The 144,179-nt window shown below is 39.2% G+C and overlaps 2 pseudogenes; both read right to left on the reverse strand.

Annotated features, from left to right (window-relative positions):
• Positions 1 to 15,984: 15,984 nt before the first annotated feature.
• Positions 15,985 to 26,121, reverse strand: LOC149233654 (protein DETOXIFICATION 16 pseudogene; annotated as a pseudogene).
• Positions 26,122 to 27,744: 1,623 nt separating this feature from the next.
• Positions 27,745 to 103,465, reverse strand: LOC149233655 (protein DETOXIFICATION 16 pseudogene; annotated as a pseudogene).
• Positions 103,466 to 144,179: the final 40,714 nt, after the last annotated feature.

Below are 144,179 nucleotides of genomic sequence, written 5' to 3' on the forward strand. Positions count from 1 at the left end.
TTTTTCCCAGCAAGTGGTTTTCGTACAAACGAGCCCGATGCAATAGAACTATGCCACGCGTCCTCTGTACATTTCCAAAACAGCCGTTCTATCGGGACGTAAAGGACAGTCAGGAAAGGGCTTCCGATATTCACCTCAACCGTTCGATTTCTTGAGGGCAGATCAACGATTGACGGACACCTTTTAAAGCCAAATTTGAAACAGTGATGGGCGGGAATGAATAATGTAGTAGCGTTTCACTGTTTTAAAGCCAAACAGTCATGATTGAGCTGTTTTAATGAGTCAGCAGCTGCCATTAATCAAAAGTATGGCCGAGGAGGAAGCAGGACACTGTTTATCAGATCAGTGCATTCAATGGTTATGGCTCCTTTGGTATTTCATGCGACCTGCTCAAAGGAGGAATGCAGAGCAACAGAGGGGTCAAATCCATTTACAACACAGCCAGATTTGTACCAGAGGCCCAATCCTGAATGTAAATGTGGTTGGTGACCATTTATGGGCTCCTCCACGCATAGCTAGCAGGGAGATTGTGTAATGAGACACCATATATACTGAAAAAACTGATGTAGTGGGATTGATGAGTGTTTGATGAATGATAGTTTTGTTGTTGCCTTTAACTTCTGGAGACTGTAAATACTATGAGACCTGCAGCTTCTGGTCTTGATTTTCAACTAATACAAGCTTCTTTTGCTGTCACATGCTCACTTTCGACTTCTCTTTCTTGTTCTAGGCTGTGCCTGTGGCGTTTATTTGATGTGCTGTGAATGTTTAATATTAGAGGGGCTGTCATCCCATCTCTGTATTATAATTTAGTGGTTCATTAAAATTGCTTGCAGATTGCTATTGTTTAACATCAGGGAGCTGTCATCTTGTCTGTGTATTAAACAATAGCTCTACAGATCTTCTAACTGGTTGCAGTTGGCCATCACAGGGTCCTGTGTATCTGCTGGTGTAATTAGTCTTCTCCATCATCACCTTTACCTTAAACTGTGAGTAGTTGGTAGTTGAAAGCCTTGTAGTTTGGGGGTCTTCACCCATGTCTGGGGATAGTAATAGTAGGAGTGGTTATCTGGCTTAAATGTGCAGCATATCTCCATTTATCCATCATCTTATCCAACCATAATTGTTGAATTTGTAATGTTCCTGAGCATCACTGATTTACAACCTAGGTGAGTTTCTTGGGGTGATAACACTCCTCACGATGTAAATTTCTTATAAATTAATAGAACATGTTGATTTACAAAAATAAAAATAAAAAAATGAATATAAATATAAATAATTAACATTATAATATTAGTATTGGTATTTACATCTATACCATTATTATTATATTTATAGTATTGTAACATCTTATTGTTTGTATTCTAATATCACTTGTTAATATTATTTAGAATACATTATTTTATTATTATTAGCATTTATAACAATATTATAATTCTACGGTAATAATATTAATATCTCATATCTATTTTTATAATAATGTCGTGTTGATATCTAAAATATTAATAGTATTCTTATAATAATAGCTTTATGGTATTATTATCATTAGTTATAAAATCAATATGATTACATTATTAGCTTTATATTAATAATATTTATATATATATATACTAAATTATTAATGCTCTAGTATTTGTTAGCCCCCTAATTTGCTCTCTTTTGACCATTTTTCCCTTCCTAAATTATAACCATTTACCGCTGTTTTACCTCTCTTATACACCCTCATCTTGCACTAGTCCAAGAACGATGACATATTTCGCATGAACTTTATATTTCATATTTTTAACTTAACTTAGCATTAATTAATTATTTATTACATGATTTTTTGCTTATAATCACTTTTGTAACTTATTAATATCTCCAATGTTTGTTTGGTAGTCAAGTGCTTACCATGACTGCTGATCCTAGTGCAGGATCGGATCTTGCACCGGTGCCAGCACAGCGAATCTTTGCAGCAGATCCGGACCTCCTTGATCACCGCCTCATTTTGCGCCGCTTCAGCCACGACAACAGGATAGATATGAAGGCAGCCGAGCTCCAGCCACGACAACAAGGCAATCCAAAGGCAGTCAAGAACGAACTTATGAAGAACGAACAACTAGAGATTGGCTACGACTAGTTTTGTTGAACTGCCTAATTTTGAAGGCCAAGAAGCTAAATTATGAGTATCAGTTATGTAATTGGTTAAATGATATTTTTGGCCTGTGGCCAAAGATCCATATAATGAAGAATGTAAATAGGATGAGATAGTTTTTGATAAGAGTTTGTACAGAACAGAGATATAACCAGGGAGGCGGTAACAAGCTTGTATTTTGTTATCACCCAAATCTGGGCTGGACTATGTGTTCACGCATGTATTTGCCTCTATGAATTAATAAGAAGGGAGCTCCGCCTCATGTTTTATAAATCATATTTCTGTGTTTGAAAGGTGATGAATTGATAAAATATTGAGCAGCGTTTCTATTTGAAAGGGAAACGCGCTAGTTGGCTAGGGCCTAGCCAACCCAGCACATATACCCTATTTTCCGTTTCTTGTAATTTATGTTTATACTGTCAAGTGTGATTTAATTTACAGCACATGTATTCCTGTAGAGTGAAAGCGGATCCGCAACATGAAGTAGTTAAAATTCATTTTCCTGCATCTGATTTCGGATTGGTTTTCCTCGCCTAGTCCAAGCAGGAGAAATAAACCTGCACCATTGCAAGTTGGTGTGCTATTCGTTTTCTGCAGTTTTATTTGCTTGGTTTTCCCCGCCTGGTCCAAGCAGGAGAAATGAACCTGCACTAGTGCACGTTGGTGTGATGCAGCAAGCCTTTTTAGTTTACTTCCAACAGTTTTCTTGCTTTCATTAATACTTCATGACATGATAAATTATATGGATTGTTTCTTTATTTTTTCACTCTGTTAAAATCAGAAACATTCATTTTTATGTGTGCAATTGGATTTCACAATATAATAACACTTGTAGTAACTAAGCACTTATTTCAAGAATTAAATGCCAAGTGCAAGAAGCTTTGATCTGGTGCAAGAACTAGTTTCTTGCCACAGGATTTGAGTGCATTGAACCTGAAAAAGTTCAAGCCCTTGCAAGAAGCAAAACACTTTTAGTACAGGTACCATTTATACCCTTTGCATAAAATCTTTGTTCCTGCACTAGTGCAAGCAGACTGCAATAGTGAAGGACAGATTAGTGCAAGAAGGAAATATCTAAATAAGTAGGTTTGAAGGGCCCATCTGTTGAGACTGCTAAAGTGTCTATGCTAAAGAAAACACACACTCAGTAGTTAATCAATAGTTAGCTAGAGTGATTGCCCCTTTATTTCTCAATCTCTTTTGCAAATGCATTTTTCCTTGTTCCAATCTTAGATTATTTTGATGGTTCAAGTTGCCTTTTTCTCTCTTTAGTTTGATTTTGCAATCTTTCCTTTAAAGAAAGTAGGGATTGACATTAGAAATATTCATACCATCTCTAGCATTGCCTGTGCTTTGTCTCTAAGTTTACGAATCCCCCAGGTTGACAATTTAAGTGTTGAGGAGTTTGCTTAAGTGTAATTCCTGCACCCAACATTTTGGCGCCGTTGCCGGGGAGGCGATTTGATTTGGTAAGAATTTTCTGATTATACAATAGAGGTAATTTTTCCTTTATTTTTTCACAGGAAAAACTTCTTTGAAGGAATTTTACTGGTGTTGATTGATTTTTGACAACATTCTTTATTAGAAGTTGTTTGTTATTTTTCTTTCTTTTTTTGAAATGAATGCCTAGAAAAGGTAGGGGTTCAAAGCCCACTAAGGGCCAAAATAATTCTAAAAACAATTCTCATATTGGGTCTCCTTCTGTGAGCAGGAAGCCCAATCCAATTCAAACCCATCACGCAGGAACAGTCCACCTGGATTCTGGTGACAACAACTCAGGTGTGGTTCAGTCTGTTGGGAGCAAAAGGGAAACAATGGCAGACCATGAAGATCATGTGGAAGGGATTGGTGAAAACCAGGTAGGTGGGGAACAATCCACTTTTGTGTTTCCAATTGTGGACCCCGATACTGTGGCACAAATGAAGAATATTCCACCATCAACTCTCCCTCATTTCCATGGTAAAGTTCATGAAGATCCTGACTCTTTTTTATTCGAGTTTGATATTTTGTGTAGAAGTTATGATTATTCAACTGATGCTCAGAAGCTAAGATTATTTCTTGTTACTCTCAAGGACTCAGCTTTACGCTGGTTTATGGGGTTAGGAGGAAACACTATAGCCTCTTGGGATCAGATGAAGAGAGTGTTTTTATCTAAATATCAAGAATATTGCAAAACTCGGGACATGCAGGATGAGATTTTTACAATCATACAGGATGATGATGAAACTCTTGAAGATTACCTAGAAATATTTCTGTATATTTTACAAAGGTCGAAACTTAAGCTTGATTCCAGTACTATTAGAACCTTGTTCTTAAGAGGACTTACTGATAATGCTAGAAATAATTTAAATCTGTTAGGACAAGGTGATATTTCTCAGCAAACTTTCGAACAAATTTGTGAATTATGCAGGAAATTTTCAAGAAATCAGTATAGATCCGGTAGAGGAACTCGAAATAGAAATAGAAAAACCGAATCTACTGATGCTATGATTATTGGACTAGAAAATAAAATGGAAAACATGAAAATTGATATAATGAATACTGTTGCCAAACAGTTGGACTCTTTAAAGTTTCAGCATAAACTCATGAAGGAACAAGAGTCATTAAGTATTTTCTATCCTAAATGTAGAGGCAAGCATCCTCCTAAAGAATGTCCTCTTAATTTGAAAGAAACTAATAAGTGCGCTATTTGTGTAGAAGACCATATCACAAAAAAATGTCCCTCTATACCAGGACTTAAAGCTGTATTTACAGGGGGACAACCTGAAGCTGAATACTTGTATACTCTGGGAGCAAAAAGAAACTGGCCTCAGATAGGTGTAGGTATGGCTCCTGAATTTTTTCCACACTATTTTGGTTATAATTCACATGCATATTCTTATCCTAACACTAATCAACAGTGGCAATATGGAAACCAATATTAGCATGGGAAACCTTCTCAACCATGGCAACAAGGTTGGAGAGGGCCAACTCATTCTCCATATTCCTACTAGCGACCCATGAAGTCATATCCATCTACACATACACCTTATCCAATGCCTCAACCTCCGAGTCAGTCTACTCCACCATTACCTTTACCTCCACCTTTTCGACCTCCTCAGTTGCCTGCTCAACCTATGCCCAATCCTAACAATAATAAAGCAGTACAAATGATCTATGTAATAAACCCACCTTTATGCGAGTACCAGTCTATTCCAGTTGGGGTTCATGATATTCAATTAAGATTAGGAAGGACTGTAACATCAGAAAATCAGAAGCAATCTAGAGTGATTGTTGAAGAGAAAGAAGAAGAGGAAACTCTTAATCATTCTCCGAAAGCTGTCACTAAGCAGCCCTTACCCTCTGAATCCTTGCCATCTTCTTCCAACCAGCTTCCCTTCCTAGAGAGGCTAGTAATGGAAAAAAGTGAGCCTATTTCTGAGACTAGCTTGGCATTGGAGCTTTGGAATCTTTTCATTAAGATACCTCTGCTCCAAGCCATCAAAGAGATCCCTATTTGTACCAAGATAAATAAGGAACTCTATCTAAAGAAACCGGGGAGGAAGAGATTGGAACCCCAAACCATTCAATTTGTTGGTAGGGTAGCAGAGTTGATGACGGGATGTGTGTTTATGGAAAAATATACTGATCCTGGAAACCCTGTTGTCTCAGTTCAGATTGGTAATGTCCTTGTCTCTAATGTTCTTATAGACAAGGGAGCAGCCATTAATCTCATGACTAAGCAAACCATGGATCAACTTCGGTTATCTCATCTTCGCCCTACTCCCACTATGCTTGAATTAGCAGATAGATCTAAAATTAAGCCAGAAGGAGTATTGGGCAATGTGATCATCTCATTAGATTCTTGGGAATATCCTGCTAATTTCATTGTGCTTCAGCTAAAGGACCTAGTAAGAGGACATCCCTTGATCTTGGGTCGACCATGGCTTGCTACAGCCGATGCATATATTGGATGCCGCTCTGATGATATGTATATTTCGCATGGATATTCTAGGAAGAAAGTTACCTTATACCCCCCTGCCAGATCCATTTAGGACCTTCGAGATACTTTATGGTTGGATCAGAGCACTGATGAGGAGAATCGACCCATTTCCTTTATCCATCAGCATAGTGGATCTTCACAAGAAGATGAGATTCAAGATTTCCTGAATAATCTAGACACTATGCCTAATTTTGAGCTATTGAGCCAGATTTTCAGCCTAGATTTTCAAGATAACCATGATTATCATTCTTCTGTACCGCTGCATTTGACCACCCCCTTGAGTACTCCTGAGCCTGATACTACTCTTGTTGAGATTAGTCCCGGTAAATCCTTGTATATTAGTTCAGATTTGGACTCATCTCAGCAAGAGTAGCTTGTGAATTTGTTGCAAAACCATCTTAGTGCCTTTGCATGGGGCTATGAATATATGAAGGGCATTCCCCCTGAAACTTGTACACATCATATCTATATTCAGGAAGGAGCCCGACCTGTCTGACAACCCCAAAGGCGAATGAATCCAGCTCTAAGAGATATTGTGAAGGAAGAAATACAAAAACTCTTGGATGCTGGTTTTATCTATCCTATTTCTGATAGTCAGTGGGTCTCTCCATTAGTGCTAGTACCTAAGAAAGATGGAAGATGGTGTATTTGTATTGATTATCGAGAATTAAACAAAGCCACTCTCAAAGATTAATTCCCTCTCCCTTTCATTGACCAGGTGCTTGATACCCTTGCAGGAAAGAAATATTTTTCCTTTTTGGATGGCTTTAGTGGTTATAACCAAATACAGATTGCACCCGAAGATCAGGATAAAATTACTTTTACATGTCCATGGGGTACATTTGCTTATAGAGTGCTCCCCTTTGGTTTATGTAATGCCCCGACTACCTTTCAAAGGGCAGTCCTGGCCATTTTTGCTGATCTAGAATTTGTAGAAATTTATATGGATGACTTTTCTGTGTTTGGTGATTCTTTTCAGGAAGCTCTCAAAAATCTGGAAAAAGTACTTCTTTGTTGTTAGGAAGCCCATCTCACCTTGAGTGACAAGAAATGTAGATTAATGTGCAAAGCGGGAGTGGTACTTGGCCATTTGATTTCTGGTAAAGGTATCCAGGTTGATCCAACAAAGATCGAAATCATTCTGCATCTTCCTGCACCCAAAACTCAAAGGGAAGTAAGAGGTTTTTTAGGACATGCTGGTTACTATAGGAGATTCATTGAATTTTTTTCTAAGATAGCTGCTCCTCTTTTCCGACTTCTAGCTAAGGATAGTGAATTTTCTTGGACCACAGCTTGCCAACAGTCTTTTGAAACATTGAAGGAAAAGTTAGTACATGCACCAGTTTTAAGAGGTCCTAACTGGTCTCTGCCTTTTCATATTTCCTTTGATGCTTCAGATTTGGCTATTGGCGCAGCTTTAGGACAAGAGGAAAATAAACAATCCTATGCTATTTATTATATTAGTAAGAATTTGTCTTCCGCTGAATTAAATTATATAGTTACAGAGAAAGAGTTTTTAGCTGTAATTTTTGTAATTAATAAGTTCAGGCACTATATTACAGGATATGAAGTATTTGTACATACTGATCATTCCGCGATTAAATATTTGATGAATAAACCATTAACTAGTGGTAGAGTGACTAGGTGGTTACTATTGTTGCAGGAATTTAATATTACTATTGTTGATAGACCAGGAAAATCTAATGTTGTAGCAGATTTTCTTTCTAGATTAGATAATCCTGGTGAAACAACTCCTGTTAATGATGATTTTCCGGATGAACATCTTTTTGCTATGTCAACAGATTCCCCGTGGTTTGCTGACATTGCTAATTACTTGGTTACTGGGAAAACACCACCCCACTTGTTCGCTTGTGAAAAGCGGAGTATTGTTCAGAAAAGTGCTGCATATTCCTGGATTCAAGGAGATCTCTTTTACACTGGTCCAGATCTGATTATCCATAGGTGTGTAAGAGAGGAGGAAGTGTTTGATATATTGAAATCTTCTCATGATGAACCTTGTGGAGGCCACTTCGCTGATAAGCGGACTGCATATAAAGTATTGCGTGCTGGTTACTTTTGGCCTTCCTTATTTAAGGATGTCAAACAGTATGTCAAGCGTTGTGATAGCTGTCAGCGAATGGGCCAGCGTAATCAAACCAATGAAATGCCTTTATGCCCCCAAGTTATGATTGAGCCATTTGAAAAATGGGCTATTGATTTTATAAGGCCAATAAATCCAACATCATTAAGTAAAAAGCATATCTTGGTTTGTACAGATTTTGTTACGAAATGGGTAGAAGCTAAAGATGTTTCTTTTGCTACATAAAAAGTTGTTGTTGATTTTCTTTTTACTGAAATCTTTACTAGATTTGGTGTGTGCCTAGAGAAATTGTTTCTGGCCATGGGTCGCAGTTTATTTGTAATCTGGTACAGGGTGTGATGGAGCAATATAAGATCCGGCACAGGAAATCCACGTTGTATCACCCACAAGCAAATGGCCAGGTGGAATCCACGAACAAAGTGATCGAGTCCATTCTTACAAAGACAATCAATATGCATCGGAAGGACTGGGCTGAATGATTACCAGAGGCTTTGTGGGCATACAAAACCACTTGGAAAAATAGCACGGGACATACACCATATGAGCTGGTATATGGAAAACAGGTTCTGTTACCAATTGAATTCTAGATCAAAACTTTCAGAACTACAGTTCATTTAGGATTAGATCTCTCTGAGGCACAACAACAACGTCTTCTCCAATTAAATGAGTTAGATGAATTTCGTAGGGATTCTGTTTAGCGGAACATACTAATTCAGCAGCAACGTAAAAGGTGGCATGACAAGTCTATTCAGAAAAAGCAATTCCAACCAAGTGATTGGGTGCTCCTTTGTGATTCTAGATTTAAAATCTTTAAAGGGAAATTCCATACATGTTGGATGGGACCTTATGAAGTGATATGAGTATTTGAGAATGGAGCAGTAGAGGTTAAAACTATTGATGGACAAAATTCAGTATTCTTGGTAAATGGACACAGGTTAAAGAAATAATTTTAGCCACCTACCAGGAAAGATTTTACACAACAAGTCCAACAACAATTTGGGACGGTAGTGGTGAATGGTAATACCAACCTTTTGAAAACATGAATTCTCTTTCTTCTTAAAAAAAAAAAAGTAAAGAAAAAATATTTCCCTGTAATTATGAAAATTAGTTCGCTGACATGATTGCAGAAGGATCAACCTGAAAACCAGCTTGCTGGCAGGAAGATAAAAAATTTCTAATAAAAAGAAAATGCTGCTTGATCTTTAGATATGCTAGCGACCACCAAGTAAAAGAAGGTTCAGCAGAACCAACCTTTATATAGTTGGGGATATTTTTATTCTTGTAATGCTTAATTTTCGCTGCAGTTATTTTTTCTTGCACGAGTGCAGGTAGGCCTTCCAGAAATTTTTCTTCCTTTCTTCATATTCCACTTTCATAATATTCCCTCAGTTTTCTTCTTCAATCCCAGAATGATTAACCTTCCCACATTCTTCTAAAATTTACCCTGTCCGCTTCGAAGAAATCCCACTTTACCCTTGAATTTTTTTCCCTATCCCACTTCTGTTTATTCCCTCTTTTGGTACTATTCCTGGAATCCCTGTAACAGAATTCCTTCCCATTCTAAAAATTCCCTTTTCCCACTTTTTTATTCCCTCATGAATTTATTGCAGGATCTCACACACAAAGAGCAAAAGGAGATGCTCTGAAGCATCAAGAAAGGGCGAAGAAAATTTTCAGTATAAGTTGAGGAAGTCATGTGGAAATCCAGCCTATATTATTTAAATTCTCTGTTTTTAGATATTATGCTTGCACTAGTGCAAGCATGTTGTCCTATATGATAAAGCAAGTAGAATGGTACCATCAGAATATCATAATTTAAGTAATGCAAGCAAGCACCCCGTCAGCAACATAGTACAAGTTATTTTTATAGCATACGGCATAGGAAAGTGGTTATCATGAAAATTTATATGAAGTCCTTTCACTTAGATGACAAGTACTTATGCTATCATACTAACTAGGAGAAAACTATTTAAAGTACAAGGTGTTTTTTTAAGTTAGAAATCATGATCTTTTTAATGAATGCTAAGTCCTTTTTTTGAATTATGAAGGAATGCGGAAATGTTTTAACCGTTGCTTGGACATAATTACCCCTCGCCGCCATAATCATAAACGTCCTTCACTCATAATTATTACCTCACCTAGCCGTTAAAATTCCGCCGCAAGTATTAATCCGGCCCGACCTCAAAGATGTCGTGTATCTACGACGAATGAACCGGTGATACAATGGAAAGGATGGTGGACAGTTGGATTGTTATTTATAAGGACTGATTTCCCCGTTATTGCATGTAAAATTTTAGAACTCGATTGTTCATAGCCGTTAAGCAGCGATGCCGCCTGTTCAGAACGAACCCTCATCTCTCAGCAAAATAGAGCAGACTGCCGAGTATCACAATAGTCTTACACTATTGCGAAACTCGGGTTTTCTTCTATTCTTGCATAAGTTTGATGGGCAAGATAAAGAAGTGGCTTTACAGTCTGCAAGGAGTTTTAGAAACCGTTGAGTGAAAATTGGGCCTCTCAAATTTAAAGTTACAGAAGAATTCATAGCAGCAGCAACAGGCTTGGAGAACACTGGTGAACAGTGGTTCAAGAATCAGAAGCTAGAAAGGAAGCGCTGGCAGCGTTTCGTCGTTGATAAGAAGATAGAGGTAGACTGGAAGGTAGGAGTTCCGCACAGTGCCCTGATGGGACAGTGGAAAGACCTCCTTTTCATCTTACAAAAGTTTGTGACTTGCGAGGGAAGATACACTCGCACCTTGGTATACCATTTTATAATGCTGCAACATTTTGAAGCCGGCCGGCATGTCCGGTGGAGGATGAATTTCCCTTATTTTCTGCTTAAGAGCTTGGAGAAAATGGCTAAAAGTGTGCAGGACGGAAGGGCAAACCAGGCCGACACAAGGCTATATCACCACGGCCTGATAAAAATTTTGGTCCTGAAACAGCTAGAAGTGAAAGGTATGACATGGGAGGCGCTGTTAAAACAACTGCACAAAGGGACAACCGCTGGAAAGGAGATAGAGGACCCCACCAGCATAAGCAAGGGCCCGAATAAAAATGAAAGGGGAAGTCCTTCTTGCACCAGTGCAAAAAAGAAACGATCTGAAAAAGCATAAAAGGCCTCAGCTAGCACACCGGTTGAAGAGACCCCTTCTACGCCCGAAAATGACAACCTATCAGTCCTTGCGGACGCAACAAAGTTTACAGAGGTCGAATACGATGCTCTATTGGCTGATTTCATCAAAAAGCCCTGGAAAAGGAATAAAGTCTCTGATGCAGGCAAAGAACCATAGTCCCCACAGGGCGTGGAATCCCCTCCTGCACCAGTACAAGAAGAAGCACAAGTGCGAGAAGAAGAACCCACAGAAAAAGAAGCAGAAAACGAAGAAGCAGAAGAAGAAGAACCTGTAGGTTTTAACCCTGTACAGAAAGTACCTGCATACAAATTCTAAAACATAGAAAATAAACAATGTGCGAGCATAACACATAAAGCACATATACACAAATATTTACCTTTGCATCCCAAAACCGGGACTAGCAGCTTGATTTTTCATTATATTCCTTTCAATGTTACAATACATATTTATACATGCCGAAGCATCCAATACCATGGACCGAAAACCATCGCGTCCAAAAACATGTGTGAAAATCATGCACAAAACAATAGGTGGGTCCGCCCAACCTAACATAGGGTCCAAAACCAAAATTTTCCGGGGCGCTGCCCTAGACCCCATAAAGTGGGGTTATGGGTACCCTCAAGCCCCCTATGACCTACCCCCCTCTAACCCCCGGTTAACTACGTGGGCTAGTCGTGGAAAGAATATAACACAACCCAACATTCTCCCACTTGTTGTTTTCTTTCCACAGGGGGCCACAAGAGAGCTTAGTCATTTATCCAGCCCTGCAACGCCCATTGTTTCTCTACACCAAGAGAACTTCTTAGAGCTCACAAATTTTGTCAATGCATCTGAAGTATTCTTCAAAGTGTCCACCTTTACCAACAATACCTTTTTGTCTTCTATCATATCCCTCACAAAGTGATATTTAACATCAATGTGCATTGTCTTTGAATGATATGTGGGGTTCTTTGCCAAGAAAATTGCACTTTGGCTGTCACAGTCTATCCTTATAGCTTCCTGTACTAACCCCATACTTGAACCCAATCTCTACAACCAAACTGCTTCCTTGCTTGCATGAGTGGCTGCAATGTATTCTGCCTCTGTAGTTGATAGTGCCACTATAGATTGTTTCTTACTCATCCAATTGACTGCACCTCCAAATAGGTTAAACACATACCCACTTGTAGATCTTCTCTGATCTAGATCTCTAGCCCTATCTGCATCAACAAAGCGATGAATATCCAACACTCTGTCCAATCTTGGTCTTCCTTGGTAGCACAAACCATAATCACTAGTGCCACGCAAATACCTAAAAACCCGCTTCACTGCTGTCCAATGCTCCTTTCCTAGTTTTGACATAAACCTGCTCAATACTCCCACTACATGTGCAATGTCTGGTCTAGTACAGACCATTGCATACATCAGGCTACCGACTGCACTTGAATATGGAACATAGGAAATGTCCTCTTCCTCTTCTTGTGTCTTGGGACACTGTTCAGCAGATAACCTCACATCTACATGAATAGGAACCTTCACCGGTTTACTATCCTGCATATTAAACCTCTGCAGTATTGTCTCGACATAATTCCTCTGGTTTAACCAGAGCTTCCTCTTTTCTCGATCTCTTTTAATTTCCATGCCCAAATTATAGTTTGCAGCACCAAGATCTTTCATGTCGAATTTGGAGGACAATTGGGTCTTCAAATCCTAGATAATTTCTTTGTCATTTCCAACCAGCAACATATCATCCACATACAATACCAGATAAATAACACGGTCACCAATTAATTTAAAATACACACAGTGATTTGCTTTGCTTTTGGTGAAGCCAAGTCCCCGTATAAATGTATCAAATTTCTGATACCACATCCTTGGTGACTGTTTTAACCCATACAGAGACTTCTTTAACTTGCATACCAGTTCTTTTTTACCCTTCACTGCAAAGCCTTCAGGTTGCTTCATGTAGATCTCCTCTTCCATACCCCCGTGAAGAAATGTTGTCTTCACATCCATTTGTTCCACCTCAAAATCAAAAGCAGCAGCAACAAATAAAAGTAACCTAATAGAAGTTACCTTGACAATAGGAGAAAAAATATCACCAAAATCAATTCCCGGCACCTGGGAATAACCTTTTGCTACCAACCAAGCTTTGTATTTCTCCACCTTTCCTTCTGCATTTGTCTTCTTCTTGAACACCCATTTGCTGCCAATGGGTTTCCTTCCATCTGGCAACTCCACCAGATCCCAAGCCTCATTTTTTGTGCAAAGATGCCATTTCATCAACCATGGCCTCTTTCCAGAGTTTTCCATCCTATGAATCTACTGCTTCCTTCATAGTTCTGGGATCATCATCAGTAATGGATATAGCAAAATTTGAACAGAAAGTAGATGGACTATACCTTTATGGCTGCCTTCTTTCTCGAACTGATCTTCTCACACCGGAATTTGTGGCTCTTCATCTTCTAATTCCTCCTCTGCTATAGAGTCTGATTCTTCCTCCTTTAGCTCATACTCTATCTTCTCAGGTTCCTTTGATTGGACTTCATGTTTAATAACATCTTTCACCTCTCTAAACACCACATCTCAGTTGCATACAACCTTCCTTGTTATTGGGTTCCAAAGCTTATAACCCTTTAAACCATCCTTATACCCAATAAAGATGCACTTTTCAGATTTACTATCCAACTTGGTTCGTTTCTCCTTTGGAACATGTACATATGCATCACATCCAAATACCCTTAGATGTGAAAGAGAGGGTTTCTTACCAGTCCATACCTCTTGTGGAGTCTTATCCTCCAACGCTGATGAAGGTGACTCGTTGACCAGGTAACATGCAGTATCCACTGCCTCTGCCCAGAATTCCTGTCCTAACCTGACACCATTGAGCATGCTTCTTGCCTTTTCCATCAACGTCTTGTTCATTCTTTCTACAACTCCATTTTGCTGAGGTGTATATGGAGTAGTCTTCTGTCGTGATATACCACACTTCTTACAAAATTCTTCAAATTCCTTACTTCAAAACTCTTCGCCATTATCTGTCCTCATCACCTTTATCTTCTTCTCTGTTTGGTTTTCCCCTAGAGCCTTAAATTCTTTAAACCTGTCAAAGACTTTAGATTTCTTCTTAAGGAAATATATCCATGTATTCCTTGGTAAGTCATCTATAAATGATACATAGTACACAGACTTACCCAGTGATGGAACCTTCACAGGTCCAAACACATCACTGTGCACAAGCTCTAATATCTGTTTCGCCCTCTTACCACCAGAGGGGAAAGTCACCCGATTCAGCTTCCCATATACACAATTTTCACAGAAATCAAAATCCAGAGAGCTATTAATCATACCTTATACCATACCTTTACCATGAAGTATTCGAAGGTCCTTCTCTCCAATATGTCCAAGCCTTTGATGCCACAACATGATCTTCTCTACAAAGACCACTAGATTTTCTACTCCACTTTCAGGAACCACAGAACTGTTGCACCCATCAACAACAGTGCTATCTTGCAGCTTGTACAGAGTTCCAATCTGAACTCCCCGCATCAATACCAATGCTCCCCGAACCATTTTGCAGGTATCCTTCTCGAACATTGTTTTTACACCTGCATCATCTAGGTTGCTTACAGAAATCATATTTCTGGCCAAAGCAGGAATATGCAGAACACCCGGAAGTGTTCTAACCCTTCCACCTTGCAACTTCAACTTTGCTTTTCCGCGACCAATGATTCTAGCCTTCCTATCATCCCCTAAGAAGACATCACCACCATCGTATTTCTCATACTCGCAAAACCACTCTCTATGGGGAGTGAAGTGAAACGATGCACCTGAGTCAATCAACCATGCCTCATGATCTACATGTGTACTTGAAGAAGCCAAGTACACATCCCCACCTTCATCTGAGGTGGTTTTTGCCTCTGCAAAAGGAGCACCATCAGATCCATTTCCTTTATCAGGAGCTTTAGATTTACAGTCCCTTTTGTAGTGCCCTTCCTTTCCGCATTTCCAGCACACCACCTTTACAGGTTTTCCTGGAGATTTAGATCTCCCACTCGATGACTTATTTTTGTTTCTGTTCTGGGACCGTCCTCGTACAAACAAGGCATCACCATTGTAGCTCTCCATATTTTTTCGTCTCATCTCCTCTGTGAGCAAGGCTGAGACTATTTCATCAAACTGTAAGGCAATTGCATTGCTACCTATTACAATAACCAGACTATCCCACGAATCTGGTAGAGAACACAACAAACTAATGCACTTATCTTCATCTGAAATTTTAATATCAATAGATGATAACTGACTTACCACAGTATTAAATGCGTTCAGATGTTCTGTCACCGAGTCTCCATCTTTCATCCTCAGGTTATACAACTTTTTCCGGAGGAATAGTTTATTCACCAGAGACTTAGATTGGTACAAAGTCCCTAACTTATCCCACAAAGCCTTCGCCGTAGATTCCCCTGATACATTCAGCAATATTGAATCTAAGACACACAATTGTATTGTGCTCTTTGCCTTCTGATCCAACTTCTTCCATTCTTCATCGGATACTCCCGTTGGTTTAGTACCCGGATCTACAGTGATCCACTGATCTTTATCCACCAACGGATCCTCCATCTTGAGTTTCCATAACTCAAAACTTTGACCATTAAATTTCTCGATCTCTATCTTTCCACTGCTCGCCATCTTCTTTCACCAACATAATCGATCTCGCAGATCTCCCACTTAACAGGGTCTACCACAGGCCCGAGCGAAACCCCTCAGCAACAAAGGCATCCCCTTGAAGCCAAAACAACTCTGATACCAAATGTAGGTTTTAGCCCTATACAGAAATTACCTACATATGAATTCTAAAACACAGAAAATAAACAATGCGAGAGCATAACACATAAAACACATACACAGAGATTTTCCCCTGGATCCAAAAACCGGGACTACCAACTTGATTTTTCATTATATTCCTTTCAATGTTACAATACATATTTATACATGCCGAAGCATCCAATACCATGGATCGAAAACCATTGTGTCCAAAACCATGGACTAAAAACCATCGCATCCAAAAAACATGTGCGAAAATCATGCACAAAACCATAGGTGGGTCCGCCCAACCTAACATAGGGTCCAAAACCAAAATTTTCTTGGGCACTGCCCCGGACCCCATAAAGTGGGGTTATGGGTACCACTTAAACCCCCTGTGACCTCCCCCCCCTAACCCCCAGTTAACTACGTGGGCTAGTCGTGGAAAGAATATAACACAACCCAACAGAACCAAAGGAGGAAGAACCGGAAGAAGAAGAACCAGAGGAGGAAGAACCAGAAGAAGAGGGACCAGAGGGAGAAGAGTTTCCTGATGTAACCATGGTGTATATGGAGGTCCCCGAAGAAGACACATCGCCTGCCAAAATAGAAAAGGAAAAATATATGGTAACTCCTGCTGCTTGGGTAGTTGAGTTAGAGCTCCAAGTGCAGAATTTAGAGCAGCTTGTAGCCAAAGCGCAGGGGGATGAAGAACGGAGCAGAGGAGAATTGACGACAGAGATCTAGAAAAGGAAAACAGAAGTTAAAGTCTGGAAGTACCGAGCTGTGCAACGTTTCAGGCGACTTAAAAAGGTGACAAAGAAATTAAAGACCATCAAAAAGAAGAAGTCTGAAACATTGCAGGCTGATGACAGTATGCTAGAGCAGGATTGAGTTGGAACTCTCAAAGTTTTGAATTTTTTTTGTAGAGGTAAAGAGTTGTGTGAGGACACACAACAATTTAGGTATGGGAGGATGTTAGCCCCCTAATTTGCTCTCTTTTGACCATTTTTCCCTTCCTAAATTATAGCCATGTACCGTTGTTTTACCTCTCTTATACACCCTCATCTTGCACTAGTCCAAGAACGATGACATATTTCGCATGAACTTTATATTTCATATTTTTAACTTAACTTAGCATTAATTAATTATTTATTACATGATTTCTTGCTTATAATCACTTTTGTAACTTATCGATATCTCCAATGTTTGTTTGGTAGTCAAGTGCTTACCGTGATCGCTGATCCTAGTGCAGGATCAGATCTCGCACCAGTGCCAACACAACAAATCTTTGTAGCAGATCCAAACATCCTTGATCACTACCTCGTTTTGCGCCGCTTCAGCCATGACAACAGGATAGATTTGAAGGCAGCTGAGCTCCAGCCATGACAGCAATGCAATCCAAAGGCAGTCAAGATCAAACTTATGAAGAATGAATAGCTGGAGATTGGTTACGACCAGTTTTGTTGAATTGCCTAATTTTGAAGGCCGAGAAGCTAAATTTTGCATATCAGTTATGTAATCAGTTAAATGATCTTTTTGGCCTGCGGCCAAAGATCCATATAATGAAGAATGTAAATAGGACGAGATAGTTTTTATAAGAGTTTGTATAGAACAAAGATATAACTAGGGAGGCGGTAACAGGCTTGTATTTTGCTATCGCCCAAGTCTGGGCTGGACTATGTATTCATGCATGTATTTTCCTCTATGAATTAATAAGAAGGGAACTTCGCCTCATGTTTTATAAATCGTATTTCTGTGTTTGAAAGCTGATGAATTGATAAAATACTGAGTAGCATTTCTATTTGAAAGGGAAACGCGCTGGTTGGCTAGGGCCCAACCAACCCAACACATTTGCCCTATTTTTCGTTTCTTGTAATTTATGTTCATATTGTCAAGTGTGATTTAATTTACAGCACATGTATTCCTGTTGAGTGAAAGCGGATCCGGAGCGTGAAGTAGTTAAAATTCATTTTCCTGCATCTAATTTCGGATTGGTTTTCCCTGCCTGGTCCAAGCAGGAGAAATAAACCTGCACCAGTGCACGTTGGTGTGCTATTCATTTTCTGCAGTTTTGTTTGATTTGGTTTTCCCCGCCTGGTCCAAGCAGGAGAAATAAACCTGCACCAGTGCACGTTGGTGTGCTATTCATTTTCTGTAGTTTTGTTTGCTTAGTTTTCCCCGCTTGGTCCAAGCAGGGGAAATGAACCTGCACCAATGCATGTTGGTGTGATGCAGCAAGCCTTTTTAGTTTACTTCCAACAATTTTCTTGCTTTCATTAATACTTCATGACAGGATAAATTAAATGGGTTGTTTCTTTATTTCTGCACTATGTTAAAATCAGAAACATTCATTTTTATGTGTGCAATTGAATTTCACAGTATAATAACACTTGCAGTAACTAAGCACTTATTTCAAGAATTAAATTCCAAGTGCAAGAAGCTCTAATCTGGTACAAGAACTAGTTTCTTGCCACGGGATCAGAGTGCTCTGAACCTGAAAAAGTTCAAGCCCTTGCAGGAAGCAAAACGCTTTTAGTACATGCACCATTTATACCCTCTGCATAAAATCTCTGTTCCTGCACTAGTGCAAGCAGACTGCAATAGTGCAGAACAGATTAGTGCAAGAAGGAAATCTCTAAATAAGCAAGTTTGAAGGGCCCATCTGTTGAGACTGCTAAAGTGTCTGTTATCACAAAACCAGTACTAGGGACTGCAACCAAGCAAGGTCTCATGTAATTGTTTCAGACCAAACTTTAGATTAGGAATTAGCCTTCCTAATCAGAGAGGGCTCTCTCACAACTCTTAATAAAATCCTTCAAACACTAGATGGCTAACTCTTTATTCACTTATGAAAGCATAACTGGTTGGAAACACATCAAACTAGCTCTCATTGGGCTATGGAGTCTATAATATCAAGTAAACAAGGAAAACACAGTGACCTCATGGAAATCAAGGCTCTTAGCATTACATGTCAAACATATTCCACCAACACATAGCTTGCTGTATACACAGGAAGTCAGAGCATATAATTATGAATTCTGAGTGATTGCATACAACAAAACCATAAAATAACATAAAGTATAACACATCATCACTACATTTGATCATGACAATCCTTCGAGAATCTTGAGAAGAGAATAACTCTGTTTTACTATTACTGTCAAAAAGGTCTTACAATGGCCCAAAACAACACTGTTTTTCTATTAAGTATCCAACCCCTTCTACATCTCACCTTGGCCCATATATAGGCAAGCAAACTAAAACACCTCGAGCTTCCTCCTCCAGCATGAGGGGAGCCTCGAAGGTGGCTATTAATTATTCCTACATGCTACTCACTAATGCATTAATTACAAATATGCTGAACTATAATTACACACTATCCTAATCAAAATAAAATACTAATTTCATTCTCCTCGTATGCTTGATGCTTTCTTGAATGCTTTAACAGCTGTCCTCCTTCAATTAATCTGATATAGCTGAGCTACAGGTGCAATGGATGGTGATTTAGGATGTTTAAGAGCGCTGGTAGCTCATTAAATGACCGGAAGGTGTGCTCCTATTATAATGGTTTCTGTCTCCCAACATTCTCCTAACATATAGCAGTCTGCTCCCAAATCCTTTAATAACGCCAAGTATGGAGTGATGCCAGGTTTCTGATGTGCTGTAGGTGGTCTTTGATAGACATCTGTTCCTTTTCCTCAAACCCCCGCTCACCGTGTCACACTAGCTGCTCTGCGCTTTTAAAATCATCATCTACAGCAGTTTCGTAGCGCGCTACGAAACTGCTGTGTGATTTAAAAACACAGTCCCCCTCACTGGTTTTCTGCTAACACTGTGCTACATTTATTAATGATCTTCCTCATTCCAACAAATGAACAACAATTTGCAAATAATCCTGTTTAGCTGCCAGGCTTCAATGTCAATAGCTTTTGCTAAAAACAAACTCAAACAGCATGCTCGGATTCCTCTGCTTTCTGAAGATACTTTTAGGCCTGCCGAAAGGTTCTTGTAAAACTTATGAAATTCCAAGGTATCACCTCCAGCCTTGCGGACTTCAACCATAAAAAGAGAAGAAGCTACTTCAAATACCTCTGTAGCTACATTCAAATGACCCTTTCTTCCAGTCTTTGAACCTTGCATCTTCATCTTGTAATTTCTCTTTTGCACCAGAAGAAAACCATGAAGGGCATGTAAAATCTGATTTATATATCTTGTTATACAATGTCATAAGGCTTGGATCATCAAAAGGCAAGTAACCTGCTATTAAAACAAATAGGATGACACCACATGACCACAAGTCTGCAGTTGCCCCATCGTATATCTACCCTTTTTCCAGCCACTATAGTGAGCAAATGACTGCATATGGAGGTCATCATTCAGAGTAATAACATCAGCAATTACATGCAGTGTTCAACAGAGATTTAATAATTGTTTTTCACCTCCCAACACTTGGGTATACTCAGGAAATCAACACAAAGGTACTACAGTATTTAATCTAGCAAATTTCAACCCAGAAATGACAAATTCGTGGCACCTTCAGATCTGAGATCAACATGAAAATATCAGTCCCTAAGACAGATTTTTGGCCCACTAGTTGTAGTAAATTCGACCACAAGTTCAGCTCCAAATTTTGAAGATAGACTTGGCACAAATTCTTGAAATGCAAGTAAATCATTTGTCCTCCTCTAGGGTGTAATTAGCTGATCGAAACCTTGCTTTGAAAGGCAGCAATATGGACAAATATTCCAGAACTTGGCTGAGCGAATGATTTCTAGGAAGACCCTACACGGTCTCTCCAAAATTGGCACAACAATTCAACCTCAACTCCCTAAAAATGCACTTCAACTTCAACTACAGGAATATTACTTCATTCTTGGGATCTAAAATAATTAATTAGCTCTGCCTCCTTGAAGCAAACCGTCATCCCTGACTTGTTGAGACAGTGCACTTAGGCCAAAATCTGATACTTTAAGATTTCCATATGTATCCAGAAGCAAATTTTCTGGCTTCAAGTCCCTATGGTAGACACCCCCCCATTCGTTTCACCAGAAACGGATCCAATTCTTATGCTGCTCGATAGCCGAGGGATGAGCATCCATGGAAATATCTTTTCAGTGGCAGGCGCACCTCTGTGTCTTATTTGGAATAACGCCATTATCTAAACCGCGGTGAGCTAAACAAAAAACATCGCTCAGCACATCATCCTTATAAGTAGCATCTGTCGTGATTCTGGTGATTTTGCTAATGCAGGTGGCCATCAGAAGTGCCACATCTCAATCCCGGTGTCAATGGCGATCTTGTGGCAATCAAACCTTTATAAAGACCATTTGACACATGGCATTAATCACTGAATTTCATAAGAGCACTCTCATATCTTTAATATGCGCATTAATGCTGAACCAACATGCTTTATAATATTTATGACACTTGCATTTATATCGGTCATCTTAAAACCCATGTGCCTTGAAGAAACGGCTACAACGCATTTCGCATAAGCCAGGTAATTACGATAGCTCCAAAACATTTTTGTTTCAGAGAGTAATATCAAGAAGGAGGCGCTGTGTGTCCCAGTCTAAAAAAATGTGATCCCCTGCAGTAATAAACACAACGCTACCTCTCTGTAACACTTGGAGTATGAATGCGAAATTTTTTGAAGGCGCTCACATTTAACCAAAACCTGATCAACTTCTTTTGGGTGCTCCCATATATCCTTTTCTGTGCAGCAGTGATAAATTTTTGATAAGATTTTCCTTTGTTAGCGCAATGTTCTTAGCAACAGAACAGGTGCTCAAATGCCGAAGGTCCCCTGCCGCCAGCATGCAGTGCAAAGGCTAAAATGACAGCTATAGGAATGCCAACCACATAGTATGCCCCAAGATTTGCATAGGCACCCAACGTTTGCCATCCACATCCTCTAGCAATACCTGATAGAACACCTTGGATGGCATCCATAAATGTTGAGGGTACAAGCAGTGGCATCATGGTTGAAATGCATTCAACTACCTCTACTTCATTGCTATAAGCATAGCCCCATACATCTCTGATAGAGAATAAAATATATCCTATCATAAGAGCCTCATTGACTGCCATACAAACCCCGACACACACTGATAACTGTGCAGTGCGTGAGCGTCCAGCTCCTAGTTCATTGGAAACTCGTGTACTTACAGCAGCACCCACGCCAAAGGGGATCATATATGCAACTGCATCAGTGCTAAGACAGATGGAGAGAACTGATATCTCAAGTTCAGGCTTAGGTAACAAACCGGAGAATAGAACAAGCATTTCAAAAGACCAGTATTCCAAGCAACGCATTACTGCAGATAGAATAGTAAGCTTAAGAAAATTTGTAATGTCATATAAAGCTTCCCTTGAGAAAGATGTCCATGTCTTCTTGCATGCAGGGGAAGATTTAACATAAATTGATAGAAGTGCCACATTTAGCCAATTGGAAATGCTATTTGCAAGCGCAGCCCCTTTATTACCTAATCCAACTTTGAACACCAATACCCAACAAACGGGAACATGAACTTTATCATAAATATTTTTCAAATCTTTCAATCCATTGTGGCGCCCTGCTTTGTGAAAGAAGTTACAGATTGTGAAAAGACAATCCCAAATATCAAACACTCTATGACTTATAAAATTTAATAGATTCTTTGTCTAGAGGATTCAACACAAAATCTCCTGCAAGTCTCCCACATTAGTATGTACATCTTTCACAATCACCCATGAGCCAGAATTCAGAGATAACTCCCTTAATGTATTTGATGGCAATCCTACAATAGCTGCATCATCATAAGGTGTCTCCTTGAACATACTGCCACTGCTCTCATCAACATTCCTGGAAGAAGAACTCTGTACAATAAGCATGCTAGGATTTGGACCTTCACTGAAAACTCAAACAAATCCCCAGTTTCGTAGCACGCTACGAAACCACTCAAACAGGTAGCGCTGCGAAACTGCTAAAAAGAATTCTGGCGCTGCGAAACTGCTAAAAAGAATTCTGGCGCTGCGAAAACACCCACTCTTTAAGCCAGGCTAAAAAATTTTAACTACAGCATTTTCAGTGATAACAGTGGCTCCACTAGGGATAGTGTGCCCTTGTGGTGCGCTAAGAACATGCAGCTCCAGTGCCTTATCCATTCGTGACAAACAAAAATTTGCTTGACAAGCATGACTGTAGGAGAAAGAAACTACTGCTACTGAAAAATAAATGCTCAGCCAACTTTGAGCTTATTTTGCATTTACCTCTACCTACCTACCCTATCAGCTGCAAACTCCACTTGTAGCTCAAGCAACATGATATTTCCAATGTAGCCAATCATTCATCTTATCTGACATTTGAGTCCTTTGGCTGTGCTTGAAACAAAAATAAATCAGATACTGAAGTAACTGAGGCGGCATGAGGTGTAACTGTTCTTCAACATGAAAATATAACTGGAAGCCGCCTGAACAGTAAATCTTATCCATGTATTCAACTATAGGGTCAAAAAACACATGGTTAGTTTGCTGATTCTCAAAACTTTCTGTATCTTTAGACAACTTATCTTCAGCCACACCAAATTTATTTGATATACTATCCAACTGCCTATCTGAATGATGCTCACAAACAATGTAATTTTCCTCACTACTATGATCATTATTTGAAGTAAGCTGCTGTAAGGAATTACAAAATTGAGCAAGCTTTTCCTCTGCCTGAGGGTCATAGAAAATTTCCTCCAATATCTCTTCTTGCTGGGTGCAATCAATTTCACCTTCATCATGATCTGAAGCCAGACCAATCTGCTGCATCTCTACATCAATATCAAAGGATGAAACATGGGTTTCACAACTAAACCCCTGCTGCTCCTCATGCTGTGCTTCATGGAGTATTATACCTTCTCCTTGATGCTGAAAAACATTGCTATGAAGAGCCTCTAAAATTTCTTCATCTGTAAATTCATCATCATCATAACAATCCTCCAAGTACTGAATAAGATTCAAAGAATGCCTACAGCAATCTTTGAGCAGCAACAAAGAAGGATAACATTCTTTATACATTTCACAGAACGCATCATGGAAATCAGCAAGAGACGATAATGAATCATTTTCCAAACTTTTATACCAAGACCATGCTTCTTCTTCTAAAGTAGCCATAAACATCCTCATGAGACAATCTTCAGGGAAATGAACCTTAAGACTGCGTACATGTATGTGAAACTTAACCAAATGGAGAGCAGCATCATCCTTCTTTTCATCTTTGAATATTGGAAGATCATCCAACCAATCAACCTTTGGCATAGGATTTGGAAAACCAGGGATATGAGACCGATTCATAGGAGCATACCTGGCATTCTTTCTTGCAGTGGAATCCATCTTGAAACTTCATCAAGCTACTGATCTTCTAGCAGTGGAGTCACCTTCTAATTTGTTCTTTGATGTGTGGAGTCGCCAAGGTAGTTCTGCAGCCTTGAAAATCATTTGAACTCCTGCTACCTTCAGAAATCCAATCTTAAGCTCCCGGCAGACGCACCAAAATGTTATCACAAAACCAGTACTAGGGACTGCAACCAAGCAAGGTCTCATGTAACTGTTTCAGACCAAACTTTAGATTAGGAATTAGCCTTCCTAATCAGAGAGGGCTCTCTTACAACTCTTAATAAAATCCTTCAAACACTAGATGGCTAACTCTTTATTCACTTATGAAAGCATAACTGGTTGGAAACACATCAAACTAGCTCTCATTGGGCTATGGAGTCTATAATATCAAGTAAACAAGGAAAACACAGTGACCTCATGGAAATCAAGGCTCTTAGCATTACATGTCAAACATATTCCACCAACACATAGCTTGCTGTATACACAGGAAGTCAGAGCATATAATTATGAATTCTGAGTGATTGCATACAACAAAACCATAAAATAACATAAAGTATAACACATCATCACTACATTTGATCATGACAATCCTTCGAGAATCTTGAGAAGAGAATAACTCTGTTTTACTATTACTGTAAAAAAGGTCTTACAATGGCCCAAAACAACACTGTTTTTCTATTAAGTATCCAACCCCTTCTACATCTCCCCTTGGCCCATATATAGGCAAGCAAACTAAAACACCTCGAGCTTCCTCCTCCAGCATGAGGGGAGCCTCGAAGGTGGCTATTAATTATTCCTACATGCTACTCACTAATGCATTAATTACAAATATGCTGAACTATAATTACACACTATCCTAATCAAAATAAAATACTAATTTCATTCTCCTCGTATGCTTGATGCTTTCTTGAATGCTTTAACAGCTGTCCTCCTTCAATTAATCTGATATAGCTGAGCTACAGGTGCAATGGATGGTGATTTAGGATGTTTAAGAGCGCTGGTAGCTCATTAAATGACCGGAAGGTGTGCTCCTATTATAATGGTTTCTGTCTCCCAACATTCTCCTAACATATAGCAGTCTGCTCCCAAATCCTTTAATAACGCCAAGTATGGAGTGATGCCAGGTTTCTGATGTGCTGTAGGTGGTCTTTGATAGACATCTGTTCCTTTTCCTCAAACCCCCGCTCACCGTGTCACACTAGCTGCTCTGCGCTTTTAAAATCATCATCTACAGCAGTTTCGTAGCGCGCTACGAAACTGCTGTGTGATTTAAAAACACAGTCCCCCTCACTGGTTTTCTGCTAACACTGTGCTACATTTATTAATGATCTTCCTCATTCCAACAAATGAACAACAATTTGCAAATAATCCTGTTTAGCTTCCAGGCTTCAATGTCAATAGCTTTTGCTAAAAACAAACTCAAACAGCATGCTCGGATTCCTCTGCTTTCTGAAGATACTTTTAGGCCTGCCGAAAGGTTCTTGTAAAACTTATGAAATTCCAAGGTATCACCTCCAGCCTTGCAGACTTCAACCATAAAAAGAGAAGAAGCTACTTCAAATACCTCTGTAGCTACATTCAAATGACCCTTTCTTCCAGTCTTTGAACCTTGCATCTTCATCTTGTAATTTCTCTTTTGCACCAGAAGAAAACCATGAAGGGCATGTAAAATCTGATTTATATATCTTGTTCTACAATGTCATAAGGCTTGGATCATCAAAAGGCAAGTAACCTGCTATTAAAACAAATAGGATGACACCACATGACCACAAGTCTGCAGTTGCCCCATCGTATATCTACCCTTTTTCCAGCCACTATAGTGAGCAAATGACTGCATATGGAGGTCATCATTCAGAGTAATAACATCAGCAATTACATGCAGTGTTCAACAGAGATTTAATAATTGTTTTTCACCTCCCAACACTTGGGTATACTCAGGAAATCAACACAAAGGTACTACAGTATTTAATCTAGCAAATTTCAACCCAGAAATGACAAATTCGTGGCACCTTCAGATCTGAGATCAACATGAAAATATCAGTCCCTAAGACAGATTTTTGGCCCACTAGTTGTAGTAAATTCGACCACAAGTTCAGCTCCAAATTTTGAAGATAGACTTGGCACAAATTCTTGAAATGCAAGTAAATCATTTGTCCTCCTCTAGGGTGTAATTAGCTGATCGAAACCTTGCTTTGAAAGGCAGCAATATGGACAAATATTCCAGAACTTGGCTGAGCGAATGATTTCTAGGAAGACCCTACACGGTCTCTCCAAAATTGGCACAACAATTCAACCTCAACTCCCTAAAAATGCACTTCAACTTCAACTACAGGAATATTGCTTCATTCTTGGGATCTAAAATAATTAATTAGCTCTGCCTCCTTGAAGCAAACCATCATCCCTGACTTGTTGAGACAGTGCACTTAGGCCAAAATCTGATACTTTAAGATTTCCATATGTATCCAGAAACAAATTTTCTGGCTTCAAGTCCCTATGGTAGACACCCCCCCATTCGTTTCACCAGAAACGGATCCAATTCTTATGCTGCTCGATAGCCGAGGGATGAGCATCCATGGAAATATCTTTTCAGTGGCAGGCGCACCTCTGTGTCTTATTTGGAATAACGCCATTATCTAAACCGCGGTGAGCTAAACAAAAAACATCGCTCAACACATCATCCTTATAAGTAGCATCTGTCGTGATTCTGGTGATTTTGCTAATGCAGGTGGCCATCAGAAGTGCCACATCTCAATCCCGGTGTCAATGGCGATCTTGTGGCAATCAAACCTTTATAAAGACCATTTGACACATGGCATTAATCACTGAATTTCATAAGAGCACTCTCATATCTTTAATATGCGCATTAATGCTGAACCAACATGCTTTATAATATTTATGACACTTGCATTTATATCGGTCATCTTAAAACCCATGTGCCTTGAAGAAACGGCTACAACGCATTTCGCATAAGCCAGGTAATTACGATAGCTCCAAAACATTTTTGTTTCAGAGAGTAATATCAAGAAGGAGGCACTGTGTGTCCCAGTCTAAAAAAATGTGATCCCCTGCAGTAATAAACACAACGCTGCCTCTCTGTAACACTTGGAGTATGAATGCGAAATTTTTTGAAGGCGCTCACATTTAACCAAAACCTGATCAACTTCTTTTGGGTGCTCCCATATATCCTTTTCTGTGCAGCAGTGATAAATTTTTGATAAGATTTTCCTTTGTTAGTGCAATGTTCTTAGCAACAGAACAGGTGCTCAAATGCCGAAGGTCCCCTGCCGCCAGCATGCAGTGCAAAGGCTAAAATGACAGCTATAGGCATGCCAACCACATAGTATGCCCCAAGATTTGCATAGGCACCCAACGTTTGCCATCCACATCCTCTAGCAATACCTGATAGAACACCTTGGATGGCATCCATAAATGTTGAGGGTACAAGCAGTGGCATCATGGTTGAAATGCATTCAACTACCTCTACTTCATTGCTATAAGCATAGCCCCATACATCTCTGATAGAGAATAAAATATATCCTATCATAAGAGCCTCATTGACTGCCATACAAACCCCGACACACACTGATAACTGTGCAGTGCGTGAGCGTCCAGCTCCTAGTTCATTGGAAACTCGTGTACTTACAGCAGCACCCACGCCAAAGGGGATCATATATGCAACTGCATCAGTGCTAAGACAGATGGAGAGAACTGATATCTCAAGTTCAGGCTTAGGTAACAAACCGGAGAATAGAACAAGCATTTCAAAAGACCAGTATTCCAAGCAACGCATTACTGCAGATAGAATAGTAAGCTTAAGAAAATTTGTAATGTCATATAAAGCTTCCCTTGAGAAAGATGTCCATGTCTTCTTGCATGCAGGGGAAGATTTAACATAAATTGATAGAAGTGCCACATTTAGCCAATTGGAAATGCTATTTGCAAGCGCAGCCCCTTTATTACCTAATCCAACTTTGAACACCAATACCCAACAAACGGGAACATGAACTTTATCATAAATATTTTTCAAATCTTTCAATCCATTGTGGCGCCCTGCTTTGTGAAAGAAGTTACAGATTGTGAAAAGACAATCCCAAATATCAAACACTCTATGACTTATAAAATTTAATAGATTCTTTGTCTAGAGGATTCAACACAAAATCTCCTGCAAGTCTCCCACATTAGTATGTACATCTTTCACAATCACCCATGAGCCAAAATTCAGAGATAACTCCCTTAATGTATTTGATGGCAATCCTACAATAGCTGCATCATCATAAGGTGTCTCCTTGAACATACTGCCACTGCTCTCATCAACATTCCTGGAAGAAGAACTCTGTACAATAAGCATGCTAGGATTTGGACCTTCACTGAAAACTCAAACAAATCCCCAGTTTCGTAGCACGCTACGAAACCACTCAAACAGGTAGCGCTGCGAAACTGCTAAAAAGAATTCTGGCGCTGCGAAACTGCTAAAAAGAATTCTGGCGCTGCGAAAACACCCACTCTTTAAGCCAGGCTAAAAAATTTTAACTACAGCATTTTCAGTGATAACAGTGTCTCTGCTAAAGAAAACACACACTCAGTAGTTAATCAATAGTTAACTAGAGTGATTGCCCCTTTATTTCTCAATCTCTTTTGCAAATGCATTTTTCCTTGTTCCAGTCTTAGATTATTTTGATGGTTCAAGTTGCCTTTTTCTCTCTTTAGTTTGATTCTGCAACCTTTCCTTTAAAGAAAGTAGGGATTGACATTAGAAATATTCATACCATCTCTGGCATTGCCTGTGCGTTGTCTCTAAGTTTACGAATCCCCGGGGTTGACAGTTTAAGTGTTGAGGAGTTTGCTTAAGTGTAATTCCTGCACCCAATAGTATTAATATTAATATTTTCAATAGTTTTATATTATAATATTGTTATTATTAATAATTATAATTATTATTTTATTGGGAACCTTTCTTCTTTTTGAATTTTTAGGTTTTAGTATAGTTGATCTCTCAGTCTCTTTCTCTCTATCCTTCCCCACCTGGTGCCCCTCATCTATTAGTAATGAATCTTTTCAATTGTTTACTTAGCACTTGGTCTTGAAGATGAATCCACTTGAGGATTCAAAATGTTGAGCATTCTAAAAGATGAACACTCTAGTAGATACTTCTGAAAAATTACGATCAATGTCCTATAATCTTTGTAAAAAGGAAAATTAAATTTGTTATCCCCCAAAGCTTTGTAGTTGCAATAATTCCATGTGTTCAAGAGGGTTTATGTAATTTAGTGTTTGCTAATTGCAAGTTGTTGATGAAAACCATAATACCCATGTTCTCATCAGTTGCATAATCCTGTGGGTGGTGTGTTGGGTCCCTATAATACTAGTGATTACCCCATTACTATTGTAGTTATACCCCTTATTTATATTGTTGTGCCCCTATTACCCACATATTGTTATTTCTGTGCCCCATAGAATCCCTCTATTATTATTTTTGTGGCTTTATATTATTATTGTTAGGTCGGCTGGATTATATTGTGACTCCTTAGACTCCTATATATAGAAAGGAGGTTTTGTCATTTGTATCATCCAAGAATTGTTCATTTATGTAATGTAAAGGAGGTTGCCCCCTCGAAGAGGCTGAATTCTAAGGCGTTGATCTTTCTTTTCTATCTTTTCTTGAGCTGGTTTCATAACATTTGGTATCAGAGCTTTGGATTCTAGGGTTTCGCTGCTCCAAACAGGTCATAGTGGCATTTTCGCTATAACTTTTTTTCTGTGACGTTTCAGAAGTCGCAAAAAAAACCCATTTGAGAAGAAATCGTGCGGAACCTTGGGTCTGAATTTTAGAGTTTTTCGCGTGATATTTTCGGAGATATGATCTGAGGAAGTTGGTCTTTTTGCAGACTCCTGAATTACACTCAAAACAGGTGACCTGGGGAAAATCGTCATAACTTTCTTTCTGAGCATCGTATTGAAATTTCGTAAGAAGTTACAGAAAGAGGACGGAATGTAGTTTTCTTTTATATATTTTTCAGAGTCAAAGGTTGAAACAGTGACACGTGGCACGTCGTACAAGTTCGCTCTACTGAACTAGTCTATAATCAAGTCACTGTGGGAGATTTCACATAACTCTTCCTTGGAGAATCCAATTTGGGTCAGACTTGTGGCATTGGAAAGAGGACACAGAGGGCTACTACAGGTCACAAAGTCAAAACTAGATAATCAGAAAGTACAGAGATACATCGGAGGCAATATCGAGCTCCTACAAAGTGAAAAAAGGTGTGTAGATTTTCTTTAATTTTTGCTTAAGCTTGGTTTGAAAATTTATTTTGAAGGAATTCAAAGGGCATATTAGAGAATTATTATCGGTAACTGATGCCCCGAGGAAAGAAAATGCAAACACTTAGTAAGGAGCCTGAAAGCTCTAGCATGACTCATGAAGAAGAAGAAGAAATGCTATATGATATATCAAAATTACAAGAACAAGTGCAACGAGTGTCACTTGCACAAAAAGCAACAGAATCTAAAATGGATGGTTTAAGGAAAGATGTAGAAGCTAAGATGGATGGTTTAAAGAAATGTGTAGAAGCTAAGATGGATGGCATGGAAGCTAAGGTGAATGGCATGGACGCTAAAATTGATGGCATGGATGATAAGATGGATAAGTTGCTACAAGAAATGGTCACTAAGGGTGAAAGAGTACTAAAGGAAACTCATGATGAGAACAAAAGAAATGTTAATCATGATTTCATAGACTCTAATGTTGGATCGAAGACTCACCATGTTCCAAAAATCGATATGAGGAAGTTTGATGGCAAGGATCCCGCCACATGGATATTACAGATGGAGCAATTCTTCGATCTCAATAATGTGCAAAACACACAAAAGGTACGTATGACAACTTTATATTTGGAACAAAATCAGTTTGTAGGGTATCAATGGCTTTGTTCTCGTAAACAATTTATCACTTGGGCAATTTTTACGGAAGAATTGATAGCACATTATGAGGATACAAAAAGCAACACTTTTTTTAGCTAATTGATAAGTCTCAAACAAAAGGGTTCAATAATGGAGCACATTGAGGAGTTCCAAAAATTGAACATAAGGGTAAAAGATATTCCAGAGGAGCATAGGATTGATGTGTTCATAGGGTCTTTAAAGGATAATATCCAACATGATGTGCGCCTTTGGGAACCTGATTCATTAGAGAAGGCATTCAGGTTAGCAAGAAAAATGGAAAGCAAAATTATGGCAACTAGGAAGCATACCATTCACAACTATAAAGACAGAAGTGTTGTTGCCCATAGTCTTCCACAACCTACAAGGTTGACACCACAACAATTGGAAGAAAAAAGAGCAAAAGGGCTTTGTTACAATTGTGATAGCAAATACACAAAAGGTCATAAGTGTGCTGAGAAGAAATTATTCTACATAGATTGTGAAGAAGAAGAAGAAAAGGAGCAAGAAAGGTCAAAAGAAGAGGATATATTCCAGGAACAAAGCCTAGATGAAGAACAAATAAATCCAACCATATCTTGTAATGCATTGGCGGGAATTACCACTCCTCAAACCATCAAGATAGAAGGACAAATCAAGAAGAAAAAGGTAATAGTGTTGATTGATTCAGGAAGCACCCACAATTTTATTCATTGTAGGGTAGCAAAAGAATTGAATTGCTTCCTATATCCAGCACCAGAGTGTCAAGTGATGATTGCAAATGGAGGAACAATAAATTGTTCTGGAAAGTGCCATAATATCAAGCTATCCATGGGAGAATATGTATTGACTAGCCCAATGCTTTCCATTCCAATGGGAGGTGCTGATGTTGTACTAGGAGTCCAATGGCTACAATCCTTGGGTACAATAGCTTTTAATTTTCAAGAACTTTTCATGAAATTTTCTATGGAAGGAAAGGAAGTTGAATTAAGGGGTATTGCAGGGAAACCAGGAAAGATAATCAGCTCTAATGGCATGACAAAGCTTCTAAAAAAGGAGCAAAGAGGTGTAATTGCACAATTATGTTCGCTAGATGTTTCCACATTGGAATCATCTATTTCTCCAGATCTCCAAAAAGTCCTGGACAATCATTCCAAGGTATTTGAGACTCCCAAAGGTCTCCCACCTATGCGTGATCATGATCATGCTATTCATCTGATTCCAGGAAGTGTTCCTCCAAACATCAGGCCGTACAGATATCCATATGTCCAAAAAAGTGAAATTGAACGTATGGTTGCAGAAATGCTAGAGGCTGGTATAATTCAACCGAGTCAAAGTTCTTTCTCAGCTCCAGTAGTATTGGTGCACAAGAAGGATGGATCATGGCGCATGTGTCCAGATTATAGGGAGCTCAACAAGCTCACTATTAAAGATAAGTTCCCCATTCCTGTCATTGATGAATTACTGGATGAATTGCATGGATCAATTTACTTCACCAAGTTGGATCTTCGTTCGGGATATCATCAAATCAGAATGAAGATTGAAGACATTCTGAAAACGGCATTTAGAACTCATGAGGGTCATTATGAATTTTTGGTCATGCCTTTTGGCCTTACCAATGCACCTTCAACATTTCAAGGTTTGATGAATTCAATTTTCAAACCATTCCTTAGAAAATTTGTGTTAGTATTTTTTGATGATATACTAATCTACAGCAAGTCTTGGAAGGATCATGTTGAACATGTTGACAAGGTGCTACAACTATTGGAGGAGAAACAATTATATGCAAAAAGATCCAAATGTTTCTTTGGAGTCCAGGAGGTGGAATATTTGGGTCATATTGTATCTCATGAAGGAGTTAAGGTAGACCCTAGCAAAATTAAAGCCATTAAGGAATGGAAAATCCCACATCCATAAAGCATCTGCGAGGATTTCTTGGGTTGACAGGGTATTATCGCAAGTTTGTTAAGAATTATGGGAGAATAGCAGCACCTCTAACAACATTATTGAAGAAAGATTCATTTTCATGGACTTCGGAAGCAACAAAGGCCTTTAAACATCTTAAAGAGGCAATGTGCCAAGCACCAGTCTTAGCTACGCCGGACTTCACAAAAACCTTTATTGTGGAATGTGATGCTTCAGGAAATGGAATTGGTGCTGTTCTAATGCAAGATGAAAGACCCATTGCTTTTGAAAGTCGTCCAATCAAGGGAAAGTTTTTAAGCAAAGCTATTTATGAGAAGGAAATGTTGGCAATACTCCATGCACTTAAGAAATGGCGACCCTACCTAATGGGAAGACACTTCAAGGTAAAAACGGATCATGATAGCCTTAAATACTTTTTAGAACAAAGATTATCCTCTGAAGAGCAACAAAAGTGGGTCACAAAGATGTTGGGTTATGACTTTGAAATCATCTACAAAAAAGGGAAGCAAAATGTGGTGGCAGATGCACTCTCAAGAAAGGATGAGGATATGGAAGCATTGTTGTGTGCCATTTCTATTATCCAACCAGATTGGATAAACGAAGCAAAGGAGGAATGGAAGAATGACGAAGAAGTGTGGGCACTTATTCGAAAGCTACAACAAGATTCAAGTACTTCTGATACATTTAGCTGGAAAAATGATTCGTTATGGTACAAAGATCGCTTATACCTCTGTAAGAATTCCCAGCTAAAACAAAAGATTCTTATGGAATTGCACACTTCTCCCTTAGGAGGGCACTCAGGATTTTTAAAAACTTACCACAGGGTTAAGAAGGAATTTTTTTGGGATGGCCTTAAATCAGATATTCAAAAGTTTGTGGCGGAATGTTTGGTTTGCCAACAAAATAAAGTTGAAACAATTAAGACACCGGGTCTATTACAACCTTTATCCATTCCAAGCCAACGTTGGGAGGAGGTTTCAATGGATTTTATCACAGGTTTACCCAAGTCTGAGGGAAAGAGTGTCATCATGGTGGTAGTTGACAGACTTACCAAGTATGCACACTTTTGTGCATTATCACATCCATTTAAAGCCAGTACAGTTTCTACTGCATTTATGGAAACAGTTCAAAAGCTACATGGAAACCCAAAGATTATTGTAAGTGACAGAGATCCCATTTTCACTGGAAATTTTTGGACAGAATTATTTTCTTGTCTTGGTACTCAGTTAGCTCATAGCTCATTTTATCATCCTCAATTTGATGGGCAAACTGAGATAGTAAACAAATGTTTGGAAGGATATCTTCGTTGCTTTGTATCTGATAAACAGACACAATGGGTCAAATGGTTGCCTCTGGCTGAATGGTGGTATAACACTTCCTTCCATACAGCAACAAAAATGACCCCATTTATGGCACTTTATGGGTACCAACCACCATAAATCACATCATATTTAAGAGAAAATTCTAAGGTTCAAGCAGTGGAACATCACATCGAACATCAACAACAAGTCCTCCAACTCTTAAAGGATAACCTCGTGTTGGCACAAAATAGAATGAAACAACAGGCAGATCAACATCGCAGTGAAAGAAGTTTTGATGTAGGTGATTGGGTATTCCTACGGCTACAACCATATAAGCAAATGTCCCTAAAGCAAGCTAAGAAGGATAATAAATTATCACCAAAGTATTATGGTCCGTACAAGGTGTTGGAAAAGATTGGTACTATGGCATACAAATTGGAGCTTCCTGCAGCTTCTCGATTGCACCCAGTTTTCCATGTTTCATGTTTAAAGAAGGTTATAGGCGACAAGCTCCCAGTTCAAACAATATTGCCAGAACTTGACGAGGAAGGAAAAATTATATTGGAACCGGAAGCAGTCACAGAAACAAGAACTCGACAGCTACGAAATCTATCAATTTCAGAGTATCTTATCAAGTGGAAGAACTTATCCGCTGAAGATTCCACATGGGAGGATGAGAATTTTATGCAGAAGTATCCAGAACTGCTCAAGCGTTGAGGACAACACTTTTTTTGAAGGAGAGGGGCATGTTGGGTCCCTATAATACTAGTGATTACCCCATTACTATTGTAGTTATACCCCTTATTTATATTGTTGTGCCCCTATTACCCACATATTGTTATTTCTGTGCCCCATAGAATCCCTCTATTATTATTTTTGTGGCTTTATATTATTATTGTTAGGTCGGCTGGATTATATTGTGACTCCTTAGACTCCTATATATAGAAAGGAGGTTTTGTCATTTGTATCATCCAAGAATTGTTCATTTATGTAATGTAAAGGAGGTTGCCCCCTCAAAGAGGCTGAATTCTAAGGCGTTGATCTTTCTTTTCTATCTTTTCTTGAGCTGGTTTCATAACATGGTGACTGTAGGTTTGTCTATTCCTTACACTCAGATTCAGGCATTAATCCTTTTGCATCGTCATATTATCACAAGGCTATTTAAATGAGTTGGTCACTTTAATAGATTATTTGGCACATATAGAAAGCATCATGTAGATACTCATGTTTAACCATATGGATTGGTTGTTCCCACTTTTTTCAATTTATTGCTGACTGTTTAAGTGGTATCTCTACCTAAGGACTTCATACATGAGGTATGCTTTTAGCCATTAGTGTTGATGAATATCATCAATGTGCTCAATTTTGCAACTGATGTTTCTTGAATATTGATTAATATTTCTTAACATTATGTGTGATATAGGCTGAGAGTGCAACATTCCCTTGTTCAAACAAAGAAATGCATCAAATTGATATTCCATTCATTTGGCCTTCAACCCCTCTTACAATTACAATGGGGTGGGTGAACTTGTTACTTTGAGTCAATTCAAATCATTTCTTATCTTATTTATCTCTAGCTATTGTGACTTAGTTTGGCTACATATGGATTTGCCACTTAGGGTTTAGTCTCGTTTCTCTAAGACCTTAAAGTAAGAGGCAAGGCCACTAAGGTGAAAATAGGTGGCTTGCATAACAATATTCTTAGGCTATCCCCTATGCCAAGTTTGGGATTTTCTTTTAGTGAGAGTTTAAGCCATAAAAATCTCTCCCGCTAAGAACTTAGAGCCAATAAGGTAATTTAAGCAAAAAATCTTCTTAGTGCTCAATTTTTGGAGGTACATAAACTAAGTGCCATCGTCTTCTATTTATTTGTCATTCATAATTACAAGTTCGAATATGTGAATTTGGTGGGAAATTGTCTCGTCAAAGCTGTAATGAATAATGACATAATTAATAATTGTATGTACAACTTAGATGAAAACTATCTTGAAGTTTTGCAAAGATTTATGGTTTATTTAGTAGGAAGTATAAATTACCATTAATTACCTTTTAAGGAGAAAAAATTCAATTAGTTAAAGAAAATTAAAATCATATTCTTTGAGCCCATGGGGCATAGAGTGGACAGTGACAGGGTGTTCTTTTAAGGCACTCTGTGGTGTAAAGGTCACAAGTTCAAAACTTTGTGGGCAAAAATCTAGCCATGCTTAGGTCTGGTGTGGCCTAGGTCGGGTGCGATCCCCGAGTGATTTTACAGCTTAGATGCCCCTGGGTAATGACTACTCAAGCCACATGTTAGGCGTGCTAGTCATATCAAGACTCACATTACCTAGCAAACAACAAAAAAATCATATTGTTTGATTCGTTAAACTCTTAGTTTAATAAATTTTAAAGATTTCTAGTAAAGCTAAATAAAAAATATTTTATAAAATGGATATGTATAATTTTTAAAATTAATTATATTTCGACTAAAATGTAATCTATAAAAGCTATAGATAGATTAACAAATGTTATGAAAAACATAACACCAAGTTACATAAAGTGGTATCCTAGTGCCATTATTTAGGATTCTTACAAATTTAATAAAAACACATATTTTATCAAGTACACCATAGCCCTTAAAAACACTGGACAATGATTTTGTGTGAATGACTAAGAATGCAAGCAACAATTAAAGTTCCCACAATTTAGATTCATCCCATCAAATGTCCATTGATAAAACCCCAAGCCTTGTTATACAAAAATGTGTACTACAAAACAACCATCAAAGAGTAGCTCCAAGAAAACACAAACAATAGAATGTAGATATTTATGCTAAATGTGATGATTTAGTGGGTGCAAGGAATGACTTTGATAATTTTGTTCAATAAGTTATCATTCATGGATTCTACAATTGCAACATATTCTAGGAATGGAAAATTTAAATAGTCAATAGAAATGTTTCTAGATAAATGAAAGAGAATATAAAAACATGTTAATCATGGCTATCAGAAGGAAATCAAGAAGAAAATTGTGGGAGATGAAGTGATGGAAGAAGATTTAGGATTTGAAATAAAACTGTAACTCTATTATCGTCGCATATACGTACCTAAAGTTTGTGTGAAGCCATCCTAGTCTAGTGGATGATAGCAGGGGATATTTTGAGCTCATGAGGCAATATAACCACACAAGAATTACAATGGACCACTATTGGTGCATATGAGACCTAACAATTAACATGTTAATAAAGCTAATAAATAGATCTCGGTACTATGGTACTTCCTTATATACGAAGGTTGTCATATCATAAATCATAAAACTCAACTCTACTTCAAGTGTCAAACACTAGTATTCCAACATTAATTGTTTAATCACTTTTGGTATGTTATAAACTAACGAGAATCTAGTGCATCAAAGCACCCAAAGCTTACATACGTACCTATAATAACTTAGAGCCTGCATACGTCTCTCTATCTCTTCATGTCTAGGAATGTCCTACCACCCGAGTCCAACTTCTATGAATTTTTTCATAGTCAAATTAAAAACTACAAAGACCACCCTTAAGTTTGTGGTTACCCCCTCCCCTTCAATTCACACCAACCTTCTTTTTGAACTACCTTTTTCCATGCAAAGTCACGTTTTATGGATTTGTTTATTTTATTATATGTTTTCTCAAATAGATTGGCTTTATAAGAAACTTAATAAATATAGATATATATAGAGATTCCATGCATGGTAGGAAATATATTATTTATTTTTCTCATGCAGGTTTCAATTTTTCTTTCTAAATTGATTATAAGTTTTAATTGTGGAATATTTAGTGAGGTGTCAAATATAGATTGTGAGAAGAAAACATTAAGAAAAAATGACGCATGATCACACTTTAAAATAAAATACAATATACCTCTCAATAAGCTAAACTTGAAAATTGTATTAGTGTTCCAAACTTAAACATGAACGCAACAACTTACAAATATAACCATAAACACAGAGATGCTGTAGAAAAACACTTCATTTCACTAATAGAAAAATACTGAACTATGCTTACAAACATAATGGAAATAAGATAGCTCGGGTGATGGTAGCGTATCTCTGAGAAGAGATGTGGTGGATACATGTCTCTGAACTCAGTTACAATGAGGTTCAATGGCCTTTTTATTATTGAACAATAAGAGAAAACCATAAACAACCAAAACCCTAACCTGAGGAGATGTAACACCAAGAGTTTATGGGCCTCGTTGCGGTTAGTTGGGCAACCAACTTCTCGGGGTCATAACTTGGTCATATTGTCTCTGTTTGACGCAAATGATACCTTGTTGGAAAGATCTCTATGAGGACTACAACTGCTGATGCAATTACCATAACAATTGTAGAGCAATTTTGCCAAAAAACGTCGTTGAGGGCCTCAAAATGACTCCGAAAGTTCATGACTCGAAAAACTGCCAAAAATAGTAAATTGTGCTACAATTAAGGAAACATATGAAACTGACTGAGGGGTCTAGGTGGAATAGGTGGGTGACCACCAATATCCACCTAGATCATTCCTCCCCCCTTAGGAAGCAATGGTCCCCATTGCGTGCAGAGCCTCCATGAGGTGAGGAAATTTCTGTTGAACCTGGTCCTTGGTGAACCACTTGCCCTGGTGAAGGAGTTGGCCTGCTTTGACAACTTGATATAGATGTATCCTCTGTTGCCGAGTGTTCTTGATATTTATGTCCATGATCTGATCAATTGTGGTTTGTTCCATGTAGTTCGGGTTGAGCTCTGTTGGTGTGAGTTGTTCTGCAATGTCAGATGTGTCCAACAATGCTGGAAAGTATGGTCGAAGGCAATCTATATTGAACACTAGGTGTAGACCAAGGAACGATGGGATACTGAGCTTGAAGGCATTGTCACTGATAGCCTTGGTGATGGTGTATGGCCCATATCCGAGCAGCCAAAGATTGCGATGGGGTCCAACAAGGCGCTCCTTCTGCAAATGTAGCCGAACTTGGTCGCGCACCTAGAACTTGTATGACACTCGATGTTGATCATGGCGTTGTTTGTACTTAGCATTGACTCTGTCCAATATGTCATGGACCTATTGGCGGATGTGTTGAATGCGCTCAATGAAGTTGTTAGCCCTATCAGCTTCGGACTACACGTGAGCCGAATCTGCCTGAGTGGCTGCAAATGGTATGGACACATCAATGGGGCATAATGGCTGAAATCCCAGCCCTACCTGAAAGGAGTTGTGGCTTGTTGATATATGTAGAGCTCTATTGCAGCTGTGTTGGACATAGGGGAGACAATCATCCCGTGTGGATGCTTAGAGTTTTACATGCGCAAAATGTGTACGGTCATCCTGTTGACAACCTCTGTTTGGCCATCAGTTTGGGGATGGAAAGTCGTGGACTTAGTAAGTTTTGTATCCAGCATCGACCAGAGATTTGACCAAAATGCACTAAGGAATCTGTTGTCCTAATCTGAGATAATGGACTATGGGATCCCAAAGTGTACCCACACTCACTCAAAGAAGAGTTTAGCAGTGGCCTCTATTGTGATACTCTTCTTATAGGCTGCCATGATGGCCATCTTATAGAATTTGTCGACGACTATGAAAACGCAATCGTTTTCGTGCTTAGTAGAAAGAACGCCGACATATAATCCATGGAGATAGATTCCCAAGGCTGACTAGGAGTAGGTAGAGGAGCATACAGGCCTTGTTTCTTGATGGTTAGTTTGGCAATGACGCACGCGGTGCAGGATCTAATGTACTTCCCAACATCCTGACGAAGTTTCGGTCAATAAAAATACTTCTGCAATACCGCCATTGTTTTCTCTACTCCGAAATGTCCAGCGACCCGACTATAGTGCGCCTCCCAAATCATCTTGGCACGCTCACTTGAAGGAACACATATGTGTCCCAAGTGGCATAACAATGCATCTTGAAGGTGAAAATTTGGAACTTGCTTCCCTTCCAGGAGTGTCTAGTATATGTTGCCGAATTCTGGATCGCTCTTGTAAAGATGCGGCCACCCCGATGTCTCGTGCCCATAGGAGTCGAGCACAGTGATTAGCTCCATGACCGGTGGTTGACTAAGGCAATCAATGACATTATTGGTGTTGCCCTTCTTATACTCAATGTTCAAATGGAACTGTTGCAGATAGGTGGACCATTTCTGATGGCGATCATTTTGCAAGTTCCCTTGTGTCTATATGAACTGTAGAGGTCGGTGGTCTGTGTGGATGACTGTTTCCTTCCCCATAATGTAATGCTTCCATTGATGGTAGGCTTACACATTGGAATACATTTCTTTGTCGTAAGTGGGGTACTTTTGGACTGTGTCTGAAAGTGTCTCATTGTGGTAAGCCACTGGATGCCCATGTTAAGTAAGAATTGCAACAATAGCATAGTTGGAGGCATCTGTCTCAATCTAAAATGGTTGTTGCTGGTCTGGTAATGTGAGCACTGGTGCAGAATAGAGGCAATTCTTCAACTCGGAGAACACTCATTGTTGGGTTTCCGACCAAAAGAACTTTGATTTCACTTCACCCTTGGTGATTTGACTTAAAATACCAAGTGATATGAGAAAACCCCAACATGAACCTACAATAGAAATTGGCAAGGCCCAAAAAACTATGGAGTTCTGTTAGAGTGGTTGGGGCTGGCCAATCCCGAATGAATTTTATCTTGGATGGGCCCACACGTACACTCTTCTCATCAATGATGTACCCCAGATATTGAACCTAGGTCAGGCCAAAGGTGCATTTCTCCAAGTTAGCACACAACTTGTGTTGTCGAAGGGTTTGAAGGACTTGTCGAATATGGTGGAGGTGCTCTTCCCAACTCTGGCTAAAGATCAAGCTGTCATCTAAATACACCACCACAAATGCATTGGTGAAGGGCAGCAAGATGTCATCCATCAATCTCATGAAGGTTGTAGGGGCATTCGTCAATCTGAACGGCATGACCAACCATTCGAAAAGGCCCTCCTTGGATTTGAAGGTAGTCTTCCACACATTAAAGGGTTCGATAAGCACCTGTTGATAACCTGACTTCAAGTCAATCTTGCTGTAATATTTGGCCCTCTTGAGCTGGTCCAGAAGGTCATCAATTTGCGGGATTGGGTACCTATTCTAGACAGTGATCTTGTTCAGCGCCCGATAGTCAATACATAGCCTTTAGGTCCCATCCTTCTTTTGTACCAATACAATCAGGCTCCCACAGGGTGATGAGCTTGGCCTGATGTGCCCTTTCTGCAGTAGTTCTTGAATCTGCCTCTTGATCTCATCGTTCTCCAAAACAGAGCGTCAATAGATCAGTCCATTGGGCAGAGGCATGTCCGGGGTCAGATCGATGGACTGCTTGACCTGACAGTGCAGAGGTACCTCTGTGGGTGAGGCGAAAATATCCTTGTACTCCTCCATGACCTTTTCCATCTGTTGCTGCTGTGTAGAGGAGCCCTGCCTGGAAGCCGTGGCCACAACCTTCTTCTTGCCTTGGGGGCGAATCATAAGGAAAAAAAATTTCCTGGTCTAGGAAATGATCTTACTGCATTGTTTTGCAGTGATCAAAGAGATGGTGGTAGGCGGGGCTACCTCCAGTATCTTGTACAACTTATTAGCCAAAGTAATAATCACCGAGTGAGGTCTAAACTCATATACAACATGTCGCTTCCACAAGTATGGTTGCCCTAAGAATACATTAGAGACTCCAAGAGGAGTAACTTCACACAATACCTCATCCGTGAAGGGCTTGATGCGTAGGGAAGGCGACACTGCTGGCTGACACGAAGATCTTGTCCTTGTTGAAGCCACCTGATGATGTATGGTTGTGGATGTGTTGTAGTCTTTAGGCCCAGTCGCTTCACGAATTTTTCTGAAATGAGGTTCTTTTAGCTCCCGCTATCGACAATGAACTGCAACGGAGAACCCTTCACTCACATCTATGAGTGGAAGAGGCATTCCCCCTCCTTTGGATCTTCGAGCTCAATTTTCTGGATCTTTGTGGTGGCCACGGTGGCACTAGGCTCCGCATCAATGATTTGATTCCCTTTGTCAGTCCCCTTATCAGGTTCTGATTCAGAGTTGGAACCTGCATCTGATTTGGAAGCCTTTAGCTCGGCCACCAGTGACTGCTTGGCCCGACACTCACTTGTATTATAAATGGAGCTCTTATGGAACTCACACCATTTTCCTGTGTCCTTCTTCATCTTCGTAGTGTTGTTCTTTGCTTGCACCTTTGACGGGTTGTCTTGGGTAGCACTGCCTTGGCTTGGTCCCTTCTATGGTTTGGGGGCTCATTTTCCTTGCTTTGCATTCATAGATCCAATGTCCCGCTTCTTCTATTTAAACTTTTGCTGAATCTTTACAGCGTACCGATACGTCGTGCTGAGCGAGGAAATGCCCGGGAACTCCATCTTATCCTGGATGTACTTGTGTAGGTAGCCACGATACTTGAGCACCAAATGCCACTCAGTATCATTGATACCCAGCTTCAAGTGAAGGGTATGGAAAGTATTTGTGAACTCTGGCACATCTTGGTCCCTTACCTGCCGTAGCGTGGTCCACTTTATGTATTTATCTTCATAACTCCCGACAGGGTAACATTATTCCTGGATGACGTCTCGGAAAGAATTCCAATTGGGTGCAAATGAAAACAACGAGGGTTCACTCTCATCCTTTTGTTCACAATAGGTTTCCCACCAGTCCTTGACATGTGGGGCAGCTTTGAGAAATGCAAACATAACCTTTTCCCGATTGGAAAAGTCATGAACTAAAAAATATCCTTCCAATAGATTTAACCATTTATCTACGATGCCTACATCTATCAGGCCTTTGAATATGGGAATATCAAAGTTAACTTGTACCTTAAAAGGAATGGCACCTCCAGAGTGGCTACTGGATGAAGATACATCGCCTGTGGGTAGTCATTGAAGGATCTAGGCAAATTTATCCATCATTGCGTCCCTCTGTTGCTCGAGGGCTTCCTCGAGAAACATTTTGAAAGGATCTCCTACCCCCTCATCTTTCTTTTCTTCCACCATGGGAGGTTATCAGGTTTTGCGAGGCTGATCCTACAATGGTTCAACCAGATCGAGCCCTAACTCTTTATACGCTGACCTCGTTGGCGACATACAAAGAAAAATAGAGAAAGAGCAGACTGATATGATACCACTGATATAAACGTAAACAGGAACGCAACAACTTATAGATATAATCATAAACACAGAGATGCTGTAAAAAAACACTTCACTTCATTAAAAGAAAAATACTAAACTGTGCTTACAAACAAAATTGAAATAAGATAGCTCGGGCGATGGTAGCTTATCTCTGAGAAGAGATGTGGTGGCTACATGCCTCTGAACTGAGTTACAATGATGCTTAATGGCCTTTTAATTATTGAACAATAAGAGAAAACCCTAAACAACCAAAACCCTAACTCGAGGAGATGTAACACTAAGAGTTTATGGGCCCCGTTGGGGTTAGTGGGGCAACCAAGTTCCCTAGGTCGTAACTTGGTCATATTATCTTCGTTTGATGCATATGATGCCTCGTTGGAAAGATATATCCGAGAACTATAGCTACTAACATGCTTGCGATAACAATTTATTGAGCAATTTTGCCAAAAAAATGTCGTTTAGGGCCTCAAAACAGCTCCAAAAGTTCAGGACTCGAAAAACTTCCAAAAATAGTAAATTGTGCTACAATTAAGGAAACATATTAAACTGACTGGGGGGTCCAGGTGGAATAGGTGGGTGGCCACCAATATCCACCTGGATCAATTAGTCCCTTGAATGATTCTAGTTCTCATTTCATGTTTGATTGAACCATTTGTTGTGACGTGATGGGTTTTATCTTATTTTAATTGATTCAAGGGTTTGGGTTAAAGTTAAAGACCTTCGTTGAGTAAAGAAGCCTTTTGTTCAGCCATAGTTAGGTTTATTTGAGAAAAACATGGTATTAGGATTAATATATGACTTTATTCATTCTCCAATCATTCAGTGTGTATCACATAATAATTACTATTTTCTTTACATATTTGATGGTTTAAGGAAAAATATTATTATTATTTTATTTTTGTGTTATGAATTAAGCATATTCACCTTTTAGTATCTATTATGTTTATTTTATATTTTCTTTGAAAATACTTATTTGTTATTAAGAAAGTAAAATGAGCTATGCTTAGCTAAGTGAAAATAAAATTAGTTTATGCGCTAGGTTCCTATGTGTTCATCATATGAGACCTATTATCATGAAACAAACATTTCTTTAATGCAATTATACCTTTGATGTCATAAGAAAAGATAATAATATGTAATCAATGGAGGATGAGAGAATGTTAAGTGCACCATCATTCTTAAAGTCCATAAAGCCTTCATGATGCTTATTTTGGACATGTTCTACCAAGTAATGAACATGTAGAGACTATTGTTCATATTTATGCATTATATTTTTGAGCTCACCAATTGTGGATTTTGAATGAGTCCGTGTTATTATTTTTTGCTTATCTTGTAGGAATTTAAGTTTCAATGAAGATTTATGTTATCATCAATCTCATTTTTCATTTTGTGCAATACAAAGGAAACCTATGCCACTTGACAATTGTTAGAGATGTGAATTGTAGAATAAAGTGAAACAATTGCTACAATAGTTATGGGCCAAGAAGGAAGTGAAAGACCTACATGTGGTGATAAAGCACCAAATCCTAAAGTTGTTGGTTTATCTGAATCCAAGAAATTGGACAAGTATTTGGCTTTTAGAGAAGCAATGTACAAGAAAACAAAATAATTTGATGTAAAGATTCATCACTTTGAGATGGATATTCATAGACCTTATCTTCATGTGAAGCCTCCAAAATATCAATTATATAGAACATGAGTGAGCTATCTTGATGAGTCAAGACCTAGTTTGAGCAAAAGAACCTTCACAGTTCAACATCACACACACTTGGAAGTGCCTATCCAACTGGTTGTCCATTGGGATGTAAGATGACCTTTGCAGTAAAAAAAATGATAAAATCATATACAAGGGTTTGCAAAAGTGTATCGGAAGAACCTTGACAAGTGCAACCCATGACATTTCTTTTCCCAAACATGGAAAATGATTATATTATAGTTTAATGAAATTTTGTTCCATTATTTTATATGGTTGTATACATTATTAAAGGATCCATAATGAGTTTACAATGTTTTATAATTCAGTGAAAGATTCGCCCAGATTTTACAAGTTTTTATAGTTAGTAAAAGATTCACCAAAAATTTATATATACGTATTATATTATTCACAAAATATCCTATACATTTTCCTATGTAACATGGGATACACCCAATTATTATACATATAAATTTGAGGAAGTTTCTTAAAATTTGCCCTAACAACGAGTTGCCATTAGAACCTTGAGTTGATGTTTCTTTTTTGTAAGCCAAATTTTATTGCCTCACATCAACCAAAAATCCATTACATAGTTTAGCCATTCACTTCCATTAGACTTTGTGGCAGATGGTCATAATCTTCCCAGTGGGAAATTAGGTATTTTGGCCATCTGTCAATAGAGTACCAATACGAAAATTGGAAAAGTACAATATTTACAACATCAACAAAGAGTCTATTATAGTATCATGCCATAAACAACTAACTACAAACATCTAACAACTAGGAATCAAAGGAATTCATTGGTGCCAGATCTTGTGCACGGGAGCCTGGAGGGACTAATAAGGTAGCAATGCAAGGGATGTGACATTCGATACGAGCCAGATGAGTGTCCATCCTTTACTTATGGAATCTCACATTACGTTTCCCTCTTTTCATGTCCATGAGGTGAGCAAAGACATTGTATTGGTCTGCCTCTCTTTCTATTAGGATTTTGGCCATTAAAGTTTTCATCTTCTAGTAATGGAACAAGGCTTGGAGGTACAACTTCCTGTGTCCCATGGTGTGGCCAAGGTCCGAAATCAGTTGTCCAAACTCCTACATTAGCTTCGAATTAGACATGGCATGTCAGTCTCTTGCAACCAAGTTTTCAAGATTATACAATTCATTTTGAATATCATTAGGGATGGCCAAGTTGAAAGCTTCAACAACCTCTCGGTCTTGCTAGTTATCATGATTCTGACCTTGTTAGCCTCGACCACCCCCCCTCCCTCACCTCTATAACTTCTCATGCGTTGCCTCTGCATGGTGGAAAACTATCAAGGTTGTAACCAAACAATAGTTGCACACAATATATCGGTGACAAAGCACTAGACCCACACCCACAACAAGCATATCAATATTGAAGTGGTGAGTAAGGTCTCCTAATAAAATCTGTAGATAAAATTAAAACTCGCAGGAATTAAGCCTGAAATCACCAAATAACCAGATAATATCTGGGTGCAGAATGGCGGCCATAGTAAGGCTTTCCTCATTGGAGCCGTAAGTGCAATTTCACAGCTCAGACCACAAATAAGACTAAATCCCACAACAAGACTAAAGCCCACAACGAGACCACAAATAAAACTAGATCTCACAACAATTAAACAAAAGTACACACCAAGATCAAGTGCAATAGGCAGAGACACTCTTAGAAGCCACGACAACGACACTAAAAAACCATTGATATCACAATACAGACTGAAGATCCAAGCTATGAGCCAACTAATGCTAGCATCACTGAGGATAAAAAGCCATCGCACAAGCCATACCTTTAACCAAAACACAATTAGTAAACCAAGAGGCCTAGCAGAGTTCAAAATTACCTAGTGAGAGGCATGCTCTAGTGTCGCATGCAGGGTGTGATGGTCATCCAATGAAATGAAGGCGAGGTAGGCAATAACGATCCTCTGTGTCTCTGCCTTGACTGGTGCTCCAAAATTCCTCTCCACGTCGGCAAATATAGACTTCTCAACTGGACAATAAGCTTGTAAACATTCCTTCCTTTCCAGATGCAAATCAACTCCTTGCTCTGTACTCCAATATTTTAGGGAATCAACATTAATTTTCCAGAACTTACAAGGAACCAGGGCTTTCCCAGGCAAAAGCTCTGTCAGTGTCTCATGACCCTTCCTCGTTTAAACTCGTCATGTGTCATATCTTTCCAAATCTCAATGCATCGCATGCGATTACATGCACGAGGGTGGCCACACCACCCGTAGTCTTTAATGCCATGCATTAAGTCTTGTGCCAAGATGGTGGGCATTATCGGCCCTACCACTACCATACTCAATCCTCACTCCCATAAGGGAATAACCTTGAGCTAATGTTGTTACACAATTGTTATTCCATTATTAAATTTGGATCAATATAGACATGATTAATTGAGTTGTTTAAGTCATTTGTTGTTTTCTAATTATTAGCAAATCACAGGAGAAACTTGTGGATCTCATTTATTGGTTGTTATTTTATTTTATTTTTCGTTCCATGGGAAGGAATTTTAGAGCAATGTCTGAATCATAATAAAATAATTTAATTATTAAGTTTTTATTTTAAATGTGGTTTATAATTTCCATAGTTTATGATTTGATTAATTTTTTTTTGCATAATTATAAAATTCTAATTTCTTTTAATTAACTTAGTTTATTAAATAAATTTATGATGCCAGCGTAACAAGCGTTGATAAATATCAGCACTTTGTTCTATGGAAGCAGGACCCACTCCAATACAACATAATATTGCATAATTTAGGTATTTATGTTTTCTAATTGTGTATTTAACTTCTCAATTATTTATTTACATATAATTTATTTATTTTATTTATATAATTAATTTCTAGTTCCATGATATTTATTTATTTATGCAATTAATTATTTGTGCATGGTTGTATTTATTTATTTATCAATTTATTTACACAATTGATTATTCATGTTTATTTCTAATTTGACATACTTGCATTTTAGATTGGTTTGCATTCATTTACATTGTTGAATAAATGTGCTCACTCCAATGATTACATTTATTGGTCTAAGTAAAAATAGGGAACATCTTGTCAAGAATTAGTCCTTTCATTTATTTATTTTTGTGTGATTTATTTCCTCACTGTGTGGTTGTTCTACTTATGCTAGGATCTATAGCAATAAGCTTCCTAAGCCCACTAGGTAGAAGAGTGCTATTTTAACTTGTAAGCGAGTTTATTTTATTTCTAGCATGTGTGATTATTTTTTGGCGGATGGTTGGATGCTACATGAGCCGCCATCCATTTTTGAAAAACGTGTTTAATTTTCTGCAAGTGTTTACTTTATTACAAGTGTATTTAATTTCTTTCAAGTGTGTTTACTTTCTTGCAAGCGTGTTTAATTTCCTGTCAACGTTTTTACCTTCTTGCAAGTGTATTTACTTTCCTGCAAGTAGCTTTAGTCAATTTACTTTTTTATTTGTAGAACCTTGCCAAGCTTGTGGACTGTTTATACTCCATCTACAAAACCAATCATTGATATTGCAACCATAAAACAAACCAGTGGAAGTAGAGAGTGTAGCTTGGATATATAACACACAGTAACTCGAAAGTCCCACACAAGCCTTAGGTTGACAATTAAATGTGTAGTCTTTTGATTGCCTTTTTAAGAAATTAAAAAGGTAATTGAAAGGCCCATCATTTTTGGCACCATTGCCAAGTAATTACCAAAGGCACATTTTTTCTTGCATTGGTTTAAAATTCATTTTTTTGCATACATAAGAGATTGTTTTCTTTTCTTGTTTTTAGAGTACATGATATATGTCACCTAGATAGATTGAATGAGTTTATAAATATTTTTGTGGTTAATAAAAGCCACCCATAGTACTAACATTTATTTTGTAGGAAGATTGGAAGAAATAATGAATAACATCGATGAATGCAGAGGAAACAATGGGATGTCTAAGCCTTCGAGCTTGAATTTGGATTCATTATCTAGGGATGTATGCATTATTGATTTCATGGATTTGGTAGCTTTGCACATACATTTTGTTGTTGTAAAATTATTCTTTCTCATTATTCTCGTTCCTCTCTCCCATGTTTCTTTTTCCATACACTAACTCATGATTCTTTTCTGCAATATACTTAGTATCTTTATTTTTGGGAAAATGTATGCTAGATTAATGAAGCAATCTTTTAGAAATTAATGGTTGGAAATAGTACTCGGGGATTCTTGGAAAAATGTGGTTACATTTCTCATCTCCATTTTTTTGATAAGACACTATTGTAGGGTTAGCATTGGTACCTTCTGTATCTAGACTATTCTCCTATAGAATTAGTGAGCACCGTGGTTGGGTACATAGTTGTCTTAATAGGTAGGAATGTGTCCATAGGATGACAAATGGTTTAGTCCTTACATCAAGGTTGATCTTTGGCCTTGGAGTACAACAAGTTCTCAGTCAAACTACACCAATATGCTAGTGATTGACCCAAAGGTATGGTTGGTTCCTTGCTAGTATATTGCTTCTAATCATAACCTTGCAAGTGAAAAAAGGATTATCATCATCTGATAGATTTAATCCAAGTTAGCTCCACAGAATTTCATGTTTCATTTCCCCTAATTGTTTCTTGTTGAATTATTGTTACTTCATGAAGAATATAAGAATGACATTGATACATATTGTATCTAGAACATTCTCCTAGAAAATTGGTGAGCACTATGTTTCATTATCTAGGTGTCTCGGTTGATGGGAATGTGTCCATAGGCTGACCAATAGTTCAGTCCTATTTGATGTTGAACCTTAGAGTACAATTGTTTCCCAATCAACTTATACTAGTGTTCAACACAAAGATATGGTTGGTTCCCAGCTAGCATATCCCTTTAGACCATAGTATTACAAGTAAATGATAGGTGAATCATAACTCCAAAAAAAATTCTATAGTTACGTGAAAATATCAAATTGCAAGTGTGTAACATTGATCTCTTGTTGTTGACTATCACATGAAGGAGTGCAATTTGCTTATGATTATACCTATCAGACTTGTCATGTGAATGAATGTATGCTCTCACAAGATATGCTGAAATTGAAATAAAATAATTGTGTAAGAATGACATGAAAGATGACAAGGGTAGTGATGAGCCTTGGTATTGCAACAAAAATGTTGCAACTCCCAAGGCTACCAACTTTAATTATTAACCTGGGGTTCGTACAAACTTAAGAGGTAATGACACTATATGTGCAACATACAATGTGTCATTCCTTTGATGTCATGATGTATTGGAGTGAATGTAAGGAAATCTGATCCTAAAATAATTTCATAAATGGAAATTTTACTTTGGAAAAGAAATTAATCCTAAGCAAGAACAACAAATTGTAATTGAAATCCTAAGAGCATGAATTCAAATAAATAGGCCTAATCTACATTGTAAAAAGGCATGTCCTAATTGGTGTTTATTCATCATCAACAATTTATTTAGAGCCTAGGGGTCATGATTCAATCCTAAGGGACCAAAACCAAGCTTCTTGAGTGAATATGGGGAAGTATATATATGTTGGAAGGCTGTTATAGGAGATCCTGTAGTTGCTACAGGAAACTGCAGATTTACTATAGGAAACTATAATTCACCGAATGACCAAGCAAATCAAATCCAAATTAGGTGGGACAAATTTTGTTATTGAATAAGATGTATTAGGTCTCCATTACAAGTGGAATTACTCAAAAATACCTCTGTTAACCCATGCTAAAGAATAGCAGAAAATTACTAGTCTAAAATCTAGAAATTCGAGAACTAGTGAGGTATTAAATCTATCAAATGCCCAACCTAATCAAGTGCAAATGAAATGGGGTAATTTTTGTTATTAACTAGAATGTTTTGTGATCTAATGGAAGTGGAATCAACTCGATTGAAGCTCGTTATCATGCTCTAAAAATATCATAAATTTATTGTTATTTGCCACAAGGGACTTCCAGAAATCTAGATTTAGGAATAAACAAACTAATCCAAGTTGCTCAATGATTACTATGACCTTCCAAAGTTGTTCCAATGATGAAATGATGCTTGCAATCCTACAAAATAACTTACTTCACCCATTTAACCCAATCATACAACAAGAAAATATTAATACTAAATGCAGAAATAGAAAACAAGAACAAGAGATGCATGTGAATAAGAAGTGAAAAGAAGAAAAGTAAATGAAACAAAAGGGCTATGAGGCTCCTGGGATGGCCAAGCCTAAGGAAACTCAGAGTCCTATGGAGGATACCAATATTTAGAAGCTAAACATGGCACCAATCTTCATTATTTCCATCAATACAATTACATCCCTGCAAGAAATGACCATGGAGCTGCAAAAATACGAGTTATCTGCACAAAAAGACTAATAAAAATCAACCCCTAGAGGAAAATTCGACTTGGTACTTATACAAAATAATTATGAAGCATTCCCCATGAAATAAGGAAGCTTTCCCTACCAAAATCCCTTAATTAATGGTTCTCGTTCCCAATACTAGGAATCTGCATTAAATGACATGGAACACATTCCTATATTTTCTCAATCATTGGAGCTTGTTGACGGTGCTGGACCCACCAATATGTTAGGGGATCTTCTCGGTAAGAAGTCCTAACTAGACCTTAGACTGTTTGGTGTAGGAGTCCTAGTAGTGGGTTGTACGGTATCACCTTGACCGTGGTTGCGCGCAGAGGTAAGAAAGATGTCCTTGTTGGTAGCAAGGGTGTGACTAGCGCAGCAAGCCAAGGAAGGTGCATGAAGGGTTCTAACACACGGAAAGTGGAATAAGTGCGCCCCTTGGAAACCTGTGGAAACACACAGCTTGGAAGGGAACACACGAGCAAAGATACATCACAAGCTGAAAGGCAGGTGAACCAATGATCCAAAGTGATGGTTAAACCAACAACACATCTCAACTAGATTCATACATACATATATAGAAAGAGTCCATACATACATGCGTAAGCAAACATATACATATATTGTTAGTGTAACCAAGACAACTAAAATACAATAACAACATATGCATGAAATGTGTTGGCTCTGTTATATTAAGAAAGTGAAAGTTCCAATCATACACACAACCATGTCCAACTACTAGTCCCGACAATGGAACATTACAGTCACTACCGCCTACTCCTCCAAAGAGATATACTAGCTCTGCATTGTGGAGAAGCCAAGGCTCATTACAATACACTCCAAGCTTTCTCTAAGATACACCTATAGGAAGCTTGGCTCCCAAAAGCCTCTACAATGAGTTATGAGGTTCTATAAATAACAAAGGGTGGGGTGACCCTTGACATTCCCCTTTGTGACTCTTCACCTACCCTCATGACTCTTCAACTACTACATGACTGTTACATTTGACCATCGACACTTGGTCTTTCACTTTTACAAGATGTTACATTACAATATCCACATGTACCCATGTGAGACAAAATAGGCTTGAGTAAGCCATGCGAGACGTCACTAAGACTTAGACAGTTGTGGGAATATGAACTCTTCGACATCCTCGCGATGATCGATGGTGGCGAATCGATGCCAATCTTGGTAGTCCGTGATGGTGTCTGTGTGCTCAATGGTTACATCCTACTGAAAGTGAACTCTTGCTTCCATTGCATCCAGGTACATTGATTTGGCTTCTTTGTCCAATTCATCTGATAACATGTGCATCATAGTCTTGAGTGCAGCTGGACCTGCAACATAATGATACATAGTGTCTATGTTGATCTCCAAGTGTGTGCTAGTGGCTATGTACACCAACTCATCAAAGTACATGTCTAGCTCAAGGCGGACTTGGTTCTTTGTCTTCACCTCGGTGAGTGTGCCAACAGATGGGATTGCATGCGTGCGCACAATGGCATCCATGCTCCTGAACACCTGCACATGTGATCGAAAACACTGCTTACCCTTTCTACTCTGTGCCAGCTACTGGGATGGGTCTATATCTTGTATGGGGGTAGTTTCATCAGTCTACACATGTTACGCCTCCTACTGTACTTGTTTCTGTTGTGCTTCCTTCTCTCGTCTATGCAGCTCCTGTTCTTCCCTGAGTTGCCGCTTTAGCACCTGCAAATCCTTCTCCATTTCTCTCTTTGTGTTTGCGCGATCCTGTTGTCGCGTTGTCGCCTCATAGCCCCAGTCTCCAAAGCTAATTTCATTACGAGTGGATTTGATTTGAATTTGCAGCTTTGCTCTACCTCTACGGTGTCAACAACCTTCCTCTTGCATTTTCTGCGCGCAAGTCTGCTACCTTCTGCTGCTGTTGATGGTGTTTCTCGCTGCTTGCTATTGCCATTTCATCTTGATTTTATTGTCTGTGAATTACTTGGTGTCTTCATAGATAGGCAAGTTCATAGACACTTGCTCAACTCTATCTCCAGTTGCGCTCTCATTGGTGTCCTTCGACTCTGCTCTCTTGGAGGCCATTGTACATGTACTGTTGAGAGGTAGACGAACACTTGTGATACCTGGAGACATAGCAAAACTCATGGTGAGCAATCTGTCAGTTGAAAACCAAAACAAATTGGAGGGCTGTCATGCAACATACTTGTGTGACTGATTGCGAAGATTGCGCAATTTTCACTGGGAGGGTGGGAGACTCACTGCCAAAGTTGTGCAAGGCATAGTACGGGATGTCAGGAGGCTGATTGACTGTTGGAACTGCGCAATGCAAAGTCCAGTATAGCCTGATGAGGACTGAAACTACGCAATGCATAATTTCAATTAGCAATGACATGCAAGCCCAGGGACTGCATTGTGCAATTTTCTGGGTCAGCAGGGCATTGCCTCCTAGAATTGCACAGAGAAAGCTTGGAGGGAAGTGCTAGCCAGGTTTTCATAGTTTCTGGAGGGAAGGTTGAACCTTCACTTTCAGAAATGCGCATTGCTGTCCGGGTGAGGCAAGGTTCGGGTCAAGGTAGCCCAAACCCGCCGACGGGCGATTGAAAACATGAAAAGGTTTGGATGCATGGTGAGACTGAGTGTAAGCAAGAGTGAATGATCATGCATGCAAACAGTGAGTGCAAGATTGAGAAAACGGGAAAGCGAGCATGTGTGTGAAGCGAGTCACCGCAACAACGACCGTTAGTGCAGAAACAATGTCATGCATGCGACAACAGTGAGATGCAAAGAAAAACTGAAACAATGCTTCTACAAGCTAACATGCATCAAAACGACAACAAGCATTCATTGAAATCAAGCAGAAAACACTTACACAAAGCGAAATACAAAAAGTGATAGAAACGCAACACAAGACATGAAAAGTAGACTTACCCTGAAAAAATTGAGCTGAATATGCCGAATATTCCTAGATGCAATGTGGGATGTCAGAGATGCAAAATCAATGTGTGGAATGAGCTCTGCAACGTCCGAAAAATGAGTTTTGATAAGATCGAGGTTATGGTGCGCATGCCACAAATCTAGGAAGAAGCAACACTTGGAGGGAAGTTTCTAAAACAATATTTGCATGTAACCTCCAGCTGTTAAAAATAGATCCCTAATATCTAGGGATGCTTTGCCTTTTGCTTTTTCAGGAAAAGAAACCCTTGCATGCAAATCAGAAGTGCTCAGTCCTGGAGGGAACTGATCAACTTGACAGCACATGCGGCAGTCTGCAAGCCTGGGGATGAAATTTGCGCAATTTTTGGGTTGAGCAAGACTGGCTGTCCCTCATGCACTACATAATTTCTGGACTAAAGCCCTGGTTGTCAGTCAGAACTGCGCAACTCCTGAGGTTAAGCGTGGTGTCGGGCTACACTACGCAATTTTCTAAGGGAAGGCTGCCTGGCTGAATTACGCATTTCTGGAGCCCATTAGGATTGCGCAATTTCTGGAGGGAAGGCTGGTTCCCCTCCAGAATTGTGCAATTTTCAGGGGGAGAATCTCAACTAGAAAATTGACTAAGTTTGAAATGATAGCCTACGGGTGGGAGATAAACAAGTTGACATGAATAGGCTATTGAGCCACTGAAACTCAGTTGAAGCCTATGTAATTGACAATGCAAGATCATGCTGCTAAGGATGTTTGGTAGGGAGGCTCCAAAACGAAGCTAAGGAAAATTTTTGGAGGGTGGTTGTAGTCGCTACAACAGAGCTCCATAATCTGTGCAATTATTTCAGAAGATCTTCTTGATTTATTATTTAATATTGATCCTCCTGTAGCAGGGAGCAAGTCCCTAAATTATCTCCTCCTCCAAACCTTCATAATCTGCCCAATATTCCCACAATACTCCACAAAAATAAATAATATTAGGCACAAATATGAAATTATCCATAAACCTTCCCATTGAACATATTAAAGTTAAAAATACATTATCTAATGCAAAAAGAGTGGTTTAATGTGCTGAAGGATGGTCAGATGAGCCTTAATTTATGTCTAATTTAGAGGCCCATCATACCCCCCTGCTGAAAGTGTTGCTCATCCTTTGAGCAACTTAGTGACCTCATTGTGCCTCATTCATGGCCCCGATGGCCTCTCTCTTGTGCATTCCTCAGTCCTTTTTCTTAAGAAACTTGGTTGTAAGTTCTACAAGGACAAGCAGAAAAATGTAGTTGTTTTTTTCATGATTGTCTAACAATCTTTCAAAAAAAAAACATAACTTTCCTCTTTGGAAGTGAACTCTGTTGGCTTGTAGATCCATTTCATTCTTATCCTCTCCCTTGAAACCTTCATTCCATTTTCATTCATTTTTCCAAAACTGTTTGTGCATAGAAAAATCACAGTGTTTCTTAAGACCATTAGCCTACCTTCTTCCCCTTATTCAAGATGGGTTCTTGAATATTTTTCAGTTTGGCAAGGTCTTCCATATCCTTTTACAACCTTCTGCTACCTTTTTCTATGATTTGGACACCTCTGAAACTTTCAAAATGCCTTTAGACAAGCATTAGGACATCCTGTAGTAATTCCTGTAGTAACTACAAGAAACCCTGTAGTAACTAGTTTAAACTTGTTTTAAGCAAAAATGACAGTCTGTGCCTAGGGTAGGCCCTCAACTTGACTTCCATGCCTTTCTCCCCTTTCTATAACATCTTTAGGCCTTGGAAAAAAACTAGAAAGAGATTAGAGACCTCTTGGAAAACATATTTTCATCACTGTAGTTTGAGTTCTATTTTGATGGTGAACGCCTTCTTACCTTTTGTTGCCTTCTTCTTCTCTTTTGTGGCCTAGATGATTGCCTAATGGACTTGGAGTTCTCTGTTTTTATTAGGTTTCTCTTAAGCACTGCCATTTTGGGTTTTAGCACAATTTGTTCATTTCTTCCTTCTTGTAGCAACATTTTGCCTTCCTGTAGCAATCATTCCTTCTCTTTCAGGGTCTTCTAACTATATGGGAGTGATGAGAAATGATGTAGAGGGGTTGGAGGATGATGTTAGGGCTTAGAGGGAGTAGTGTAGGTTTGTGAAAATGGAGAGGATGTGCTCTGTGTGTTTTTTCAAGAAATTTTCAGGGTGAGACAAAGTGTAGGGTTTGTTCTTGAAAAATATTAATTTTTTCTTATGAAATGGGATGGATGAATGATGGATAGATAGTGGATATGAAGTGGATGGAGGGCTTGGAGTGCTGTGGTGACTTTGCCTTTGTAGAAATTTCTTCTTTTAACTATTGTTCCGATTCCTCGAAATCATCACCCTTCCTAATTTGGCTTTTCCACATTACACGAGTGAAGGAGTGAGCTGTAATTAACTAGTTAAAGGTGGCCGAAACTGCTAACCCATCCTTAGCTTATAAAACCTCATCCCTCGTGCATTGAATTTTTTTTTCTAACTATAATATACTCAAGAGAAGAGGTCAAGAATACCTACCTGATGGTTGTTGGAGAGACATCCATGTTGCTACTGAGTTGATGATCGACCCATGGTCCTCTGGAGGTGATAATTTCCTTTGTTTTCTTCTGCACAGGTCTTCATAACTTGGTGATTCTAAACCTTTGTCTTCCAATTACCATAAGCAAGCTATCTTAGTCATATCTAACCTTCTTGGAGTGCTGGGCTTGGCCATGGTTGATGTTAAGCTTCCCTATACCTTATTCCACTATTAGACACATTTCCCAAACTTTATTTCACCTTTCATACCTTCCTATCGCTTTTAGCCTGTTTCTTGTAGTTAACTAGGACATCTTGTAGTACTACAGGAAACCATGTAGTAGCTTGTTTAAGCCCATATCTCCCAAATGGTATACTGGATTGACCTAAAGTTTTCTGAGCATGTTTCCATCATCCTTATGCACCTCCCCATAAAAAGTTTTTGGCCAATGGATGCATGAATCTCGAGAAAAATTAAAAATGGCTGAAGTTGATGGAGGTCGATTTCTGGGAAACCGTGCATTGGAATTTGTTGAAATTGTTGGTCATGTTACCATCATCCATATGTATCTCCCCATGAAACAACTTTGTAAATGGATGCACGAATATCGAGAAAATTTAAAAATGGTTGTAGGTGATGGAGGTTGATTTCTCGAAAATTGTGCACTGGAATTTGCTGAAATTTCTTGGGCATGTTACTATCATCCATATGAATGTCCCCTGAAACAACTTGGCAAATGGATGCATGGTTTTCAAGATATGAAAAAAATAGTTTTCTGCTCTATGTATTTCTATTTCCTATAGTATTTAAGGACACCAAGGAAAATGAGTGGTAAACGCTTGGGAATGATGAGTGGATGGTGGAAATAGATGAGGGTGATGGATTGTCATGGTATTGGTCCTTCTGGAGCATCTGAGCACAGGAGGAGAAAGCCCAATTTTGACTTCCTTTGACTATAATTTTGACCAATTTTTACTTTTTTTGGTGCCAACTTGTTTTTGTTGCTTGCAGATGTTGGAGAGCACCTGCATTCATCAGAGAGATATATGGAACAAAGATTTTTTTTTTTTTTTTCTTCTAGGCCTACTAGCCGCCTTAATGAGGTTTTCAACTAGTAGGTCTCCCTAGGTGTCCCAAACGAGGTTTTCACCTAACATCTTTTCTTTTTCTCTTTTGTCCAACCCATTGACTGCCTCATGGAGGTTTTCAATCAATGAGCCAATCTCAGGTGCCTCGAAGGAGGTTTTCACCTAAGATTTTATTTTTTTCTCTTATTTTTCAATTTTTAAATCTTTTCCTATCCTAGTCTACTTGAAAAAACAAAATCATTTTCATGTGTAAGAATACTTCCAATGGAGCGATGTGCACATCAAGATGACAGATAAACTGATGTGTAGGCTTGCAATATATGATTTGACATGTACCTGAATTTCAGAGACCAAATGCTTTGACTTTGAAAATATCAAGCACAGTTGAAGAAGAGAGTGATGCTCCATCTTGTTGATTTTCTGGAACCAAACCTCAATATAACTTTGATGCCTTGGTTTGCTTGCTTATCTGGATCATTCTTCATGTATTCTTCTACCATGACCTTCAAATCTTCCTCTTTTTGTTGATTGTTCTCTTGAATACATGGAGGATTTGATGGTAACCATGAGGGAGCTTTCTCAATCTCTGATTTTGATGTCTGCTCTTCATCAAGTGCAGCCCATGATTCTTTAGTATTCTCATTTGAATCTTGTTTTTCTGCATGTTGTCCTTCAATGATATCAAGAGAATCTCTTTTTGTGATACTCTTCCTGAGCTATGATGAATACAATTTAGATCAATAGGAGATGTTTGGAAGTGTTGTACCTTAACATTGTAAGTGGGTTTAACTACTTCATTGTGTGCGTTCGAAAATGGTGGTACAAGTAGTTGAGTGCGAGTGGATATTTGAGATGGATGTGGTTGGGGTTGTGTTTATGGTGTTGTTGGATGGTAGGGATAACACAGATTTGGGTTTGGAGGATATTGAGGAAAATATTGAGGATATTGTGGATGGCTCCCATAAGTTCCTTGCCAACCTTGTTGCCAATATTCGTTTTGGGGTTGAGATGGCCAAGGTTGCCAAAGAAAGGGGGTGTTCCAATTACTTTGAGATGGATATGCATAAGCTTGAAATTGTGAATTAGACTCTTGCCTCATATCCGGTTGAATAGGCTTCCATGGTCCTCTTCAAGCTACATAACATAGCTGCATTGGCAATTGACTTGCTCCATTGTCCTCCTGGTAAACTTCCTTCAACCTTGGTAATGAGGGGCAATATTTAACATGTGATTATGCATGGACAACACAAATATCAACTTCTTCTTTTTCCACATCTTGAATTCTTTACATTACTACTTGTTTGCTTAGATTGCTAAGGATTCATGTTTTAAAGTCATCAAACAAATTTCCAAGTTTAGCTTGACTTACCGATCTTGATACTGGTTTACTTACCCTTGGCCTTCCTCTTGATATGTGTTGGCATGTTTCACAAATTTCTTCAAATGATAATCGGTATACATCGCCTCTACTCATGAGATCAAGGAGATTAATCCACTCATTCATAATTGTTCTAAGTAAGAGGGTTTTTGTGTGTCAGATCCTAAATGATGTAGTTTTTCCCTCTTAAGATTATACATGAACCTCTCTATTAGATCCTCTAGAATCTCATCTTCTTTTTGATTCATTCTAAATATTTCTTCTTTAATATCATGATATTTATATTTTTCTAGAAATATATTTTTCATATCATTCCATGATCTTATTGAATTAGTCCCTAAACTCACGAACCATTTAAAAGCTCTATCCTTCAATGTTGCCGGAAACAGTCTCAATTTTTGAGTGTTTAACAAGTAACCATAAGATCTACAAATAATTTAAATTCAAAGAGAAAGGTTTCCAAATCCTTTGACCTCATACCATGGAATTTGGGAAGGAAAGATGGAGGGATGTTCTTCATATGCACACTGAAATGAGTATCTTGAATGGGAAATCCAAGAGGATCTTCTTCATTGTCATCATTTCCATCCATTTCATCTTCCTTCTCTGCCACCTCATCTTCTTCTACCTGAAAAAATGAATAGCGATGTGGCTTTTACTGTACCACGTGATCAAATGGGGGGGGTTGGTGTTGGTGAAGATTTTATTTTTATTTTTATTTTTTAATTTTTTAATTTTTAATTTTTATTTTTAAGAATGCTAATGCAATGCAATTTTCTGTTTTTGAAATGAAATATGCCTAATGCAAATTTTTTGTTTATGCAGAAAGTAAAAGAAATGAATCAACTAGGGAAGAAAACAATTCATACTTTGACACTTCCCTGGCAATGGCGTCAAAAAGTGATGAGCCTCGGTATTGCAACAAGAATGCTGCAACCCCCAAGGCTACCAACTTTAATTATCAACCTGGGGTTCGTACAAATTTAAGAGGTATCGGCACTATATGTGCAGCATACAATGTGTACTTCCTTTGATGTCATGATGTATTGGAGTGAATGTAAGGAAATCAAATCCTAAACTAATTTTCCCAAATGGAAATTTTACTTTGGAAAATTAATTAATCCTAAGCAAGAACAACAAATTGTAATTGAAATCCTAAGAGCATGAATTCAAATAAATAGGCCTAATCTACATTGTAAAAATACATGTCTTAATTGGTGTTTATTCTTCTTCAACCATTGATTTAGAGCCTAGGGGTCATGATTCAATCCAAAGGGACCAAAACCAAGCTTCTTGAGCGAATCTGGTCAAGTATATACATGTTGGAAGGCTACTATAGGAGATCATGTAGTTACTACATGAAACTATAATTCACCAAATGACAAAGAAAATCAGATACAAATTGGATGGAACAATTTTTTATTTTTGATTAGGATGTCTTAGGTCTCCATTCCAAGTGGACACTCAAAAAGACCTTTGTTAACCCATGCAAAAAAAGAGCAGAAAATTACTAATCTAAAATCTAGAAATTCGAGAACTAGTGAGGCAGTGAATCTATCAAATGACTAACCTAATTAAGTGCAAATACAATGGGGTAATTTTTGTTATTAACTTGAATGTTTTTTTTATCTAATGGAAGTGGAATCAACTTGATTGAAGCTCGTTAGCATGCTCTAAAAGATAGCAGAAATTTACTGTTATTTGCCACAAGGAACTTCCAGAAATCTAGATTTGGGAATAAACAAACTAATCCAAGTAGCTCAATGATTACTATGACATTCAAAAGTTGTTCCAATGATGAAATTATGCTTGTGATCCTGCAAAATAACTTACTTCAACCATTTAACCCAATCAACAAGAAATCATTAATACTAAATGCAGAAATAGAAAACAAGAACAAGAGATGCATGTGAATAAGAAGTGAAAAGAATAAAAGTAAATGATACAAAAGGGCTCTGAGGCTCCTAGGATGTCCAAGCCCAAGGAAACTCAGATTCCTATGGAGAAGACCAATATTTAGACGCTGAACATGGCACCAATCTTCATTATTTCCATCAATACAATTACGTCTCTGAAAGAAATGACAGTGTAGTTGCAAAAATACAAGTTCTCTCGACAAAGAAGACTAATAAAAATCAACCCCTAGAGGCAAATTCGACTTGGTACTTATACAAAATGATTAGGAAGCATTCCCCATGAAAGTAGGAATATTTCCCCATCAGAATCCCTTAATCAGTGGATTTGGTTCCCAATACTTGGAATATGCATTAAATGACAGGGAACACATTCCTAGATTTTCTCAATCATTGGAGCTCCATAATCTGTGAAATTATTTCAGAATATCTTCTTGATTTATTATTTAAGATTGATCCTCCTATAGTAGGGAGAAAGTCCCTAAATTATCTCCTCCTCCAAATCTTCATAATCTGCCTAATATTCTCACAATATTCCACAAAAATAAATAATATTAGGCACAAATATGCAATTATCCATAAACCCTCCTAATGAACATATTAAAGTTAAAATTACATTATCTAATGCAAAAAGAGAGGTTTAAAATTATGAAGGATGGTCAAATGGGCCTTAATTTATGTCTAATTTGGAGGCATGGGCCTTAATTTATGTCTAATTTAGAGGCCCATCGGGTGGAAAGAGGGGGAGGGGTACTCTATGGCCCCAAGGAGGACAAAGTGTTTAGGTACTCAGGGATCTTGGTTATATGAAAAATCAGGGAATTTCGACATCAGGTGGACACACTTATGGTTATGGGAGATTCTCGCCAAGTCTCGTATCACGTAGTCATAGGCTCCCTCCCAAAGGAAAAATCTATTGGAAACATAATGAAAAGAATCAAGAGTATTGTGAAAGATATCCCATCCAAAGCATATTTTGATGTCCTAACAGAATTCAACAGAGAAGTAGACAAGTATGCTAACGAGGGGTGTAAATTGAACATAGGTGAATTAAATATTGATGGTCAAATCAGATCTATTATGATTCCCTAATGGTGGATGAAGTCAATTAAAAAAATTCCGTAGTAGCATTATGTCTTGCAATTTTTTTGTTTTGGTGGCGCAGTTTTGTGTGGTATTGACCTACAAAACCCTTTTTTTTTTGCTAAGATATATTCTCATCAAGAAATTCATGTATTCCTATTTGAAAGGAGAAAACAATTAGAAATTTTTGATGAATTAGCTTTGTAATGCATGATGTATTTGTTGCGAACCAGGCGCAAAATTGATTGGGTGTGGAGCCTGATTATCTTCTTGATTCAAAGGTCTCGTTTTAGCTACGTTGGACCCCAATTCCTAACGGGCGACAATGTTCCCGTAGGATCACCATTAGGGGCATCTGGGGGGGGAGGGGGATTGTGATTTTATGAGCCCACCCTGGCAGGGGTTTGGGGGTAGTGCCCCTGAAGAAAAAAATAGATGAAAAATTGCCTTATAAAATATTGTAATTTAGTAGTCAATCTAGGTTGTTAGGCGAAAGATTTGACGGTAGAAGTTATGTTAATTTAGGGTTTTTTTCCCTAAAAGGAAACCCTCAGTTTATATGAGGGAATTGTATTGCAATTATGCATAATTATTATGTGCAAGAAAGAGAAAGAAGACTATGTGAGAGTGAAGAGGAAATTACAACAGATTTGTTGTAGGTTGTATCTCTTCATTTTCTGAGTCGGAGGGGGCTGAAGTACCCCTTTTTCGCGTAGTCTCGCTATCAATGTAGGGCAATCTTCTGCCTCATGATCAAATTGAGTACAATACAAACATGATGTCCTTGTCGGGTTTGTACAATTGCGAGCATAGTGTCTTGGCCCTCCGCAATTGTAACAAATTAATTGTCCGCGACCCCTTTCTGGTCCCATTTCGCCTCGACCTCAACCGCGCCCCTGGAATCCAGCACGCGTCATTCCTTAATTTGGGTTGAGGGCTCGCGTTTCTGTCTGCACCTTATAAGCAGGAGTCTGATCCATCATTAGTTAATAACTTTTGTAGGTGTGTTCATCATGGCTTACTGACCTGCAGAAATTACAAAATAATTGATGGGACGTCTGCGTATACTTTTGCAATAGATGACAATTATCCGTAGTGTGCTTTCCTCCTATCTGACAGATCGTGCACCATAATGCAAGTGCCGTGCTTGGTCCTGCTTGTGCCTCAGGTCTTAACGGCATCGGCCTCCTCCTGCCAAGTAATTCGCGAACACTGAACAATGGTCCTTGTCATGCCTTTGGCCTTTGGATTTTATGCACCATACCTCCTCGCGCGCCTCTGGCCGAGGTGTCCTGTCCTGTTTCAAACTCTACATCTCCAGACACAGAAGTTGCGTGTGGATTCGTTGGACTCCGAGACGAGGGTCTTGTATAGGGGTCTCATGCAATCTCATCGCCATTTCCAAAGCTTCGGCCTGGGTGGAAAGTTTTTGTTGTGACAACGTCGTCCTTAAGTGCGGTGTTGTCCATCCATCAAAGTCATTTTGGCTTCGCGAATCATACCCTTCAGTCTTTTGTCCAAATCCCAGGGGGTCTCACATGGGAGCATCGCAATCTCCTTAAACCCAATGATTGATTGTGTTTCTGACTTTGGCCTGCTAAATTCCTTATTCAGTGCAGTCTGGATTTCTGTGATTCCTGCGTTTGGATGGTCATTAGAATGCTTGATGTACCATGTTAATGCGCGATCTTGAAGCTCGCTTACCAGTGTAAACTTTTTGATATTGTCATCCACGACTCCTTGTGCTTCCTGTTAGAGTCGGCCTAGTCGCCCTCCACCAGAGATCAAAGCTCTTTGCATTTCATGATTAGGTGTCCCATCAATGTGATCATGTTGTATTCCGTTAGGCATGCCATAACCCTGGTGGAGGGAGTTTGTGTTTTTTATTCCCCTCCTGTTTGGCACTGCTGGTTCAAGTTTGTTTAAGTAAATAAAATCTTCAAAGGGTCATTCATCTTGTTTTAAATTTCGAGGTCTTAGGTCTAGGGTTGAGTCAATTTTTGTCTTGAGAGGTCATAAAGGACCAGCAGGCTAGAGGGATGTCCTTCATAAAACATCATTTCAATAATTCTCATTATTGTACAGCTAAATTTTCACCTTGTTTTCAAAACTCTGTTTTTGAAATACAAAGGTCATTATCTCGTTTTTGTAAAAAATTGTCAAAATTTCAAATTCTCCAAATGTTGAAGCGCAACCTTGGTCTCCTTTGCCAAAGCATCTCAGAAGCCATCCCTGCAAAAATTTTCAGAAGAAATCATCATTTCAACCAATTTTTTTTCAAAGAAAGGAAACCAGAAGTCAGAGCCAATTAATTCAAAAAGTGTCAACACTCAAACATTATAAAGTGGGTTTTGAGCAAATAAAAATCTAAAGGGAGCCTATAAAAGCACATCACTCTTCATTAGCAACTCATTTGCCTCTCACAAGCCAAGTGAATCCTTGCAAAGGCGATTTCAAGAGTCATTGAGCAAATTGGGCAGTTTCAGAGGCGCGCTACGCATCAGGGTGGGCGCGCTACGCGTCAGGGGCGCGCTACGCATCAGCGCGATTTTCTCAGTGTAATTTTGTTCAGGCGCTACGCATCAGAGGGGCGCTACGCGTTGGGCAAGGCGCGCTACGCGTTGGGTTTTTCGCCCAATAAACTGCCAGCAAGCTACCAAATCCTCTTTTCTCTCAAGCAAATTTCAGCATTTGAAAAAGTCAAACAACAGTTAATTGGGTGCAAAGTCAGCAATACATTTCAGCCATCTTGCCTTCAAAACCATGTCAGAAACCGAATCAGATTATGAGCAGAGTTATGACAGTGATTCAACACCGGAGGTAGAAGTGCCAAGGAGGCATCACAAGGGTGGTAAAGGTGGTCGGCATGTCAGGAAGGAGCCCACTTCTTTGGCTCATTTGCAAGCTTGTCCACTTTCAATGACATGTTTTCAGTATCAATCATGCTTTGGATATTGTGAGCGGATCTCACAAATTCAACATCACAGAGAACTAGTCTGCTTGTTTGTCCTACATTTACACAATGGTCATGTGAACCTTGCAGGAGTGGATTTCACCCTATCACCCGAAATTGTTGCTCAAGCCACCGGGATACCAAATGTTGGGGAGGAGTGGAACAAGCGCCAACAACTAGACAGATTTCATTATCAACCATATATCAAACCCGGGTGTATGAGACACCTAACTGCTGCTTTTCCCTTCAGATTCCTAAGGGATGAGTATGCACCCTTGATGAGGCTCATTATGCGCTATTTCACTTGTGAAGGCAGATTTTCACGTTTATATTCGTACCATATCCGTTTGTTGATGCATTTCACCCGGGTACGAATGATGAACATTCCATTTTTCATGTGCCGAAATATAGAGAGGATGGTGCCCTTAGTGCAAAGGAAGAACCCCGCACAGCAACACAAAAGTATATATCATTATGCACTGATCGAGATCATAGTGATGCATCAGTTGGCACAACAGGGTATTGCTTGGGAGGATTTCATCTCTCGCGACTTCTTCATGGTGCCATAGCCACCTCCTGAGATTGTCCATGATGAGGGAGGGCCTTCACATCAGTTTCACATTCCAGAGCCCGAGCATGTCAGCATTCCAGCATGTGTTACATATCAGAGAGGCCACAGGGCCGTATTTGCATCTGCACGGCGAGTATTATCTCCACACCAGGTGGAAGGGGTCTTGCCTTCTTCATCAGCACAGCGAGTGTTATCTCCACATCAGGTGGAAGGGGCCTCACTTTTGACAGCAGCACAGGTACAGGAGAGAGGCAAGCAGCCCATGATTGATGAGGGACCATCAGGTGATCCGGACATAGACATTATTGACCTTGACATCAGTTCTCCTAGCTCGGAGCTAAAGGAGATCATTTAGCAACAAAACGCTGAAAATCACTTGTTGCAGCAGAAGTTGGAAATGGCAAATTGGACAATCAACTACTTAGAGCAGTGCAACAAACAGTTAGAGGATGAACACACTCTTGATGAGTTGCGAAGGATCCGAGAAGACCGGAACTTGGCTCGCAAGAGACCCGGTGATTTGACACCTATTGAGCAAGGGTCTATGCTCATTCGGGTGAACACTCATTTAGAGAAGTTGCTAGCCAAGGCAAACAGGGACAAAGATATGCTCCGCCACATGAAGAATCATTATTGGGCCCGCATGCATGTGTGCAAAGCGAAAATGAAGATACTCAAAGGATGATTGGCCAAGGCACTAAAACGAAGAAAAAGGCCCGATCCAGTTCAGATTTTGGTTGAAGCCTCCTTGAAGGAGCATGGTGCTCAATGATACACCCCCAGCTCAAAATTCAGAAAATTTGGAGCAATTTTGGTCAATTTTGAATTTTTTTTGCTTAAAACAGGTTTTTGCCCTCAACGCGTAGCGCGCCGCGCGCTACCCTGAAGATGGGGAGGTCCATTTCACAAAAACTCTGCATTTTTGGATTTTTCATGACAAATTACACTTGCTCAGCCACTTCCAAGACATTACATTGAGGTTTGGGCCCCCAAAAGGTCAAAAAAAAGCAAAAAATGACCTTCTGCCACTTTTTGGACACACATGAAGCAGTCTTGGGAGATTGCATTTTTGGAGGGGAAAATGGGCACCAAATTGCGAAATTCCACTTGGGTGGGAGAGTAGACATCCAGACCTTTCCAACAAGCCCACTTGAGCCTCATTTGGATGCCAGGAAGTGCCCCAAAAGTGGGCTCAAAGGCGCACTACGCGTTGAGAAATGGCACGCTACGCATCAAGGAAATTTGCTAGTTTTTCATCTACAACTCAGGACAACGCAGCTTTTGACTAGTTTTGACTTTTCATGGGATTTTTCACCCTCTTTGATGTAACTAATGTATTTTCATGATGACATGACACTTTTTTACCTATTCTAGAAGATTCATTCATAAAATAGCAAAAAATTAATGAATGAATTGGTTTCCTAACTTATAGAGGCAAGTTGTTTTGATTGCCTAGATTGTAGTGCTCAGTTTAGAATTGGTTGAATCAGCTCCTAGGATGATGAGCTCGACCCCTAGAGGCAAGGGAATGTGTTAGCTTGCCTATATTATGTATTTTCTTAGTCATTTTCATGGTTGGACTCTTGAGGGATAAGCTTAGACTGTATTACTCTTTGTATCTCTGCAATTTTGGCAAAGGAAAGACCAGGGTTTTGCAGCACTATTTGGGATTCCTGTGGTGATTTGTGTTGATGGTGTGTTTTTCTCATGTATTTGTAAGTTTTTTATGTGTATCATTTTCCTACTCTTCTCTTCTGCAAATTTAAGTAAATGAAGTGTTAAGGTAGAATTCATGGTTTCTATGCTCTGCCTTTAAGTTTGCTTAATATCTATGTTTTCATCTGTTTAAGGAGAACTCCTGATGGTTTCTTGCTCTCCTTAGCTCCTCACCAGTCATACCTATCCATTCACTTCCTTCAAAGGCATCAAGACAATCTCCTACCTTGCCCCAAAAAGACCTCTGCAAAAACTATGTCTCATCCCCGCACCCGAAATTGCCGTGCTCAGTTTTCCAACAAAACCCTAAAAATTTGAAATCAAACTTTCTCTATCAGTTTACTAGCCTAAAATCAATGTTCTTTATTGGTCATCTCAGCCCTTTGAAGACCTTTTGCCGAGATAGACCCGGAGAGAGCCCTCTCCTGTCCTCGTAGGGCTAGCTACGAGGCTAAGTGGTTTGATGTTGCCTTGGATTTTGCCTTCTTCAGCCTGAGGCCAAATTCGAGCGCTAACATATTGGCGACCATACTGGGGAGAACAACTTGTTTGCGGGTTGATGTGTTTATTTCATAAGTCTTAGACGAAGCCTGAAGTTATGCCAGGTAGCCTTCGAAACGCTTTTGCTTTGCATAAGCGGAAGTAGATAAACGCTGCTTCACTCAATCTCCATGAGCTTGTGAATACAACGCTTCATTTGCATTTTACCCCAGTACATTTGTAAACTCTGAACTTTTGATGATAAGTTGAGAGTTTTCACAGGCTGATTGGCTATTTGTTCCTTGATATTTTGAGAATATCCAAGCTGGCTTCAGATTCTAGTCATATATTCAAATCTCACTCATGTCCAACTGTTTTTAAGTATTTTGAAGACATTGATTTTGACGAGAGCTTCGAGTTGTCCCTGTTCAAAACCAAATCTGAAAGTGCACTTGATTCTCTAGTTCCCAACCCTGATTTTGCTGCTGCCCTTGAAATCGAGAGACACAATAAATTGGTTGAAAATTTCATCCTAAGACACCTTCAGACAGATATCCAAGTCACTAATCTTGCTGATTTCCTCGAAACTGTATCTGTCAATATTGGATCTACTATCACGGCTTCTGTTCCGCACGAGCAGACCAATCCTCCTTTTATTTCTATATCTCCTATAGTCACACATCCTGAATCTACAGTCAATTCTCCCTCTTCATCCCATATCGCTTCTCCTCCGCCTACACCTCCCTATACCCCTCATACTACAACTACACCTACTCCACCTACTACTCCTAGACCCAATCTACCTAAAGCAATGGCTGCCCGGTTTGCCCCTCTTGCTCTTCCTCAAAATCTACATGATATGCCAGCTGATTATCAGAGTAAAATTCCCATGTTTGATGGCACTCCTCAAGGTGTTTCCGCTTAGCAGCATATAGACAAAATGGCAACTTTCTTTGATCCATATGAGATAGATGAAGAAGATGTAACTATGCGTTTGTTTGTGCAAACATTCGGAGGAGAAGTAAGAAAATGGTTCAGAGGTTTGACAGCTAGAACCATACCCACATTGGATGAACTTCAGAAGCAGTTTCTAGACCGATGGGAAATCAGAAAGGATCCACTTCAGATCAATGCCGAGTACAACAATCTCAAACGTAATCATGGTGAGTCTGTCCAAGATTATATTATCAGATTTAACACAGTTTACAATGCTATTCCAGATGATTTAAGGCCATCTAGAAAATCAGCTCTTCTCAAATTCCCGGATGGCTTTGATCCGGAGATGGCTTATTCATTGCGAGATAGAGATCTGCCTACCTTGGAGGATATGCAGAAAATCGCTGTTAGTGTTGAAGCGAATTTGAATGATAAAAGAGCAAGGATGAAAGCCGAAAAACGAGTGACAATCAAAGAAGAAGCTTCTACATCAGATCAGCTCCTTCGCAAGGTAGAAAAGGTAGAAAGAATGCTCAAAAAGGCCCATCTCGACAAGTCGGAGCCGCAGATTCGCAATCCTAATTTCCGAAGTCCGCAGCAGCCACAATACAGAATTAAGCAGTGTGAAACAAGGGCACAAGAGTCAGCAGCTCAGCAGCAAATAAAACCTCCTCTTCAGCAGAATTTTGTTAGCCAAGAATCTGAGGATGAAGGTGATACTATAGGGGAGGAAAATCACTTTTTCACTCCTGATGATCTGCCTACCTATATTACAGAAGAAGAAGAATTTGTGAGAAACTCCATCATCCATCAGGATGAGAATTATATCTTATCAAATGATGCAGCGCTTGAGGAAGAATCGGAGGAGTACCAAAGAGGATATCTCAATGCTTTGTCCGCTCAGCAGAAACAATTAAGAAATCGAGCTGTTCCCATAAATCCCATTCAGAAGAAGAAAGATACTTCAGCAAAAAATGATTCATCTTCCCCACAAAAAAAAGGAAAAGAGATAATTGATCCTCCAGCAGGTCAATCATCTTCAGCAGATAAGGTAAATCAGCCACCAAGCACAATGAGGGATAAAGTTGAAAGAAGAGAAGTTCCGGCCAAAGAAGGTGAAAAGGTTTCAACATTTGGTTTGGAGAATGAAATTTCAAAGCTAAAAGTGTCTATTCCATTGACTGAAATCATGAAAAACACCAGCTACCGAGGTAAAATTTCCAAAATTCTGAATATTGATCCAATGCTTGACACGGTAAATGTAGAAGATGATCAGCCGGAATTAATTTTTGGGCCTGCTTTAGATGGTGAGTCTCCTGAAAGTGATGTTCCTCCCTTCTATATCAGTTTGAGGTTGCACGAGTATGTTTTACATAATGCTATGTTTGACTCGGGTGCTTCGCACAATTTGATGCCGAAAGCAATCATGGAAAAGCTGGGATTAGACATCACAAGAAAATATCATGATTTGTATTCATTTGATTCCAGCCGGGTAAAGTGTATCGGATTGATCAAGGACTTGGTGGTAAGCCTAGATCAAATTCCAGCTAAGAATGTCTTGATGGATGTGGTTGTGGCGGATATTCCTCCGCGTTTTGGTATGTTGCTTTCAAGGTCTTGGGGAGCTAAGTTGAAAGGTACACTTCAGCTAGATTTTTCTTATGCTACAATTCCAGTCTTCGGTCAAATGAGAAAGTTATATCGGGAGCAAAAGATGAAATACATGATAACTAGCAAAGAAAAGCCAATAAATCATCCTGTAAATTATGTACATACAGATTTGGAGTCGTTTGTTTTGTTTGCTGATAATTTTAATGAGATAGATAGTCAGTTAGTTCAGGCAGAGGATATACCAGAGATTACTGAAAATTTTAGAGAAGTTCTGCAAAAGGAAAGAGAAGAAAAGCCAGCTGCCATGAAGCAAACAGCTGAAGCTAAGGGGCAGCAAACAGAAAAAACAGAGGCAACACAGTTTCAGCAGTTGGAAGAAGATGAAGATGGTCTTTGGACCATGGATTTTGATGGCGCTGTGGGCAGCAATGGTGCTGGTATTGGTGTGTGGATTCGAAGTCCCTTTTCTGCCCGAGACAAAGTCCCAAGCAAGGTGAGAGTGTGTTCTTATAAACTAGCATTCGATTGTTCAAATAATGAGGCAGAATATGAGGCTCTCATTGCTGGCCTTAAAATTCTTCGCAAGCTGAAAGCAAAGAAGATTGCAGTTTATGGTGATTCCGAGTTGGTGATAAAGCAAGTTAAAGGTGAGTTTCAGGCCAAGCATCCTCGTATGAGGGCATATCGAAATGCTGTCCTAGATATTTTGAAATTATTTTCTGAACATACTTTGACATGTGTGCCCCGCATACAAAATGGTGTTGCTGATGCATTGGCCAAGGCAGCAAGTAACTTAAAAATTCCAATGAATTCCAGCAACAAATTTGAGATTTATGTGAAACACCGCCCCACAGTTCCGGATAATCAACGATGTTGGCAAGTCTTCCAGGATGATGAAGAAATCAAAGATTTTCTGCAGATTGAAGGTGAGTTTAAGGACATCTCCATAGATACTGAACCAGATGAAGTAAATCAAATGGATGTGCTGCAACTTAAGGACAATTTTATTCCTAAAGGATTGATTCCTTTGGAAGAGCTATTTGATCAAGATGATGTGGCCCGCAAACCGACATTGAGACCAACTGAAGAAGGTGTTGAAGAGGTAAACATTGGAGCAGCTGAGAATCCCAAGATGGTAAAGCTATCAAAGTCGTTGTCACCAAAGGTAAAGAAGGAGTATGTCAGATTGTTATCTTCGTTTTCTAATGTCTTTGCATGGGATTACTCAGATCTGAAAACATATGACACCAATATCATTCAACATACTATTCCTATAAAGCCAAATCAGAAACCTTTCCGTTAAAAGTTGAGGAGAATCAATCCTAAATTGCTGCCATTGACAGAAAAAGAAGTGAATAGGTTGTACAAGTCTGGAATCATAGTACCTATCAAATTTTCCGATTGGATATCCAATTTGGTGCCCGTAAGAAAGAAGACCGGTGAGATCCGTTTATGCATTGACTTCCGAAATTTGAATAAGGTGTCTTTAAAAGACAATTATCCGTTGCCCAAGATGGATCATATATTGCAGCGAGTAGTTGGAGCATCAAGGATGTCGCTACTCGATGGCTATTCCGATTACAATCAGATTTTGGTGCATGAGGATGATCGTGACAAAACTGCATTCACTACTCCATGGGGAACATTTCATTATGCAAAGATGCCATTTGGTTTGAAAAATGCAGGTGCCACTTTTCAACGTGCGATGGACATGGCCTTTGCCAACGAGAAAGATGTCTTTTTGGTTGTTTACCTTGATGATTTGACTGTATTTTCGAAATCTGATGAAGAACATTTATATCACTTGAAAATGGTTTTTCAAAAGTGCAGAAAATATGGTATTTCGCTGAATCCAAAGAAGAGTCTTTTCACCATGAGTGAAGGCAAGCTCTTGGGCCACATCATTTCCAAAGACGGCATCCGTATAGATCCTGCACATGTTGAAGCTATTCAGAAAATCGAGTAGCCTCGGAACAAAAAAGAAATACAGTCCTTTAATGGTAAGTTGAATTTTCTGCGCCGCTTCATTCCGAATCTTGCCGAGCATCTTAGAGAAATCACAAACATGCTGAAAAAGGACAGCCAGCTAAAGTGGACCGAAGAGGCGGTAAAATCTTTCAATTTGGTAAAGTTGGTTCTATCTTCAGCTCCTACTCTAATCAGTCTAGATTACACACAAGATTTTATTTTATTTTCATTTGCTTCTGAGCACACATTGGCAGCTGTACTAATGCAAAAAAGAGATGGAGTTGAGAAGCCTATTGCTTTTTTCAGCCGTATTATAAGGGACGGAGCATTGAAGTATAACATCATCGAAAAACAAGCGCTTGCACTTGTGAAGGCCTTGAGGATTTCCGTGTGTATATATTGAATTCCCACATTATCGCATATGTTCCTAACGCAGCAGTAAAGGATGTTTTAGTACAGGCAGAACCAGAAGGAAGGCGGGGTAAGTGGATTGCTGCATTATTAGAGTATGATGTGGAAATTAAACCCACTAAGCTGATCAAAGGTCAAGGTCTTGCCAAATTGATGGCTGAAACAAATCTCCACGTCCTAGATATCAATTTGATGGCTGCCATGTCCGATGAAGATGAGGAGAATTCAACGCAACAGGTATCTGACATCTTTATTTCTTCTCCTTGGTATGCTGATATTATATATGTACTTCAAAATTTGTCTTCACCTCCCGGGATGCCTCGAAATAAAAGTAGGACATTGAAGTTGAAAGCAGCCAAGTTTTGCATCCTCAAATCTGCACTATATTGGAAAGACCCCGGTGGAATATTGCTGAATTGTTTGGTTGAGGAGGAAGCCAAAACAGTTGTGGAAGATTTTCATAAAGGTGACTGCGGGGGCCATTTGTTTTGGAAGACTACAGCAAATAAGATCCTAAGGGCAAGTTTTTATTGGCCTTCATTGTTTTCAGATGTATATAAAGCTGTCAAGAATTGTCATGAGTGCCAAATTTTTCAAGGGAAACAGAAATTACAGCCATTGCCTCTCAAACCAATTGAAGTCAGCACACCATTTCAGCAGTGGGGCTTGGATTTTATCGGCGAAATTCATCTGGCATCATCAGGACAGCATAGATGGATATTGACAGCTACAGATTACTTCACAAAATGGATTGAAGCCATTCCCACCCGGCAGGCCACGGATGCGATAATTATTTCTTTCCTTGAAAATAATATACTGTCACGTTTTGGCTGTCCAAGTAAGTTAATTACAGATAATGCAACAGCATTCAAATCAAAGAGAATGGTAGACTTTTGCTACAAATACAATATCAGCTTGGGGCATTCTACCACCTACCATCCGCAAGGAAATGGGTTGGCAAAATCTTCAAATAAGTCCTTGGTAGATATCATTAAAAAGTTGCTGGAAATCAATAAGAAGAGCTGGCACAAAAAGTTAGTGAATGCACTGTGGGCTGATAGGGTAAGTCAGAAAAAGTCGATTGGCATGTCTCCTTTTGAGTTGGTGTACAGGACAGACGCAGTGTTTCCTACTTCGCTTGCTATTCCGGTGGTCAAATTGCTTCAAGAAGCTGGTAGTGAGGAAGATCCCATGCAGAGGCGGATTAATCAAATGATTCATTTACAGCAGACACGGGAGGAAGTTCTTCACAATACTCTCAAGTTGCAAGAGCACATAAAGAAGATTTATGACATGAAAGCAAAACCAGATGACTTCCAAATAGATGATGCGGTTTTGAGGTGGGATGCTCGGAATGAAGACAAAGGGAAGCATGGAAAATTTGACAATTTATGGAAGGGTCCCTACAAGACCGCAGCATATCGTGGCCAAAATGATTTTCTTCTCAAGGAAATGAACGAAGATGATTATCCCGGAGGGTCGGTCAATGGTCGGCTGCTAAAGAGGTACCATGTCTGAGCATTTTCTATTCTTGTCACCATCATTGTACATACCGTTTTACTCTTATTTTATCGCATGTGTGTACTGATCTTTCATCCTCAGTCTGGGGCCCGCGGTGAAGGCTATAATTCTGAAGATGAAGATTGGTTGGTTTGAGGTTTGTCAAGGTGTTTTTATCAGTCCATTTTCTGTCCAAAATTGAGTTAGTTTGGGTCAAAGTTGTGTCCAATTTTCAGTCAAATCTGCAGTCACTAAAGCTGTCAGAGTTTGTGTCAAATGAGTAAATAATGACTCCATCGCCCAATGGTTGAAAGCACTGGTCTGCTCTCCCAGATGTCTGAGGTTCGTGGCATCTCGAAGGAGCTACCATCCCCATTGGAGCCAATGTTAGAGTCGGTCTAGTCGCCCTCCACCAGAGATCAAAGCTCTTTGCATTTCATGATTAGGTGTCCCATCAGTGTGATCATGTTGCATTCCGTTAGGCATGCCATAACCCTGGTGGAGGGAGTTTGTGTTTTTTATTCCCCTCCTGTTTGGCACTGCTGGTTCAGGTTTGTTTAAGTAAATAAAATCTTCAAAGGGTCATTCATCTTGTTTTAAATTTCGAGGTCTTAGGTCTAGGGTTGAGTCAATTTTTGTCTTGAGAGGTCATAAAGGACCAGCAGGCTAGAGGGATGTCCTTCATAAAACATCATTTCAATAATTCTCATTATTGTACAGCTAAATTTTCACCTTGTTTTCAAAACTCTGTTTTTGAAATACAAAGGTCATTATCTCGTTTTTGTAAAAAATTGTCAAAATTTCAAATTCTCCAAATGTTGAAGCGTAGCCTTGGTATCCTTTGCCAAAGCATCTCAGAAGCCATCCCTGCAAAAATTTTCAGAAGAAATCATCATTTCAACCAATTTTTTTTCAAAGAAAGGAAACCAGAAGTCAGAGCCAATTAATTCAAAAAGTGTCAACACTCAAACATTATAAAGTGGGTTTTGAGCAAATAAAAATCTAAAGGGAGCCTATAAAAGCACATCACTCTTCATTAGCAACTCATTTGCCTCTCACAAGCCAAGTGAATCCTTGCAAAGGCGATTTCAAGAGTCATTGAGCAAATTGGGCAGTTTCAGAGGCGCGCTACGCATCAAGGTGGGCGTGCTACGCGTCAGGGGCGCGCTACGCATCAACACATTTTTCTCAGTGTAATTTTGTTCAGGCGCTACGCGTCAGAGGGGCGATACGCGTTGGGCAAGGCACGCTACGCGTTGGGTTTTTCGCCCAATAAACTGCCAGCAAGCTACCAAATCCTCTTTTCTCTCAAGCAAATTTCAGCATTTGAAAAAGTCAAACAACAGTTAATTGGGTGCAAATTTAGCAATACATTTCAGCCATCTTGCCTTCAAAACCATGTCAGAAACCGAATCAGATTATGAGCAGAGTTATGACAGTGATTCAACACCGGAGGTAGAAGTGCCAAGGAGGCATCACAAGGGTGGTAAAGGTGGTCGGCATGTCAGGGAGGAGCCCACTTCTTTGGCTCATTTGCAAGCTTGTCCACTTGCAATGACATGTTTTCAGTATCAATCATGCTTTGGATATTGTGAGCGGATCTCACAAATTCAATATCACAGAGAACTAGTCCGCTTGTTTGTCCTACATTTACACAATGGTCATGTTAACCTTGCGGGAGTGGATTTCACCCTATCACCCGAAATTGTTGCTCAAGCCACCGGGATACCAAATGTTGGGGAGGAGTGGAACAAGCGCCAGCAGTTAGACAGATTTCATTATCAACCATATATCAAACCTGGGTGTATGAGACACCTAACTGCTGTTTTTCCCTTCAGATTCCTAAGGGATGAGTATGCACCCTTGATGAGGCTCATTATGCGCTATTTCACTTGTGAAGGCAGATTTTCACGTTTATATTCGTACCATATCCATTTGTTGATGCATTTCACCCGGGTACGAATGATGAACATTCCATTTTTCATGTGCCGAAATATAGAGAGGATGGTGCCCTTAGTGCAAAGGAAGAACCCCGCACATCAACACAAAAGTATATATCATTATGCACTGATCGAGATCATAGTGATGCATCAGTTGGCACAACAGGGTATTGCTTGGGAGGATTTCATCTCTCGCGACTTCTTCATGGTGCCACAGCCACCTCCTGAGATTGTCCATGATGAGGGAGGGCCTTCACATCAGTTTCACATTCCAGAGCCCGAGCATGTCAGCATTCCAGCATGTGTTACATATCAGAGAGGCCAAAGGGCCTTATTTGCATCTGCACGGCGAGTATTATCTCCACACCAGGTGGAAGGGGTCTCGCCTTCTTCATCAGCACAGCGAGTGTTATCTCCACATCAGGTGGAAGGGGCCTTGCTTTCAACAACAACATAGGTACAGGAGAGAGGCAAGCAGCCCATGATTGATGAGGGACCATCGGGTGATCCTGACATAGACATTATTGACCTTGACATCAGTTCTCCTAGCTCGGAGCTAAAGGAGATCATTCAGCAACAAAAGGCTGAAAATCACTTGTTGCAGCAGAAGTTGGAAATGGCAAATTGGACAATCAACTACTTAGAGCAGCGCAACAAACAGTTAGAGGATGAACACACTCTTGATGAGTTGCGAAGGATCCGAGAAGACCGGAACTTGGCTCGCAAGAGACCCGGTGATTTGACACCTATTGAGCAAGGGTCTATGCTCATTCGGGTGAACACTCATTTAGAGAAGTTGCTAGCCAAGGCAAACAGGGACAAAGATATGCTCCTCCACATGAAGAATCATTATTGGGCCCGCATGCATGTGTGCAAAGCGAAAATGAAGATACTCAAAGGACGATTGGCCAAGGCACTAAAACGGAGAAAAAGGCCCGATCCACTTCAGATTTTGGTTGAAGCCTCCTTGAAGGAGCATGGTGCTCAATGATACACCCCCAGCTCAAAATTCAGAAAATTTGGAGCAATTTTGGTCAATTTTGAATTTTTTTTGCTTAAAACAGGTTTTTGCCCTCAACGCATAGCGCGCCACGCGCTACCCTGAAGATGGGGAGGTCCATTTCACAAAAACTCTGCATTTTTGGATTTTTCATGACAAATTACACTTGCTCAGCCACTGCCAAGACATTTCATTGAGGTTTGGGCCCCCAAAAGGTCAAAAAAAAGCAAAAAATGACCTTCTGCCACTTTTTGGACACACAGGAAGCAGTCTTGGGAGATTGCCTTTTTGGAGGGGCAAATGGGCACCAAATTGAGAAATTCCACTTGGGCTGGAGAGTAGACATCCAGACCTTTCCAACAAGACCACTTGAGCCTCATTTTGATGCCAGGAAGTGCCCCAAAAGTGGTCTCAAATGCGCGCTATGCGTTGAGAAATGGCGCACTACGCATCAGGGAAATTTGCCAGTTTTTCATCTACAGCTCAGGAGAATGCAACTTTTGACTAGTTTTGACTTTTCATGGGATTTTTCACCCTCTTTGATGTAACTAATGTATTTTCATGATGAAATGACACTTTTTTACCTATTCTAGAAGATTCATTCATAAAATAGCAAAAAATTAATGAATGAATTGGTTTCCTAACTTATAGAGGCAAGTTGTTTTGATTGCCTAGATTGTAGTGCTCAGTTTAGAATTGGTTGAATAAGCTCCTAGGATGATGAGCTCGACCCCTATAGGCAAGGGAATGTGTTAGCTTGCCTATATTATGTATTTTCTTAGTCATTTTCATGGTTGGACTCTTGAGGGATAAGCTTAGACTGTATTACTCTTTGTATCTCTGCAATTTTGGCAAAGGAAAGACCAGGGTTTTGCAGCACTATTTGGGATTCCTGTGGTGATTTGTGTTGATGGTGTGTTTTTCTCATGTACTTGTAAGTTTTTTATGTGTATCATTTTCCTACTCTTCTCTTCTGCAAATTTAAGTAAATGAAGTGTTAAGGTAGAATTCATGGTTTCTATGCTCTGCCTTTAAGTTTGCTTAATATCTATGTTTTCATCTGTTTAAGGAGAACTCCTAATGGTTTCTTGCTCTCCTTAGCTCCTCACCAGTCATACCTATCCATTCACTTCCTTCAAAGGCATCAAGACAATCTCCTACCTTGCCCCAAAAAGACCTCTGCAAAAACTGTGTCTCATCCCCGCACCCAAAATTGCCGTGCTCAGTTTTCCAACAAAACCCTAAAAATTTGAAATCAAACTTTCTCTATCAGTTTACTAGCCTAAAATCAGTGTTCTTTATTGGTCATCTCAGCCCTTTGAAGACCTTTTGCCGAGATAGACCCGGAGAGAGCCCTCTCCTATCCTCGTAGGGCTAGCTACGAGGCTAAGTGGTTTGATGTTGCCTTGGATTTTTCCTTCTTCAGCCTGAGGCCAAATTCGAGTGCTAACACTTCCCATACCGCTCTTACTACGAACCAGAATTGGTCCGGATCTTCATTCCCTACTCCTCTAAATACTAGTAGTTTGTTCTCACTCACCATAATGAATTGTGGTGGTGGCGGAGGTGGACTGGGTGGAGATGGAGGTGAGGAGGGTGAGACGAGTGGCGGTGTAGGTGGAGGTGGTAAATGCAGAATTCGTTGCCTTATCAGACTGACTGCACTTCTCGGAGAAACTTTCACGAGCTCTTCCTCGCTTTCCCACAAGGGGGAAATTAAGGGACTGGTTTCCAATTCTTCACTACTTCTGCCTCTGTAGACCTTCCCACTTCACGTAGTCCCAAACATTAATTTATTCACATAACCAGCTTTTCACACAATAGTATCTTAATCCAAGTGTTCAAATATTTGATATACTTACCTCGCGGTCCCTTGAGGAAACGTCGTTCCACCTCACTATAGCTGACGGTTGTATCTACCGTGAACTTAGTGATAAATCCTCCTATAATTCGGTCGAGCCAATGGTCCACAGCTCGCACGATCTTATCTACTAACGCTTCTAGTCTGCGCACTAATTCTGGAATCCACACGATTGGTTTTTCAAGCCTACACCTTCCCTGACTATCTGCTAGCTTCACGATCCACTCATACAGTTCAGAAGGAAAGGATGCAAAGAAAATTTCATGGATTTCCGTATACAAGTAGCGCTCCAACCACTGTTCCTTAGATACTCGCAGATTTCTGTTTTCCTACGCGCGAACTCGTGAATCTTCTTGTCTAACGGCTTTTAAGCCAATCAATGTTGTCTGTTTGTTTTCTCTTCTAGGCTTTCTAGCTCTTGGCCTCTGTCTGCTCAAATCCCCCCTCCGAGCATTAGCCATCATTGTTAAACACCTTCAGGGATGGTGGCCACCTGTTTTGTAACGGAAGGACCATCGATGCCTTTGAAATCCTCAGGATAGTCATTCTCTGTTTACACAAAGAAATACACGTAAAACTGTGAAAATCCTCCAATCTACCGTTTATCGGATTTGAAATATAATCAATTCCGCTGTATAACTCCATCGGGTCTGCCTTTATATCGATATCACATATCCACCGTTGATCTGAGTGATCTTGATCCAACGGTTGAGATCCATTTCAGGTGGCTCATGTGTACGAGGGTTAACCACCTTAAAAGGGTGGTTTTCTCTCTCTGGTGCCTAGCCATGTGGCAGCCAATGTATGGGCTCGGGCGGAACTCGGCCAATACCACTTATCGCCTACGGCCCGCCTGAAATCCTGCTTGTTATGGAACTCAAAACATATATATCTGCATGTATAAACTCTTTCGGGTCCGTTTTATTGCTTTATTCGCATTTCTTTTGTTTTTTGTTCATTTAACGAAAATGTGATTTACATTGAAAAAACCCTTTTACCGGACTTGAAATATTATCAACTATCATCCATAATCCTGTCGGGTTCGTTTTCATCGCATCGACGCTTTGTTCTTTGCATTTCGTTTATTTAACGAAAACGCGAAATACAAAGGAAAACCTTGTTTTTCGGAACTCAAAATATATGTGTTTTCATTTATAATCCCATCAGGTCCGGCTATTGCAGTCGCATGTATCGGCCCCGCTCCTTTGTGTTGCTTCGATGCGATATTGCGATGTGACTTGTCGCAATCACATATCGCATAAGCCCTGGGCCGTTGGTAAGCACTCCCTTGTGGTTTGACGACGCGATATTGTGATTTAACTTGGGCCATCGATCTATGCGCTTGATCGACGGTCCTTGTTGACCACGCTGATCATTGTCACAATATAAATGTGGTAGCCTCCGATAGCCTCCATCTGCCTTCACCGATTGCGATATGCCGATCAGATCTGGACCATTGATCGGCCAGATCTGACGGCTCCTGTGCATCACTGTCCACACCTCCGATAGCTCTGTTTTTGGTCATTTCTTCGTGTTTTTCACTCCCGATAGTGTTATCCGCTATTTCTAAGAGTTCTTCTTTTGTGATAGTTTTGATCTTTAGAAGAATTAGAGGGTTTTAGGATCCATTTGGATCACCTCCAGTCTTGCATTGCGCAATTCTGAGGGACAATGACTGCTGGCCCAAAAAATTATGTAATGCAGTCACTAAGCCTGCAACCATTTCTAGCTGAAATTGCGCATAACGCAATTTCATCAGTTAGCCTGGATTGCACATTGCGCAATTCCAGTAGCCTGTGATGCCTCCTAGACAACCCATACTACTTTTTCACAAGTCTGGTAGCAAGTCTCCTAGCCTCCCATAAGAAATTGTGCAATCCTTACCTATCAATCCCTAGGTATGTGTTATGTCATTCCCAAATTTGCTTTGGTTTTCACTAACATATTTCTTTCCATGCATGTCGCTTTGTCTCCAAATCTAGCAGGTGTTCATCCACCTCTTGAAAGTTGAGGATGAATGGCCTCTAAGAGAGTAGGATCAAAGGACACTGATAGAAGTGCAGCTGGATTAACAGTTGAGCGAGTGTTCGCAAGTCTACTGATTTATGAAGATACCAAGCTGATTCTAGAAAAGGAAATCAAGCTGAAATGGCAAGAGGTTAATGATGCATTTTTAGGCACATTTGGGGAAGACCTCGAAGATTTTTTGGTATACATGAACATATAGATGTCCGAATTGTAACGGATTGCATGCAGAGACCCCACGTTCCCATGTGCGAACATGATACACTGGATCATCTCGCACACTAATCCCGAGACGATGACCTTGAGTAGTGTCAGCAGGACGAAGATTGCAACCTTCAGGGCACAAGATTATGATCATATGTATCAGATGTCGAAGCCTGTGACTATCATGGAGACTCCCTTCAGCTGACACAACAACAATGCCAACGCTAGAGACATTCTGAAGAACTGGGTAAAGGAGCTGGCTAGATTCAGGATGACACCCAACCAGATCACAAGACGAAGAGAATACGAAGGCATATTAATACTTGGTCATCTTTTCATGTCGACTATATGACCAAGAAAGCACGAAAACCTTCCCACGGAGTTGGGTGATCGCGCTAGACCAACTGGACAGAGAAGGCAAAGTATGCAATTGGTCTAGCATGTTGGCTCGTCAGCTGAAGGAAAAGGTAACAAGGGCTCAACAACCATCCAAAGGTATGCAAGCATGAATCTACATGTTCGCCTACATTTTGGATGTAGTCTGTGCCCGATAGGAGTTCCCGGGCTTGAAGTGGGCATGGTCACCAGTGGAGACTGCTATGAACACTTATTGTAAGATGTTGTCCGAATGCAGTTTCAGAGGAGTTATCACACGACTGTCCAAACATTTTTTCACCCCGGTTTACAAGATGATATTCGAACAGGATCGACCCTGCATGTTGAAGGCAACAATGGAGGCACTGATAGACATAGCTGATTGATGTGCCTCACTGTCCAGCACCTTCATATGGATGTACAATGCAGAGAAGTCTCTACATGTTCTACTGAAGTTTTCCTTGGGTGTACTCGTCATGCAAGAAGTAGCATATCACATCTCAGCAGGATTGACAACTAGGTTGCACTAGAAGAAGAGGGCACCTTGGCCCACTCTTCCGCTGCGCATCCGGTTATACAAGATCCAGATTTTCAAGCATGTGGATGTCGAAGCAGAGCATTTGAAGAAGTATACATTTGAACTTTGAAGTTACAATACGTATAACCTGCATTGTCTTGTGAAAGATCACTACACGAGTGTACAGTTCAACTGGATCCACGGGGCATGTCATTGGGCAGAGGGGGACCCATGGAGATATTATTACAACTCCTCCAGACTGAATGAACTGGTTAGCTTCGCTGTGGAATGGTTAGTGAAGCAGCGTCCTAGAGAGCACCAGAAGCAACAACAACATTAGAGGTGAACATACCATTGTGCGACAAGGGCAAGAGGAAGATTCTTGATCACATTGAGGAAGAGAAAAGTTGCAAGTTTCAAGAAGATCCACTTGTGGAGAAAGCAGCTATGGCCATAGAGGCAAAGAGGCAACAACGCGACAAGAGAAACACGCAAAGGCAGAGAGAGAAACGGAGAATGGAGGAAACAAAGAAGGAGTTGCATGAGTTGAAGGAGCAACTCTGAAAGGAACATGAGCTGCACAAACAGGAGAGGGAAACACAGTAGAAATAGGTACAGCAGGGGACACAACATGTGTAGACGGATGAAACAACGCCCGTACAGGTAGTGGACTCATCAGAATAGCTGACATCAAGCAAATAGGGTGAACCATCACAGGAGCAGGACTTTGCTCAGGAAATAGAGTGAGCACTTGAACAGATGGATACGAACATGGAGCAACAGGAGTTAGAGTAGGACATCGACCTCATGCCTCACCACCAAGAGGTTGACCCACTAGCTTCACCACATCTAGAAGATGAGAAAGTCCCAAGTGACCAAGGAGACACTGAGATCCTTGGAGATCAGTTGGAAGGAGAGATGCACAACATCTCATTCAACGAGTCTCAACATAGAGTTATGCAATCCCATAGAGTGTCAACTCCGGAAGATCATACATATCCTACGCAGTATGAGGAATGAGTGATCATGTCTGACGTGCGCAAACATCCAACAGCCTTGGCCGATGCTACTAGAGCATGCACTGAAGCCACTAGCTCAAGTGTCCATTTTCTGATAGCTAAGAATGAGCGAATGACGAAGGAACTACAAATGACCAAGCAGGGAGGAGAGTTGGTGACAACGTCTGTCGGAGCAGAACTAAAGAAGGCAATAATAGATGAAGTGTTTTCCCTTGACACAGTTATGTGGGCGTTGTATTCCAAGTTTGGTACCGTGCATAAGGCAGTTGTCCATCTGAATAGATGGCAGCAACGATGTGCTAGAAGAGCATGTATCTTGTCGAACGTGCATGCTGCTATTGATTACATGAAAACGTGGATGATGAGATACAAGGGAGCCCTGCTTCACTTGCATAAGATGATGAAGCCCAGAGTGGTCAAGTTGAAGGCACACATCCGAAGTCAGATTGGGAACTATAAAGAGCTCCCGCAACTCATCACTAGTCTACAGGCTTTCCATGCACGTGTATTCAAGAGTATGGATTTTGTGGTGTGCGCACATGCGATCCCATCTATGGGGACTCTCACCTAGGCGAAGACAAAGGCACAATTTCGACTAGAGCTTGACTTGTACTTTGATGAGTTGATGCACATAGCCACCAGCCCAGACTTGTCGATCAGTGCAGACACTATGCACAAGTATGTTGTTGGTCTGGTCACGTTGAAGACAATCATGCGCATGCTTTCATACGAGTTGGAAAGAGGAGCCCGAGTCGTGTACGCGGATGCTATGGAGGCAAGAGTCAGGTTCCAGAAAGATGTCACCTTGGAGTACAGGGACACCATCGTTGATTACTGATCTTGGCATCAATACACTACTATTGATCATCGTGAGGATGTTGAAGAGTTTGACTTCCCACGGTTGTCCAAGTCATAGTGATGTCTTGCATGGCTTGATCAAGCCATTTTATCTCACATGGGTACATGTGCATTGTAATGTAACATCTTTTCAAGTGTAAGTTCAAGTGTCAATAGTTGGATGTAACAATCATAGAGTAGATGAAGAGTCATGAGGGTAGATGAATTGTCACAAAGGGGAATGTCAAGGGTCACCCCACCCTTTGCTATAAATAGTCCCTCATAACTTATTGTAAAGGATTTTTGTCAACCAAGCTTTTGATAGGACTATCTTAGAGAGGGCTTGGACAGTATTGTAACGAGCCTTAGCTTCTCCACTATGCAGAGCTAGTACATCTCTTTGGAGGAGCAGGCAGTTGTGGCTGTAACATTTCACTATCGGAACTAGTGGTTGGACATGGATATATTGTATGACTGGAACTTACACTTCTTAATATAACAAGAGCCAACATGTTTCATGCATATGTTGTATTGTATTTCAGCTATCTGTTTACTGTAAATGATATATGTATTTGTTTTCTTACGCATGCATTTATAGCTATTTCTGTGTATGTACGTATGAATCTTTCTGAAATATGATGTTGGTTTAGCCATCACTTTGGATTGCTAGCTAACTTGCCTTCCATGTTGTGATGCATCCTTGCTCGTGTGTTCCCTTCTTAACTCCGTGCTATCACAAGTTTCCAAGGGGCGCACTTATCTCAACCCCCATGTGTTAGAACCTCTCATGCACCTTCCTTGGCTCACTGCATATGTCACACCCTTGCTACCAACATATTTATCTTACTTGCCTCTATGTGAAATCGTAGTCAAGGCATTACCGTACGACCCACTGCTAGGACTCCTACACCAAATGGTCTGAGGTCTAATTGGGACTTCTTACTGGGGAGATCCCCTGACATGTTGGTGGGTCCAACACTGTCAACACTATGACAGACAATTCGCCAAATGGTTCCCTAGATCGATCACACTCCTCACCTAAAGATTAGGGGAATTTAGGGCAAAATGTGCTCTCCAATTCACAAAATGACAAATGGTAATTTTATTTTTACTTTTGGAGTTTATATAAACTTTTTAAAGTATTTTTACCATTTAGGACATATTTTTACCTATATTTATATATTTTTCTCGAACTAGGTAACGTTTGTTCACATGTGTAGCAATAGGTTATTACTAATTGGCGATGGTAATTGATTTTGGATGAACTATTGAGTTTTATTTTATCACTTTTTTGGACTCGTAAAAAATAAATGAAAAAGGAACCCCCTTGGAGTCATCTTTCAACTCTTTTCTGACTCTCAAAATATGAAAAGATTTCCGAGCACTTATCTTTTTGAACTCGTAAAAGTAAATGAAAATACATCTACTCAGTATAAGTTTAACCCTTTTCTGAACTGAGATATACTAGCTACGAAAAAGGAATACCTTAGTCACACGTGGCTAAGAGGTTCTCTTTAGTATTGTTTTCTACCTTTTCAGACTTAAGAGACTATCTACAAAAAGGGACATCTGGAGTTTTCTTTTTGCCTCTTTTTCAAACTCTCTAAACATGAAAAAGACGTCGAGTTACCCCTCCGTCGGATTCCTAGAACTGAAATGATGAAGGACTTGTCACCATGACGAGACCGAGTTACTCCTTCCTAGGGCTCGTTAAAAATACTTGGATGGGTTCATCCGAAGGATGAACTTATACGATAAGCATATGGTATCATCTTCAAAATTTATATTAAAAATAAATAGGTACTCGCTAGAAATAGTGGGGAAAAATGGAAGGAAACATGTATCCTGTATTTTGTATAAAAGGAAACATGTCGCTCTTGAACATGACACTTATCTGTATCTCGTGTCGAGTTTAGGTTATCCTCACTTTGTCACTTTCCTCACTGGGTTTTGGAATCCATTTTCCTCTCATCTGATTACATCCTATTGTCACCATGACCTGTGATCATATTTTGAGTCAAATGCTACCAAATTCCGGAGTTGTGTCACCGAATGTTAAAGAGAAGTCCCATTTGCAATTCAAACCACTTATACCCTATTTGAATTTTCTGCAACAATCCTGAATCACTCTTGTCAAATTTGGAAAATCTTATGTTTCATGTCGATGATGTGGGAAACATTATGACCCTACTTCGACGGATCACTTCTTGTCAACTCCAACTCATTATCCAAGAAAATGATCTAGAAACTCCCTTTCAGTACCTTGGAGCTTGAATGCCTCAATGGCAGGCTCTATTGTCACTCACTGCATTATGAGTTTTTAGTTGATCAAAGTTGCCAAAGAGCAGTGAGGTTTGAAGCCATCTTCCATGCCACAGGAGCACTTAAGCCAAATCATAACCTCTCCATTGCATAGTTCATGGAATGAGCTTTCCAACAGTATATGGAAGTCCCAAAATGGAATTTTGGACTAGAAGATATGGCTTGTTGAAGATCAGGAGTGTTGTTGCCCCTGAAATGAAGAGGAAGAGCTTATCAGAGGGCTTCGGGCACAACAAATTGATGATCGGCAGTGAGCAAGTCCTGCATCCCGCAGTCCCACAATCCGGCATCTTGCAATCTCGTGATCCCATAGCTCTGCATCCAATAGTCCCACATACTAGACTTATTAGCAATTGACGACGAGCAAGCCCCGCATCTTGCAGTACCGCAATCCCGTAGTCCCAGCGAATCGACAATCGGTGGGCCCAAAGGGCCATTGTGAAGGAATTGCGCGGGGGGGGGGGGGGGGGGGGGGAAGTAAGTAGCCGATGGCACAAAATCGCTAAGAAATTGGGCTTTAGTGTTAAATCGCAGGGGGGACACCGAAAATATTTAGCAAATGAAATCGAAGCAAAACAGGGATGGGCGGGCTTTTTTCCCTCTCCTCCAGGGGACTACATGGAAGACTACCATTGGTCCTTATAAATGACATGGCTGCTGATGTCAGTATGACATGGCAATATAGAGGATACATGACATGCTAATTCAGCATTTTCAGGGGTCCTATGAGGGCATTTCCTGGTGACGTGTCACAACTTAGGAGGTGCCACATGGCACTGATAATGTCAACAATCCTGTAGACAGGTGATCGCACAGGTCAAATTTTCTCCTCCGTCGAAGTCCCTTCCAGCTTGCGATCTTGATATGTAGGAACCTCCCAGATGCGATATGTTATGTGATTTGGCCTATGAAGTTTTCGCATCCAGACAATCAGCTTGCACTATGAAAAGAGGTGAAGGGGTCTATCTCTCCGGACTTGCGATTGTGATACCCCAGGTGGGCCAAATCTTGCAGATCGACGATCACAATGTCAAGAGGAAATATAAAGGGCCAACAATGAAAATCGCCAGTAATTGATATTTCATGTATTAAAGGAGAAAGGCCTCAAACAGGCTTTTAAAGGCTCTAGAACTCTCAGGCTAAGCCCCTAGTTCTAGCCCCGGTCATATGAAGAAAGTTATGAAAAGGAACCAAAGTGAAAAGGGCTAAGGGGGATCGGGACTCATTTGTTTCACAATGTTTTTTTACAACAAAAGGGCAACATGGGAAAGTCCTCCATATTGCCACCAAGAGAGCATCACCGGGTAGATCAGGGCACCGATAGTACAGGGTAGGGCTTTAAAGGCATGATGGGTCGGTAGCTATGGCTTTAAGGGAAATAGGTGGTGCATTCAAAACTAGCATGGGTTGATTCAGAAAAGCCCATTGTGACATGGAATCAGGGTCGGCGCTGATAGGAGTGAAAAGAGACTTGGTAGCTCGGGAGGATTCAATTTTCAGGCATGGTGTCCCATAACAGAGAGAGACGAAGTACTGCCCAAGGATCCTCTATTTCAGTACTGCGACATGAAGTGGATGGTGCCCACTCCTAGCTTTAAATAATGAATGGCTCGAGTAGTAAATGAATAAATGGCAGGAGCCAACTGAGCAGCACAAGAGACCATACTGTGATCCCACTACAACCTGAAACATAAGAAATTATAGGGATGGGCATCGAGATATTTTATTAATGCTTCTTTCTGACTGTTTACTTATTTGATGTCTTGCAATTTGCCTCCTTTCAATGAGGCCATTAATTCTGTAATATTTTTGGGCCACAGAGCCATCCCCAGCCGAGACAACTAGTCAATCTGATAGCTGAGACTCGACTGAAGATATTTTTGATGTAATGAATGTTCAATGCTCCTCCTCTCCTAATAAATAGGAGGAAACAAGATGTAAAAAAGGTTCATAGATTCTAAAGAAAACACTACATGTTATTTTCAGACTGTATGGCTTTGCAATACAGATTTTTCAGAATATCAAGGAAATGGTGGTGATTCCCCCTTCAAGTATTACAATATGTTATCCCTTTGTTAAAACCCATTTTATGTTCATGTTTCTTCTCTGAATTCATGTAATCATAGCTTCTAGGAAGATTTCAAACTTCCGCACAGATTAATTTGTATTGATATGTTAATGCATGTGCCCTTAACTTCGTCACATATTCATTTGTATCAACATTGCTAATGCATGTGCCTATATGGGTCATTGAAATTATATCTTTAATAGTTACGCTCCATGAATCATAGCACCCCATATCTCTGTTGTCCATTATATCTACCTGTAACTCAAATAAGTGTAGGAATTCTTAAAGCTGCAAGCTATATGTGTTAAGAATAGAATTCTTGATGCTGTAAGCTCCATATAATGATTCGCTCCTTCCCCTTATCCTCTATCATTGATCTACAAAATATTATTAAACTGTATGTCCTTGAACTACTCAGCCTCCACTATTTTATGCATATTTTTGAGATTTGTACTTGTGAAGTAGTACCAGAAATTCATGTCTTACACCTTTATATGAATGAACCAACCCATTATATATACATATAGAATATAAGTGAGGTCTCCCTTTACTGAGAAAACTTTGAGACACTCAAAATTTAGATGTGCCCAGGCACCAATCTTGTAAACAATTTGAGGCTGTCTCTGGGAGCTACAACATATGGCGCCATTGCCGGGGAACTAATTAAAGGATTCTCCCCCTGGGATACGACAAGTTGAGCACTCTTTGCGTAGGTGAACAAAGAGGTTTTGATTGCATTCATCATCACCTTGGCGACTCCACAAACCCCCATTATCATTTATCATCTTGGCTTTTAAAATGCCTCACACTCACTCAGATACATCTCAGCAGAAATCCCCATTTGTATATGACCCATAAAGATTAATTTTTAGGAAAGTCTGGAAAGAGAAAACTCCCCCTGCATGCGCTACCATCTTGCCAGCCTTTGAAGCTTCCTCATCTAGATCTTACCCTACTATTACTCACTACTCAGAAATTGTTCCTAAGGCCCTAACATACCCTACGTTTAGTCTAGCCACTCCTACCACTACGTTTTTGGGCCAAGTTCCTCAGGCAAGTCTCAATCCCACTCCATTAATCTAGATGACTCTTCTAGGTTTTTTGCTAAATAAATATGCACCTCTAAATTTACCTCAGCCTCCAAGTGATATGCCCCAAGATTACCTAAATATTCTACCTAGGTTCAATGGGGAGGATGATAACACTGCACAGAGGCACATTGAGACCTTCTGCGCCTTTTCTGAGAACTTAAACGTGGAACAACTAGATGTGGTTATGAGAATTTTTGTACAATCCCTTGATGGAGAGGCCAGAAAGTGGTTCAAAGCCCTTCCCAACACCTCCATCATGTTCTGGGAGGAACTTGAAGACTCTTTCACATAAAAATGGGGTGAAAAGAGGAATCATGAGTACCTCCTCGTAGAATTTAACGCCATAAAGAAGAAGCCAAAAGAGGTTATTCCAGAATTTATAAAGAGGTTCAACATGCAATACAATAACCTTCCAACTGAGATAAATCCTCCTCTAGCTGCTTCTTGAGTAGTTTTTTTGGGAGCCTTTGAATCTGATTTTGGTTTTACTCTAAGGGAAAGGAAGTCTATCACTCTAGATCAACTACAAATTGATGCACTTGAGGTGGAAGAAAATTTCACCTCAGTAGGAAAGTCAAGAGGAAAGAAAGAACCTACTGAGAATAAAAGATGGAAAGAAGAGGAATCCTCCTCTGGTCAACATACATAATCATCAGACCCGAAGTGGGACAAACTAGACAAAATCATCAAGAGTTTATCACAAAAGGTTGGAAAGCTTGAAATTGAGAACAAGAGCCTCTCTAAACAGAATTCTCAAGTCAATAACCGGGGTTACAACCTGTAGTATAGAAGACCTCCACTGAAAATACTTGCAAGGGAAAGATAGAAACAACTCGATCAAATCCCTCATCCTCTATATTTAGAAGAGGATCCCGATGAGCAATCGTCGAATACACAGGAGATGCAAGGAAATTTGTATTTTGATTTTTCTGAAGAAGAACATGAGAATATGGCTCACCAGGAGGCCAGTTCGGTCAGAGAAGCTATACATTATTATTACAAACAATTTGCAGATTTCATGCAAGCACAACCACAACATAAGTATAATCTAAGATATTCAAAGAAGAGGTCAAGAGAACCAGAGCAACAGGAGGGAACTGCTCCCCAAGTTATCCCTCTAGTACCAGACAAAGGGAAAGGTAAGCTAAATCCTGACCCTTCCAAGATAAAAGTCTCTACAAATAAGGAAAGTAATAGTTCGGAGGGACACAAAGACAATGAGGCACCTGTTTTGCTAAAAAATGCCAGTGGGAAGGAAGAAGGAACAGAGCGAGGAGGTACAGAAAAAGTCCAAGCCACATTTAATCTCCAAAAGGTGCTTGAAAAGGTAAAAATTATTGTTCTTCTAACTAAGCTTCTAAAGCAGCTTAATTATAAAGCTCAAGTCTCTCAATTCATGCATCCACCTACCTCAGCACCAACTCATGATAGTTTAAACCTCTAGGAGGAGAGGCCAATGGTTTTTTTTGGGTCTCATGTGGAAGAGTTGGATCCTTCTACATGACCCTAGTAATCCACGACCTCTTACTGCATAATTGCATGTTGGATTCTGGAGCCTCACATAACCTCATGCCACTAACAGTGTTGGAATAGCTGGGCTTGGATATCACGAGACCATACAAGTACACGTACTCCTTCGACTCCAAGAGAGTTAAGTTCTTAGAGATGATAAAGGATCTGGTTGTAAACCTGGCTCAGATCCCTGTGAAGAGTGTGGTAATGGACATAATGGTGTCCGATATTCCTCCTCGGTTCGACATGCTCTTATCTAGATCTGGGGATTCCAAGGTGGGGTGCTCTATTAAGCTAGATCTGACTTATGCCACAATTCCCACTTTTGGAGGCGAGCAAAGGAGGCTCTACAGATAATCCAATTTTGTAAAGACTATGACCCCAGCTAAAGGCTCAGAAAATTCCCCAGTGCATGGGAAAGAAAATGACCTCTCTTGCCTATTTCTAGAAGAAGATGAGACGGGCTTAGAGGAAACATTAGTGGACCTAACGAGGTAGTTAGAGCATCAACACGCAAATGAAAATGAAGTATGGAAGTTATAATTCGACAAGGAAAACTCAAAAGAGGGAAATGGAGCTAGAATATTGTTGGTATCTCCGGAGGGCAGCCTGATACCCCTCTCTTTCAAGCTGGAATTTGAGGTGACCAACAATGTGGCGGAGTATGAAGCATTGCTCCTTGGGTTACAAACGACAAAAAATATGAATATTGAATTCCTAACGGTCTATGGAGACTCTGAGCTAGTCGTAAGGCATATTAGGAATCAATGCCAGGCCAAACACCCTAGACTGAGGACGTACCAGAATGAAGTGTGGGATCTAATTGATAATTTCTTCTTGGCCTTTAATATCCAATTTCTTCCCAGGGAAGGAAACAGGATGGCTGACTCCCTTGCCATAGCAGCAAGCAGTTTCAGCCCCCTGCAAAATCCACTCCTCATATATGAGGTAGAAGTCAGATACATACCTTTAATACCTGATAATGTCAAGCACTGGCATGTATTCAAGGATGACGAGCAGGTGAAAATATTCATAGAAGTCATTGGGGAGTTCACCCACTCCACCATCAATCAAGAAGAAGAATAAGAAGAAGATCAAGAAGCCACTCCGTGGAAAGACACTATGGCTGGGTGCAAAATTTTGCAACTGAAAGGGAACACCATCCCGCGTAGACTGGTCCCACTAGAAAGGCTTTTTAATAAGGATGACATAGTCTCCAAACCAATAGCCCTGGAGATAGATGATCGAATAGAAGACTGCAACATTGGATCAGAGGAGGAACCCCAGATGATCAAGCTATCAAAAGGAATCCCCTGGAAATACAGACAAAGGTATTTAAATCTATTCAAAATTTACAAGGATGTATTTTCTTGGTCTTATGAGGATTTGAAAGCATTTGATACTAGCATCATTTAGCATAAGATTCATTTGAAGAGTGGAATAAAGCCATGCAAACAGAAACTCAGGTAGATAAATCCACTTTTACTCCTTTCCATTGAAAAAGAGGTGAGAAAGCTGCTACAGGAAAATATCATAGTGCCTTTAAGGTACTCTGAGTGGGTGGCCAACCTAGTCCCTGTCCGGAAAAAGAGCAGAGAAATAAGGCTATGCGTAGATTTTTGGAATCTAAACAGGGCATTGCTGAAAGATAACTACTCGTTGCCTAAGATGGACCATATATTGCAAAAGGTGGTTGGCTCAGCCAGAATGTCCATGATGGATGGGTTCTCTGGCTACAACCAGGTGGCAGTCCATCCTAAGGATCAAAAGAAAACTGCTTTCACCACCCCGTGGGGAACATTCATGTATGCTTGCATGCCCTTCAGTCTCATTAATGCAGGGGCCACATTTCAGAGAGCCATGGACATAGCTTTCATAGGGGACCAAGACAAATTTGTGGTGGTTTATTTAGATGATATCACAGTATTTTCTAAGACTGATGAAGAGCACATCCTCCATTTAAAGCTCACCTTTGAAAAATGCAGGAGGTATGGTCTCTCTCTGAATCCTAAGAAATCTCAGTTCACCCTGAGTGAGGGGAAGCTACTTGGACACATAGTAGCACAGGAAGGAGTAAAGATCAATCCTGAATGAGTCAAAGCCATCAGCCATATTCCCCTGCCCAGAAACAAGAAAGAGGTTCAAGCCTTTCTGGGGAGAATAAATTTCTTGAGGAGGTTCATACCCAACTACACAGAAATTGTCAAGGGTATTACAGACATGCTCAAGAAGGAAAATGAAGTCAGGTGGAGCTCTGCCCCCAGAGATTCTTTCATTAGAATTAAAGAAGCTTTGGTCGAGGCCCCGATACTAGTCAGCCCCAACTATTCAATGCCTTTCTACATCTTTTCTTTCGCCTCCCCACATACTATTGTTGCAGTGCTGCTACAAAAAAATAAAGAGGGTTATGAACAACCCATTTCCTTCTTCAGCCAAGTCCTGAGGGATGTTGAGATGAAATATAATATATTGGAGAAACAAGCCTATGCACTAGTCAAGGCTCTAAAGGCATTTTGTATGTATGTGTTGCAATCAGAAATCACAACGTTTGTCCCAACGACAACAGTCAAGGACATCTTGGTGCAAGGAGACAATGAAGGAAAGAGGGGTAGGTGGATAGAAAAAATACAAGAATATGAGCTAGAAATAAAGCCTACTAAGATCATTAAAGGCCAGGGGTTGGCCAAGGTTTTATCCGAATCCAATTTCCAAGCTCTAGGGATAAACCTAATCACAGAGGAGGGCAGACCTGAGGATCATCAGAGTGGGATTAGAACATCTGAGCAGAAAATCTATGCCAAATATGAGGGATCTCCATGGTATAAGAACATTTTTCATTATATCGTATTCCTGAGGTTCTCGTTGGGGGTAGATAAATCCAAATATTGAGCCCTGAGGTTGCAAGTGCATAAATATATCATATCCAATGGCCTACTCTACTAGAAGGACCCGAAGGACGTATTTCTGTTATGTTTGGTGGAGGTTGAAACCCATAAGGTGATAGAGGATTTTCAAGAAGGGGTTTGTGGAGGACACTTCAGCTAGAAGATCAAGACACATAACATTATTAAGGTAGGGTTCTATTAGCCTACACTATTTGGGAATGTTCATTCCCAGGTTAGGTCGTACCAAAAGTTCCAAGTGTTTGTTAAGAGGCAAAAGTTGTCTCCTCTCCCCCTGATTCCAGTAAATGTGGAAGAACCTTTCAGATAGTGGGGACTTGATTTCATAGGAGAAATAAACCCACCATCCAGTGGCCAACACAAGTGGATATTGACGGCCATGGATTACTTCACCAAGTGGGTAGAGGCCATCCCATCCAGAAATGCTACAGACACGGTGGTAGCAAAATTTATGGAGGAGAATATATTATCTCATTTTGGTTTTCCCTGCAAAATTATCACTGATAATGATTAGGTCTTCAAATCTTCCAAGTTCACCAGCATCTACCATAAGTAAAATATCATCATCAGGCACCCCACTACCTATTATCCTCAATGCAATGGCTTGATTGAGTCCTCCAACAAGACTGTCTCAAGGGTGATGAAAAGGACCATCACCAAAAATTAGAGAAACTAGGACTAACTGAAGTTTTCCCTATGGGCCAACTGGGTAACACCGAAACCATCCACGGGGAAATCACTGTTTGAGCTAATGTATGGTAAGGCTGTATTCTTTACGATCCAATTAGAAATTCCAGTGGCGAGGTTATTACAAGAAGCAGAGGAAGAGCCAGGTTCCTTAACATGAAGGATAAATCAACTAGTCAATATTCATGAGAATAGAGAACAGGTGGGGGCCAAATTGTCAAATTACCAACAAAAGATGAAATCTTTATTTGAAAATAAGGCTAAGAATCGACCGCTTCAATCAAGATATTTAGTTCTCTGCTGGGACGTCCGACGGGAAGACAAAGGCAAACATGGAAAATTCGACTTGCTATGGTTTGACCCTTTCAAGATTGTAGAAGAAAGAGGAAATAACACATACATGCTTGAGAATCTAGATGGTGAATATGTGCAACTTCCAATAAATGGTTAATTCCTGAAACTTTATTTCCAAAACTAGAGGTACCTGTCTCACATCCATTGTAAATACCGGTGTGTTTATTGTAATTGACATATGTAATTTTTAGTTTTGTTAAAAACTCCATTTGAACAAAATTGTAGTTTGTTTGAAAATGACTCCATGCCCATTGGAAGGAAAGCTACTAGTATGTAGGTTCTCAACACCTTACCAACAAGGCATTGTCCCCAGTTGGAGCCAATGTTGTCACTCACTGCATTATGAGTTTTTAGTTGATCAAAGTTGCCAAAGAGTAGTGAATTTTGAAGCCATATTCCAGGCCACATGAGAACTTAAAGCCAAATCAAAACCTCTCCATTACATAGTGCCCGGAACGAGATTTCCAACGGTATATGGAAGTCCCAAAATGGACTTTTGGATCAGAAGATATGGCATGTTGAAGATCAAGAGTGTTGTTGCCCCTAAAATGAAGAGGAAGAGCTTATCGGAGGGTCTCGGGCATAGCAAATCGGCGATCGGCAGCGGGCAAGCCCTGCATCCCATAGTCCTGCAGTCCCACAATCCTGCAGCCCCGCATCCAGCAATCTCTCATACCATGATTATCAGTGATCGGTGGCGGGCAAGTCTCGAATCTCGCAATCCCGCAGCCCCGCATCCAGCAGTCTCGCAATCTTGCAGTCCCGACGAATCGACGATCGGCGGGCCCAAAGGGCCATTCTTAAGGAATTGCGGGGGGGAGTAGGACGATAGCTCAAAATCGCCGAGAAATTGAGCATTAGTGTTAAATCGTTGGGGGAGGCTGAAAATATTTAACAAAGAAAATCGAAGCAAAATAGGGATGGGTGGGCCTTTTTCTCTCTCCTCCAGGGGGCCACGTGGCAGACTATCATTGGTCCTTATAAATCACATGGTCGTTGATGTGGCAGTACAGAGGACACGTGGCATGTTGATTTGGCCTTTTCAGGGGTCCTATGGGGGAATTTCCAGGTGACACGTGTCAACACTCAAGAGGTGCCATGTGGCACTGATGACATCATCAATCTTGCAGATCGGCGATCGCATAGGTCAAAGTTTCTCCTCCACCGAAGTCCCTTCCGGCTTGCGATTGCGATATGCAGGAACCTCCCAGATGCGATATGTTATGTGATCTGGCATATGAAGTTTCCGTGTCCAAGCAGTCACTTGTGTTATGAAAAGAGGTGAAGGGATCTATGTCTCCAGGCTTGCGATTGCGATATCCCAGGTGGGCTAAATCTCGCAGATCAACAATCGCAATGTCAAGAGGAAATATAAAGGGCCAACAACGGAAATTGTCGGTAAGCGAGATTTCATGTATTAAGGAAAACGGCCCCAGACAGAATTTTAAAGGCTCCAGCACCCTCGGGCTAAGCCTCTAGTTCCAGCCCCCGGTCATATGGAGAAATTTATGAAAAGGAGCCAAAGTGAAAATGGCTAAGGGGGATCGAGACTCGTTTGTTTCACAATGTTTTTTTACAGCAAAAGGGAGACATGGGAAAGTCCTCCATATTGCCACCAAGAGAGAATCACCAGGCAGATCAGCGCGCCAATAGTATAGGGCATGGATTTAAAGGTGTGATGGGTTATAAACTATGGCTTTAAGGGAAACAGGTGGTGCATTCAAAACCAGCATGGGTTGATTCAAAAAATCCCATTGTGACACGGAATCAGGGTCAGCGCTGACAAGAGTGAAAAGAGACTTGGTAGCTCAGGAGGATTCAATTTTTAGGCATGGTGTCCCATAACAGAGAGAGATGAAGCATTGCCCAAGGATCCTCTTTTTTAGTATTGTGACATGAAGTGGATGGTGCCCACTCCCAACTTTAAATAATGAATGGCTCGAGCAGTAAAGGAAGAAATGACGGGAGCCGGCTGAGCAGCACAAGAGACCATACGATGAGCCCACTACAACCTGAAGCAGAAGAAATTATAGGGATGGGCACCGAGATAGTTTATTAATGCTTCTTTCTGACTGTTTACTTATTTGATGTCCTGCAATTTTCCTCCTTTCAATGAGGCCATTAATTCTGTAATATTTTTGGGCCACAGAGCCATCCCCAGTCGAGACAGCTAGTCAATCTGACAACTGAGACTTGGCTGAAGATATTTTTGATGTAATGAATGTTCAACAATCCTCCTCTCCTGATAAATTCGAGGAATCAAGACTTAAAAAAGGTTCAGAAATTCTAAAGAAAACACTACATCTTATTTTCAGACTATATGGCTTTTGCAATACAATTTTTTCAGAATATCAAGGAAATGGCGATGATTCCCCCTTCAAGTATTACAGTATGTTATGTCTCTGTTAAAACCCATTTTATGTTCATTTTTCTTCTCTGAATTCATGTAATCATCACTGCCAGGAATATTTCAAACTTCCTCACAGATTCATTTATGTTGATATGTTAATGCATGTGCCTGTAACTTCATCACAGATTCATTTGTATCGACATTATTAATGCATGTGCCTGTATGGATCATTGAAATTATATATTTAATAGTTGCGCTCCATGAATCATAACACCTAGTCTCTTTGTTGTCCATTATATCTACCTGTAACTCAAATAAGTGTAGGAATTCTTAAAGCTGCAAGCTGTATGTGTTAAGCATAGAATTCTTGATGTTGTAAGATCCATATGATGATTTTCTCATCCCCTTATACTCTATCTTTTCTCTACAAAATCTTATTAAACTGTAAATTCTTGGACTACTCGGCCTCCACTTTTTTATGCATATTTATGAGATTTGTACATGTGAAGTAGTACCGAAATTAATGTATTACTCCTTTAGATGAATGAACCAACCCATTATATATACATATAGAATATAAGTGAGGTCTCCCTTTACTGAGAAAACTTTGAGACACTCAAAATTTAGATGTGCCCATGCACTATTCTTGTAAGAAATCCGAGGTTTTCTCTGGGAGCTACAACAGGTTCTTTGCATTCGACGATAAGTTCACACCACTGGCCTTTGATCGAATGATTCTGTGAGTGTTCAAATTCAACTTCATTGTTCACACTTGTGGATTGTGCTGTTGTACCTTGAGAGCCATTATCATCATTGGTGGTTTCTCTCGTGCCTGTTAACGGTTTACATCATTGACCGATAAGCAGGTGGTTTCTACCATGTTCGACTTCGATACATTTATTCAGATGGTTAGATTCGTTCTTTGGTTAGATCAAGACAAAGATGAAGACCCTGTGTTTTATCTGATAAATCCAGGCTGCCTAGAGTTATTAAGTATTCATGACTGTACACCTGATCCCTCCTATTCAGATGGCTGCATCCATGCTTTGGATCCATAAACATATTCCTTTCTTTTCGGATGGTTGCGTCCATGTCGTGGATTGATGTATTGTTAGATGCCTACTCAGAGGTGTATTATTAGTCATACTTACATTAGAGATGTGAAATATGTTATCTTATGTTTGATTTGAAGTTCTCTTAACGATGTTTCTCTAATTCCTTGCCTTGGCTTGTAAAGCACTTCAACCATCACTTCCCGTTCTTCCTTCATGCTTTAGGGGGCATTTGTTATACAATATTTTGTCACACTCCTTGTCTCGTATCCTGAAGTGTTGAACTCTGTGTCATTAATGCAACAAATGTCACAAAATGATGAAAGTTGTAAGTGTATTCGCCATGAAACATGTTCAGAAGCACCCATGAAGAAAAGAAGAAAACTTGCCTTGAAAGAAATTCTGAAAAACTTGTCAAAAACCTCATTTTTCAAGATCAGCGCATTTTTGCATAACTAGTGACCCGTGTTGGTCACTTGTTGCATCATACTCTCCTAGCGCTGCCAGCACACATTTTATCAGGAAAACTCGCACTGATCAACTTCAAGCAGTTTTTCCCAATATATAGGAGAATCTTCTCTTACTACACATCTTAATAACGATGAGCTAGTTATAGGTGAATGAGGATTGGAACGAGATCTCCCATTCTTGGTCCTTGATCCTACTTTCATGGATCTTTCCTTGAGATGTGGAACTTCTCCCTCCTTTCATGGATCCTCAACTCCCTCTCCTTCCCTATAAATGAGATCCCTACTATCCACTAATGGTTGGCTAATGATTGGTTGCCTTCCTAGCCTTGAACGATGCCCAATTGCTGCCCACTTTACTAAGGAGAAAGGAGTGCTTGAAGGTTAAGGATATGACTTGGAAACTCACCTAAATGAGGCTTCCAACATCAAGGCTTAAGTGGTTGTAATGCTCCCTTTACCATCTATTAATAATACATTATGTGTTTTCTTTCCATAAATGTGTCAATTATTTCTCATTTAGTGTAATACTCCTTGATCTGTTACATGGTTTATATTGGAATGAATTTTTCTATGTATGTGTTTGTTGTCTCCACGTGATCTTCCTTGTAGGTATTCATCCATAATGGTGAAGAGGAGATTGAGCTTGGAAATGAAAGAATCAAGGACAACACCAACGGATGTTAGCATCAGAGTGAGGTAGGTCATCTATCCTCCTTTGTGTTTTCTAGTATAAACTAGGAAATTTTACACATATTTGTCTTCGTTTGTTGCTAGATCCTCCCATAGGACTAGAGGGATCGTTTCTATCCGCAGAAAGGATTGCCTGCACAACAGAGGAAAATCCCTCATTCCATATGCATGCTTGACACATTGGATCACTCAATCATGATGCCATTTATCTTAGACAATACACACCCTCACTAATGAATGAATCAATGCACATGTATGTATATATTCTACCTCGAATCACAATACCTTTAACCTCTGCAAAGACCATGACATGACGAGTTTAAACCCAATTGTCTAGTTACAAATCCTTTCATCTTCATGAGCATATCAAGTTCCAATCACGACTCAATCAAACCTACATTGATAAAATTTGGCCCAAAAACGTGCAGTCAGATCGATCACTAACACATTCTCATACTCCTGTAGCAATTATACTCCAACGATTTAGCCTCTTGCCCAAATCAATGTATCGACCAAATCAAACATAAACTTGTGACCAAATCCAATGACTCATTTTTTGAGTAGATCAACGAATTAATTCCCATTCACTTCATCTTGGTGACAAATTCAATTTAGCTGAGCATGACTAGATCAGATCGATGTGATTCCTTGGCAAAATACGATAAGCCCGTGGTTTTCATTTTCCATACGCAGGACCACATAAACAAATAATCCACAACTAATATGGGTTGCAGAAAATGATTTCTCATTAGAAATTTCGGCTACCAATGTTGCAAATGTAGGTTGTCCATATTTAATCTACGTCCTTTTCCTAACTTGGGGAAACTTAAAATTTCTCCACCCAGATCTGCAACACCTACTTCATACCACCTGCAACCATTATGTCGAGCACCTTCAACACCTCAACCAATCATCGAATAATCATGAAAAAACACCCATAACTATTGTAATTAATGCCCATACATAGTTGAATCAACCATTGACATCAATTCCAACACCATTCTGCCAACAAATAATCCATTTTCCATTAAACAAATAAACAAATAATCCACCACATAAACAAATAATCCACAACTAATATGGGTTGCAGAAAATGATTTCTCATTAGAAATTTCGGCTACCAATGTTGCAAATGTAGGTTGTCCATATTTAATCTACGTCCTTTTCCTAACTTGGGGAAACTTAAAATTTCTCCACCCAGATCTGCAACACCTACTTCATACCACCTGCAACCATTATGTCGAGCACCTTCAACACCTCAACCAATCATCGAATAATCATGAAAAAACACCCATAACTATTGTAATTAATGCCCATACATAGTTGAATCAACCATTGTTATCAATTCCAACACCATTCTGCCAACAAATAATCCATTTTCCATTAAACAAATAAACAAATAATCCACCACATAAACAAATAATCCACAACTAATATGGGTTGCAGAAAATGATTTCTCATTAGAAATTTCGGCTACCAATGTTGCAAATGTAGGTTGTCCATATTTAATCTACGTCCTTTTCCTAACTTGGGGAAACTTAAAATTTCTCCACCCAGATCTGCAACACCTACTTCATACCACCTGCAACCATTATGTCGAGCACCTTCAACACCTCAACCAATCATCGAATAATCATGAAAAAACACCCATAACTATTGTAATTAATGCCCATACATAGTTGAATCAACCATTGACATCAATTCCAACACCATTCTGCCAACAACCCCCCCTTTGGCATTGATGGGAACACAACAACCACATCACCAACTGGTTCTCTCCACTGACTTCCATTGTCCAATGGTTTGCTATTTTTATGCTCTCCCTTTGACATTAAAGGAAACGGGTAGCCAAGCCTATCTAAGTAATGAGCTAACCATGGATGACTAATGAAATACTTGATTTCTACAATCAACTCCAATACATATGCAAAACCATACATTAGACACCAAACAAAATGGATGCTCATTCTTGTGGCTTCTATAGACAATGTGACATCAATTTCAACCATGCCAACAATGATCTTCTCATAGAATCCATAAATGATACCCCCCCCATCATATGTCATGGCTACAATCAACTTTCCAAGACTGTTATTCATTGAATTTGTTGTTTCTCTTCTCCATGTCTCCTTGCAACATGCAAGAGGTTGTTCCTCCTTATGCAAGTATTACTCAATACACCATTATCAAATGATAAATAATGATAGTATATGGATAAATAAAGGTATTTAAGGGCTAAATCAATTTATATTTATACTCAAAATAACATACATGGTTGAAACAAATGACTCTCTTCTATGCATAACTGAAACAAGGCTACTCAACCAACTTTCCAATTGATAAACAATCACATATATGGTTGATTCACATGATTTCTACTCATGAATACAACATATGGATCTGCTACAAAAATGAAGTGAAAGCAAGATGAAATAACAAGAAACCCTTCAAATCTTAAAATCCATGCGCAAATCCCTCTGAGATAACATACCTTCCAACCTTTTTGTTGATCCTGTATACCTGATATTAAATTTTTATGCTCTTGAACACATATTACTTCTGCTGCAACTTATTTTCATTACTTGCTCATACAACTCAAGATGTTGTCATATGCTCCCCTAGAGACCACGTAGGCCTCACATTGCACTTATGCAATCCTTTATAAATATATGCTAGGTAACAATGGAATGCAGTGGCACTTTGTTTCATTTACTCAAAGTCTGAAGAATAAATTGTTTTCACCCTCTTCCTTTTTTCTGCTCTTCCTTTTAACACATACATTGTTTGCAGTTCTAATACCTCTCATTGTCAAACTCTTTGATAATTCTTTCCAATTACTACATCCTTTGGAATTGAATATGGCTTCTTTTCCTCCATCAACCATTTGACTCACACCCAAGATATTATGCTTTAATCCTTCAACTAGCAACACATCAACTACATTTTTTTCTCATCACTAAGGTTGGCCTTACCTTTTCCTAACACCTTAGATGAGGCATCATCTCTAAGAATAACATGGCCACCTTTGATTTTCTTCAAGGATAGGAATACACACTTATCTCCTGACATATAATGGGAGCATTCACTATCTATGTACCATTTTTCATCTTCTTCAAGCATGCATAGAGCAAGACCACACTTCACTTGCTTCTCCTCTTTCTTCTTCAACACTTTGGTAGATTTCTTCCTGGTATGAGCATTCTCCTCTAGCTTCTTGCTAGGGCTACTCTGGATAATCTCTTCCTTTTGCCTGCTTTGCCTTGAGAAATTGGATAACTTACAATCTCTAGCCATGTTACCGAGATTTTTTACATGCATAATATATCACATTACTAAGATACGAGGAAAATAGATAATGCATTTTTCTATTCACATTAGATCTTTGTCTTGCATTGATCATAATTATACTCCATGCATGAGATCCACAAGCAACTACCTTATGGCCAAAGATGTCACATGAAAACCAATAACCATAGAATGAACTTGTATACATGAAGGTTGATGATCTTCTTAAGGGGGATATACTCCCTTAACCATTTGCTTGAGGAGGCCCAAAATTATGCAACATGCCCAAAATTATGACAAATAAAGCATTCAAATTCATCCATCAAAGGAGAAAAGGGTTTATTATTCCTCCTTTGAACTCTTCCATATTCTTCTCTTACAATGAATGATCTTCTTGACATAGGTGTTCACATTGATACCAACATTTGACCCATAACCGTGGGTTTGTGGGTAACCCATAACCATGATGAATGACGTTCCGACGATAGAGATGCCTTCAAATTATTGTGTTCCAACTATAATACTGATCTGATTTAGAATATTAGATAGTTGTGCTAACATCCTCCTCGGATTACAAACAAAATCCTTTCATTGTGCTTAAGGATTCATGAATTTTTGCAAGTGAAAAATGAGCTTTTATGTTAATTTTATGAGAAATTAAACATAAATAAGAGACTGAATAGTAGCATAAACATGTATAGAACATCATCAAAAACACATTACGACAGGAGCATGATAAAGGAGTTCACCCCTCCTGGGCTACATCTCCTTGGTCCAGCTTCTAATGGCTTAGGCCTCTCTATTATGCTCAAAAGTGTAAAAAGATGTGTTTACAATGCTCAAATGCTTCTAAAACACGCTCCAATGAGTCTAGAATGTTAAAAAATGGTACCCCGGCCTCTTTCTTCATCCAATTTGGTCAAAAAATGAATAATTTATGTCCTCTCCTAGTTAGCCCACTATTCACTCCACAAATTTCTCCAAATCCAACATGATCATACAATTTCGCCCCAAAAAGTGCTAACTGGGAAAAAATTGCACCGTGCGGTGGGAAATTTTTTAGGATGGGTAATTTAGCCCATAACCCCACCGACAGTTATAAAAATGTCAACCCCACTGGTCACATGACGCGGTTAAGGTCTGGCGGTTAAGGCTGACGCTGACTGTAACTGTTTCCGGTAATGATTTCTGTATTCACATGGGAGGGCCACCAGTGGTTACGCTGGTGGTCTCCCCCCAACCTTGTGGTCAACAAAATTTAAATGTAACCCACAACCGTTACATGGTAAGAAGCATTGTGCGGGCACAACAGTAGGCCTCGGTGTTGTGAGATGGGAGGTTGCGGGATCGAGCCCGGCCTTTGACCTGCCTTGCAAACCATTATTTTAACTCGCCTTTTGGAGGACACATGGTGGCCATAAACTATCAACACTGACTATTCCATCGCAGATTGCAATCGGAGGAGAACCGACAGTCTTTTGTTCCATGAACGCGGTGGGGAAATGTGCGATTGCGATACAACAAACCCAACAAAACTATTAATTGGAGACCATAATATTATCGCATCTAGGATCCATCACAATTCGAAATCAACAGAGTCATGGGGTAATAGATATACGAGACTCTGCACTTCTTCGATGTGTGATTGCAATTATCGCATTGCAACCCAATTACGCTGGGGGCAAATTTCCTTAACCACGGACCATTGAAATTTTGACACTTATCACCTTCCAATTTGCCACCTCCCAGGAATATTCCAAGGAATATTATTTTTGTTGACTGCGATGTACGGATGGCCAATCAACATCCCTGTCAACTCATGCACCAAATTTTCATGTTTGAGAAACAAACAGATCACGTTTTTGGGAGCATACGGTGTCTGTTTCGCGTGAAATGAGTTACGATGGATTCAATATGACAAGCACTATGCGGTCCTTTAGGTTCCACACCATTCTGACAAATTTTATTTTTGAGCACTTGATCACACCTCCCCATTGGAAGCATTTTGGACCCCAAAACATCACTTTCAGTTGTCCAACAGGCGAGGGTACAATTCCCTCACTTTTCTGATGTCGATCCATTTATCATTGACTTGGAACTTGTGATCGACCCGATGTTTTCCATGCCTTGCTTTGTACTTTCCTTTGCTCTTTTCAAGCTCATCTTGAAAAGAGTCGTTCAATGAACTCTTTGGCTTTGTCCATGTTACTATCAGTAGTAACATCCTTCTTACCAAGATGATACAACAAATTATGATGCAAATGATAAACAAATTCCTCTACTTGATTCCTTTGACTTAAGCTTGAATATACATCTTTAAAGTATGTATTTTTTTGAACATAACTTTCATGTAAAACAACATGATGCTTGAGGAAAGTAGTTATACAAACTATAGGCCTAGAAAGTACATCAACAAACTTGTCTCTTATACTTTTCTTATACCTTTTGACTGAGTGGAATAGTAGAAGAAAACCCATCCAATGGAAGTGCCTTTGTCATTGCAACTTAAACACTTCACCATTGAAAATTTTTGAATGAAAAGAAATGAGCTTACCACATTGCATAAAGATTGCACCCAGGGCATAGTCGCATACATCAACTTGAAACTCAAATGACTTTTTCAAGTTTAGAAGAGCAGGTATAAAGACTGAACTGATATTTCGTTTTAAAGCATAAAATGCCTCTTGTTGTTTGCCTCCCCACTGGAATACCTTTTGCACAACTGTCAAAGAATGCAAATGAGTTACAATAGAAGAAAAATTAACAAAATCTTTCCTCCAACATTGGACTGCTCCCACAAAACCTCTTATCCAAATGACTATCTTGAGCATTAACCAATCCATAATGGCATCAATCTTGGAGAAGTCCAACTTCATCTCATCTTCTCCAATATCATGGCCCAAGTACATGAAAGATGTTTTATCCAACATATACTTTGACATCTTCAAAAACAAATGTTCTTGACATATGACATCGAGTATTTTTTTCTCACACATGACATGTTCATAGTGAAATTTTCTGAAAATGAAAATGTCATCCAAGTAGACTATCATGTCTAGAAATGGCTTCAACACATCTTTTTTCATATGAATGAAAGTAGTAGGAGCACGTCAAAGACCAAAAAGCATAACAAGGCATTCAAATAAACCTTGCTTGGTTTTGAATGTCGTCTTCCATATGTCTCCTTCAACAACTCTACTTTGATGAAAACAACTTCTTGAATCCCATTCAATGAAATGCTTACCATTCTTCTTGGGCATCAAAACAAGAGGTGCACCACATGGTAAAGGAGAAGGTCGAATGATCCTTTTATTCAACAATCCCTAGATTTGTTTTGTTATTTCTGCACTTTCCCTTCTTGATATCCAATGCATATCAATGTTAGAAAGAAGACACTTTTTTTGCAATGGTGTTTCATGTTGGATTCTCCTCTTGGAAGGAAACCCCATTTCTTTCTGAAACACGTCATCATCATGGTTAGCTACATCAACCAAATCAGTTTTCATGTTTGAATTACAACCATAAAACGCTTCATAATCAACATCAACATTCGGTTTGATCATAAGAAGCACTAAATTCTTGCTTGAATTCACTAGTCTTTTCATGTGCCCTGCATTAACTAATGAAAAATTTAGTTTCTTGCGATGAGATCACACAATATACTCCACGCCATCCTTGAACAAGTGGTAGTTGTTTTCATAACGATAAAATATTTCTTTTCTATCATAGAGGTAAGGAATAACCAAAACAATTCTTGATATATCAAGCGGTACAACATCTAATTCAACTTCGTCAATGAAGTTTGTTGTGATTGCAAACCAAAGAATACATTTTCTTGTAACCTGTAAGTTTGTGTCCTTGCATATCCAACCCAATGGATATGGATTGGGATGTAAAATGGTTTCAATATTAAGTTGTTTGACTAAGTTATCAGATATCAAGTTGGCTTGAGACCCACTATGAAAAAGTGTGTTGATTTTTGTTTGTTTTGAGATTACTCTCACATGAAAAAAATCCAATCCTTGTTTCTTCATTTGGAGTACTAGTGTGACAATTTGATATACTAGTGCTAGAAATGGATTCCTTTCCTTTTATGCCCATGGTTGTAATTTTAGATTCATCACCCGAATCAAATCCCAAATCCTCTTGAATGACGACATCTGTCTTTTTTTTTTCTTTGTTGTTGAATTTCTTTGGTTTCATTTTGGGATGAAGCTTCCAATAATGAGCTTCAACGTGACCCTCTCTGGAACAATGTTTACATATTTTTTTTCTCTTCTTCCTTTTTAATGGATGCATTTTTCTTTCCCTTGAAACCCTTTTCTTTCTCTTTACCCTTAAATGGCTTTTTACTACCTTCTTCTCGAGTGTTTTTCCCTCTTGCCTCAAGATGAGTGGCTTGCACACACACATCATCTAGATTATTGGGATTAAACATTAAGATAGTATGCCTAAGGTAACTGTGTAAACCCCCTATGTACTTTAGCAATGTGTCATGTGATTGCAAATCTACACCTAACATCAAAGACCTTTTTCTGAATTCTTGGGTGTAATCTTGCACATTTTGACCTTTAAGTTGTCTAAAGTTCTGCCAATTCATGATGGCTTTCTGCATATAATCTAGAGGGTAGAATTGTCTTTTGATTGCAGCAATGAAATCATTCCAAGAAATTGAGATCTTACCATGTATTTTAATCTCCTCTTGGGTCTTTGATTCCCACCATACCAGTGTTGCACCCTCCAATCTCAAGGAAGCTAACTGGCTCTTCATGTCATCCTCTTGAAGGTTTTGAATCCTACAATAGACCTCCAATTGACGAATCCAATTATCAAGCTTCTCTACATTCACTTCACTATTATACATGGGCAACTCAAATTTAACATCATGCTTTAAAAAAGTTACTTTCCTTTTGAAGTATGATGATGAGTATGAGTAAGGGTTGTGTTAGTGGAAAAGGGTGAAGATGCTTGTGAAGAAGAAGATGAAGAAGATGGTGGAGAGGGTGGAGGTTTGTCTCTATTTCCATTACCTCCTCTTAAAGAAACTTCTCCTTTGGGAGGTTTGGAACTTTCCCCTTGAAACCGGGTATTCCTCTCTTCATAGAGGACCTTTACCATCTCTATCATATCAAAGAAATCCTTTCTGAAGGTCTTCTCATCTTTTGTCATGTTTGTAGGTTCTCCTTCATGAGACATGATCTCTGGAGTCTCAACTACAACTCGAGGCTGAAATGGTGTTGGATATTGTGGCAATCTTGTTCTTCTTCCCCTTGACCCAACTTCAAGGCTTCCAACCAACTTCCCCTCTCATCTTTTGAGTTTTAACCTTGTAAGCATGGCATAAACTTCAAAACAGTTAAATCCTTCTATCACAAAGAAAACCTAGAGCTTTGATACCCAAATGATCTGATTTAGAAGATTAGATTGTTGTGCTAAGATCCTCCTTAGATTAGAAACAAAATGCTTTCATTGTGCTTAAGGATTCATGAATTTTTGCAAGTGAAAAATGAGTTTTTTATGTTAATTTTATGAGAAATTAAACATAAATAAGAGACTGAACAACAACATGAACATGTACAAAACATCATCAAAAACACATTACAACAGGAACATGATAAAGGAGTTCACCCCTCCTGGGCTACATCTCCTTGGTCCAGCTTCCAATGGCTTGGACCTCTCTATTATGCTCAAAAGTGTAAAATATGTGTTTACAATGCTCAAATGCTTCTGAAACATGCTCCAATGAGTCCATAATGTTATGACCTCTCCTAGTTAGCCCACTATTCGCTCCACAAATTGCTCCAAATCTGGCATGATCCTACAATTTCGCCCCAAAAAGCTCTAACTAGGCGAAAATTTCACTGCGCGGCAGGCGAATTTGTAGGATGGTTAATTTAGCCCATAACCCTGCCAACGGTTATAAACAATGTTAGCCCTACGGTCACATGATGTGGTTAGGTTCTGGCAGTTAAGGTTGACGGTGACTGTAACTGTTTGTGGTAATGGTTTGTGTGTTCACATGGGAGGGCCACCGATAGTTATGCTGGTTGTCTCCCCCAACCTTTTAGTCAACAAACGTTAAATGTAACCCACAACCGTTACATGGTAAGAACCATTGTGTGGGCGCAACGGTAGGCCTCGGCGTTGTGAGACGGGAGGTCACGGGATCGAGCCCGACCTCCGACCTGCCTTGCCAACCATTATTTTAACTCGCCTTTTGGAGGTCACGTGGTGGCCATAAACTATCAGCAGTTACTGTTCCATCACAAATCAAAATCGACAGAGAACTGATAGTCTTATGGTCTGTGAACGCGGCGTGGCGATGTGCAATTGTGATATGGCAGACCCAACAGAACTATTAACTGGAGCCCATAATATTATCGCATCCAGTATCCATCGTAATTCGCAATCGTCGGAGTTAGAGGGTAATAGATATACATGATTCTGCACTTCTGTGATGTGCAATTGTGATTATTACATCACAACCCAGTACACTAGGGGCCGATTTCCTTAACTGTGAACCAATGAAATTCTAACATTTGTCACCTTTTGATTCACAACCTGCAAGGAATATTTTTAGGATATTCCATAGAATATTCCAAGGAATATTCTTTTGCTGACTAGGCTGTAAAGATGCCCAGTCAGCATCCCTATCAACTCCTGCACCAAATTTGTCTATTTGGGAAAACAAACAGATCACGTTTCTGGGAGCATACGTTATCTGTTTTGCGTGAAACGGGTTGCACTAGATTTAGGATGACAAGAAATACGTAGTCATTCAGGCTCCACACCATTCTAACAACTTTTATTTTTGAGCATAATTTTGAGCACCTGATCAGATACTGACAGTGTATGGCCTAGGAAATGGACTTTGAGATAGTTTGCATGCCAGTATGCCAAGGTATGGTAGAAATTTGGTGGCTTATATTTATAAATGATCCAATTAGATGTTGTAAGGGCTTCCTCCAAGTACTCAAGTTTCACATTTTTGTTTCTCATTGTTGTGATATCATAGTCCCATCATAACATTACCTTGGCATTAGGAGGGGTATTTTATTACAGCCAGAAATACACTTCACGGTAGTCATAAAATATATCCATGTCACCATGGACACCCCTAGCAACGAGAATGCTAGAGGGAGATGAATATGCTTATGATGCCACCCAGGTGTAGTGGGTAAGTATGATGCCCACAAAGAATAGGAAAATCCCATACTTGAATGTACATAAAAAGTATAACAAGGCCTGTGTAATTGCAAACGTGAAAAGAAGGTTCACAAAGATAGTTATGACCTATCTAGTAGAGCGAGTTTCAAGCATGAAAATTTCACTTGTCATAGTCTATCTGAGAGGACCCCATGACCACCCAAGTTCAGTTACAAATAAACAAATGGCTATTACCAACAACATCAAGAAGCCTTTGGATAATTTTTTGTCTCCTCCATTACCATAATTTTTATCCATCCTCCAAGCATTACTGGATATGGTAAGATTATTTTCATTCATCATGATTCCTTCAATAGTGAATCGGTGTGCCTTTTTTCCTCTTCCATAAACATTAAGGGATATTCCAAGTGCCAAACCTCGGATAACCTTTTCACATTGTGTGTCATGTGAATATGTAAGCATTTCACTAGCTTTTTGACTTGCGGTCCCAACCATAAGGAGACCCGTGTTGATACTTATAGCTTGACCAGACACTGCACTATCTAAATAGAGAATATTTTTTATATCCTCAAAAATTTCTTTATTAGTAGTTTTTAAAGCTGATAATCCTAAACCCAAGCATACACCATGTTGAACTACTTCAAGATTTGGACTGTGCAAGCTTTCATGAAGAAAATTCTTGATCCCTTCTCCATGATTTGTATGTACAAGTCCCAAGGCATATAGGGCTCCACCCTTAGAAAAGGGACTTCTTCTCCACTAGCACCATTCTAAGGAAGATAAGGAGCCATCAGAGAACGACCTTGTTGAATATGACCCCTATGAATGATACGCAAGCTAGCCGTAGCACCGAATTTTGTCCATTTTGTGGCTCTGCTAAACCATTCTAGTTCCCCCCTAGGAAAGTGTCTATAGTGTTTAGGCATTCATCAAAGCATTGGCACAAATGGTCATACTGTGGCATACACTATTGCACATTTCAATCAATTGTTTTATGGTTTTCAGTATGAGGAGATCTGACCTGTTGTGGCTATACAAAAACTGCGATATCAAAGGTATAATTGTTTCATAAGACAAAAATCCTTTAATCTTATTAAATTAGTCTTTCTACATAAATGACTTCAAATTCATTATCATCTCCATTGGGAATAATAACACCGTCCATCATTTGGAAATTGTCAAGGTATCCATTGCAACATGCATTTGAGCCAAAACATTATTTTCATCATTCGAAACATTACCTAGAACCACTGAAGATTTTCCAACATTTGCACTTCTAGTTCCTTGCTGCTTGGTCTCATTAAGTTGGTTTCTAACATTTATTAGGAAAGCTTGCTCCTAATTTTCAAACAAACAAAATTTTATCTAAAAGGCCAACAAGGCATCATCCTTGTCCCCTATTAGGAGTTTCCCCAATATACTTGCAACATTTCGAAGCTCCTTTAGAAACATGAGGCACTTACAAATGCTTAAATAATTAAGGGGGTGGTTTTTGATAAATTTTAACAAGAAATGCAAGAATCTATTGTTGATACTCTCTTCTACCGACAAATCTGTGGGAAATATTAATGCAATATGAAAACATTCCAACAACATTATCAATTTTTAAGACCGACTCTTTTAACTTATCAAATATTCAACACTCCAATTCCAAAGCTTGCAAGAACTTGCCATCTAGTATGCACTTGTCAAGCATTGTTTCTACTATTTCCTCCCATCTATGATCTATCTCCACTAAATCTTTACCTTATTCTAAAACTTTCATATGAAGAGTGGACTACTCATCTATGGCTTTAGCAAGCAAAGAATGCACATAATCTAAATTCTCTTATACATTAAACACAGGTCTAACCCCTAGCATATATGACAAGGAGTCATTGAGCTCACCAAGGTAATAAAAATTCGTTGATGCCACTAGCCCAGCCAGTTGTGTCCACAAGTGTCTTGAGATCTCTCAATGCATGAAGCTTGAGCTCTAGAAGTTTTTTGTTCAAGTCGAATTTGAAAGGAAATAAAATCATCCCCGTAGCTCGAAACCTTGAAAATGTGGTTCCTTGAATTGATGTCATGAGTTTTGTAATTTCTAAAAAACGTTAGAAACATACGATATATTTAATGTATATACCCCTACTTCTCTGGACTTATGTTCAGTCGTGAGCCTAAAATAGGAACCTATTCCCGATGCTAAAAAAATACTTCGAGAGATTATAGGGATGAGAAGGAGAGTGTTGGAGCATGAAAAGTGAATTTATATTGAGATGATGGACATGACGTGGGGATGTTATCGATATATGGGTTAGGTGAGTGGTTTTTAAATTGTTGTAGATTGGAACAATTTATGGCATGAACCTAATGGATCTATCCTAGAAACCATTATAAAGCCTCTATTGCATGGAGTCGTAACCTAGATCTCATACCACTGATACAAATCTTTGGGGCTAATATCTAGGAACCATGAATGTTGAGAGAGGAGGGGGGGAGCTTATACATCTTCCAATCACCTAATAATAGAACCAATTTTTTTCTAAGCTTGGTAGGACTACATATTCAACATGTCCAATATATCACTCGGATCAGGCAAGGAATTGAACCGGTGACTTCACATCAAAGAGTGCCTTAACAAAGCACCTGATCATCGTCTATGTAAGACCCCGCACTGAATATAAAAGATAACTTTATTAATTGAGAAATAACATCGTGGAGGACTAATCTGTCCTTTTGCAAGGTGAGATCTGATATTTATAATATTCTTGGTGCTTTATTGAGTTACATCATTCAATGCCATGTATAGATACCACTTTCCATTTGGATCAAATGGAAAAAGATAAAAATGTTAAATGCCTTACAAATTTGAGGTTTTTAAAATAATTTTGGTTTTTTGGTTATTTACAATGTAACAATCACGGGCTAAGAAAAAATCCTAATCAAAAGCCTATCTTCAAGAAAGAATATAATTGAAGGATCTAGCAAATTCAACACAATCAATTTCCGAAGTCCCCGTGGGGCAGCTCAATTGGCGATGGTCGTGAAAATGAAGTGTTATGTGTGAGGAGGTTCGAGGTTCAATTGCCCCCGATTCACTTATGCTTGCGAAAGCAACCCAATTTTCAGTGGACATATGCACTTGATTTATTTCAATGCTTTGGAAAGTCTAATTATAAGTCCGTTCCTACTCCATTTTTAGTGAAGTCTTACCCTTTCTACCAATTGCTCTACACCACCCATTAATCCTTCATTGTATCAAATATTATTTTGGATTCTATTGCATCTGACTCATACACGTCTTAACATCTCTTTTGCAGTATTCCTTGTCTCTTAATGTAGGTTTTAACCTGTAAAGAAATTCACTGCAAACGAATTCTTAAAAACAGAAAATAAACAATGGCAAGAGCATAAAACATAAAACAAATATACACAAAGATTTTCCCCTGGATCCCAAAATCGGGACTACCAGATTGATTTTTCATTATATTCCTTTCAGTGTTACAATACATATATATACATGCTGAAGCATCCGTAAACCCCAATACATTAACCCTAGATTATAACATAACCATAGTTCCCTTGACCGGATCTACAAAATACCATAGGCAAAAAACTATCATGCCCAAAACCATGTACGAAATCCACACAAAAAACCATAGGTAGGTCCACCCACCTAATATAGGGTCCACATTTTTTTTCCTGAGGCACTGCCCCGAACCCCATGCAGGGGGGCTACCACCCCCTATAAACCTCCCTGTGACCCCCTCGTTGTGCCTGATGCAATGAAGGGGGGGTTGGCCGCCCCTCCTCTAAGCCCCTGGCTTTGTGCCTAGGGCTAGTCATGGAAAGAACATAACACACACCCAACACTTAAATCTCTTAAGAGCTTCACTAGAAAACTGCAAAGCACATTTTGAGGCACATTTAGGGTAATGCCATTTTTTGCATCCAATACTCCTATGATACTTCTTAGCTTGTCTCTTAAGATCTTCACTAGAAGGCTGCAAAGCACATTTTGAGGTACATTTAGGGTAATGTCGTTGCATCCAACGCACCTCTGATGCTTCTTAGCTTGTGGGCATCACTAATTTTGATTGGATGGTTCAATTGATGATCAAAAGTCCACGTTTGGGTTTGTCTCTCGCCTTGGATTTTCTCCTATTTCCAAGTCTTGCAAATAGTAATTAAAAATTACATTATCTTCTGCAAAAGCTGAGTATTGTGTTGTAGTTTTTGATAGTGAAGAAGTTCTTTGGCTTTGATAGTTGATGACAAAGTTCAACATTCATTAAAATCATCCTACCACACTTTGGAGCCGTAATTTGAGTGCCATACACATTGCTCACAATTCAATGGAGTAGCAAAGGAGAAAACACATTAAGATCCACATGCACTTAATTCGACAACTTGTTTAGGATGATGTTCCCAACTTAGAGTATTTGCCTACCAAAGCGCAAATTGTTGACATCTTCACTAAACCTTAGGCTTCACCACATTTTATTCATTAACGATTGATGCTCGAGGCGAAGGAAGTTGTTGTTGGGGGCTCATCTTTAGTATTCCTTGAACTTTCCTTCATTTTTTTTGTGTTTATTGCTTTCTCTTTTTAGGGGAGGAGTTTCTCCTATGGATTTTTCTCCTTTTCTCTACTTATGGGAGTCTGTAGATGGATACCCAACCAGACCCACTTGTTGGAGCCCATTTTTTCTTCTTTTTCTGTTCTTTCTTTACACCCTATGTTTCCCTAAACATTCTCCAATACAACCAACTAGTATGAATTGTAAGCTCATGTAAAAGCTTTTATCTACCGAATCTCAATAACTATGGATTGACCAATTTCTATTGCTATATACTCTCATATATTTTATATGCGATGGATCTAATTGATTGTCTCTCTTATATACACATATGTTATATTAAAAGGTTTTGATTTTTTCTTTTGTTTTTAATATTATTTAAATTTTTATTTTTTTATATTGAGCAAAATTTTATTAAACCATATATATATATATAATATTTATTAGGGATAAATATCACTATACAGGTTGGCTCATCTATGTTGTTATTCAAAGAAAAAAAGCAAACTTTCCCTCTATATTTATGGCGATTAACCTATTTCTTAAGTTCCAAAAATACAAACTCCTAACCAAGCAAACATACTCCATACCTAATATATTTATATTAAATATGCATTAAATTAAACATACTGAAAAGTTATAGATTTTATTTATTTATATTAAATATGCATTAAATTAAACCTACTGAAAAGTTATAGATTTAATTCTAGATAATATAAGAGGGAAATTGAAAACATTTATTATTATTATTTTAAATTTAAATTGTAAAGGTATATCAAGGAAATTCGTTTTCGGCATTGTAGCGTTTTTGGAAGCTGTGTGGAGTTGGAATTACACGTTTCAAATTGGGGTGGCGCGATTGCAAGAGTTTGGGACAAAGTTTTCAGCCGGTAGAGCATGGTAGAGGGTAGAATGCTAACGGTTTCTAATGCGTGTACGTCACAAAATGATGGAAGTAGTACCGGGAGAGATTGCAGTTCATACCTTTTTCGCGGTTTGCGGGTGGTTACAAATTTGCAGATCAAGAAGCCAAAATTTGATGATCCTCTTGCTGTCACATTTATGCACTGTTGCGCGCGCGATTCTGAGAATTGTTTATTCATTACCATAGAATCTGTTAGATATATGCAGTAATGATTACCTCTGCATTTTATAAAAAATATTACCGACACTGCCTTCATCCAGCAAAGAATTCATCATATAAATGAAATGCAGTAAAAGTATATATAACCGTAATATGAATTGCAGTCCAAAATTTAACCTTCATGGAATTTGCATGCGACCCTTAATGTGAAAATGGAATGCCAGACCTGTATCTGACAAATTAAATTTCGAATCAATTTTTTCTGAAAATAGAATCCCTTCGTACAAGATCAACCTACTCTCACAAATTTAGAGGGTTTTCAATGACTTTATCTTTTCATCTGAATTCACTAAAGTCACGCGAGTTATGTGATGTGTGAAAGTCAACAAAAAATGTTATACAGTGCAATATTATATCTTATGAACAAATTAATGACTAGGTTGAGGAGTAAGTGGAAGATTCCATCTACGGATACGGGTGGGCTGGTGGCAAAACAGGGCAACAGACAGAGGAAGACGAAGATATTTGGGGGAAGAGACAACACAAGCGGCTGCAAACGTGTATCAACGGCCTAATGTATTTTGCTCCTGAACCTGCCTGTTATTCAGACAAGAATGAACCAAAAAAAACACAGAGTACCCAAATTCAAAAATGAGATAGAAATATCACTTTTCACTACCCTATCAAAAACTAGTTATATGGAGCCTATATAAAACTATTTTTATTATTCAGTCTAATACTTTGTTTGATAAGATTAATTCAATAATTTGTTTGATATGTTTTAATTCATTAGTGCAAATTACTTGTATATTTAATCTATTATATTACCAAAATTATTGATTAAGTAAACTATTTATAAGTTGGAAGATGTTCTAAAAAATTATATTCAATTTTATTTCTTGTTTTTGAATGACAAGAATAAACAAGAACTCAAGAATGAAGGTACCTAAATTGAAAAATGAATGGAGAAATCATTTTTCTCTACCATATCTAAACTTAGTAACTAGTATAACTACATTAAAAATATTAATGTGGTTGATATAGTTGAAAGCTTCATAAATATAACAAAAAAAATTATTGCAACACTAAAAATGCCTTACTAATACACACATTTACATTTACCTAATTAACCATGTATAAAAAAGTTATGGGTCAATTTTAACTTGAGAAAAAAAAGGAATTACACATCTTATTGTAAAATGAACTATTTTGCGGTACTTTGGGCTTTGAAGCTTGTTTCTTGTGGGATTTTCGGCCCTCAACAAGCAACAGTTTTGGTGTTTTAACTAACCAGCTGGATCTGCAAACTGACTCTCCTACTCCACCAGAGCCAGAGTCAATGAACGACAACCACTCAAAGCTAGTAAATCCCACAATGCCACATGCAGATACTCAAGGTAAGGAAGCTTCTACCTCAGACAAGCAAAAAGAAATATTATGGAACACTCAAGTCATGCAGATGGAGATACCACATTCAAATGCCAGTCTAGAAGAGGAACCGATTGAAGAATCAAACTATCCACAGTTCATGGAGGAAGAAACAGAAGCAATAGATATTGGGGATCTGGACATCCCAGGTCTAGAAAAAGCTTGCACAACAAACAACTTTGACGACATTCCAGCGGGACAACTTAAGAACCTGGAAGAAGTCCTATCTCGGGCGCAGAGGCAAAAATCTCTAGGTATACAGATTGGAGGCCCCTGGGATGGTAGATTCATAGCCAAAGATATCAAAAAGCGGGGAAGGAAAACTGATCTACAGAGAACAATCAAAATAGGACAAATACTAGTGGATTCCGGCAGGTATTCCAAGTTAACCAAGTACTACCGCTCTGAAAACACTCCTTCCCAATGAAGTTAATATCTTGGAATATAAGAGGGCTTAATGGCCCAAGGAAAACTCGAATTCTTAAAAACATGATAAAGCAAGAAAACCCTCAAGTCTTGTTCTTGCAAGAGACCAAATGCGATTCTAATGCATTAGATAGATTAGCTGCTAAAATCTGGCCTGGGAGTCTTAACATAGCAGTGGATGCGGATGGCGCCTCGGGAGGCCTAGCGATTATCTGGGATTCGAGAGCTATCAAGCTCAACAATTTCCATGCACACAGGAATTTCCTTCAAGCAATTTTTCACATCATAGGCACAAATTTACACGGGCTCTTAACTAATGTATATTTTCCACAGGAGACATCTCGTAAAGCGGGTATCCTAAACTCCATCTCTGAACTTAACCATAACAGATTGCACCCTCTATGGATCGCAGGAGGAGATTTCAACATGATTACAAGACTGGAAGAAAAGAGAGGCGGAAGATGCAGAGGAAGTCAGGAAGGGTCACTCCTAAAGGACTTCATTCAGACTAATTGGCTCATTGACCTCCCTTTCAACAACGGAGTATTTACCTGGAACAACAGAAGAGCAGGGAACCAGCAGATAGCTTCTCGGTTGGACAGGTTTTTACTCTCGGACAATGCCATTCATCTCGGTGGAGACTTCGCAGCTTCTATACTGCCATTCTTGGGATCTGATCACTGGCCCATTTCCCTCCAATGGTCTCGTCCGGGAAACAAGCTCCGTAGGCCATTTCGCTTTGAGGCCTTCTGGTTGTCCCATCCGGACTTCCATAAATTAATCAGTACAGAATGGAACAGCTTCTATCCTCCTCCAGGCTCAAAAATGTTCCAATTCCAACAAAAGCTCAAGCACCTAAAAGGCAAGATCAAGCATTGGAATCACACATCTTTCGGCAATATCTTTCAGGGTAAAGCAGCCCTCGAGCTAGAAATGAAGCAGCTACAGCAGAAGATTATTATTAATGGCCGATCAGAGGACCTATCAGAACAGGAAAAAACCCTTGAAATGCAACTAGCAGAAAAGGAAAAGCAGGAAGAGACGTTGTGGCGGCAAAAATCAAGGGTCAGGTGGCTCAAAGATGGAGAGAAAAACACTAAATTCTTTCATAGCACTACAATCCAGCGCAGGATGCATAATAATATAACTCATATTCAAAACGAGCAGGGAATCAAAGTGGAAAAGCATGAAGAAATTGAAACTGAACTATTAAATTATTTCAAGCAGGTGCACCGAGAGCCAAACAGTGACAGATCTCAGGCCATAGAGAAAATTACTCGAAATATTCCCAAACTTATCTCAGAAGAGCATAACCAAATGCTCCTCAAGCCTGTTGATCTCCAAGAGGTGGAACTTGCAGTACGACAACTGAAAGCAGGCAAAGCCCCAGGCCCGGATGGATTTACCTCTAATTTTTTCCATAACTTCTGGGATCTGATCAAGATGGAAGTCTGGCAGGTGGTTGAGGAGTCTCGCTCTCTGAGATGGATGTTTCCGGGGGTGAATGCTACTTTCATAGCCCTGGTTCCCAAGGTGGATCAGCCAAGCACACCTGACAAGTACAGACCGATAGCACTATGCAACATAATCTATAAGATCGTGTCTAAAATCATCGCCTCCAGGCTCAAACTTCTGCTACCTCTCATCATCTCACCCGAGCAATCCGGATATGTTGAGGGGAGGCAGATCACGGACGAGATCATCCTGACTCATGAAATAATTCACTCTCTGAAGATCTCCAAGAAGCCAGGTATGCTACTCAAACTAGATCTTTCAAAGGCTTTTGATAGCCTAAGTTGGAAGTACATTGAAAAGGTTCTAATGGCTTTTGGATTTGCTGCTTCCTGGGTTCGATGGATTATGAGCCTCATCTCATCCTCTTTTTTCTCTGTTTTAATCAATGGCATACCCTCTGCTACCTTTCATCCTTCTCAGGGCATCAGGCAGGGAGACCCCCTCTCCCCTTTTCTATTTGTAATCATGGCTGAGGGTTTAGGTCGCAGTATTAGGTCAGCTCAGCAATCTCTACGTCTCAAAGGCCTCTCCTTTCATAACTCCCCTGCTTTCACTCACCAGCAATTTGTAGATGATAATATGCTTTTTGGGCATCCTTCGGTCCAGGAGGCTCGACAGCTCAAAACCCTTTTGACAGAATTTTTGGAAGCCTCTGGAGCCTCTATCAATAACTCCAAATCTCATATCTTCTTCTTTCATACCCCCTCTGTTACTCAGTCAGCCATAATCCGCATTCTGGGATTCTCTTCAGCCAAACTCCCCTCTTCTTATTTAGGTGCTCCTCTGATTGCCTCAGCCCTAAAGCACTCTTCCTGGAGAATCCTTTTAGAAAATCTGGAAGCGCGGCTCTCCTCTTGGACTCACAGATCTCTTAATATGGCAAGCCGTCTTGTCCTCATAAAAGTTGTTCTTCAAGCCATGCCTTTATACCTCTTCTCCATCCTCGCTGCTCCCAAATGGGTTCTTAAAGAAATCAAAACTCTCCAAAGATCATTTCTTTGGGGCAGTAGCGGCCTCAAGCGCAAGTGGGCTCTGGTCAAATGGGAAACGGCATGTCTTCCAAAGAAAGGAGGCGGTATTGGTTTGAGGGACCCCTCTCACAGCAATGAAGTTATGGGGGCTCGAATCTGGTGGAAATGGCTAACTGAACCTCTCACCCCTTGGGCCTCGCTATGGACAGCTAAATATGTGGGAAATTGCCCAATGGAGGAACTAATTAGAATATCAGAGATCAGCACAGGCTCAATCATGTGGAACTCGGCCAAGCAGCACAAGAATCTCATTCAGCAGCATAGCTTTTGGGAAGTGAAGAATGGTAGTAATGCAAGGTTTTGGGAAGACTCTTGGCAGCAGATGCCCAAACTCAAGGACCAACTCCCTCCAAATCCTCATCTGGAACAGGATATGCAACCTCATGACACGGTGGGAAACTTCTGGCGAAATTCATCACACCAAGATTACAGAGAATGGCTCAAAGCGACTCAAATCTTAAGACAGGGGCCGATGCAAGTCCAACAAATTCTGGACACAGAATTAATGAAAAGGAAAATTCAATATTCTGAGGAAAAGGACATTCTCAGATGGGGATATGAAGAAAAGGGCACCTTTTCTACAAGAGAGGCCTACAACATCCTTATCAAGGAACACATGGTGTTAGATCTGCTCTAGAGAAAAATATAGGACCCCTCCATTTGGCCGAAAGTGTCCACCTTTCTTTGGCTCCTTTGTCACAACAAGATTCTCACGTGGGACAATCTGAGAAAAAGAAACTTCTATGGACCCTCCATCTGTCCCAACTGTAAAAAGGATGAGGAAACCATTAAGCATCTCATGCATTACTGTCCATTGGCACACAAGCTCTGGCAAAAGATCAGTTTCCGCTGCCAAAAGGAAGGAAGATCTAATGGAGATATCACTGCTACTGTGCGCAACTGGGACCACAACCCCTATCAAAGTAAGATCTTAAATTTTCTCTGGAAGCTCATTCCAGGATTTGTTATGTGGGCCATATGGAAGGAGAGAAACGGTAGAATATTCAAGAATCACACCAGATCGCTGGATGATATTTGGAAAATAATCAACCAAAATATTGAAGAAACCATATCTCTCAAGACCTGGTATCAAGAGGATCTCCCAACTATCCCCCAAGAACAATCAATATGGAATAATTGGAATTTCCAAAGGAAGCAAGAACAGCTAATCAAAGGAACAAAGCCTCCGAGAAGCCACTCACCTGAGAAATGGCTTCCTCCCCCCATGAACATGTACCAGCTAAATTTTGATGGTGCCTCAAAGGGTAACCCAGGGAATTCTGGCTTTGGAGGGATCTTCAGAGACCACAAGGGAGCTCCTATCTTAACCTACTTAGGTTCAAGAGGGTGGGATACCAATAACTCAGCAGAATTAGAAGGTCTATGGCAAGGGCTAATTCTGGCGCAAGGTAAGGACCTCTTTCCTCTTATAATAGAGGGAGACTCCCAAATCATCATCAAAATGGTCTCAAGAATCCTACAGGGCTCCCCCTCCTGCAAGGTCAGTAACAGTTGGAGAATGGAAAAAAGGCTACAGTCTATTGAATGCTGGTTTTCCTCCCACAGGGCGGTCTCCTTGAAACACATTCGCAGAGAAGGGAACAAAGTCGCGGACTTATTAGCTAATATGGGAGTTGACTGCGGGATGCATCTACATGTTGGATCAATTTCTAGCTTAGCATCTGAATCTCAACTCTTGGATTATAACAATCTAGTGCAGAAGGAAATGCCTCAGATAGAAGAAGCACCCCCGGATGTGGGTGGCACAACTGCTTTAAATGAACGTCATGCAAAACAGTAAAACCCGGTACTGCCAGCTGCAGGGCAGCGTGGCTTCCCAGGTCTTCACCTCGCGCAAGAGGGATGGAGTTATTAAGGTTGGATACTGTAGGATATCTGCATTTATGGAGTGCGTTGTTCAACGCAACATTGTGGCTGTTATAATCATGTCGATCCTGTATGTTTTCCTCACACCATGCGCTCAGTCTCACTGCTCCGGGCCCTGGTTAGCTGTGGTATATGGTGACAGGCAGATCCTTGCAAACAGAGGCAAGCTCCAGGCCGACTCTCTGTATCTCCGGAAGAGGTTCAGCACGGCTTTAAGGGGTAAGCTCTCTACAGCTCTTGAATTCAGAATTGGAAGTGTTGTGTCTCCGTCTTGGGCTTTCTCTGTGCGTTCAATTCGGTCTCTGTGTCATTCTTTCCATCCCTCTATTGTTGTCTCCGGTCTCTCTGGTCTCTCTGTGCCTTCCCCTTCGTCTTTCATAATGGTTCGCCAGGGCAGAAGGAGTCGCTCTGGGGGGCGACGTGGAAGCGGCAAACATTCATTCGCCGGTCACTCTGTGGAACCTGAGTAGTCGCCTATTAATATTCCCTCCTCTCATGAGGATGTGCCTCCTTTGAGCTCTGGGCGCAGGCCAATTCCTAATAGGGCTTTCCAAACCACGCATTTCAAATTTCAAAGCAATTTGAATCGGCCTCTGATTACTGCTCACATTACTATAATCCTTTTGGAAGAAGAAAATCAAATCTCCCGTCTAGCATGCATCACTCCTGAGCGTTCTCAAAGCAGTGAGCATTCCATGGATAAAGAAAGCCCGGAGAATTGGAAGAATGATAAGTCTGGTCAGGAGGAAATTCCTAAAGGCATTCCGCCCCTTGAAGACATAAACCCAGTAGTTGGGGAAGGGACTCTTGGTGCCACAAGTCATTCCTTGGTGAACCCTGTCAGCGAGACGGATGGCAATGAAAGTCTGAGGATTGGCAGCGCGTGTCTGGTTGCGGAGAAGACTCCTGGTGAGGATATGGAAGTTTAACGCCACCTGGGCCTGCTTCTTTCCTTTTTGTTTTTGATACCGCTCAGATGACCACCTCCAGGCATCTCCGCTCACAGTCAAGGTTCAGCATCTTCAGCCTGTTGTTTTGGCATCCCTTCGGGGAAGTGGTGGTTTACTTACCGGCTGGTTTGCTAAGAATTTAGGCTTTCTGCTGCCAATGTCTCTATCTTCGCTCTATAAGTCATTCTCTGGGTTTTATATCTGCTTTCTAGCTATATGTAACTGGTCTCCCCAGCTTCTTTTTGTAAGGGGGCAGTTCTGCTGTGTTGAGTGCTCTCGAGTTCTGATCTCTGAGGCCTCAACTCCATGTAAAAATATTCCTCTTTTCAGTTAATAGATTTTAGTATTTGCAGAGAAAAAAAAAAATGAACCATTTTGCTAAATAAAATTTACTTATATATAAATGAATGTTATAAATAATAATGAGGAACTTATCATGGAGAAACTTATTAGAATTGGAAGAATCTCAAATCCCTAGGAAATTGGTGGACGGGAGACCACTTGACACTAATCTAATTTTTTAAATTTATTAGAAGCAATGGACCATTTTGCTAAATAATTTTTTCTTATATATAAATGAATTTTATAAATAATGAGGAACTTATCATGGAGGAACTTATTAGAATTAGAATAATCTCAAATCCTTAGGAAATTGGTGGGAGGGAGAGCAACTTGGCACAAATCTAATTATTTAAATTTATCAAAGGTAACTGCAATCTAAAATGTCAAGCATATTCCTTTGAGGATCAATCTAGGCAGTCAATTAAAACAATAAAAAAGTCAAGAGATCCTCATCCAACTATTTTTATTATTCAAATTAGTTATATGGGGAATATATAAAGCTATTTTTATTATTTGAATTAGTTATATAGAGAATATATAAAACTATTTTTATTATTCAATCTAATACTTTGTTTGATATGACTAATTCATTATTTCAAACTATTATTTGTGTATTTAATGCACTGCACTACCAAAACTAAAACTATTGACTAAGTAAACTACTTATAAATTGAAAGATGTAGTCAATAATTACATTCAAATCTCTTCCTTAATTTTGACTTTATCTTCATTACAATTTTTAGTACGAACAATCCTAAGTGATGTCTTTGAAATTCAAAACTTGTTTTTCCTAATGGCTTTGTAGAGATGTTGCAAACTGATTTTTGAAGATTGACTTCACCATTGTTGACTAGCTCTGAGATGAAGTGAAAATATGTGTCAGTGTGTTTAATTTTGTAGCTAAACACAAGATTTTTGGAAAGTATAATAGGTGCATTATTATCACATAAAATATGAGTTCCTTTTTCTTTGCAGGCTCAAAATCACCAATCGATCTTTTTAACCAAACTTCTTGGCATGTTGCTCCCGATGCTGCTCCCGATTTTTGGAAAGTATAATAGGTGAATTATTATCACATAAAATATGAGTTAGTTCCTTTTTCTTTTTAGGCTCAAAATCATCAATTGATCTTTTTAACCAAACTGCTTGGCACGCTGGTCCTGCGGTTGCTACATACTCTGCATGCTACTCCCGTGGTCGCTACATACTCTTCTTATGCTGATGAAATGGAGACAATGGGCTACTTCTTGGATGCCCATGAAATTAGTCGTGTACTTAGGTGAAATGCATATTCCTAGGTATTATTTTTGTCATCAACACTTCTCGCAAAATCACTATCTGTGTAACCAACATGATGGTTTTCTTTGGAATCAGTGTACAAAATTCCATATTGTATTATTCCTACAATATACCTTAAAATCCCTTTTCTTTCTTTCCAATGGGTTTCTCTTGGCTCCATAAACCTAGATATAAGGTCGATTGAATACATTATGTCAAGCCTTATTACTATGAGATACCTTAGGCTACCTACTAGCTATTTGTACAAAGTGGAATTGACTGTTGGACTATTATAATATTTGCTTGGTTTGGTTCTTAGGATAATTGGTGTGTTTGCTAGCTTGAATTCACTCATCTTGAACCTTGTCAAAATGCCTCTTGCATACTTTCTTTGACAAATGAAAATTCTCTTTTAAGAGTGTTCAACTTGTATTCCAAGAAAATATTTCACATGACCAAGATTGGTCATCTTAAATTCTTTCTCCATAGCTCTTTGAAAATCTTTAAGTTTCAAATTTCTTGTGTAAACCATGTCATCAACATAAATGCAAACAATCAAAATATTTCCTTGCAAATATATTTTTGTATATAGAGTGGGTTCATTAGTGCTACAATATTTGAATCTTTTGTTGAGCATATAAGAATCAATTTTGTTATGTTGTGCTATGGTTTGTTTTAAACCATATAAAGCATTTTTTAACTTGTAAGCTTTTAGCTCTCGAATGTTGACTTCATATCCTAGAGGTTGATCTATATAACCTTCTTCCTTCAAGATCCCATTTAAAAACACTGATTTGACATCCATTTACTAAACTAAACAATGATTTTTTGCTATTATTGCTAATATTGTTCTGATAGTATCCAACCTTGTTACTGGGGTGAACATTTCTTCATAATCTACTCCAGGTTGTTGTGTAAAGCCTTTTGCTACCAATTTGGCTTTGTACTTTTCAATTTTCCCTTTTTCATTAAACTTGGTCTTATAGACCCATTTGACTCCAATGCTTGTTTTTCTTACTAGTAGATCTACAAGAGTCCACATGTCATTCTTCACCATTGATGCAATTTCTTCATTCATAGCTTCAACCCATTATTTTTTTTACCGCTCCTTCAAAATTTGTTGGCTCGCAAGACAACAAAAATGTATATGTTCATTATCTAGTTCATAAATTTCTCTCAAACTTCTTGTTTTCAGTGGAATGGTGGGATCTGATTCATTGCTTGAGGATGGATTGTGTGCATTCTACTCTCCTTGCTTTGCCCCTTCAATTAGAATTTTTAACTGTGGAAATTCTTGTCTTTGCTGGGCCACTTTTGTCGCTTCACTTGGTTTGAATGCATGTGAAATTTTTTTATTGTTGCTTGTTCTATTATCTTGATCATTCCATGTTTTATCTTCAAAGAATTTAACATCTCTTGAAATAATTATGTTCTTGGTGACATCATTTTACAATTTATAAGCTTTGGATTCTTCACCATAACCAACAAATATTCATTTTTCATTTTTGTCACCAATTTCCTTTTCATTTCTTCTGGAGCATGTGCATAGGCTACACAACCAAAGATTCTCAAGTGTGATATACTTGTTTTCATACCACTCCAAACTTTTAAAGGAAATATGGCTTTGGCACTTTTGGTTTGGGATCTGTTTAAAATATAAACTGAGCATGCTACTGCTTTTTCCCAATACTCATTTGGAAAATTCTTTTCCTTCAACAAGCTTCTTGATATATTCATGATGGTTTGATTTTTCCTTTCTGCTACTCCATTTTGTTGTGGAGTGTATCTTGTTGTAAATTGCATTTTGATACCTTGATCCTTGCAATATATTACAAATTACCTAGAATCATATTCACCTCCTCCATTTGATCTTAATACTTTAATTTGCTTGTCACTTTGCTTCTCTACAATGGCTTTCAATTGCTTGAAGTTTTCAAATGTATAATTTTTTTTATGAATAAGACCCATGTCATTATGTTGAAATCATCAATAAAGGTTAGAAAGTAAAGGCTTCCTCAAATTGACTGGGTTTGCATTAGACCACAAAGGCTTGTATGTGCTAGCTTAAGTATACTTTAGACTCTATAGTTGGAAACATTTAGAAAATTGTTTCTTTGGTGTTTGGCAAGGATGAAACTTTCACATGGATTATGATGGACATATATCATAGGTAGACCTAAGACCATAGACTTATTTTGCAAAAGATCAAGACAACTAAAAAATAAATGGCAATATCTAAGATGCCATAACCAAGTTTCATTAGAACTTATTACAAACTAATAATATGATAAATTACTGCTTCATATTTCTCATGAATAGAGCAAACATCCTTTTTTTGGTTATTTGGATCCTTGCTATGACTCTATTACTTGGCGGTTTATCAAGAATTGTGCAAGTAGGACCTTTAAATTTGACTTCAGACCATTTTCATTCATTTGTCCTACACTTAATAGAATGTGTTTGAAACTTTGTGCATAATAGACATCATGATTTTATGCACATATGTTGTCATTAATGTCAGTTGCAGTGTCATTGATGTCAAAGTCTAGTATCATGGGATATTGTTGAATGTGTGTTGTCATTAATATTATAGTCAAGAAACATTATGAATAACATATTGTCACAATGGTATTTTGAGTAGCATATCTTTGAATGAAAGTTATATGGTTGAATAACATGTCTTGGGACCCTTCTAATGGTATATGAAACTACCTATAAATCCACAAGAATTAGAAGAAAAATGAATTTGAAGATAAGAACTAGTTTATAGTTGAATCTCAACCATCTGGGATGCACTGAGGCATTCGGGCATTCAAGCCATGTGTCATGCATCACATTGGCTTAATATATGGACATCATATACATATCAATTAGTTGGTTGCATATGGGAATCCAGATATGTGGGGATGCATTAAGGAATTTAGGCATTTGGACCCTTTGTTGTGCATCACATTGGCTCAACAAATAGATACTAGATACATTCATACATGATGTTTACATCTAAGCATCTAGACATCCGGGGATGCACCAAGAAAATCACCTAAGAAAGGATGAATACCAGATTTCCTAGTCTAAGACTGTAGGTGGACCCGAGAGAGGTGACGACACGAAGTGGCAGTATAGGTGGTTCTAGTAGGTAGAGTAATGATGTGGTAGCTAGAGGAAGTGACATGTAGTAGCAACATGAAACACCACATGGCTCACATGGATGATGACACGTGGTAGTAGCAGAGAATGGCATATGGAAATGTGCTACTTTGGAAAATGACGTGGTAGTGACATGACAAAGATGATGTGGCAAGAGAACCACGTGGCAAGGTATGATTGGTTTTTGATGTTTTGACGTAATAGCTCCTAAAGTCTCAAGATTCATGCTAGGGACTGGTTTGACAAGATTTTCCTTTCTATTTCAATTTTCCCAAAGTAACCTACAAACTATATTTTTGTGATGAATGGTAGCTCAAGAAGGGAGGAACCATTATGGGACTTTACATCTATGGTTGTGTAATTTATCTGGGAATCCGCTCCTCTGGGGTTGTAGCAAACAAGTATGCGTTGTTAATCTTGGACCGAAATTGAGATAATTGGTCAAGTTTCCAACATGGTTCCAGTTCCACGCAAGGAGGAGTTATCCAATTATCTGGGTCTCCAGGTGTGGATTGAGCTAGCTTGTTAAACCTTAAGCCTGGATGCATATGCATGTGAAGTAAGGAATTCAAATTCTCGTATAGAGTGGAAATGTATCTAGGCATATAGGGATCCCCCATGTAGCTAACATTGTCAAGTGCTAAATAGATGGATGCCAGATACAATGAATATGCGAAATAGTTGTTAAAGATGTGGTCCCAACACTCAAACATATGGGGTGATAGTGGATCTCCTAGAGCTGGAGTTTGTATTAAGGGTAAACAAAATATTCGGGGATCCAATACTGTAAGTGGACTAGTATTCAATGTTTGTTTAAGATGGTTATATCTTGTGGTTTTGTAGGATTAAATTTAATCCCTCAAGAAGCCAACGAGCCATTAATTTAAATCTTATCTGGGTCATTTGGATTGAATTTATAGTAGTATAAATAAAAGGAATGTTCCAGTTTTTTCGGATTGTCCTCCATGAAGTGTTGGCCTTTCTAGGTTTTGTTGTTGCAGTAAAGTGTAAATAAACCATAAAAGGTTGGAATCATGGTAGTTGTACTCAATATGTTGTGGATACAAGGGAAATATTGTAGTATATATGTCTGGTTTGGTTATGCGAAGAGTGAGAGAGATAGAAAAGTGAAAAGGAGTGTGCGTGATTGAAAATAGAAGGAGACCAAGAAATGAAGTCAATGGAAGATGTATGATCCTAGAAAGGGTTAGAAGATAAGTTAAAAAATATGTGAAGCAGTCCAATTTGAAATGCAATAGAGAGAAAACACATAATCAATATCAAATTTTTGTAGTTGTGGTTGATTGATATAGTAGTGGCTTTGTTGTGTGACAGTAACTGTCCATAGTAGTTCGAGTGTGCAAACGACAAAACAGGTCTGGAAATGAAATCCAAGGAAGACAGGTGAAGATGTTCAATCTAAGTCTGGAGCATGCTGTGAAATATGTAAGTATGATGTGCTAAAATATTTTTTGACTTCTAAGTTGTAAAGAAAAGAAACAAAACATGGCCTCCAAGGAAGTAATGTTTGTACACACAAAACAAAGGAATAACATATAAGGACTATAGATAAAAAAAAATATGAAGATATAAAGTATGGATTGATAGGGATGCAGAAACAAAGGAAAGCTTGAGGAGAAACAAATTGGATCAGAAATCAAGAAAAAATGTATAAACAAGAATACCTATGGATTTGAATTTGACAATTTATGAAAAAGTGACCTAATAGACATCAAAGGTTGGTACCTAAATTTTAGAGGGGACTGGTGTCACTTTCTGGTTAGTGCCAATAAAACATTTAGGATTAATGCATGTATCTCTCAGGGGATTGGTGTCTCCTTATGGTTGGTTCCAGTAAATCAATGTAACAATAGTTTGGTGCCTACAATGTTAGAAATCCCACACATCTTAGGTCTGGTCTATGCCTTAACTCAGAACATAAACACATTAGGTATGCCCAACTTTAAACAACTTTTCATAGACGTTGGATATAACACCAATGAGATCAATAATAGTACACAATATTTATGGTCCAAAACATATTCCTCATTAGTCCTTCAATAAGAAAACCATAGGGCTCTTGTACTAGGGATCATGACCCTTTAGAAATCCTAATACAAGTCTATCCTTTGACCAATAACCTAGGGCTAAGACAAATTCCTTTAGTCTCTCATCTTCCCATTATAAAAAACACAAATAATACGAAATACTTATAGTTTTTTAGTCTCTTCAAACTATTTTCCTAGGGCTTAACCATCTCACTCGATCAACCTTGTTGTCACTGTTGTTGTGGCACCCCTCAAATCACCTTGTTGTTATCCCTAACCTTCTTTAGCAACCATCGATTTGCTTATTATACCCTCCACTAGGTCCTCCCATCATTGTGTAGGCCTCAAACTACCCTCCTTGGCACCTATCACACCTCAAACCTCTTGTTGAAGCCTTAACCGACCTTGGCTAGGCCTATTACAACCCTTGTCCCTACTGATAGAACCTCAACTAGACCTATTACAGCCCTAGGCCTACCTTTACTAGCCCTCCTATCACTTGTTACCTGCTTCTTAGGACCTCAACCACCTATTATTCCCTTTATCCAACCCCTTTAGCATTCCTGTAACCCTTCCTTTAGTCTTCCTGGTCTATAGTAGGCCCTAACAGTCCTCCCTTTACCCTGGGACAACTACCTTTTAGGCCCCGTTGAGCCTCGACCTACCTTATCTATGCCTCAACCCCTCTTCTACTGGCTCGAATGACCTTACCAGGGTCCTTTAGGTTATGGTCTGGCCTGCTTAGCCTGCGTGCGACCATCCACTTTAGACCTTGACCCTACTCCAGTAGACATGGCCTCAACCTTGGCTACCTCAGATGCTTATTGCTAACTGCCAAACTCCTTAACTCAACCTCACATAGAACTCCTTCCTTTGTCCTTCAAGCATTTACTTAGTAACCTTCTCCCTATGGAAACAACTCTCTTTAGCTAAGCAGAACATAGAAAACTCAACCCTTCTTTTCTTGCTATGACTCCATTAGGGATGTCTTCCAAGTACGCCACTTTAACTGCCTCCACTCCACAAGATGAATGTCCTTCTCCACTTGTGATAATCTCTTAGCCTATACTTTGACCTTCAATATATACTTTTCCTTTAGGTGCCTTGGGATCCCTCTTAGTCCTTCAAGAGACCCCACTTCACCACTAAACAATAAATTAGAATATTAAATTTCTTTCCTTGGGTTTGAATTCTAGACCTTTTGATCAAAACCCTAAAATCTGAACCACAAAGTCCCCAAGGATTTTCCACTCAAAAATACCTTCTGAGATACCAAATTTCAACACTCCCTCTTAGTGAGGAAGGTATTTCCTTCTGCCTTTGAATTTGATCCACAAACATATCCTTCAAGAAGACCCAAATCTTCGAAGACACCATGTTCCTAGAAGAGCCCATTTCATCTAGCATGGTCATCTAAACTACAACTTTCATTGTTCTTAGAAATCTCTAGCTCCATGACTTTTCCTTGCATAGCCATGACTTCGTTGGATATGCCAAGACTTTTCCTTGCATGATCATGACTTTCCTTGCATGGTCTATGATTTCCTTGCATGTACCATGACTTTTCCTTGTGTGCATCATGACTTCCTTGCATGGTCTATGAATTTCCTCACACACACCACAATTTTTCTTGCGTGGCTAGGAGAATCCACTCTTTCACTTGAACCCTAAAGGTTAGATTTCCATTGGGGTACTTAATCTCCCTCTAATATTGTTGAATCCCTCTGAAGACATAATCCATCTGAGCCTACACAACCTTCTTGAATAACTCCGCTTCCCCTCCTGGAAAGTGTTGCAACTGAACTTGTTTCCTTTCAAGGTCAATCCTTGTATAAATTTAATGTTTAGATTCAAAACTACTCATGAAATTTACTAGATCACAAGACTTGAAGCTACTTTACTCATCTGTGGAAATCAAATCATGATCGAGAACACAAATCATTAACATGAATTAAGATTCAACACACATACACATATATTTATCTAGGGGAAAGAAACTTCTCAAAACCCTTACTATCTATATTACATTAATCAAATAATGGAAAAGAAATACAATGTTTTCTCTAACCTGAGCAACCCCTACACTAGTATAATCTATCTCACTACCTCATAGACTGACTCGGGCCAATACTTAACCAATTTATCAGCCTGCTAAGCTCCTATTTCCTTGCGCTATTTGATGAGGAATTAGCCCCTTACTAATTATGGAAATTACTCATTGAGAATTGCACAATTCCTTTAGGCCCTTCTTTGATTGCATGCACCACCTATACAACTTGGAAAATTCTACAACTGATAGTACACTGCCCTTGAACTCGAATCTCAACTGAGTAACTCAAATTCTCTACATGAATGAGTTAATTTAGGATGATTGATCAGTTAACTGGATGATCATTATGTGTGAAAAAAGTTACAACCCCTTGACTGAACATCCACTAGTTCTACTAACAGTGAGTACTAGTTACACTGACAATAACTCAAATTAACTAAAATAGATTGCTACAAATTAGAAACCAGTCATGTAAAATTGAACTCAAGTGTCTCCAACTCGAATTAACTAAGTTAACTGAGTGACAAGAGCCATGTCACCTCAGTTAACTACCTCCAAGTATTATGCTGAAATTGAAATTGAAATTTCTCCTAATTTAATCAAGGCAAAATTAAATTAGGATTTTCTTGCTACATTTTCAACACTCCCTCTCAGCAAGAAATGGATTATCAGATATCCCAATCCTGCTTCTATGGAACTCAAATTTACCTCTTGACAATTCCTTTTTCAAAATATCTACACCATGTTCCTCTATCAGAATGTACTGCAACAACATAATCCGCCTCTACACGCAATCTCATAGATGGTGTTGTTGAATGTCGATATGCTTGGATCAATCATGAAATACTAGATTCTCAGAGATTTTGATACAACTATGATTGTCACAGTAAATCACTGTAGGATCCATCTTATGACCAAATAACCCAATAAGAATATTTCTCATCCAGATAGCCTCACATGTTGCTTGACTTGCAACCATGTATTCTACTTCCGCTGAGATGAATGCCATAGATATCTGCTTCCTACCGTACCAAGAAATTGTTGCTAACCCGACACTAAAAATTCCTCTTGAAGTTCTCTTCCTGTCTTATGAACTCCCCACCCAATATGCATATGTGAAGCCTTGCAGCTTCACTCCTTTTTTCTATCTGTACCAAAGACCAAAATGAGTAGTGCCTCTGAGGTATCTCAACACATGCTTTGCTGCATTCCAATGCAATTTGGTTGGCTTAACCATGTCTTGACTAAGATGGTTAACAACATAACATGTCTGGTCATGTGTTCACCAAATACATAACTGAACCCACAAGATGCCTGTAAATGGTAGCTTCCATTTCCTCACCTGAAGTGGAATCCTCTTTCCTCCAGTTAACTTTTAGAGGAGTTTCCAGGGGCTTGCTACTCTCCATGCATAACTTCTTCAGTATCTCCTTGGCATACTTGTCCTAAGAGAAAAATAGTTCCCCGTCTCCTTTCCATACTTCCAAACCAAGGAATAATGCATGAGTCCCATGTCCTTCATCTCAAACTCTCTTGCAAGGTCCTCCTTGCAAGATCTAATCAGTTGCTCATCACCAGTAAGGATAAAGTCATCGACATATAACACAATAATCATTAATTTACCTTCTACCACAATGTGATAAAGGTTTACATCTGCTTCATTTTTGGTGAAGCCCAAACCAGTGAGATAGCTATCTATCTTGGTATATCAAGCATGCAGTGCTTGCTTGAGTTTATATGACAATCGCTTGAGTCTGCACACATGAGACTCTCTGTCAAACGTCTAAAACCCCTCCAGATGCTCAATATACACATCCTCCACAATAACTCCATTGAGGAATGTTGTCTTCACATCCATCTGGTGGATCTTCCACCCCATCTGCATTGACAGTGCTAGAATTGACCTGATGGATGAGTACCTTACTACTAGAGAAAATGTCTCCTCATAGTCAATTCGCTCCACCTGAGAGAACCCCTTAGCCATAAATATCTCCTTGTGTTTCTCTATGCTCCCATCTACTGCATGCTTTACCTTGTAAAGCCATATCGATCCAACTACTAATTTGTCTATTGGTCTTGGGACCACTTCCCAAACATTGTTTATGGAATTCAAGTCATATTCCTCTACCATAGCATGAACCCATACTGGTTGTTGCACTACTTCCTCAAATGAGGATGGTTCTATCTCACTCATTGGAGCCATGTACCCAGTGTACCAATCTGGTGACCTTTTCTGCCTACACTGTGATGTGGGTGCTCCAACATTCTCCCTAGAATCCCGCAATAATCTGTCAACTTCCCTGGTCCGCTTCCTTCCTTCTATGGATGTCTTTACTTGAGTGGATGTCTCCACTCCTCCTCCTGTGCTTGTGTTTTTGCCACGACTTCTTGAGGTTCTTCCTTTGGAGCCAAAAGCTCCTGATCAAGTTGCAATTGAGGCTCCCTCTCAAGAGAAAACCTAATTTCCTTCTCCTCATAAAACTTCACATCCCATCTAACCACTGCCATCTTAAGGGATGACAAGTACATTCGATAGTTGTGAGGTGTATCTGCGTACCCCACAAATATGCCCAACTTTGTTGTTGACTCTAGCTTTTTCCTTGCTTCGTTGGAAACATGAGAGTAAATTGATTGTCCAAAGATCCTGGAGTGTGACACATCTAGTTTCTTCCCTGAAAAAGCTTCCTTTGGTGTACTCATGCCAAGAATCTTGTGAGGGCTCATATTCTACAAATATACCATTATGTTTCATGCTTCAGCCCACAAGTGTAGAGGTGGGATTTGGTCATGCAACATCGCTTGTGCTACTCCCATAATACTTCTTTTCTTCCTCTCATCCACCCCATTATGTTTTGGGTTATGAGGTGTTGTCAACTCTCGTCAAATGCCTTCCTTTACACAATTTTTTTTAAAATCATTCAACACGTACTCACCACCATTATCGCTCCTTAGAAGCTTCACTTTCCTACTAGTTTCTTTCTCAAAAAGTGCTTTAAACTCAACAAATTTGGAGAATGTATGGTCTTTCTTCTGCATGAAGTATATTTAGCACTTCCGTGAGAAATGATCTACAAATATAACATAATAAATGTGCTTGGTAGTGGTTGTTGTTGATAAAGGTCCACATACATCAGAGTGGATCCTTTCAAGGATTGCATGCACCCTGTTGTCCCGATAATTGAAGGTGGATTTTGTGTACTTCCCCAATGTACACCCTTTGCATGTATCTCGCTGCTCTAGTGCTCCATTTGGGAGGCCTGTAGAAATCTGTTGCATGATCTTAAAAGTGCCATTATGCAAATGGCCAAGTCTTCTATGCCATAATTCACCGACATCTTGGCTCTGCACCTTCTCTGCTTTTGTGCTCAAGGTTGCATAGTCTTCCACATCTAATATGAAGATGTTCTTCAATCGAACCCCAATCTGCTTCACTTATCCCATGGCAATGTGTCCCAAGAAAGCCTTCCTTTTTCTGAATATCATATCGTAGCCATGGTCTTCCAACATCATGATAGAAACTAGATTTTTCTTCAATCCCAGTACATATACCACATCCTGGAACCTGAGAAGGGAGCTAGAGTCCCTCTGAAAAGTTATTGTACCAATTTCAATTGTGTTATACCTTCCATCATCTCCCATCTCAATGTGCATATGGAGATCCTTCTCCTCCAAGTCACTGAAAAATTATTTTACCTGTCATGTGGAATGAGGCATCACTGTCGAGATACCATAAACTACCCATCATAGTGCTTTCCATGCATGCAATGAGGGTAAAATCAAGTTCAAAATTTGAAGCCAAGGCTTCACCCATTGGTTCTACTGTGGTATTCTTGCTTGCCTTCTTGTGTGGAAATTTTCTAGCATAGTGTTCTAGTTCATGACAATGAAAGAACTTGATTTTGGACAAGTCTTTCTTATTCCCCCCCTTGATTTGAATTTGCTTTGGATTGGGATTTATTCCCTTTAGCTTTATTTTCCTTTCCATCCAAGGGACATTTCTCCTCATCCTCACCCTTGGATGAGGTCCCGTCTCTAGTGCTCTACCTTATCTCCTCCTATACCAGATCAGACCAAAGACATTCTCAATTTGGCTCCCCCCTGTTCACTGAATCTTAGTAGTTGTGCTAGCTCTTGGGAAGGCCTAGAAGAGCTAGGCTCACCAAATCATCCTCTACTATAGTAACACCAACTTGACCAAGTTCATCACAACATTGTGTGAACATGCTCAGGTACTATGGTATTGTGTCTCCCTTATGCATATTGATATTTTGAAGCTTGTTCTTCAATGCCAGCTTCCTATGGTCAGTATTGTTCTAGAAAAAATATGTCAAGGCCTGCCACATTGCATATGGAGTCTCTTTCCCGTGGATATTTGAGACAATATAGTCTCGAACTCCCTCCAATATGATCCTCCTCGCCTTTGCTACACACTTCTTCCATTCTGCTAGATCTTGAGCATTAAATGTTGGAGGCTTCAGGATATCATTATCTACAAACTCCTTCATCCCATTATCTTCCAACACTTCCTCCATCTTTTCCTTCCAATCAACATAATTCTAGTTACCCTCAAGGGAATACTCGAGTATTTATCCATAGAAAGCCATCCTGCTAGCTCGGAAGAATTGATCCTACAAATTCGATCCACCTACAAAGACAACTTTGAATTCTCTTCTCTACTGCGACTCTTGCTCTGATACCATGTAGAAATTTAATGTGTAGATTCAAAACTACTAATGAATTTTACTAGATCACATGAATTGAAGATACTCTACTCATCCGCGGAAAGAGAATCACAATGGAGAACACAAATCATTAACATGCATCAAGATTCAACACACATACACAAATATTTATCTAGGGGAAATAAATTGCTTAAAACCCCTTACTATCTGTATTTTGTTAATCAAATAATAGAGAAGAAATACAATGATTTCTCTAGCCCGAGAAACCCCTCCACTAGTATAATCTATCTCACTACCTCACAGAATAACTCAGGCCAATATGTAGCCAATTTCTTAGCCTTCCAAGATCCTATTTCCTTGCACTATTTGATAAGGAATTAGCCCCTTAGTAATTATGGAAATTACTCATTGAGAATTGCACAATTCCTTTAGGCCCTTCTTTGACTGCATGCACTGTCTGTACAACTTGAAAATTTCTACAATTGATAGTACACTGCCCTTGAACTCCAATCTCAACTAAGTAACTCGAATTCTCTGCATGCATGAGTTAATTTAGGTTGATTGATTAGTTAACTAGATGATCACTCAGTGTGAAAAAATTTACACACCCTTGAATGAGCCTCCACTAGTTCTAACAGTGAGAACTAGTTACATTGACAATACTCTAATGAACTAAAATAGATTGCTACAAATTAGCAATCAATCATGTAGAACTAAACTCAAGTATCTCCAAGTCGAATTAACTGAGTTAAATGAGTGAAAAGAGATATTTCACCTCAATTAACTACCTACAAGTATACGACTGAAATCGAAATTGAAATTTATCCTAATTTAATCAAGGAAAAATTAAATTAGTATTTTCTTGCTGCATTTTCAACAATCCTAAGTTGCAGTTGAACACTTGGCCTAGTCCATTCTAGACCACTACAACTTAACTTTGTAAGTATCATCATCCACCTGGGTCAAACACCTCATATGCACATGGCTCCATTACCAGATGTGTAACTCTGAAACCCAATGAAGATACTATCTCACGATCAACTTGCCATCCACACAAAGCTACCTTATCCATGCCAAAGCACTCACTGGCAAGGCACTTGAGTTGTATAAAATTACTTTGACAAGTCAGTGGAAGTCCATCAATGGTGTCGGAAACCTACCACACAACATACTATTGTGCAATGAGTTCTCCACCAAACCACTAGAACTTCCATCTTATCTCGTCATCAAACAAGTCAAGGCAACATCTCCATGTTCTTATTGAACTTTCTATTCCATGTCTAGCCAGCTCACTTGGAAACATTTCTTCTTCTTGCAACAATCTCACAACTCCCTCCTAGAATTGACACATGTGCACACTCTAATCTTGTTTTCCTTTAAGGTAGCTCTGATACCATGTTGGAAATCCCATGCACCCTAGGTATGGTGTTATGAAACTAGCTCATAGAAAGATAGAAAAGAAAGATGAACACCTTAGAAATCAGCCTCTTCGAGGGGGAAACCTCCTTTACATTACACAAATGAGCAATTTTTGGATGATCAAATGACAAGACCTCCTTTATATATATAGGATTCTAATGGGTCATAATATAATCAGAGCCGACATAACAATAATAATGTAAGGGCACAACAATAACAATAGTGGGCTTCTATGGGGCACAGTAATAACAATATGGGGTCTACATGGGCACAAAAATATACTAATGGGGTTGCACTAATAACAATAAGGGGTTACACTAGTAGTATAGGGACCTAACATGCCCCTCTCCTTCAAAAGTGTTTTCCTCAATGCTTGAGTAGTTCTGGATGCTTCTGTATAAAATTATCATCCTCCCATGTGGAATCTTTAGTGGCTAAGTTCTTCCACTTGATGAGATACTCTGAAATTAATCAATTTTGTAGTTGTCGTGTTCTTGTTTCCGCGACTGCTTCAGGTTCCAATATGATTTTTCCTTCCTCGTCAAGTTCCGACAATATTGTTTGAACTGGGAGCTTGTCACTTATAAACTTCTTTAAGCATGAAACATGGAAAATTTGGGGCACTTCAAAAAATGCAAGAAGGTCCAATTTTTATGCCATAGTACCAATCTTTTGTAGTGTCTTGTAAGGACCATAGTACTTTGGTGATAATTTATTATCCTTCTTAGCTTGCTTGAGGGACATTTGTTTGTATGGTTGTATTCGTAAAAATACCCAGTCACCTATATCAAAACTTCTTTCACTGCGATGTTGATCTGCATGTTGTTTCATTCGATTTTGTGCCAAAGTGAGGTTATCCTTTAAGAGTTGGAGAACTTGTTGTTGTTGAGGGTCTACCTTAACACCTTCATGAGATAAAATATGACCCAAGTATTCCACCTCTTGTACTCCAAAGAAACATTTGGAGGTTTTTTCATATAATTGTTTCTTGTCCAATAGTCTAAGCACTCTATCAACATGTTGAACATGATCCTTCCAAGACTTGTTGTAGATTAGTATATCATCAAAAAATACTAACACAAATTTTCTAAGGGTTTGAAAATGGAATTCATCAAATCCTGGAATGTAGAAGGTGCATTGGTAAGGCAAAGAGGCATGACCAAAAATTCATAATGACCCTCATGAGTTCTAAATGTTGTTTTTGGAATGTCTTCAGTCTTCATTTTGATTTGATGATATCCTGCATGAAGGTCCAACTTGCTGAAGTAAATTTCTCCATGCAATTCATCCAATAATTCATCAATGAGAGGAATGGGAAATTTATATTTAATAGTGAGCTTGTTGAGCTCTCTATAATCCATACACATGCACCATGATCCATCCTTCTTGTGCACCAATACTACTAGAGCAAAGAAAGAAATTTGACTATGTTGAATTATACTAGCCTCTAGCATTTCTGCAACCATACGTTCAATTTCACTCTTTTGTGCAAAGGGATATCTGTAAGGCTTGATGTTTGGAAGAAAACTTCTTGGAAAATGAATAGCATGATAATGATAAAAAACTAGGCGGGAGGCCTTTGGGAGTCTCAAATACCTTGGAATTATTGTCTAAGACTGTTTGGAGATCTAGAGAAACAAATGATTTCAACATGGGAACCTCTAGCGAACATAATTGTGTAATTACACCACGTTGTTCTTCCTTTAGAAGCTTTGTCATGTCGTTAGAGCTGATTATCTTTCCCAGTTTCCCTATGATACCCCTTAATTCAACTTCCTTTCCTTCTCAAAAAAATTTCAAGAAGAGTTCTTGAAAATTAAAAGTTATCGTACCCAAAGATTGTAGCCTTTGGACTCCTAGTACAACATCAACACCACCCATTGGAATGGAAAGCATTGGACTATTCAAAACATATTCTCCCATGGATAACTTGATATTATGGCACTTTCCAGAGCAATTTATGGTTCCTGCATTTGCAACCATCACTTGACACTTTGGTGCTGAGTATAGGAAGCAATTCAATTCCTTCGATATCTTACAATGTATAAAATTATGGGTGTTCCCCGAATCAATCAACACTATTACCTTTTTCTTCTTGATATGTCCTTCTATCTTGATAGTTTAAGGAGTGCTAATTCCTACCAATGCATTACAATATATGTTCGGATTCATTTCTTGATGCTCGATGTGATCTTTCACTTCTTGAGCCTTTTTCTTCTTGATATGTCCTTCTATCTTGAGAGTTTAAGGAGTGGTAATTCTTGCCAATGCTTTACAAGATATGATCAGATTCATTTCTTATTTCTCTAGGGTTGGTTCCTGGTGTATATCCTCTTCTTTTGATGTTTCTTGATCTTTTTCTTTCTCCTCTTCACAATCTATGTAAAATAATTTCTTCTTAGCACACTTATGACCTTTAGTGTATTTTCTATCACAAATGTAACAAATCCCTTTTCTCTTTTTTCTTCCAATTGTTGTGGTGTAAACCTTGTAGGTTGTGGAAGGATAGGAGAAAAAACACTTCCATATTTATAGTTGTGAGTGGTATGATTCCTTGTTTCCATAATTCCGCTTTCAATTTTTCTTGCCAACCTAAATGCCTTCTCCAATGAATCAGGTTCCCAAAAACGAACCTCATGTTGAATGTTATCCTTTAAAGTCCCTATGAATACATCAATCCTTTACTTCTCTAGAATATCATTTACCCTTATATTCAATTTTTGGAAGTCCTTAATGTCCTATTCCATTGAACCCTTTTGTTTGAGACTTATCAATTGGCTAAAGAAGGTGTTGCTCTTTGTATCCTCATAATGTGCTATCATTTCCTGCGTGAAAATTGACCAAGTGACAAGTGGTTTACGAGAAAAAAAATCCCTTTATACCATAAAAATTGATTCGATTCTATATATAAATATGCAATATGTAAGTTTTGTAATAATTGTACACCATGTAGATCAAAATATTGTTCCATTTGTAGTATCCAATTTACCGGATCCTTGCCATCAAACTTCCTCATATCACCTTTTCTTGATTTTAGGAGCTCGATCTTGCAACGACTATAAATAAGTAATTTTGGATCTCCAAGGTCTGAAATTAAGACCTACAGTAGCCCTCTGTGTCCTCTTTCCAATACCACCATTCTGATCGAATTTGGATTCTGCAAGAAAGAGTTATGCCTAATCTCCCAAGATGATCTGCTTATCTACATTTTTCAGTAGAGCAAACTTGTACGAAGTACTACGTGTTACTGTTTCGACCTTCGGACCTGAAAACGATACACAAAAACGTACCCTTCATCCTCTTTCTATAGCTTCTTACTCAATTTCAATCTGATGCTCAGAGAGAAAGTTATGACGGTTTTCCCAAGGTCACCTATTTGGGATGTAATTCGGGAGCCTACAGAAACCTAAATGTCTTGGACTGTATCTCCGAAACTATAGGGAAAAACAATCTGAAATTTGGGCCCGAGCTTCACCAAAATTTCAGCTCAAATGGGTTTTAATTTCAGAGTCTGAACCTTTGTAGAAAAATAATTATAGCGAAAATTCCACGATGACCTATTCACGATAGAATTCTGGAGCTTGCAAAAACCCTAACTTCCTCAGTTCATATCTTCGAAAATATAGCGAGGCAAGATTTGAAATTCATACCCGAGGTTCAGGATGCTTTCGGCTCAAATGGGTTGTTTTTTAGCTTCTAAAATTTCGTAGAAAAAACGTCATATCGAAAATTCCATGATGACCTGTTTAGAGCAGTGAAACCCTAGAATCCAAAGCTCTAATACCAAATGTTATGAAACTAGCTCACAAAAAGATAGAAAATAAAGATCAACACCTTAGAAATCATCCTTTTCGAGGGGGAAACCTCATTTACATTACACAAATGAACAATTCTTGGATGATCAAATGACAAGACCTCCTATCTATATATAGGAGTCTAAGGGTCATAATGTAATCAAAGCTGACATAACAATAATAATGTAAGGGCACACCAATAAAAATAATGGGCTTCTATAGGGCACAATAAAAACAATATGGGGACTACATGGGCACAAAAATATAATAAGGGGGTTGCACTAATAAAAATAAGGTGTTACACTAGTAGTATCGAGACGTAACATATGGTCTATGCCTTAGCTAAGAACATAAACACACTAGACGTGCCAAAATTTAAATAGCTTTCCATAACAAAATATAACAACAATGAGATAAATAACAATACAGAATGCAAAATAACAATACACAATGAGATAAAAGTTGTTGAAGACAAAATGCAGGAACTCAATCAAGCCCTTATCACGGATTGCTTTGATAAAGTAAAAAACAATCAAGTCACCAAACATCATCAAGACTAGGAGAATTTATGTAAACAAGAGGAAATATTTTGGAGAAAAAAATATAGAGTTCAATGGCTAAAAGAAGGGGAGTGAAACACTAGATATTTCCACAGATCCACCTTGGTGAACAAATCTCATAATAGGATCTCTTCGATCAAGGACAAAGGAGGTCATGTTCTTAATTCCCATGAAGATATAGAAATGGTGTTAGTTCAGCACTTTCGAGGTATAGCAAAGGAAACCATTTCAGACAAAGATCATTTTATCAGGGACATAACAAGGCATATACCTAGGATTGTTACAAGAGAGGATAATTTCAATCTTAATAGGCCAGTGACTGAAGAGGAGGTTAGTGAAGTCATCAAAGAAATGCAGAATGGTAAAGCGCCAGGACCTGATGGTTTCAATGTGGATTTCCTTAAAGCTTGCAGGAAACCAACAGTGAAGGGAAATGGAGAACTTGGAAGAAGTTAGATTACAAGGATGGTAGCCCTTGAAAGCAAAAACAAAGGTGTTTCAGGGAAAACTAGTGTCGATTAGAACTGCTAGTCCCACTAAGATGGGTAGCTAACTTAGAAACAAACAATGAAAGCTTTTCAAGAGTTCCTTTAAGTGTGATAGATGGAAGAGAAGAAAAGAGGACCAACCTAGATCTTCTGCTTTGATCCTAGTTTGATTTCTCCTTTCTTTGATAGAATTTGCCACTCCTCTCCTACTTGTCCCGCTTCAAAGAGTACCTGTAGAGTCAAAGTAACAGCAAACTATCAAAGCATCTCTATCTAAAACATCATAAACAATGCAGAATCAGAAACACATTGACCATAAAATTGCATTCATAAACAATAAGATTCACAAATACACGATTATATGGAGGAAAACTCAAAGAACTTTATTAATAGTAATGTAAGAGAGGATTACAACCCAACTGTCTGATCCAGCATCATCCTCCCAATTCTAGAAGCCCTCTTCACCTCATGAACAAGCAAATCACCCAACAATGCAATGTCTCTTCTCACCAACAAACCAACAACACTTCCTTACAAAATACAAAATTCCAGCCTCTAGATCTCTCAGATGAGGGATCCATTTATAGATGTCTTGCAAGGGTGTGAGCCAGCTCTCAGTTTTTTATTAGTGTCATTCCACTGATAGTTCTTGGTTCCACTTTTAGATTTCATTGATCTCTTACTCATCCTTGGGCGAATTCAGAGAGTCAAGTGTCACAAGAGAAGTTTCTAGAAGATTCCATGGTCACCCACCTTGCAAACTGTCTCTGCCATTTGTCTATTCTCACTCATCACACCCCACATAAGGCCATTTTAGTATGAATCACACTCGACCAGTTTGGCAGTCAGTATGCATCGCACCTTG

Source organism: Pinus tabuliformis, chromosome J (genome assembly GCF_031772625.1).
Source record: "Pinus tabuliformis cultivar Carrire ecotype Pingquan chromosome J, CPIR1, whole genome shotgun sequence".
NCBI lineage: Eukaryota > Viridiplantae > Streptophyta > Pinopsida > Pinales > Pinaceae > Pinus > Pinus tabuliformis.